At 38.3% G+C, this 144179-nt stretch overlaps 8 protein-coding genes and 1 pseudogene across 8 annotated transcripts; 5 read left to right on the top strand and 4 right to left on the bottom strand.

Moving 5' to 3' along the window:
- Positions 1-16594: 16594 nt before the first annotated feature.
- On the bottom strand, positions 16595-17940 carry LOC107822372 (oleosin H1-like). Its single transcript, XM_016648906.2, has 2 exons — positions 17555-17940; positions 16595-16978 (listed from the first exon to the last, which is right to left on the bottom strand). Exons 1-2 carry the CDS (start codon positions 17841-17843, stop codon positions 16770-16772), a joined length of 498 nt encoding a protein of 165 aa, XP_016504392.1. The 5' UTR covers positions 17844-17940; the 3' UTR covers positions 16595-16769.
- A 21889-nt stretch (positions 17941-39829) lies between these two features.
- Positions 39830-44237, top strand: LOC107822371 (small ribosomal subunit protein bS21c-like). Its single transcript, XM_016648903.2, has 2 exons — positions 39830-40333; positions 43857-44237. Exons 1-2 carry the CDS (start codon positions 39885-39887, stop codon positions 43969-43971), a joined length of 564 nt encoding a protein of 187 aa, XP_016504389.1. The 5' UTR covers positions 39830-39884; the 3' UTR covers positions 43972-44237.
- A 30064-nt stretch (positions 44238-74301) lies between these two features.
- Positions 74302-88595, top strand: LOC107773526 (uncharacterized). Its single transcript, XM_075251769.1, has 12 exons — positions 74302-74737; positions 74845-74973; positions 75529-75723; positions 76014-76061; positions 76123-76251; positions 77465-77589; positions 78981-79091; positions 79314-79422; positions 79532-79650; positions 80206-80359; positions 87311-87455; positions 88021-88595. Exons 1-12 carry the CDS (start codon positions 74621-74623, stop codon positions 88077-88079), a joined length of 1440 nt encoding a protein of 479 aa, XP_075107870.1. The 5' UTR covers positions 74302-74620; the 3' UTR covers positions 88080-88595.
- Positions 88536-93683, top strand: LOC107766979 (GRAS family protein RAD1-like). The gene is made up of 4 exons (XM_016585900.2): positions 88536-88547; positions 88661-88774; positions 91485-91511; positions 91766-93683. The coding sequence occupies exons 1-4, from the start codon at positions 88536-88538 to the stop codon at positions 93317-93319; spliced, it is 1707 nt and encodes a 568-aa protein (XP_016441386.2). The 3' UTR covers positions 93320-93683.
- A 1417-nt stretch (positions 93684-95100) lies between these two features.
- On the top strand, positions 95101-97193 carry LOC107766978 (DELLA protein GAI1-like). The gene has a single exon (XM_016585899.2). It carries the CDS (start codon positions 95287-95289, stop codon positions 96976-96978), a length of 1692 nt encoding a protein of 563 aa, XP_016441385.2. The 5' UTR covers positions 95101-95286; the 3' UTR covers positions 96979-97193.
- A 683-nt stretch (positions 97194-97876) lies between these two features.
- LOC107766980 (kinesin-like protein KIN-14J) lies at positions 97877-100339 on the bottom strand (annotated as a pseudogene).
- A 1573-nt stretch (positions 100340-101912) lies between these two features.
- On the top strand, positions 101913-106143 carry LOC107768038 (nucleoside diphosphate kinase 2, chloroplastic). The gene is made up of 7 exons (NM_001324965.1): positions 101913-102155; positions 102261-102317; positions 102442-102528; positions 103221-103301; positions 103435-103547; positions 103669-103718; positions 106076-106143. The coding sequence occupies exons 1-7, from the start codon at positions 101913-101915 to the stop codon at positions 106141-106143; spliced, it is 699 nt and encodes a 232-aa protein (NP_001311894.1).
- Positions 106144-107079: 936 nt separating this feature from the next.
- Positions 107080-110312, bottom strand: LOC107768039 (GDP-mannose transporter GONST3). Its single transcript, XM_016587143.2, has 2 exons — positions 110173-110312; positions 107080-108595 (listed from the first exon to the last, which is right to left on the bottom strand). Exon 2 carries the CDS (start codon positions 108587-108589, stop codon positions 107456-107458), a length of 1134 nt encoding a protein of 377 aa, XP_016442629.1. The 5' UTR covers positions 108590-108595; positions 110173-110312; the 3' UTR covers positions 107080-107455.
- A 2288-nt stretch (positions 110313-112600) lies between these two features.
- On the bottom strand, positions 112601-115276 carry LOC107768040 (uncharacterized). The gene is made up of 2 exons (XM_016587144.2): positions 115109-115276; positions 112601-113350 (listed from the first exon to the last, which is right to left on the bottom strand). The coding sequence occupies exons 1-2, from the start codon at positions 115209-115211 to the stop codon at positions 112941-112943; spliced, it is 513 nt and encodes a 170-aa protein (XP_016442630.1). The 5' UTR covers positions 115212-115276; the 3' UTR covers positions 112601-112940.
- Positions 115277-144179: the final 28903 nt, after the last annotated feature.

Here is a 144179-nt window from a genome sequence, read left to right as displayed (position 1 = left end):
TAATGATTTATGACTTGCGGGGATGGTTGGTTCGGGATTTAGAAGTGTTTGGGTTGAAACCGGAACACTTGGTTCCTTAAGTTGGCCTTAAAGTGCTAAGTTTAATTTTGATCAATATTTTGAGAAAATGACCCCGGAATAGAATTTTAACGATTTTAACAGCTCTATATGGTGATTTTGGACTTAGGAGTGTGTTCGAAATTTTATTTGGAAGTCCGTAGTTAAATTAGGCTTGAAATGGCTAAAATAGGAATTTAAGTTTGGAAGTTTAACCGGGGAGTTGACTTTTGATATCGGAGTCAGAATCTAGTTCTGAAAATTTTCATAGCTCTGTTATGTCATTTATGACTTGTGTGCAAAATTTGAGATCAATCGGACTTGATTTGATAGGTTTCGGTACCTAATGTAGAAGTTGGAAATCTTAAGTTTCGTTAAGTTTGAATTGGGGGATGATTCGTGGTTTTAGGGTTGATTGGTGTGATTTGAGGGTTCGAATAAGTTCGTATAATATTTTGGGACTTGTTGGTATAATTGGTCGAGGTCCCGAGGGGCTCGGGTGAGTTTCGGACGGCTAACGGATCATTTTTGGCCTTTGGAACACTGCTGATAACTGCTGGTATTTTCTTCTGATTTCCTTATACGCGATCGCGTAAGTTGGTCTGCGATCACGTAGAGTAATTTGGACAGAGGTGGATTTGTTCTACGCGATCGCGTGAATGGGGTTGCGATCGCGTAGGCTTATTTTGGGTAGCTGGAAATTCGTTCTATGTGATCGCGTGGGCACGTTTGCGATCGCGTAGGTTAGGCCCGCTTGTGCATCGTGATCACGCGTGGTTGTTTGTGATCACGTAGGGGAAACAGGAGAAGAGCTGGGCCATGCGCTTAATGCTTTACGGTCGCGTGAGGAGGCTCGAGATCCCGTAGGCTTGCGAAGACTGTACTTCACGATCGCGTGGGACTTTCCGCAATCGCGTAGGGTTAATATTTGGGCAGTAAAATTTGTGCTACGCGATCGCGTGAGGAAGTTTGCGATCGCATAGAAGAAATCACTGGGCAGAGAGTTTAAGTTCTGAAAATTTGGAGCTCGGATTTACGCGACTTTTGGGAGATTTTCAGAGAAAACAACAGGGTAAGTGTTCTTAACTCAATATTGGTTAAATTACCCGAATCCATCACTATTTTTATTATTTAATTGGTGAATTGAGTTGAAAAAGTTTGAAAACCCTCTTGGATAGATTCGAGCCAGACAGAGTTGGATAATCGTGGAAAATGCCTTCTAGTGGATTAAATTGGAGCAAGACGAGGTAAGTCTCTTGTCTAATCTTGTGAGGGGGAAATTACCTCATATGTGATTAAAATTAAATAATTTTTGCTAATTGTGGGGGGTTACGTACGCACGAGGTGACGAGAGTCCGTGCGTAGCTACTATTAATGCTAAAGCCCGAGTAGTTTAGGACTCAAAGCATGAATTACTTGTGTAAATTGTATTCCTTGTTTAATTAATATATATATTAATATATATATATATATATATATATATATATATATATATATATATATATATATATATATATATTGTGAATTGTTAGATAAAAATATTAAAGGATGGAAATCTCATATACTTGATTTTCTGTTTAAAAGGTCTGAAAGCAGTGACTATATATATATATATATATATATATATATATATATATATATATATATATATATATATATATATATATATATTTGTGAACTGTTAGCTAAAAATATTAAAGTATGAAAATCTCATATATTTGATTTTCTGTTTAAATTAATTAATTGTTAAGAGAAATTGTTCTTCCTCCTGAATTTATCTTATAACAAATATACTCTCCTTCCGGAAGTACATAAGAAAATGTCCTCCTTTCTTGTGGAGCGGGCCGAACGCCTCGGCAGGATAGATGCATCTATGGATCGCGCCGACGTCCATCGGCAGTGTACACGACACTCTGGATCGGGCCGTACGTCCTTGGCAGAAATCGTGCTTAATAATAATAATTACACGATACTTTAATAATTTATTTCAGCTTGTGAAGCTAATTGATAAATTGAAAAATCCTTGGAATTTAATGAATTATTATTCTTGCTTGTTAAAGAATTAATTGTTATTCATGTAAATGATATTTAATTGATAAATTAGAAATTATTTGAATTGAAGGAATTTAATTAATATATTGAGAATTGTTGCATTTGAAGGAATTTGATTATTTCCGCTGATTAAATAAATTATTTTAAATTTTGTAAATCATGCTAATTTAAATATCCTAGTTGTATTTCAATTATTATTATTGACCCATAGTGAGTGTCAAAGTCGGTCATCTCGTCTCTACCACTTCGTGATTAGGCTTGATACTTACTGGGTACACGTTATTTACGTACTCATATTACACTTGCTGCACTTTTTGTGCAGCAACTAAGGCAAGTACTAGTGGGGGACCTATCGTCTTACACCCACGTTATCCAGGGGCATAGTGGTGAGTTGTTTCTCTGATCCGTTCTGCAGCTACTAGTGTCTCTCTTTGTATTTTTCATCCTGTCTATTTTTTATTTCAGACAATATTTGAGATTTTGTATAATCTACTAAATGCTCATACACTTGTGACACCAGGTCTTGGCACACACATTGGTAGAATTTGGGTTTTATTATTTTCTTGGTTTTAAATTTTGTCAGTATATGCTTAATTTATTAAGTTGGCTTGTCTAGCTGTAGTGTTGGGCGCCATCATGACCTATAGGTGAAATTGGGTCGTGACATTTTCATTGGGCTCACCCCCGAAGTGCATCCCAAAAGCATCCGCAACCATAATACTGAATTCTAAAATCATGATTTGTATTCTCCACCGACCTACTACTTTCACCAACAACCATGTTATGAAATATTCCACAACTACCATCGATCTCTCCATAATTAGTCCACACAAAGTAATTCTCTATAAACCCCTTCCTATAAAGATGAAGCTTAACTTCCTCCGGTTTTTTAAACTTCATACAATCGCACATGACACAAGGGCACCTAATTACTCCTTCACTTTGGTATGGTGAAAGTGAAATTGCATGTCTAATAAAGTTATCAACCCCTTCTACAAAATCCTCCTGTAATCCCCGCCGATTAGGATAGTTCCTATTGTACATCCAAGTACGATATTCCGTCTATACAAATAAAACAAGAACTAATTAATTTATTCTATAATTATAAATTAATTAAATCTTTTTTAGTTAATTCAAGATAATTATTTTTTCCTAATTACACCAAAAATTAAATTATAGTAAATATAATTAATTATAAACTATAAGTTCAATTCATATCCTACGAGTTTAAACAAAAACTAAAAGTTCAATTCATATCCTACGAGTTTAAACATAAACTAAAAGTTCAATTTATATCCTAAAAGTTGAATTCATATCCAAAAGGTTCAATTTATATCCTAAAAGTTCAATTCATATCCAAAAGGTTCAATTTATATCCTACTAGTTCAATTCATATCCTAAAAGTTCAATTCATATCCTAAAAGTTCAACTCATACCCTAAAAGTTCAATTCACAAGAACAAATCCTAAAAACTCAATTCAATTCATATCCTAAGAGTTTAAACATAAACTAAAAGTTTAATTTATATTCTAAAAGTTCAATTCATATCCTAAAAGTTCAACCCATACCCTAAAAGTTCGATTCACAAGAACAAATCCTAAAAACTTAATTCAATTCAAAGTTAATAATTCAATCCTAACTAAACTATTCAAAATAATACAAACTTAAACATTCAATTTACACCATATGTAATCAATTCAATTAAAACAAGACCTAAACCCTATATTTCAATAAAATACAAAGTTAAATAATCAATTGAAACACTAATTAACTAATTCATAACTAATTAACAAAATATTAAATTTATACACAAAAGAAATAAGTTGTAATTCAAACCTAGAATTTTTAGGAGGTGGAGAAGGAGAGGTGAAAGGTGGGCAGTGGCTAGCAGCGGCGACGGCGGCAGCTGGGCGGTGGCGACGCGGAGTGGGGAATGGGATTTGTGTGAGGGAAATAGAGAAGGAGAGGGGAAGGTAATGAGTGAGGAGTTAAGAAAATTTGGAGAAGAGAGGTAAGAAAAAATGGAGGGAATCCCGTATATTTCAGATCTATTTTCAAAATTACCGACCAAAGTTAGTTGGTAATTTTGATCGGTACATTAAGTGTTGACCGTTTGACCAGAAATCGACCAGCTTTGGTCGGTTATTTTTAAAAAAAAAACTAAATTGTTTTTTATGTGTTTTTATTTCTTAAAATATTATAAACTATAAAAAAATATTATAAACTATAAGCATTTATTTTATTTAACTATACAATTATTATAAATAGTTATAAACAATAAGCATAATCTTTATAAATAATTATATTAACTAGTTACTTTTAATAAATTATAATAGCATCTATCTAGGTATATTTTCTAAGTTATAATTAAGTATATGAGTAATTTCACACACACACGCACACATACACTATATTGTAATTGATGATCAATCGCATACATTACTACGTACGAAAAATTTATCAATTGATAAACCAATATTATTCTATTTTAAATATGTTTAGTCGTTAATTTGACCTATTAACTTGTTTACTTAATACTAATAACTTCTTTCGTTTCTTTTATTTGTGATCCATATATATATACATGTCAAAGATGTTTAGTATTAATTCTTCTATTTTTCATTCGTTCATCACTAATAATGCATGATATAGATTAATCGATATAGGTCGAGACGTTTTATTTTTTATATTAATCGATATAGGTCAAAATGTTTTATTTTTAATATTCATCGATGCATCTAAGTAAGTTAATTATAAGTTGATGAATCAATTTACAAATAGATATATTTGATTATGATCAATTATATATACTAATTAGATTATTGCTTCTTCACAAGTCTATCCCCAAAATAACCCGACCCTATGGTCCTAGCGCTTCGTGTTCTTATACATATACGGTTGAATTAAGACTCTATTCTGGGCCTGTTAGCCTTAAAACCTTATTTTTACTCACCTAGATTTGTGTGCACAGTCCGGGCATAAATCCGAAAAGCCTTTTATGTGAAAATTTATGAAGTAATAATTTTTAGGATTTAAAATTAATTTTTAGTTGACTTTGGTCAACGTTTTGAGTAAACGGACTCGGATCCATGTTCCGACATTCCCGGAAGGTCTGTAGTAAAATATGGGACTTGGGCGTATGCCCGCAATCGAATTTTGAGGTCCCTAGTTGAAGAAATGAATTTTTGATGAAAATTGTAAGACTGAAATTCTATGGACTTAAAGAAATTGATTAATGTTTGATCTCGTTGGTATCGGGCATGTATTTTGGTTCCGTAGCCCGGTACAGGTTTAATATAATATATAAGTCATGTCTGTGAAATTTGGTAGAAATCGGAGTTGATTTGACGTGATTCGGACGTCCGGTTGAGAAGATAGTAGTTTTGAAATATTCTTGAGGAATTCATGAGTTTTGGTGCTAAATCCATAATTTTAGGTGTTATTTTTGTGATTTGATCGCACAAGCAAGTTCGTATGATATTTTTAGACTAGCGTGCATATTTGGTTTGGAGCCCCGAGGGCTCGGGTGAGTTTCGGATAGGCCACGGGATGTTTTGAACTTAGAAAATTTTGCTAGTATAACTGAACCTGTTGCAGGCCTCTGATCTCGCAATTGCAAGATCAGGCATCGCAAATGCGAACCAAGCAGGTATGGCAATTGCGAGATTTTTATCGCAATTACAAAGAAATCCTAGGCCAGCAGTTCTCGCAATTGCGAGTTTATCTTCGCAATTGCGAAGGGCCAATTGTCGCAAATACGACATACTCTTCGCATTTGTGAAGGCATCGGAAATGTGAAGGTTCTCGCATTTGAGATGAACCCTTCGCATTTACGAGCTTTGCAATTGCAAAGCTCAGGTCACAAATGCGACATCCGCAGCTGATAACTTTGGACTTAGACGGGATTTTTCATTCATTCTTCAATTTTTCGAACCCTAAACCTCAAGAGGAGATTTTTGGGCGATTTTCACGGAAAAACATTGGGGTAAGTGTTTCTTATCCTATATTGATTATATTTCATGATTTCATACTCATTTATATCATGAATCCGTGAATTTATGGAAGAAAAATCAGATTTTTATAAATTCTTCCAAAAACAAAAATTTAAAATTTGAAGGTCTATGTGATATCGGAATTGGATAATTTTTGTATGGTTGGACTCGTGTCGGAATGGGTGTTCGAATTTTGTAAGTTTTTCCGATATTTGAGCGAGGTAAGTGTCGTGGTTAACCTTGACTTGAGCGAATAAAATCCTTAAATTAATTGTTATGTGAATTGCATGTGAACGATGTATAGGCGAGGTGACGAGTGTCTATACGTCGTCAAATTAATTGTTTGCCTGATTACTTGAAAAATCATAAATTGTTTTAAATCATGAATTAATTATTATAATAATTGTTTCTCTCCTATTCTTTGTCAAATATTAATTCTTGAATTCCTGCATTAATTGTTACATGCTATTTGAATTATGTACCTTAATTATTATTTGACATTTAGCATATTAAATATTAAACTGCATATTTTCTCTCTGATTTCCATAATAATTTGCTATTTGCCTTGTTTGTTTCATAATTAAATCATAATTATTGTATGCTTGTTATCTTATAATTTTATATTAATTGTTGCATTTATTGGGGAAATTTCTTCTATAAGAATTGGTAAATGGATATGTTGGAGGATCGGGTTGCACGCCGCAACAGAATTTATTATAATGAATATATTGGAGGATCGGGTTGCACGCCGTAACAGAATTGAATGTGAATATATTGTGAGAGCGGGTTGCACGCCGCAACAGACTTATTAAAAATTCCATATTGGAGGATCGGGTTGCACGCCGTAACAGACTTATTAAAAAGTCCATATTGAAGGATCGGGTTTTACGCCGCAACAGACTTATTAAAAGTCCATATTGGAGGATCAGGTTGTACGCCGCAACAGACTTATTTAAAAGTCGACATACATATATATATATATATATATATATATATATATATATATATATATATATATATATATATATATATATATATATATATATATAGAGAGAGAGAGAGAGAGAGAGAGAGAGAGAAAAATGAATATATTGGAGGAGCGGATTGCATGCCGCAACAGAACTGAATGTGAATATATTGTGAGAGCGGATTGCATGCTGCAACAGAACTGAATGTGAATATATTGTGAGAGCGGGTTGCACGCTGTAACAGAATTGAATGTGAATATATTGTGAGAGTGGGTTGCACGCTGCAACAGAATTGATGGAAATGATAATTGGTTATGACTGCTGAGTTGGCTTCAATTATTATAAACGAGTTACCTGATTTATTTCTATTGTTGTTGTTGTTACTAATATTGCGTACAGGTAATGTAAGTGACCCGCCTTAGCCTCGTCACTACTTCATCGAGGTTAGGCTCAGCACTTACCAGTACATGGGGTCGGTTGCACTGATACTACACTCTGCACTTCTTGTGCAGATTTTGGAGTTGGTCTCAGCGGCGTACCATAGACTTGCTCGGATTTTAGCTACTCAGAGGAGACTTGAGGTATAACTGCACTGCGTTCACAGTTCTGAAGTCCCCGTCTACTTTACTTTAGTTGTGTGTTTGTTTTCAGACAACTTTATTCTATTCAGACCTTTATTTGTATTTATTCTAGAAGCTCGTGCACTTGTGACACCAATTCTGGGATGGTATTTAGACACCGTCGTTTTTATGGATTAATCACTATATTTCATACCTTACTTCCGCGTTTATTTCTTTGTTATTAATAAATCTAAAGATTGTTTAAAAATTGGTTAATATCATTCTAACGTTGTCTTGCCTAGCAAGTGAAATGTTATGCGCCATTACGGTCCGAAGGTGGGAATTTCGGGTTGTGACAGTTGGTATCAGAGCACTAGGTTACATAGGTCTCACAAGTCACGAGCAAGCTTAGTAGAGTCTGAAGGATCGGTACGGAGATGTCTGTACTTATCTCTCAGAGGCTATGAAGTTTAGGAACAATATCACTTCTTTCTTATTCTGTCGTGCGATTTTATTCTATCATCGATGATTGAACCATTCTACTTTTATTCTCTCGGAGATGGTGAGAACACGTAATACCTCTACCGATGGTCAGGGGGACCAGAACCCCCGGTGGCAACTATGGCCAGGAGTAGAGGTCGAGGTCGAGGCCGAGGTCGTGCTTGAGGCCGAGGCAGAGGCCGAGGTAGAGCTCAGTCCAGAGCTGGAGCAGTTGCACTTGTTGAAGAACCTCAGGTGGACCTTCAGGAGGAGGTTCCAGTTCAGAATGTACCAGTTGGACCAGTTCAAGTCCCGGAAGGATTCATAGCCACTCTAGTACTTCAGGACGCTCAAGTCCGTTTGGTAAGTCTTATGGAGGGCGTGGCCCAGAATGGTACATTTCCAGTGGCACCAACGATCTCACAGGCTGGGGGAGGAGCACAAACTCCCACTACTCCTGCTCCGGAGCAGATGGCTCCCCAGAATCAGGCTCCAGCAACCCCTCCAGTTGGGGTAGTTCAGCCAGTTATTGCGGCACAGATTGGTGATAGGCCCGCCATATCTTTTGAGGCCTTATTGAGACTGGATAAGTTTATCAAGCTCTTTCCAGTTCACTTCAGTGGTACACCTTCTGAGGACCCACAAGATTATCTTGAACGCTGCCATGAGGTGCTGCGGAACATGGGTATAGTTGAGACTAATAGGGTTGATTTTGCTGTATTTCAGATGACGGGTTCTGCCAAGAGGTGGTGGAGAGATTATATATTGACCCGACCAGTCGGATCGCCTGCACTTACATACGAGCAGTTCTCTCGGCTATTTTTGGAAAAGTTCCTCCCTATCACACTGAGAGAGGAATTCCGCAAGCAATTTGAGCGTCTACAATAGGGCAGTATGACTGTCACTCAGTATGAGTCTCGTTTTATGGATTTGGCCCGTCATGCTCTCCTTTTACTACCTACGGAGAGAGAGAGAGAGAGAGTGAGGAGGCTCATTGAGGGACTCACTCACCCTATCAGACTTCAGATGGCCAAGGATATCAGAAGTAAGATTTCTTTTTAGGAGGTTGCTAATGTCGCAAGGAGGATCGAGATGGTTCTTGCACAGGAGAGAGGGCAGAGGTCCGATAAGAGGCCTCGTCAGTTCGGTGGTTTCAGTGGTGCCTCGTCTGGAGGCAGAGGTAATTTTGGTAGGGGTCATCCTCCCAGACCGTTTAATTCAGCACTTCATGTATCTCCCGGTGCTTCAGGGAGTCACGATCCTATTATGCATTACTCTGGGCAGCCAGCATTTAGTGCACATTCAGCTCCTATCAGTGCACCACCACTCTAGAGTTACTACAGTGGTTATTCGGCCCATCTGGGTCAGTTTCAGCTTCAGCAGTCATGACATCAGGATAGGTGTTATGAGTGTGGAAATATTGGTCACATAAGGAGGTATTGCCCTAGATTGGCGAGTAACAGATCTTGGCAAGATTCTCGTGCCATCATACTGGCACCGGTTGGTTCACCGCCTGCTCAGCCAGCTAGAGGTAGGGGTCAGGCAGCTAGAAGGGGAGGTCAGGCCATTAGAGGTGGAGGTCAGGCCATTAGAGGTGGAGGTCAGACCGTTAGAGGTGGAAGCCAGCCAGTTAGAGGTCGTTCCAGAGACGCAGCTCAGTGTGGCAGGGCCCAGCCCCGATTTTATGCTTTTCCAGCTAGGCCTGAGGCCGAGTCATCTGATGCTGTGATCACAGGTTTTATTCCAGTTTGCCATAGAGATGCTTCAGTTCTATTTGATCCAGGATCTACTTATTCCTATGTGTCCTCCTATTTTGCTTCATATTTGGTTGTGCCTTGTGATTCTTTGAGTGCTTCTGTTTTTATATCTACACCGGTGGGAGACTCTGTTATAGTAGATCATGTCTATCATTCGTGTATGATTACTATTGGTAATCTTGAGACTAGTGTGGATCTTCTACTTCTTGATATGGTAGATTTGATATCATCTTGGGTATGGATTGGCTGTCACCTTATCATGCTATATTAGATTGTCATGCCAAGATAGTGACCCTAGCTATGCCGGGGTTACCTCGGTTAGAGTGGAAAGGAACTCCTGGTCATTCTGCCAGCAGGGTTATTTCTTATATAAAAGCTCGGCATATGGTAAAGAAAGGGTGTCTAGCCTATTTGGCTTATATTCGCGATCACAGTGCGGATGCTCTTTCTATAGACTCAGTACCAGTTGTTCGTGAATTCCAGAAGTATTTCCTGCAGATTTTTCGGGGATGCCACCCGACAGAGATATTGACTTCTGTATTGATTTGGCTCCGGGCACTCAGCCCATTTCTGTTCCACCATACCGTATGGCCCCGCCAGAGTTGAAAGAATTAAAAGTGCAGTTACAAGACTTGCTTGATCAGGGATTCATTAAACCAAATGTCTCGCCCTGGGGTGCACCAGTATTATTTGTAAAGAAGAAAGATGGCTCTATGCGGATGTGTATAGATTATCGGTAGTTGAACAAAGCCACTATCAAAAACAAATATCCGCTGCCAAGAATTGATGACTTATTTGATCAGCTTTAGGGTGCCAAGGTATTTTCGAAGATCGATTTGAGGTCTGGTTACAATCAGTTGAAGATTAGGGCATCTGATGTCCCTAAAACAGCTTTTCGAACTCGGTATGGGCATTACGAATTCCTAGTGATGTCATTTGGGTTCACAAATGCCCCAGTAGCATTTATGGATTTGATAAATCGGGTGTTCAAGCCTTATTTGGATTTATTTGTGGTTGTATTCATTGATGATATCTTGATTTACTCCAGCAGTCAAGAGGAATATGAGTAGCATCTTCGAAGTGTGCTTCACACCTTGAAGAATAATCAGTTATATGCCAAGTTTTCAAAATGTGAGTTTTGGTTAGACTTAGTTGCCTTTTTGGGGCATGTTGTATCGGCAGAAGGCATAAAGGTGGATCCTAAGAAGATTGAGGCTGTTTAGAATTGTCCTAGACCTACTTCAGTTATAGAGATACGGAGTTTCCTGGGTTTAGCAGGTTATTATCGTCGGTTCGTGGAAGGCTTTTTTATCTATAGCAAGCCCATTGACCAGATTGACCCAGAAAGGTGTCCCATTCAGATGGTCAGACGAGTGTGAGTTGAGATTTCAAAAGCTCAAGACCGCTTTGACTACGGCGCCAGTGTTGGTATTACCCACAGGTTCAGGATCGTATACGGTATATTGTGACGCATCTCACATTAGGCTTGGTGCAGTATTAATGCAATATGGAAAGGGATTTGCATATGCGTCACGGCAGTTGAAAGTTCACGAGAAGAATTATCATGTTCATGACTTAGAATTGGCAGCCATTATTCATGCGGAGGCATTATCTCTACGGTGTCTCATGTGAGGTATTTACTGATCATCGTAGCCTTCAGTATCTATTCAAGCAAAAAGATCTTAATTTGAGGCAGAGAAGATGGTTGGAGTTGTTGAAAGACTATGATATCACAATTTTGTATCACCCCAGAAAGGCCAATGTGGTGGCCGATACTTTGAGTAGAAAGGCTGTGAGTATGGGCACTCTTGCGTATATTCCGGTTGGTGAGAGGCCATTAGCTGCAGATGTTCAGACTTTGGCTAATCAGTTCGTGAGGTTAGATGTTTCAGAACCCAGTCGGGTTCTAGCTTGCACAGTCGCTCGGTTTTCTTTATATGAGCGCATCAGAGAGAGGAAGTATGATGATCCTCATTTACTTGTCCTTAAGGACAGGTGCGGCACGGTGATGCCAAACAGGTTGTTGTGGGGGAAGATGGGGTTCTGCGAATACTGGTCGTATTTGTGTCCTAATATGGATGGGCTTCGTGAATTAATTCTTGAAGAAGCACACAGCTCCAGGTATTCTATTCATTCAGGTACCGCCAAAATGTGTCAAGATTTGCGGCAACATTATTGGTGGAGGAGAATGAAAAAGGATATAGTTGCATATGTAGCTCGGTGTCTGAATTGTCAACAAGTTAAGTACGAGCATCGGACACCTGGTGGTTTGCTTCAGAAGTTAGAAATTCCTGAATGGAAATGGGAGCGTATCACAATGGTTTTGTTGTTGGACTCCTACGGACTCAGATAAAATTTGACGCAGTTTGGGTCATTGTGGACAGGTTGACCAAGTCAGCACATTTCATTCCAGTGGCAGTTACCTATTCTTCAGAGAGGCTAGCTGAAATTTACATTCGTGAGATTGTCCGCCTTCACGGGGTGCCCGTGTCTATTATTTCAGATCGAGGTACGCAGTTTACCTCACATTTCTGGAGGGATGTACAGCGTGAGTTAGGCACACGGGTGGAGTTGAGTACAGCATTTCATCCACATACAGAAGGACAGTCAGAGCGCACTATTCAAATATTGGAAGATATGCTCCGCGCTTGTGTTGTAGACTTTGGAGGTTCTTGGGATCATTTCTTGCTACTTGCGGAGTTTTCTTATAATAATAGCTACCAGTCGAGCATTCAGATGGCTCCATATGAGGCATTATACGGAAGGCGAAGCAGATCGCCAGTTGGTTGGTTTGAATCGGGAGAGGCTCGGTTATTGGGTACTGATTTGGTACAGGATGCCTTGGATAAGGTCAAGATTATTCAGGATCGACTTCGCACAGCTCAGTCTAGGCAAAAGAGTTATGCCGACCGTAAAGTTCGTGATATTGCATTCATGGTTGGAGAAAGAATATTGCACCGGGTTTCACTTATGAAAGGTGTAATGAGGTTCGGAAAAAATAGCAAGTTGAGCCCTAGGTATATCGCACCCTTTGAGATTCTTGAAAGGGTGGATGAAGTAGCCTACAGGCTTGCATTACCACCTAGTTTATCAGCGGTTCATCCGGTGTTCCATGTGTCTATACTCCGAAAATATCATGGTGACCCGTCCCATGTGTTAGATTTCAGCTCTGTCCAATTGGACAAGGATTTGACTTATGAGGAGGAGCTGGTAGCCATTCTAGACCGGCAGGTTCGTCAGTTGAGGTCAAAGAGTTACCCTTCAGTTTGAGTGCAGTGGAGAGGTCAGCCTATTGAGGCAGCTACTTGGGAGTCTGAGTCGGACATGCGGAGTAGATATCCCTACTTGTTCGCCAGTTCAGGTACTTTTCTTTGTCCGTTCGAGGACGAACGATTGTATTAGAGGTGGAGATTGTGATGACCCAAAGGGTCATCTCGTGAATTAAGACTCTATTCTGGGCCCGTTAGCCTTAAAACCCTTATTTTTACTCACCTCGATTTACTTGCGCAGTCCGGGCATAAATCCGGAAAGCCTTTATGTGAAAATTTATGAAGTAATAATATTTGGGATTTAAAATTGATTTTTAGTTGACTTTGGTCAACGTTTTGAGTAAACGGACTCGGATCCGTGTTCTGACGTTCCCAGAAGGTCCGTAGTAAAATATGGGACTTGGGTGTATGCCCGCAATCGAATTTCGAGGTCCCTAGCTAGAGAAATAAATTTCTGATGAAAATTGTAAGACTAAAATTTTATGGATTTAAAGAAATTGATTAATGCTTGATCTCGTTGGTATCGGGCCCGTATTTTGATTTCGGAGCCCGGTACAGGTTTAATATAATATATAAGTCATGTGTGTGAAATTTGGTAGAAATCGAAGTTGATTTGACGTGATTCGGGCATCCGGTTGAGAAGATAGTAGTTCTGAAATGTTCTTGAGGAATTCATGAGTTTTGGTGCTAAATCCATAGTTTTAGGTATTATTTTTGTGATTTGATCGCACAAGCAAGTTCGTATGATATTTTTAGACTTGCGTGCATGTTTGGTTTGGAGCCCCGAGGGCTCGGGTGAGTTTCGGATAGACCACGGGATGTTTTGAACTTAGAAAATTTTACTGGTATAACTGAACCTGTTGCAGGCCTCTATTGCGAGATCAGGCATCGCAATGCGAACCAAGCAGGTATGGCAATTGCGAGGTTTTTATCGCAATTGCGAAGAAAGCCTAGGCCAGCAGTTCTCGCAATTGCGAGTTTATCTTCGCAATTGCGAATGGCCAATTGTCGCAAATACGATATACTCTTCGCATTTGCGAAGGCAGCGGAAATGTGAAGGTTCTCGCATTTGCGATGAACCCTTCGCATTTGCGAGCTTCGCAATTGCGAAGCTCAGGTCGCAAATGCGACATCCGCAGCTGATAACTTTGGACTTAGACGGAATTTTTCATTCATTCTTGTATTTTTCAAACCCTAAACCTCAAGAGGCGATTTTTGGGCGATTTTCACGGAAAAACATTGGGGTAAGTGTTCCTTATCCTATATTGATTATATTTCATGATTTCATACTCATTTATATCATGAATCCTTGAATTTATGGAAGAAAAATCAGATTTTTATAAATTCTTCCAAAAACGAAAATTTAAGATTTGAAGGTCCATTTGATATCGGAATTGGATAATTTTTGCATGGTTGGACTCGTGTCGGAATGGGTGTTCGGATTTCGTAATTTTTTCCGAGATTTGAGACATGGGTCCCACTGCCAAATATTTTAATGAATTTCGAATTTTATCCGAAAAATTAGTAAATTCATATGGAATTAATTCCGATGATTCGTATTGAGTATATTAAATTATTTGTGAATAGATTTGAAGCTTTCGGAGACAAATTTAAAAGGAAAAGTTGTGGTTGAGTAATTGATTGGAATTTGCAAAGCGAGGTAAGTGTCGTGGTTAACCTTGACTTGAGGGAATAAAACCCTTAAATTAATTGTTATGTGAATTGCATGTGAACGACGTATAAGCGAGGTGACGAGTGTTTATACGTCGTCAAATTAATTGTTTGCCCGATTACTTGAAAAATCATAAATTGTTTTAAATCATGAATTAATTATTATAATAATTGTTTCTCTACTATTCTTTGTCAAATATTAATTCTTGAATTCCTGCACTAATTGTTACATGCTATTTGAATTATGTGCCATAATTGTTATTTGACATTTAGCATATTAAATATTAAACTGCATATTTTCTCTCGTATTTCCATAATAATTTATTATTTGCCTTGTTTGTTTCATAATTAAATCATCATTATTGTATGCTTGTTGTCTTACAATTTTATATTAATTGTTGTATTTATTGGGGAAATTTCTTCTATAAGAATTGATAAATGGATATGTTGGAGGATCGGGTTGCACGGCGCAACAAAATTTATTATAATGAATATATTGGAGGATCGGGTTGCATGCCGCAACAGAATTGAATGTGAATATATTGTGAGAGCGGGTTGCACGCTACAATAGAATTGATGGAAATGATAATTGGCTATGAATGCTGAGTTGACTTCAATTATTATAAACGTGTTACCTGATTTATTTCTATTATTGTCGTTGTTACTAATATTGCGTACAGGTAATGTAAGTGACCCGCCTTAGCCTCGTCACTACTTCCTCGAGGTTAGGCTCAGCACTTACCAGTACATGGGGTCGGTTGTACTGATACTACACTCTGCACTTCTTGTGCAGATTTTGGAGTTGGTCCCAGCGGTGTATCATAGACTTGCTCGGATTTCAGCTACTCAGCGGAGACTTGAGGTATAACTGCACGGCGTTCGCAGTTCTGAAGTCCCCGTCTACTTTACTTTAGCTGTGTATTTGTTTTCAGACATCTTTATTTTATTGAGACCTTTATTTGTATTTATTCTAGAAGCTCGTGCACTTGTGACACCAATTGTGGGATGGTACCGTCGTTTTTATGGATTAATCACTATATTTCAGACCATACTTCCGCGTTTATTTCTTTATTATTAATAAATTTAAATATTGTTTAAAAATTAGTTAATATCATTCTAACGTTGGCTTGCCTAACAAGTGAAATGTTAGGCGTCATCACGGTGCGAAGGTGAAAATTTCGGATCGTGACAATATATAACTTATTATAGCATATGTTAGTATATTCATCATTTGTATTACAAAATAAAATGTTAACGAATTATATTTATATTATTTAGATAGTAAATATAAAAGTGATTCAAAAATATGACCAATGTTAGACCTAATAACCGACCAACTTTGATCGGTTATATTTCAAGAAATAAAAAATACCGATCAAAGTTGGTCGGTAAATACTTCCCCTACATTAACCGACCAATTTGATTGGTAATTTTAAATATAAATTTTTTAAATTTTATAAAATATTTTAAATAATAATATAATTATTAAAATTTAAAAAATTAGGTCAACTTGTTGACCGGTAATCAAAAAATTTCTTTGACTAACCAAGTCTGACCAGCTCGGTCAACTTGTTGACCGGTAATCAAAAAATTTCTTTGACTAACCAAGTCTGACCAGCTCGGTCAACTTGTTGACCAATTTACCGACCAACTTTGGTTGGTACCGCTTGTCCGTTGAGAAATGCGTGATTGTCATTTGTTATGCTTTAGAGGTTGCACATTACTAAGTGGAGTAAAAGAAATGCCCTAACTTTTGTGGTTATTTAAGTTTTTATATTAAACAGCACAGAAGGCAAACTAATGTTCCCATTTTCAAAAAAAGAAAAGACAACACAGAAGACAAACTCACAACGCAGCAGAATACATTGCACACTATTACACACCTCACAAAGCTGGAAAACAACAACTAAATTAAACTTGCATGTTCCACATTATTATTTCCATCTTGATATTAACTGTAAGATCAAGTCCTGCCACCTTCTTTTCCTTCAGCTTTGCTTTGGATTGCTTGTCCAGCATCCTTAGTCTTTTGTCCCACTTGCGAAGCAGCATCTGCAATTCGTTCTTGCATCCGCCTCTTTGTGTAGTCCAATTGCTCAGTAACAGTCCTCCCTTGCTTAAAGTAATTGACAATCCAAGAAAGTGATGACAGCCCCGTTAATCCAAAGGCACCTAAAGCAGTGATAAAGAGTTAGAAATTCTAATAAGACCAACTCAAAAAAATCAAGAAAGCTACACCTGTGTTATTGAGCCTAAAGCAATTTTTAACTCACATTTGCCCCTACACTAAAAGCTTTAAGTTATGTCAGAAAATACAACCACTAATATATTATTAAAACAATTCCAAGAAGAAATTGAAAGAATGTCACACCTCTAATTAAACCTATCACTGACAGCAACCTGTAAACCACATTCACCACGACACTAAATCACTTATATCAAAGGGATGTATATTTAAAAAAGAATTGCTAAGAATGCTACAGCTGTCATTATATTTAAACATATGACCTAAAGCAATTTTTACACCACCGGTGGTGGGATAGAGTCTTATATGCGGTTTCAGTAAGTTTGGTCCAAACTTTATATTAGTTTTAAGAAATTTATTTAATTAAAAGTAATTTAAAAGGACGAAGACTTTTGAACCCATAAACTTTAAATCTTGGCTCTGTCTAATATTACTGGATTAAATAATTTTTTTGTTTGTACATCTAAAAAATTAGTAGTATTTGAAGGAAGTTCAATAATGACCTGAAGTCAAGAATCCAGTGACAGCTAGGCCAACAGCGAGAGCAGCTGGAACAAGAACCGGGCTGAAGAGTAAAAACACCGGAGTAGCAACGCAAAGGCCTATAATCGTCCCGATAAGCGTCAAGCCGGCGAGCCCCAAGAGCGTCCCGCCGACAGGAAGAAGTGTGACAATGGCTAGAACTTGGGTAGCTGAAGGACCTTTTTGAGGAAGAAGAGTTTTCACGCCACCTTCATAACGAGGGTGTTGGGGATGAACTTGAATTTGGTGTGGATGACGAACGTCAGCCATAGTAGTAGTGATGATAATAGTTCTCTCTTTTTCTGTGTGTGTGAGAGAGAGAGAAAATGATGAATGAAAATAAAGAGAAATGAGTGAGATTTGTAGAGAGCGGGATTATTGATGAGGTGTAATTTTAAAGAAGAGGGGGAAATGCTACGTGTTGCTATGCATGTGTGAGTTACAGCAAAGGCTGTGCATGAGGAACATGTTGCACTAGAGATGAGAGATAATTTCTTACTAGTACCATATTTTATTATTTTTGTCCTTTCTTGTTTTTGGATTTTTTGCTCTTGCTATTACTGGGAGGGCCTGGGGTTCAAAGCCCATTGTGTTCAAGGCTTCAAAAGGTAGGTATCTGCATAGACTAATACCCTTAATTGCTAATGATCCGGCAACGAATCCCAGTTAGAATAAAAACACCCGAATTTACATATGAACTATAGTACCTACCCTCTCAATAAATGTGACATATATTTGTGTATACGGGTAAAATCAAACTCGAGATTTGCTCGAGCACCCAGCACAACAGTTTAGGATCGAAAGATGGTGATAAAATCTCGAAGATCGGTTCCTGTTTTACCGGGTTAGTTATCGGAACCACCAGACTTACCTTTGAGTTTACCGAGGTCATAACCGGTCCCCGTTATAATGGTCTCAAGGAACATATTGCCAACTTACCCGACAAGGGTCCGAAATTTCCGTAACTAATCGGACATTACGGCGAAAATCACGGAACATACCAATAAAGGGACCAACGGTCAATAAATCAAGGACTTTTTTACCTTTTATGAAATAATAGAATAATACCTTAAAAGTAGGTTCCTCTAATATATAAAGGGGGCCTCAACTCACGAAGGACATTGTAACATACACTCATAAGCAATACATTAACGTTATTCTTTAAGTTCTTATTCTTTGGTATCTTGGTGTCAATAAAAGTACTTTCAGCTCAAGGGTGGCCAGCTTTCCTAGGCTGAAATTATCCAATTCGCGTGGTTTGCAGTTAGTTTATCGTTATTTATTTCAATTTCTATCTAATTTATCGTTCAATATCAAATTAATACGTGTATCCTTTAAACCACTAATAAATTCAATTGTTATCCGATTTTGAGGGTAAACAGTTTGGCGCCCACCGTGGGGCTAAGAATAATAGCGGCAATTTGATACGAATCACCCTAACACACCCCATTTTACACTTGTTCTTTGAAGTATTTCTGATTTCAGGTCAGAATCGAAATGTCAAACCCACAGTCTGTCCCTCTAAAGATAGACATAGAATCCGTACACCATGGCAGAAACAACGATGCAGCGCACGGTAACGAGGCAACACCAGTCGATCTTAGTAGAATCCCGGTGGTGGTTCCCATCGATGCCTGTTCGCATATGGCCATCGACACAAACCAGCCCACCGACCCCCAAAACAGCGTGCGCATGGAAGTGTGTTCGATTGCCCAAAACACTCACGAAGGCGAAAATGATGGGATCAACATGTGTATGATCTTCGAAATGCTACAGGCTCAATAGACGGTGATAGCTCAATTGCAGAACCAAGGTCGACCACTGAGCAGGAATGAACCTGAGCTCCCCCGGGAAGCCATCCGCAGGAACGAACCAACCTCGGAAAGAACGAGCGAGAGTGAATCGGGGACTAACCCCGAAATCATGAAATTGCTCGAAGAATTGACGAAACTGATAAAAACATAGGAAAAGAAAATCGAAGCCAATGATAAAAAGGTGAAAACCTACAATTCCAGGGTCGACCAAATCCCAGGAGCACCCCTGATATTGAAGGGCCTGGATTCCAAGAAATTTATTCAAAAGCCTTTTCCCCCGAGCGCGACCCCGAAGCCGATCCACAAAACGTTTCACATGCTCGAAATCCCTAAGTACAACAGAATGACTGATCCGAACAAACATGTAACCTTTTATACCTGCCCTATCAAAGGAAATGACTTGGAAGATGATGAGATCGAGTATGTCTTGTTGAAAAAATTCAAAGAGACCGTGTTAAAGGGAGCTATAATATGGTACCACAACCTTCCTCCTAATTCTGTTGACTTGTTTGCTATGCTTGTAGATTCTTTCGTAAAGGCACATGCCGGTGCTATAAAGGTCGAGAACCTAGATCAAATCGGGATCGGTATCAACCGTACAATAGGGATCGGAGAAGCAGCGGATCTGGTCAAAACCCTATGAGAAATGAAAGAAGGAATGACCGAGGATAGAACAACCGAGGACTCACGGGCAAAAACAGCTTCGACAGGCCCATCGGGCCTAAAAAAGCACCGAGGCTATCACAATATAATTTTGGCATCGATGCCTCTGCTATCGTGTCCACCATCGGACACATCAAAGATACTAAATGGCCTTGACCTTTGCAATCTGATCCAGCCCAAAGGGATCCTAACCTTATGTGTAAATATCATGGCACTCATGATCACAGAATTGAAGATTATCAACAATTAAGGGAAGAGGTAGCCCGGCTGTTCAACAACGGGCATCTCTGAGAATTCTTCAGTGATCGGACCAAGAGCTATTTTAGGAACAAGGATTCTAATAAATGAATCAAACTACAGGAACCTCAGCACGTCATAAACATGATCATCAGTGGGGTCAACATCCCCAGGGACCAATGTTGAAGCGTACCAAACTTTCCATCACAAGGGAGAAACGGACTCGGGATTACCTACCGGAAGGAACTTTGTCGTTCAACGACAAAGACGCAGAGGGGATCGCACAGCCCTATATTGATGCACTAGTAATATCGGTACTCATAAATAAATATCGAGTTAAACGTGTGTTGATTGATCCAGGTAGCTCGGCCAACATCATCAGATCAAGGGTTGTAGAACAACTTGGCCTACAAGATTAGATCGTACCTGTTATCCGAGTCCTAAACGAGTTCAATATGGCCTATGAGACCACTAAAGGGGAAATAACATTACCGATGAACATCACCGTAACCATTCAGGAAGCCAAGTTCTATGTAATCGAAGGGGATATGAGATACAACGCTTTGCTCGGAAGGCCATGGATTCACAACATGAGGGCAATACCCTCGACATTGCACCAAGTGTTGAAATTCCCGATGCCCGCAGGAATCAAAATAGTTTACGGGGAACAACCGGCCACAAGGGAGATGTTCGTCGTCGATGAGGTGATCTCGGCATCCACACTCTCGGTATCTAAGGGTCCGAATCTGGTGGTCGAAAATGGGGCCAACTAGCAATCACCGATACCAACCTCAACAAAATCGGAGGAACGGGGGATAGACGACGGTGATGACTACGGAGTACCCAGGTCTTTCATATCCCCCAATGATTCCGATGCTACAAAATCAATGATCGAGGAACTGGAGCAAGTCGTACTAAGTGAACACTTGCCCGATCGAAAGGTATACCTGGTACGGGGTTAAACCCTGAGCTCAAGAAAAAACTCATTCAATTTTTTATAGCTAACAAAGATTATTTTGCTTGGTCCCACCTCGATATGATAGGGATACCACCGGAAATGACCACTCACAAGCTAAGCTTAGATCCGAAGTTTCACCCGGTCAAGCAGAAGAGGAGGCCCCAGTCCGAGGTCAAACATGTTTTCATCAAGGATGTGGTATCTAAACTCCTTAAAATAGGGTCCTTTCGGAAAGTTAAATACCTGAATTGGTTAGTGAACGTAGAGGTAGTTCTTAAGAAAGGATATAAGTTAAGAATGTGTGTAGACTATAAGGATTTGAATAAAGCATGTCCCAAGGACTCTTTCCCTCTGCCCAACATCGATCGCATAATCGATGCAACGGCCGGCCACGAGATCCTCAGTTTTCTCGATGCCTACTCCGGGTACAACCAAATACGGATGAGCCCGGATGATCAGGAAAAAACCTCATTTATCACTAAATACGGCACATATTATTATGACGTAATGCCATTCGGGTTAAAAAGTGCGGGTGCCACTTACCAATGCCTAGTAAACCGGATGTTCGAAGAGCAAATAGGAAAATCAATGGAGGTTTACATTGACGATATGTTGGTTAAGTCCTTACGAGCAAAGGACCATTTAAAACACTTGCAGGAAACCTTCAACGTATTGAAAAAATGCAATATGAAGTTGAACCCGAAGAAGTGTTGTAACTACCCGACCAGTCGTTTTAAAAGTTGTAGCCTCATTTCCCTATTTAATTCTCATTTTGTACTTTATAACTGATATATGACTTGCTGGAGTAACTGGTTTAGGTCCGGTGAGGTTTTGGAATGAATTGGAACACTTAGTTCCAAGTTTTAAAGCTTAAGTTCAAATAGTGATCGGATGTCGACTTATGTACAAATGACTCCGAAATAGAATTTTGATGATTCCAACAGCTCCGTATGGTGATTTTGGACTTAGGGGCGTGTTCGAAATTTTATTTAGAGTACCGCAGTTAAATTAGGCTTGAAATGGCTAAAATAGGAATTTAAGTTTAGAAATTTGACCGGAAAGTTGACTTTTTGATATCGGGATCGGAATCCAGTTCTAAAAATTTTTATATCTCTTTTATGTCATTTATGACTGGTGTGCAAAATTTGAGGTCAATCGGGCTTGATTTGATAGGTTTCGACATCAAATGTAGAAGTTGGAAATTCTTAAGTTTCATTAAGCTTGAATTAGGGTATGAATTGTGATTTTAGTATTGTTTGATGTAATTTGAGGTTTTAAATAAGTTCGTATGATGTTTTAGGACTTGTTGGTGTATTTGGTTGAGGTCCCGAGGGCCTCGGGTGAGTTTCGGATGGTTAACGGATCAAAAGTTGGACTAAAACAGCTGCTGCAATATTTTCTGCTGGAAATTCGGGGGCAGAAATCGAAGGCCGAAGACCGAGGCCTAGGATTGAGGCCGAGAGTCGAAGGCCAAAGACCGAGGCTCAGGATCGAAGGCCGAAGATCGAGGCCCAGGATCGAAGGCCCATAATTGAAGACCGAGGATCGAAGGCTTAGGATCAAAGGCCGAGGATCGAAGGCCGAGGATCGAGGATCGAGGCCCAGGATCGAAGGCCGAGGACCGAAGGCGAGGACCGAGGGCCGAGGGCAGCCTGTACAGAACTATAAGTTATAAAGCAAGGGACTTCGTCCTATTTTCCATTTTTGACAAATTGGAGCTTGGGGAGAGGCGATTTTTGGGAGATTTTCAGAGAAAACATCGGGGTAAGTGTTCTTAACTCAATTATGGTTAGATTACCTGAATCCATCATTTGTTTTTACCATTTAATTAGTGGTTTGAGATTGAAATTTTGAAAAATTTTAGAAATCTCATAGAGATGAATTTTTGATATTTCGGTGTTGATCGGAGTCGGATTTGAGTGAAACTGGTATGGTTGGACTCGTAATTGAATGAGTTATCGGATTTTGTGAGTTTCGCCAGATTCCGAGATGTGGGCCCCACTGGCAATTTTTGAGTTAAATTCGGATTTTATTGAAAATGTAGTATTTTCTTATGAAATTAATTCCTATAATTTTTTTTGACTGTATCGAATTATTTTGGCTAGATTCGAGCTATTCAAAGTTGGATAATCGAGAAAAAGGCCTACTAGTGAATTTAATTGGAGCAAGTCGAGTTAAGTGACTTGTCTAACATTGTGTGGGAGAAATTTTTCCTAGGATTGGTATTGAAGTGATAAATTATAATGTGTTGAAAGTCGTGTACACGAGGTGACGAGTGTGTATACGGGCTAAATATGGAAGATTATGTCTTTAAATTGTGTAGATCACTATTGCATATTAATTAAATAATTTTACCTTGTTATATTCTTCATCATTGATTTAATTGTTATATTTTAAAGTTGTTTGACCTTTTCCTGCTAATTATTTTACTTGTTTAGTTAAAACTTGATTTCTTTTATTCTGTGCATTATTTGAAGGTTGATTTTCTTTAATTTAAATATTATTAATATGAAGTATTAGACATTTTAATTTTGGTATTGAAGCAACGTATTAAAAATTTTGAAATATTATTTTTGTTGAGTTATTTATTCCCGAATATTTTTTTGAGATTTTTTGTACTCGTTGTGATTGAGCCGTGAGCTCCCTGTTGTGAAAAAATATTGTTGATGTTGTTTATTTTGGCAAATTGAATTATTTGGGCACTTGAAGTGCAAATTGTGATATATTGTGATATTGATATGCATGCGGTGGTATAAGGTCTGGGTGTTGAAACGCATGCGGTAAGATAAAGGTGGCTTGATATGCATGGCTAGTAGGAGAACTACTAGAAGTCATGCGGTGTGATAAGGGTGGCTAAAACGCGGGATGCTATTTCGAGAAAAATATTTTCTTTGAAATAAATGAGATGTAGCAGGAGTAAGTGGAATTAACCCTGCCTAAGCTAGAATGCTAAACGTGCTCAAAAACTGGGCAAAAGTCTCCTGAAGTGCAGGAGTAGTAACAAACGTCTCAGGTGCCTGCTCTCCAACTGGAGCTACTGGTGGCTCCTCTGCAGCAGCTCGTGCAGGTGCCCTGGTTGAACCAGCGAAGAACAGGTATCCATTACCATGTATTAATGACCTATTTGATCAGCTTTAGGGTGACAGGGTATTCTCTAAAATTAACTTGCGTTTAGGCTATCATTAGTTGAAGATTCGGGGGTCAGATATCCCGAAGACTGCTTTTAGGACTCGGTATGGTCATTACGAGTTTCTTGTAATGTTATGGTCATTGTTCAGCAACATTTATGCATTTGATGAACAATGTATTTCAGCCCTATCCTTACTCATTCATCATTGTATTTGTTGACGATATTCTGGTGTATTCCCTGAGTCGGGAGGATCATGAGCAGCACTTGAGAACTGTGCTTCAGACCTTGAGAGAAAAGAAGTTATATGCAAAAATTTTAAAGTGTGAATTTTGGCTTGATTCAGTGGGATTTTTTGGGTCATATAGTTTCATGCAAAGGGATCAAGGTGGATCCGAAGAAGATTGAAGCAGTGCAGAGTTGGTCCAGACCATCCTCAGCTACGAAAATCCGAAGTTTTCTTGGTTTGGCAGGGTATTATCGTCGATTTATAGAGAGTTTCTCTTCTATTGCTGCACCTATGACCAAATTGACCTAGAAGGGTGCTCCGTTCAGGTGGACCGAGGAATGTGAGGAGAGTTTCCAAAAGCTCAAGGCAGATTTGACTACAATCACAGTACTGGTATTACCTACAGGTTTAGGGACTTATACTATGTATTGTGATGCATCGCGTATTAGTCTCGGCGTAGTGTTGATGCAAGACGGTAGGGTGATTGCCTACGCGTCCAGACAGTTAAAGGTACATGAGAAGAATTATCCGGTCCACGACCTTGAGTTAGAAACTATTGTCCATGCCTTGAAGATTTGGCGGCATTATTTATACGGTGTCCATTGTGAGGTTTACACCGATCACCAGAGTCTACAGCATCTGTTTAAACAGAAGGATCTTAATTTGGGGCAGCGGAGATGGTTAGAGTTGCTTAAGGATTATGATATCACCATTCTATATCATCCCAGGAAGGCCAATGTAGTGGCCGACGCATTGAGTCATAAGGCGAAGAGTTTGGGAAGCTTAGCATATTTACCGGTAGTAGAGAGGCCTTTAGCCTTGGATGTTCAGGCCTTGGCCAACCAGTTTGTTAGATTGGATATTTTCGAGTCGATTCGAGTTTTGGCTTGTGTGGTTTCTCAATCTTCTTTATATGATCGTATCGGAGAGCATCAATATGATGACCCCCATCTACTTGTCCTTAAGGACACAGTTCAGCACGGTGATGCCAAGGAAGTCACTATTGGAGATAACGGTGTATTACGGATGAAGGGCAGGCTATGCGTGCCTAATGTAGATAGTTTGCGTGAGTTGATTCTCCAAGAGGCTCACAGTTCGCGGTACTCCATTCATCCGGGTGCTACAAAGATGTATCAGGACCTGAGACATCACTATTGGTGGAGGCGGATGAAGCAATCCATAGTGGAGTATGCAGCTCGGTGTCTCAATTGTCAGCAGGTAAAATATGAGCATCAGCGGGCAGGTGGATTGCTTCAGAAGTTAGAAATTCCAGAGTGGAAATGGGAGCGGATCACTATGGATTTCGTTGTTGGGCTTCCACGGACTCAGCGGAAGTTTGATGCAGTTTGGGTGATTGTGGATAGGCTGACCAAGTCAGCTCATTTCATTCCTATGAGGACTACCTATTCTTCCGAGCAGCTGGCTCAGGTTTATATTCGCGAGATTGTCAGACTTCATGGCCAACCGGTATCTATCATCTCTGACCGGGGTACGCAATTCACATCACGGTTCTAGAGGGCTGTACAGCAGGAGTTAGGTACTCGAGTTGAGTTGAGCACATCATTTCACCCTCAGACGGACGGACAGTCTGAGCGCACTATTCAAATACAGGAGGATATACTCTGCGCTTGTGTGATAGATTTTGGGGGTGCTTGGGATCAGTTCTTTCCACTTGCGGAGTTTGCTTACAACAAAAACTACCAGTCGAGTATTCAGATGGCTCCGTATGAGGCCTTGTATGGTAGGCGGTGCCGGTCTCCAGTGGGTTGGTTCGAACTGGGCGGGGCTAGGCTATTGGGTACAGATTTGGTTCAGAATGCCTTGGAAAAGGTTAAATTGATTCAGGATCGACTTCGTACAACCCAATCTAGACAGAGGAGTTATGCGGATCGGAAGGTTCGTGATGTTGCATTCATGGTTGATGAGTGGATCTTGCTCCGGGTTTCTCCTATGAAGGGTGTGATGAGGTTCGGGAAGAAGGGCAAGTTGAGACCTAGGTATATTGGGCCTTTTGAGATTCTTGAGAGAGTTGGAGAGGTGGCTTATAGACTTGCACTACCACCTAGTCTCTCTGCAGTTCATCCGGTATTCCATGTTTTTATGCTCCGGAAGTATCACGGCGATCCGTCTCATGTGTTAGACTTCAATTCAGTTCAGTTGAACAAGGATCTATCTTATGTTGAGGAACCAGTGGTTGTTTTGGACAGGCAGGTTCGAAAGTTAAGGTCAAAGAACATTGCTTCTGTAAAGGTGCAGTGGAGAGGCCAGCCAGAAGGAGAAGCTACTTGGGAGACTGAGCGGGAGATGCATAGAAAGTATCCACACCTATTTGATACTCCAGGTATAATTCTAAACTCGTTCGAGGACGAACGTTTGTTTAAGAGAGGGAGGATGTAACGATCCAGCCAGTCGTTTTAAAAGTTGTAGCATCGTTTCCCTATTTACTGCTCATTTTGTACTTTATAACTGATATATGACTTGTCGGAGTAATTGGTTTAGGTCCGGTGAGGTTTTAGAATGAATTGGAACACTTAGTTCCAAGTTTTAAAGCTTAAATTCAAATAGTGACCGGATGTCGACTTATGTGCAAACGACCCCGGAATAGAATTTTGATGATTCCAACAGTTCCGTATGGTGATTTTAGACTTAGGGACGTGTTCGGAATTTTATTTGGAAGACCGTAGTTAAATTAGGCTTGAAATGGCTAAAATAGAAATTTAAGTTTGGAAGTTTGACCGAGGAGTTGACATTTTGATAACGGGATCGGAATCCAGTTCTAAAAATTTTCATAGCTCTGTTATGTCATTTATGACTGGTGTGCAAAATTTGAGGTCAATCGGACTTGATTTGTTAGGTTTCGACATCGAATGTAGAAGTTGGAAATTTTTAAGTTTCATTAAGCTTGAATTGGGGTGTGATTTGTGATTTTAGTGTTGTTTGATGTGATTTGAGGTTTCAAATAAGTTCGTATGATGTTTTAGGACTTGTTGTGTATTTGGTTGAGGTCCCGAGGGCCTCGGGTGAGTTTCGGATGGTTAACGGATCAAAAGTTAGATTTAAACAGTTGCTGGAATATTTTCTGCAGGAAATACGGGGGAAGAAATCGAAATGCCAAAGACCGAGGCCTAGGATCTAGGCTGAGGGTCGAAGGCCGAAGACCGAGGCCTAGGATCTAGGCCAAGGGTCGAAGTCGAAGACCGAGGCCTAGGATCGAGGCTGAGGGTCGAAGGCCGAAGATCGAGGCCTAGGATCAAAGGCCCAAGATCAAAGGCCCATGATTGAGGCCCAGGATCGAAGGCCCAGGATCGAGGCACAGGATCAAGAGCAGCCTGGACAGAACTGTAAGTTATAAAGCAGGGGACTTCATCCCATTTTCCATTTTTGACAAATTGGAGCTTGGGGAGAGGCAATTTTTGGGACATTTTCAAAGAAAACATTGGGGTAAGTGTACTTAACTCAATTATGGTTAGATTATCTAAATCCATCATTTGTTTTCGCCATTTAATTAGTGTTTTGAGATTGAAATTTGGAAAAATTTTAGAAATCTCATAGAAATGAATTTTTGAGATTTCGGTGTCGGTTCAGAGTCGGATTTGAGTGAAACTCATATGGTTGGACTCGTAATTAAATGGGTTGTCGGATTTTGTGAGCTTCGCCGGATTCCTAGACATGGGCTCCACGGGCGATTTTTGAGTTAAATTCGGATTTTATTGAAAATGTAGTATTTTCTTATGAAATTAATTCCTATAATTTTTTTTGACTGTATCGAATTATTTTGGCTAGATTCAAGCTATTCAGAGTTGGATAATCGAGGAAAAGGCCTATTGGTGAATTTAATTGGAGCAAGTCGAGGTAAGTGACTTGTCTAACCTTGTGTGGGAGAAATTTTTCCTAGGATTGGTATTGAAGTGATAAATTATAATGTGTTGAAAGTCGTGTACACGAGATGACGAGTGTGTACACTGGCTAAATGTGAAAGATTATGTCTTTAAATTGTGTAGATCACTATTGCATATTAATTAAATAATTTTACCTTGTTATATTCTTCATCATTGATTTAATTTTTATATTTTAAAGTTGTTTGACCTTTTCCTGCTAATTGTTTTACCTGTTTAGTTGAAATTTGATTTCTTTTATTCTGTGCATTATTTGAAGGTTGATTTTCTTTAATTTAAATATTATTAATATGAAGTATTAGACATTTTAAATTTGGTATTGAAGCAACGTATTAAAAATTTTGAAATATTATTTTTGTTGAGTTATTTATTCTCGAATATTTTTGTGAGATTTTTTGTACTCGTTGTGATTGAGCCGTGAACTCCCTGTTGTGAAAATATATTGTTGATGTTGTTTATTTTGACAAATTGAATTATTTGGGCACTTGAGGTGCAAATTGTGATATATTGTGATATTGATACGCATGCGGTGGTATAAGATCTGTGTGTTGAAATGCATGCGGTGAGATAAAGGTGGCTTGATACGCGTGGCTAGTAGGAGAACTACTAGAAGTCATGCAGTGTGATCAGGGTGGGCTAAAACGCGGGATGCTATTTCGAGAAAAATATTTTCTTTGAAATAAATTGTGAAGACTCCCGCGGTGATATAAGAAAATGAGATATTGTGAATTTATTTATGATTTGGGACTACGAGGTGGTATCTCGGGAGTGCCCTTGTTGATATTGATTTATGGCCGCAGTTGTCTTTGATTATTGTTGTGATTTTCTTAAAGTTGAAAAGAATTCTGTTTTGTTTCCATGATGTATTATTTGCCATGATTCATTTCCATTGTCATTTCATTTTTATTATATTGTTAAACATTCAACCTTGTCTTTTATTATTCCAGTAGGGCCTGACCTGACCTCGTCACTACTCTACCGAGGTTAGGCTTGGCACTTACTAGGTACCTGTATGATGTACTCATACTACAATTCTGCACATCTTTTTGTGCAGATCCAGGTACATCTTATCAGAACAAGCGTCAGTAATCTAGCTGTACGAGGAGACTTCGAGGTATATCTGCCAGCGTCTGCAGACTCCGGAGTCCCCTTCTACCTTATTATATTATCTTCCTTATTTGCTTTAGACTCTGATGTATAGAGACATAAAGAATAAATTCTTAGAAGCTTGTGACTTATTTCTACCGGGTTTTGGGAGTAATAATTATGTGAGTTGCAAATTTATTTATTTCATATTTCTATTGTTATTCCGCATTGATAGGTTTACCTAGTCTTAGAGATTAGGTGCTATCATGACATCCTACGGAGAGAAATTTGGGGTCGTGACAAGTGTGCTTTCCGAGTTGGATTGGGTAAATTCCTCGAATTCATGGTATCCAACCGGGGAATCGAGATCAACCCCGATAAGATTAAAGCCATCGAAGATATCACGGTCATAGATAACGTAAAGGCCGTGCAAAGGCTAACCGGGCGCATAGCCGCTCTGGGGCGATTCATCTCGAGGTCCTCCGATAAGTGTCATCAATTCTTCTCATTATTGAAGAAAAAGAGTAACTTTTCATAGACTCCGGAATGCCAACGGGCCTTGGAAGAGCTCAAGCAATATCTATCGAGCCCGCCGCTGCTCCACACGCTGAATATAGATGAACAGCTATACCGATACTTGGCGGTCTCGGAGATAGCAGTAAGTGGAGTCCTGGTACGGGAAAAAAAGGTACGTAATTCCTAATTTACTACGTTAGAAGAACTTTAGGTGAGGCCGAAACTAGATACCCTCACCTAGAGAAATTGGCGCTTGCTTTGCTAAGCGCCTCTAGGAAGTTGAAATCGTATTTTCAATGCTACCCCATACGTGTTGTAACTACTTGCCCATTGAGAAATATAATACATAAAACCAAACTGTCGGGACGGTTAGCCAAGTGAGTCGTTGAGGTCAGCGCGTTGGCGCTAGTACCCGAAGTTGAAAGAGAGTTATTATTGAACTCGGGGACTTCTTTGGGGATCTGGGACCTCTTTACAGATGGGGCCTCAAATGCGAAGGGGTCCGGACTTGACATCGTGTTAAAGCCACCAAAGGGCAATGTAGTTAGACAATCTATTAGAACTATAAGATTGACTAACAATGAGGCCGAATATGAGGTTATGATTGCAGGTCTCGAACTAGCCAAAAGTTTGGGGACGGAGGTGATCGAAGCTAAGTGCGATTCACTCCTTGTGGTAAACCAAGTTAATGGGACGTTCGAGATAAGAGAAGAACGAATGCAGAGATACCTAGATAAATTACAGGTAACACTACACCGGTTCAAGGAATGGACTCTTCAACACGTGCCTCGTGATCAAAACAACGAGGTCGATGCCCTCGCTAATTTGGGGTTGTCGGTCGAAGACAATGAGCTCAATTCAGGGGCAGTCGTACAACTAATAAGGTCGGTAGTCGAAGAGGGTCATGCCGAAATAAACTCAACGAGCCTAACATGGGATTAGAGAAATAAATACATAGAATACCTGAAAACTGGAAAATTGCCCTGAGATCCAAAGGAATCGAGGGCCCTACATACGAAGGCAACCCAATTTAGTTTGTCCGGGGATGGAACCTTAGTCAGAAGAACGTTCGATGGCCCGATCGTGATATGTTTAGGACTAGGAGATACCGAGTACGTTCTAAGGGAAATTCACGAAGGCACCTGCACAAATCATTCAGGTACCGAAGCATTTGTCTATAAAATAACCAGGGTCGGTTACTACTGGATCGACATGGAAAAAGATGCGAAGGAATTTGTATGAAGATGTGATGAGTGCCAAAGGCATGCTCCGATGATTAATTGAGCCGGAGAGCTACTACATTTGGTCCTGTCACCATGGCCATTTATGAAACGGGGGATGGACATCGTTGGCCCGCTTCCACGAGCACCCGGTAAGGCCCAATATATTTTATTTATGACTGACTATTTTTCTAAATAGGTGGAAGCCCAGGCATATAAGAAGGTCAAGGAGAAGGAGGTCATCGATTTTATCTGGGACCATATCATATGTCGGTTCGGAATACCGACCGAGATCGTATGCGATAATGGGAAACAGTTCATTGGCAACAAAGTAAGCACGTTTCTCGAAGACCATAAGATCAAAAAGATCTTATCAACTCACTACCACCCTAGTGGGAACGGACAAGCAGAATCCGCCAATAAAACCATAATCCAAAACCTCAAAAAGAGGTTGATCAACGCCAAAGGAAAATGGAAGGAGATCCTGCCCCAAGTCCTATGGGCATATCGTACGATTTCGAAATCTAGTACCGGGTCAACCCCGTTCTCACTGGTTTACGGCACCAAAGCTCAGATACCGGTCGAAGTCGGAGAACCGAGTTTCAGGTTTCGATATGCTGCCGAAGAAACAAATAACGAGACCCTGAACACGAGCCTGGAACTACTAGATGAAAGGTGTGATGTCGCCCTCATCCGAATGGCAGCCCAGAAACAACAAATCGAGAGATATTACAATTGAAGAGCCAACCTTCGACACTTCAATATTGGGGATTTGGAACTAAGGAAGGTCACGCCGGAATCCGAGCGAAGGAAAACTGGGACCGAACTGGGAGGGTCCTTATCAAATTATCGATATCACCGGAAAAGGGTCGTACAAACTCGGAACAATGAACTGTGAATAATTATTGAACAACTGGAACATAACCCACTTGAAGCGATATTACTGCTAAGGTACGACCCCGATCACCTTCTGTTACTCAGCTACATTTTTGACTAATACTTGCAGGTACCCAACACAATACTTTAGGCCCAAAAGCATGCGTTGCACTCTTTTTTTCTTGATCTGATTTTGTCCGAAATGGATTTTCTGGCAAGGTTTATAACGAGGCTGCAGTGAAATCGTGTTAACTTAGAATCAAAGTCAAACAATATTCGAGGCTTCTCTATGACAAACCCCGAACGGTGAGGGGCATAATCCGGGGGGAATGATTTTTGATTCTTGTGCTCAAACAATCTAGGCTCGGTCAATAAAATTTAAATAAGATTTTCTGTAGAGGCCAAACAGTCGATTGAACCGTGCCCACATAGATCACCCGAGCCCGGACACAAAATACAAGTTTAACTTTGTATACTACGCACAAAATTGAAAGAAAGTCTATGCCTTTTGGATAAAAGTTCATGTCCTTTCAAAGATTTTTCGTTTGGTTCCCCGAAGACATCAAGCCCAAGAGCCACTTCACTCGGGGACTGCCACCTAAGGCATTGCCTAAATTAAAAGGCTAAGGCCATTCCGGGATAATGAAACCCGAGGGCACAAAGCTTATTTGGCATCACCTGAACTAAAAGACTACGACCATTCCGGGATAAAGAAACCCGAGGGCGCAAAGCTTATTTGGCATCGCCTGAACTAAAAGGCTAGACCATTATGGGATAATGAAACCTAAGAACACAAAGCTTATTTGGCATCGCTTGAACTAAAAGGCTACGGCCATTCCAGGATAACGAAACCCGAGGGCACAAAGCTTATTTGGCATCGCCCGAACTAAAAGGCTACGGCCATTCTGGGATAACGAAACCCGAGGGCACAAAGCTAATTTGGCATCACCCGAAATAAAAGACTACGACCATTCTGGGATAACGAAACCCAAGGGCACAAAACTTATTTGGCATTGTCCGAACTAAAAGGCTACGACCATTCCGGGATAACAAAACCCAAGGGCACAATGCTTATTTGGCATTGCCTGAACTCGAAAAGACTATGACTATATTAAAATGGCTCGGAGACACTTGAAGCCCGTAACAAAAGGTACCTGCGGTAAAATTATAATATAAGGAATTATAAGTACTTTGGGAAAAATTTCCGGTCATACCGAATTTCCGCATTGCCTTAAGAAAAATCAAATGCAAGGCTTGTTCAAAACTTCGAACATGACCTAACTATTTAATGCTAAGGCATTTCAATCTTTGCAAAACATAAAGAGAAAGACAAAGGAAAAACTCAAGAATAATTGAAAATTTTGTATTATATATATATGGTCTTTACAAAGGCATAACAAGCCTTGATAAAAAATACAAAACAAAATCAAATAGAAGCAGTCTGGTCTTGGCCGGATCCCGCCTCGTCACCGGGATTCCCGGGGTCTTCTCCACCCTTGGACCCGCTTGAGTCCTCGAAATCTTCCTCCTCGGGATAGGTCAGCTTCCTGGCCTCGGCTTCGAACACCTTGGCATCCTCAATCTCAGCCGATAAATCAAAACCCTGAGCATGAACTTCCTCGAGGGCCTCCCTTTGGGATTGCCATTTCATGTGCTCGATGAGATTTTTTACAAGGTCCTGGGCCGCCTCAGCATCAGCCCTATATAGGGCCACCATCTCATCGGTGTCGACCTTAATCACTACAACCACTGATTTGGCCGTTTTGAGCTCCCTAGCCAGATTTTTTCGATCAGAGGCGGCCGAACCTAACTCCAATTGGAGCTCTTCAACCCTTTTGATCTGAACCTCGGCCCTCTCCTTTGCCGCTATAAGCTGAGCAACCTCTTTTTTTGAGGCCAGACGATCCATTCTGCCTCTCTATTCCTCGACCTCAGCTTTGACTATGTCTATTTCAGCTCGGAGATGGTCAATCCGATCGAGTTTTTGCTGGACCTGCGGATTTTGATCAACAATCATCGAATCTAGTTCATCATCACTAATCTCAAATATTTTTACCTGCTCGGTCAGGTCAGCATGTTCCTTCCGAGCAATCTCCAGCTCAGCCTGGAGGCTCTTAGCCTCCCCTTCAAACTGATCGCTAAGAAGTTTAAAGGTGTCTCTCTTCTTGGTGAGCTCTCGAACTTCAGCTTCGAGTTGTTTCAGTTCTTCTAGGTACCTTAAAAAGGCCTCGTGATGAAGCACCGATGCCTACAAGCATGAAGAAAAATCTCAAGCTATCTATGAAATAACCTATGTACAAAATTGAAAATCATCAAGGAAAATACAAAGATTACCCGGTTAAGCGCTTGCTGCGCTTAATAGAATAAGCAAGGTGCCTCCACCTCATTCATCTTGTCTTGGTCATCCTCGATCACCAAACACCGAAGATAACTGGCCACCCCCACGGGGGCGGAAAGAACCCGGGGGTCCTCTGGAAGGGAAATAACAATGGTGCATTTTCGATTAGGATATGCACTCAGGGCAGGGAATCGATCGACCAATTTCAGGCTAGAGGAAGGCCCGCTTGCTTCAGAGGGTGAGCTCCTCCTCGGTATATCTAAATCACCAAATCTGATGGCGTCCTCTGTGTCCGTCGAATCCACACCACCGAAAAAACCATGGAAGGGGTTGTTCGATCTATGGGCCCTCTCGATAGGACGTTCTTTTGCAGCTTGGGCCTCGTTAAACACCGACTCTATGAACGTGGGCGACTCGGCAATCTATATCGGGCTCAGTGCTTCTTGTGAGGCTTTGCCCGCATCTCGGGAAGCTTCAGTTCCTGCCTCCACCTCGGCCTCCCCGACTTGATGAAGATCGGCCTCGCCCCCTGGTTCGGAGGCCCCTTGCCTTTCGAGCCGCGGCAGCATGGTGGCCACCAGATCGAAGGCTTCTCCTTCCCCCTCGGACTCATCCCTCAATCGATAGAGTGAGTTCGGAGACAGTGCTCGACCACTAGTTCTTCCCTTAGGTTTACGCGCCAACCTTTTCCTTGGCTTTTTCTTCTCACGGCCCGGAGAAATCGGAGCCCTTTTTCTTTTCTTCTCTTTATCCTGCCTCGGAGCAGGGGGCTCGGTGAAGATATCGTCATCATCGGATGGAGGCCTCATCTCAACATCTTTTGGTAAACCTACAAAAGAGAAGTAAAGCAAGTAAGAGATCGACAACGCAAAATGGAAATCAAGTGACACTTGAGAAAACTCTCACCATGGGAACGGGCCTCCCATCGACTCTTCGAGAGCTCGCGCCACGAACGCTCAGAATAAGGCCTTTGTTTCACAAAGCCTTCGACCCATTCCTTGAGTCAAGGAACTACATTCAGCATCCGAGAAACAGTTGCACCACCACAAAATATCGATGAGAAGGGAGGAAAAGAAAAGAGCGATGAACGAAATCTTAAAAGCGAGATTATACTTACGTTTCATATTTCACTTCTTAGAAAATGGCACATGCTCGGCTGGGATCAAATCCGAGGTCTTTACTCGGACAAAGCGGCCTAACCAGCCTCGGTCCCGATCTTCATCGATGCTAGAAAATGGGGCCTTACTGGCCCGACGGACCAGCTTGATCAGTCCACCTCGATAAAGTCGGGGACTATATAAGCGCATGAGGTGGTCGATGGTGAAGGGACACTCTTCAATCTTGCTTACGAAAAAATGAAGGAGAATCACAATCCTCCAAAAAGAAGGGTAAATTTGACCAAGGGTCATCTCGTACCTTTTTACAGAAGGCGATAATGACCGGGTCCAAGGGGCCCAACGTAAAGGGATAAGTATAAACACTTAGAAAACCCTCCACGTAGGTAGTGATAGCTTCCTCGGGCTTGGGGACCACTACGTGGTTATTAGCCGAGTTGCAATCTTTCTTGATTTCGGAGAGGACGTCCTCGGTGATCGAGCAAATATATCTCGAGGCCGGTTCACACCGACCCGGTACCAAAGAGGGTTTCTCATTCTTAAAATCAGCACCGGTCGGGCACCCCGCGGGGATGAATAATTTCAGAGGAGGCTCCGGTGTCGGTTCCTCGGCAGCGGCAGACGAAACATTTTTCTCAACAACCGGTCGCGAAGTAGAGGGAGTTTCTTTTTGGGGTACAGATTTTGAAGTCTTTGCCATTTCTGTAAAAAAAAAAAAAAGGAAGAGAAGTAAAGGAAATAAGGTTTAAGTGAAAAATAATGGATGATTGGCAAATGAATAACTCTTATGAAAAATCTCAGAAAGCCAAAATAAAAGAGCTTAGAAGTGTTGAAATCTCTTAGATACGAAGGTAGAAGGTTTGGATGTAAAGTTTGAACGAACAAAGGAAGAGATATTTATAGTTTTTTAAGCAACGGTTCGTATCTGGGAATGACCAACCAGCGTCTGACAAACATTTAATGCCTTAAAAACTGGACAGACGGGACGTTTCAACTATTCTTGTCGCTTACGTCATGATTTATAGAAGTGATAACCGGGAGCTCATATCATTTCTCGTCATTTACTCTCCGATAAAATGAGGGGACTATCTGTATACGGGTAAAATCAAACTCGAGATTTGACCGAGCATCCAACACAACAGTTTGGGATCGAGAGATGGTGATAAAATCCCGAAAATCAGTTCCTGCCTTGCCAGATTAGTCACCGGAACCACCAGACTTGCCTTTGAGTTTACTGAGGTCATAACCGGTCCCGATTATAATGGTCTCAAGGAGCATATTTCCACCTTACCCGACAAGGGTCCAAAATTCCCGCAACTGACCGGACATTACGGCAGAAATCACCGAACATACCAAAAAGGGACCAACGGTCAACAAATCAAGGACTTTTTTTTACCTTTTATGAAGTAATAGAATAATACCTTAAAAGTAGGTTCCTCCAATATATAAAGGGGGCCTCACAACTCATGAAGGATATTGTAACATACACTCGTAAGCAATACATTAACGTTATTCTTTAAGTTCTTATTCTTTGGTATCTTGGTGTCAATAAAAGTACTTTCAGCTCAAGAGTGACCACTTTCCTAGGCTGAAATTATCTAATTTGCGTGGTTTGCAGTTAGTTTATCGTTATTTATTTCAACTGCTATCTAATTTATCGTTCAGTATCAAATTAATACGCATATCCTTTAAACCACTAACAAATTCAATTGTTATCCGATTTTGAGGGTAAATAATTTGCCTTTATTTGCAGATGAAAAAATGATTAAAGTTAGTTTACTTAGCACCAGAAGCCAAAGACATGACTTAAAAGTAAAGCCACCCCGTTTTACCCCTGCCCTTTTAAAAGAGCTCAACATGAGAGATCTTGAAAGGACTAGCAAATGCTTAAATTGAAGAAGTGATGAATTTAGCCTCTCAAAATAATGCTCTTAACTACTAACGAAGGATATATATAAACTGCTTCGCATAAATTACAAGTATATTTAGATTTATTTATTTATTAATAACTTTTAAGTTATACTTTTAATATTATATTCTATTATTACGGTTATAATACATATGTCAAATTTATCTTTTAAATTATATGCTTTGATTAAATATTACTTACATGAAATAAGTTGGATAAAACACCCATTTTACTATATATTTCTTTTTCTCACTATTAGGGGTCATTTGATAGGAGGTATTAGAAAAAATAATGCAAGCATTAGCTCTATGCATTACTAATACCTTGTTTAGTACATGTTTTCAACATGTGTATAACTAATACTTGTATTAGTTATACATCATACTTGGCATTATTCTATGCACAAGTAATGCATAGAAAACCATGGCATTAGTAATGCCAAGTCTATTAATGCATGCATTAGCATAGTTAAAGATAAAATTGTCCTTAAAGTCCCTTAAAGTTAGAGAATATGGAGGGCATTTTTGTAAATAACTACTTTTCTTAAAAAATATGCAATGCATTATAATTTTAATACACCACACCAAACAGTAGATAAGAAATAATATCTGCATAACTAATGCTTGCATTACTAAAAAACACCCTACCAAACGACCCCTTAATCTATCAAGTATAGTAATTAGTCAAGCTCTTAACTTACTAGCTTCGAGTGGTTCTACACGTAATACATGACAATTAGCTAAATGCCAAAATGAAACAATACTATTCTACTACTTATTTGGTGCTTACAATGACTATTATCTTTATGACAAGGGCAAAGGTCCAAATATACCTTTGTACTATAGAAAATTGAGCATATTTGCCATTCGTTAATACTTTAGTTCAAATATGCCCTTACCGTCACATAGTTGGTCCATATATGCCCTTAGAGTTACACAGTTGGCCCATATATGTCCTTTTCGAAACGGAATCCATCCAAACTAATTAACTCTTTCGTTAATTGTATTAAGTATATTACAAACACTATTTCCTTTTTATTAGTACTTTTTTTTCTTTACCTTTCTCTTTTCTTTCTTCTTTTTTCTTTTCTTTTCTTTGTTTTTTTCTTTTTCTTTCTCCCTTATCCGTTTCCTCCATTACTGATGTCTTCTCCATTTTCGTCACCAATTTCACTTGACAAAACTCACGAATTCCAATTACTAAGAAAATTCTCCCATAAGGTAATCAAGTTTCAATTTCACTAGCCCTCTAAATAAATAAAATTAAATTATTCCAAAAATTATGGCTTAAACTTTAAAATAATAAAAACATCTCAAATCTTTAACAATACTCAAAAGACCAAAATATTTAAATTATTTTCAGAAAGATAATTTAATGATTAAAAGCCTAGAGTTCAAGTTGTAGTGCTATAAATTTGAGTTGTTAGTCTTTATTCAGCTGGACATTTTCTATTTTTTTTATTAACTATGTAAATTAGGGATGTACATGGAACGGGTTGGTTCGATTTTTATCAAAATCAAACCAAACCAATTATATCGGTTTGGATTGTTCGGTTTTGTTGGATTTTCGGATTTTTAATTACATAAATATTATTTCAATCTTACTTTGTTAAATTTTTTAGAAATAAATATATATTCAGTAAAAATTAAAAAATTGAAAAACATATGATCTATAAAAATATTCTTATGGGAGCATTTTCTTAGTAATTGAAATTTATGAGTTTTGTCAAGTGAAATTGGTGATGAAAATGGAGAAGACATCAGTAATGGAGGAAATCGGATAAGGGAGAAAGAAAAAGGAAAACAAAAAGAGAAGAAAATAAAAAAGAAGAAAGAAAAGAGAAAGGTAAAGAAAAAAAGTACTAATAAAAAGGAAATAGTGTTTGTAATACACTTTAATACAATTAACGAAAGAGCTAATTATATTGGGTGGATTCCGTTTCGAAAATGGCATATATGAGCCAACTGTGTAACTCTAAGGGCATATATGGACCAACTATGTGACGGTAAGAGCATATTTGAGCTAAAATATTAACGAAGGGCAAATGTGCTCAATTTCGTATAGTATAAGGGCATATTTGGACCTTTTCCGTTATAACAATTATAACAATTGGTTAGTAGTTTATCTTAACTTATTAGTACTCCTATTAATTAATTTTCTCTTTTATTGGCTCTAACAAAATTTTCATCTGAGAAGACAATTATTGAAACTTAATAGGTCGTTTCATCATTTGTTGGAAAATACAGGCATACTTTGTCTTTTAATCGGGAGGGTTTGATCAATGACAGTGTAAGACCCGAGAGCTTATGCTTTAAACCCACAAATCAATGGCCCTTTTTCTGTCACCATCTTCCTTAAACCCTTCGCTTTCTTCTCCCGACAACCAACATTGTACTACAAACTCCCTTCCCAAACCTGCGCAACTCACTACTGGTCATGCCGTCCCTTCCAATCTTCCATCTCTCTCGACCATATCGTCACCTACAACCCCAATAACTCCATTACTAAAACTGCACAAAGACAACTCTCCTCACTCTTCTTCCGACCATCTGTTTCCTTCACTTTCTTTTTCCAATATTCTCTTCTTTAAATCAGCGTATAATGTTCAGGTTATAGCTGGGGAGAACGAGCCGGAAGAGAAGCTCATCGGCCGCTTTCGTAGAGAGGTTCTCAGGGCTGGAGTTATCCAAGAGAGTAAGCGCCGAAGATTCTTCGAATCCACTCAGGAAAAGAAGAAACGCAAGTCTCGTGAAGCTGCTAAACGAAACAGCAAAAGGTTTGCCTCGAATGTTGCATTTTTATTATCGTTGTTCTTTAATTCATTGGGTGTTAATCTTTTATCTATTCAATTTTATGCTCTTCAGAAAGAATGGTATGAAATTTGTTATGTGTTGCAGTAAATAAATAGATAAATATACATATTCCACCACAAACATTTGCTCTTCAGTTTTCGATGGTTCTGTTCTGTTTGCACTTTTTGTTGAAGTTGCCTGGGTTAGTCAATTTCTTTGTAGAGGAATTCCATGTATCACAGCAAAAGTATAAAGCACTTTAATGGGTGCTAAAGGCATTTTGAGGTTAGAACAGAGAAGCATCAGATAGTGTAGCTGAGCCCCTTAAAATTTGGCCAGGTGAGGCTTTGCCCCTTGAAACTAAGTTTGTGGCAATGTTGAGCTTATGCTTTCACATGATATCGTAAGGCCCTTAATTCTAAAGGTGGGTAGTCTACCACTATTCTCCCTGACATTTTCATGATCCTTTAACAATTAGAAGGAAAAAAAACTAAACATTTGTTTCTGCCCCAAATCAGTTTATGCACATCCTTCTTTTGACTGCCCCAAAAATAGTGTTCAGGTCCTGGAAACTGAAAATTTTAAACTTCGGTTCCACTTTTGTTATTCTAAAAATAGCTTTCTCTTTAGTCCATCTTAGAAATTTAAAAACTAATCAATCAGATTTGCACCAATCGCAAACTAGCTGCGATCGGTTATATAAATCATGTGCATCCATTTTACTCTACTCAGGTCCTTCAGTGTTAAGAGAATTCACTCATCATAGTTAGACTATTCTATATCAACCATGAACCTATAGCAACCCTTCTGACATTTTTGTTATAGCCGTCAACATACCACAATCTATACGACCATCCTTCTTTATCCGTGTTTGGGACCGATTAAACTTTGCGAAACTCACCTAAGTGGGGTTCCCATCTTAAAAAATGGAAAGGAAATGGGGAAAATACATGCCTTGTTCCAAAAGTTTGAGGGGTTTGATCGCCTAACCAAGATATTATGGAGGTCTATAACAAAAGTGAAATAAATTCCTTCAAGACATAATGTATCTGGCTTGCATAAGCAGCTTTTCTTCTCTTATTGCTTGTTGCAGAGTAGGTCATTCACATTTATGAGCAGATGCCTAATGCTGACTTTAGTTCTGCGCAACTAATTTGGTGTTAGAAAGTTATATTTATCAGTTAAAACCATCTTGATTTCAGCATTTTCTGTTGTGAAATCTGCTAATATTAATTCAATGTTTATTTCCATACCTCTAAAAGATATGGGGCCAATTACCAATATCTCCTACATTTTTCTTCCATTCCTAATGAATATGTGTTGTTTCTGTCTCATAGCTTCTTTTAATCCTTTGGTGAAAACATATTGGACATGCCTTTCTCTGAAAGTTTTCACAGTTCAGTTATGGTCATGCCTAGTTTCTGCTAAGTGCAGCATGCTGAAAAACTCCTGATTCCAGCTAGCTGAGCGCCTGAGCCCAAGTATTTGCTAGTACTATCATACTGTAAGCACAATTAACTGGTGGATGCTCGCTTTTCCTTTTCGCCCTCTTTTGCTCTTTTGAAAGTTCGGGGTTGGGTGTCAGCAGCTAAAAAAGTCATAGGTCCTTTAAATATAAAATAAGATGCCTTCCTAGTGTGGATTTTGTCCAGATAGGTAAAGTGAAACCTGGAATCTTTTAGAGAAGCATCTTGGTGTTATTTTTTCCTAGGAGTCACAATTGAATTGCATTAATTCGTTAATTTAAATGTGTTGAGATGATAACTCTTTGCAATGCCTGGCCATTTTCAATCCCTAGCCATTTCCCAACAATGAGTGATTTGAATTCTTCAGTTTTTGGATGCTTATGACAAACCCATTCCTTTAAAGAAGAAGCATTTGGGTATTATCTTTTCCTAGGACTCACAATTGAATACGTTAATTCGTTAATTAGAATGCATTGAGATGCTAACTCTTTGCAATGCCTGACCTTCTTTAATCCCTAGCCATTTCTTATCAATGAGTAATTTAAATTCTTCCATTCTTTGGATGCTTATGACAAACCCAACATTTACTGATTTCTGAAACTCTTGTGGGCACTTCTAAAGGAAGGTCTTTTTATTTAATATTGAAGAAGCTACATTGCATTTTTGAACACTATTATATCAGCAAGAGTGTGTTTAGAGTATCCTTAACTGCATCTTGTGGACTGGCTGGAGAGGAACAAGGCATGCTTTGAGGGGAAGAGGTTGCAGATATACAACAACAACAACATATCTAGTGTGGTCCCACAAGCAGATACCTAGAATAAAAAACAAATGTATTAAGAATTTTGTGTTATAGTAATACTCTAGATAGATTGGATCATTATTTGGACTTTATGTACTTGTTACTTGTTAGAGGGGAATATGTAACATGTTTGGTGTAAGAGCTGTAGGGATGTCTTGTACTTGTTTCTTTACCATCTTGGCACCAGTTGATAAAACTTTTTGACTTTTCAAAAAAAAAAAAATATCGGCAAGAATGTGTTTACACTTTTTCACATAATTGTCTAAAAATAGGGATCAGAGTTCATTTGGGGGTGTGCAAAACTTCTCCTAGCATCCAAGTTAGCTTTCTTTTGTTCCTTTGGAGTTTTTTCATTACATCTCTTGTCATATTCAATGGACCATTGTTTCAAAGTGCCAGACACAAGTGGTAACCTGGAAGTAGACTGCATGGACGAAATTTTTAAACATAGGGGATTGGACGAGCATAGTCCATAGCATTATGCTTCCTCTCCTTCCTTCCCTGTCGCCTGTGCAGGGGAGAAATGAGAATTACGAAGGCAGCCCTTCGAAAACTTCCGAAATGATGATGCACACTTTAATCTGATGGTGCTAACTTGAGGAATATAATTGAATGGCATTTGCAGTTGTTCATTGACTTTGGTGCTAAGTCTATCAGGTCTTATTTGATTCTATTTTCTTCACTTTCAGCCATGTGATCACAGGTTCTAGAGTAAGTTTGGGCTGGTATATTTAGCTCTAGTCCCTGAAATAATGGATATATTTGGTGAATTTGAGGTCAGCAAAAGATAGATTACCTTTTGTCATATTAATCTTGGGAAGTAATAGATTGAGTGTAAGATAAACCGATTGGAGGGAGGTAATGAGCAAGAGATTAAATGGATCCTCTTGGGAATAGAAACTTGCATTTTAATTCATTATCAGATTTGTCAGATGTTGACAACTTGAGTTCTTTTGTTGTATTAATCTTGGGAAGTAATAGATTGAGTGTAAGATAGACCGATTGGAGGGAGGTAATGAGCAAGAGATTAAATGGATCCTCTTGGGAATAGAAACCTGCATTTTAATTCATTGTCAGATTTGTCAGATGTTGACAACTTGAGTTCTTGTGCTTGTCCTTGCAAATTTTGCCTTCAAATTGGATAGCTTAGTTTTAGTGTTGTTAACTCTTAATGTATCGTATGGACCAGATTAACAATTGCTAATGATGGCTAACCAAGCTTTTCCTCCGTATTTGCAGAAGGCATCAACCGAAAGCTCCACTATGGGATACACGGGACACTTTGAAGGATGAGGGGTATAAGTCCGATGAAGATAGCTGGGACCTCATTGATGTGGAAGTACCCTATACTTAACCTTAATGAGCACAGTGAAAAGGAAGTGGTTTGGGAACAAAGGTTTTCATATAACAAATTTGATTGAAGTGCAAAGAGCTTCTACATAGCTCTCACTGATTTTGCTATAGAACCTGGCTATATCTGCAGTTTGATATTTTGTAAATCAATAGGAATATATTGATGTTGGAAATGCACTAGTTTCACCACAATGGCTGCCCTGAGCTTTTACAAGTTTATATTGAAGATCAATGAAAGGTTGTTGCATATATGCTTTTTAGATTTTAGTGGTGATTTTGCAATATGTGGCGACCAGTGGTGATTTTGCAATAGTTATAGTGTGCAAGCAAAGCCAAGAGAATTATGTTTTGCACTACTGCTATTAATCCGAGCAGTATTACTTTTTTGGAGTTGCAAATAGATGCAACCCTAGTCCCTACCACCTCTCCCGGTCTTTAACCATCTATAAAGAGAGGCCTTGCAGTGAATTGAACTGGATAACAAGCTGGTTAATACCTTTTGGTTTATGGATACCTAGCTTCATTTTCTGCCATTCCTTTCTTGTTGCATAAAAGTGGAGCCTTGACGTATCTGGTAAAGTTGTTGCCATGTGACTTGGAGGTCACGGGTTCGAGCTGTGAAAACAGCCACTTGCAAAAATGTAGGGTAAGACTGCGTACAATAGACCCTTGTGGTCCGACCCTTCACCGTATCCCGCACATAGCGGAAGCTTAGTGCATCGAACTGCACTACCTTGTTGCATAGTAGTCTATGGGATTTTCTTTTTCCAGTTTTGTGTGAGGAATATGGTTGTCTAAGGGTATGGTAATACCGGTACTGGACCGGACCGGACCGCTCCAGTGGGTGGGTAGGGGTGAAGGTTAAGGGTAAGGGTAATGGTAGGGCACCCGAAACAATACCCTTAGTACCTGTACCGTAAGTACCCTTAAGGTACCGGACCAGTACCTAACGAATTTTTTTTAAATTTATAATCTAGCCTTTTTGTATCGTTAGCCAACAACTACTAAAAATAGTTGCTGGCAACAACCAAAAACGACTATTTTTGCCTCCCTAGCTCCCCAACATCCTCCTACCCCCTACTTTATGTTTTTAACCCCTAAATTTGTTCAAATACACTTTAACCCTATTTTAAAATTATAAATACCCCATTTCATTCTTTCAATTTTCATTCAAAAACTCTCATATCTCTCTAATTCTCTATCTCTCTCTATCTCTAGTTGCAATTAACGTCGGCATTTGGTACATTCATTCCAATTCATATTAATTTTCGCATTTATTTTTGTTATACTTGTGTTGCTATTTGTTGTAATTTTAATCATTTATTATTAAAAATGGCTCCTAAACGGGTAAAAAAAAGTGTAATAGATCTACTAAGGATAATGCTAGGGAGAGGGGGTCCTCGTTTTGAAACAAATCCTAACTAGTCCGGGTTTAGGAGTTACATACAAGAAACGTATAATCCTGCTTTTCCAGGTTTTCCTAGAACAACTATTAGAAATAATATTTGTGATAAAGACTTGCAGAAACATTTGAAGAGAAGAAACTCCAGAAATAATTCAAGAAGACTACGATGCCTGTAATGAATTACTATCTACCGGAGACAACAGGGACGCAGAAAAACAAGTGCTATCAATTTCAAAGAAGAACCAATAGAAATTATTGAAAAATTCTGTAAATTATAAAAAAATATGTAATCTTATTTTTATAAGTATTGAAATAAAAGTACTGAAATTTTTTCATCCATTAAAGCTTTTTCTTATTTAAATATAATTTTTCTAATTTTTAATTTAAAATTACCCCCAAGTACCCCGGTAGGGATACTGGTAGGGTACCCAAAAAAATACCCTTAACCCATACCCTTAAATACCCTTAAGAAAATATCACGACCCAAAATTCCCACCTTCGGGACCGTGATGACGCCTAACATTTCACTTGCTAGGCAAGCCAACGTTAGAATAATCTTAACCATTTTATTCTAACGCACACACTACGTTAGGGGTAAGGTCTGCGTACACACTACCCTCCCCAGACCCCATTAGTGGGATTTTACTGGGTTGTTGTTGTTGTTGTTGTATTTTAAAACAAATTAAATTAAATGGAAGTCAATTACTGAAATAAAGTGTGAAAGACCATAACTACCGAATCATCAAAATACATCCCTGAATCTGGTGTCACAAGTGCACGAGCTACTAGAATAATACAAATAAAGGTCTGAATAAAATTCAAGCTGTTTGAAAGATAATACACAGCTAAGATAAGATAGAAGAGGACTTCAGAATTGCAGACGCTGTGCAGTTATACCTCAAGTCTCCTCTGGGTAGCTGAATCCGAGCAAGTCTATGGTACTCCGCTGGGACCAACTCCAAAATCTGCACAAGAATATAGTATGAGTACAACCGACCCCATGTACTATGTACGTGTCGAGCCTAACCTCGACGAAGTAGTGACGAGGCTAAAGTGGGTCACGTATGTAAACAACCTGTACAAGTATATACACATACGAAACAACAATAGCACAATAAATAACAATTTATAAATTTGGGAGGGAACATGCGTAGAGGGATGATATAGTAATTTCAGCAGGAGAAGTGTCACATAGCAACCAATTAATTCATCAATAATAAAATGAACAACTGAAAATATGAAATGGCACGGCACTACACTTCGTGCTTTCACTCCCATCCTTCCCATAACTTTATAAATAAATAATAAGATTGACACAACATCACCCTTCGTGCTTTAACTCTCTCCTGGCATGGCATCATCCTTCATGCTTTTACACTCTTTGAAAATGATACGGCATCACCCTTCGTGCTTTTACATTCTTTCTCACCATGGCAAGGATAATATAAATAATATAAATGGCATGGCATCACCCTTCTTGCTTTTACACTCTTCCTTACCATAAAAAAAATAATATAAATTCGGAAGAGTATTTAAATGCGGGGATATATACTTATCAATCAATTCAATACCAGAATACCAACTTCACCTTCCAAAATATTCAACAATAATTAAACTAGCAATAATCTCATGAAAAATGATCAAATAAACAATAATAACTTAAGCATGAATATCTTCATTAAATAGGCAATTATTCACAGTAAACAAATTCCATCCGCAAGTTTTGACTCAACCACAACGCATAAGTACTCGTCACCTCACATATACATTGTACCCGCATATTAAATCACGTAGCAAATAAACAAATAAGTCATACTCTCTCAATTCAAGGTTAACCATGATATTTACCTCGATTTGCAACCAACTCAAGATTCCAATAAACCTTTGCCTCGCGAATTGATGTCCAAATACCTCGAATCTAGTCACAAACAATTCAATATACTCAACACGAATTATAGAAATCAATTCTATATTAAAATACTAAATTTTCCAATTAAAATTTAAAATTTAACTCAAAAATCGCCTCAACCCGTGTTGGAAATGTCCAAAATGACAAAAATATCGGAACCCTCTGTTTTGTAATCTGACAAGTGCTTTCGCACCTACGGACACTTAACCGCATCTACGGTTCCGCTTTTGCGGAGATTGTGGTCACTTCTGTAGGATGGCTCGCTTCTGTGGACTCTCTTCTGCGAAGAAGCGTCCGCTTCTGCGACAAGGTTGCCCTTTCCCCTTTTCCGCTTCTGCGATGTGTGTGCCGCTTCTGCGACACCCCGTCCGCTTCTGCGGACTATCCGCTTTGGTCTAAAATCCGCAGGTGCGATTACACCAGAAGGCCAAAATTTCAGATTTTCCTTAAGTCCAAATTTTGATCCGTTAACCATTCGGAATCCACCAGAGGCCCCCGGGACCTCAACCAAATACACTAACAAGTCCTAAAATATCATACGAACTTAGTCAAAATCTCAAATCACATCAAACAACGCTAAAACCACAAATCATACCCCAATTCAAGCTTAAGGAACTTAAGAATTTTCAACTTCTACATTCGATGCCGAAACCTATCAAAACAAGTTCGATTGACTTTAAATTTTGTACACAAGTCATAAATGACATAACGGACCTATAAATTGTTTTTCAGAATTGGATTCCGACCCGATATCAATAAAAGTCAATTTGTGGTCAAACTTTGGAATCTATAAGCTTTCAAACTTCTAATTTTCAACAAATGGTAATAACTCAAGTTAGGGACTTCCGAATTTGATTCCGGTCATACGCCCAAGTCCAAAATCACGATACGGACCCATCGGGACCGTCGGAACACCAATCTAGTCCGTTTTCTAAAAATGTTAACCGAAGTCAACTTAGTTGAGTTTTAAAGCATTATTTTATTTTTATCAAATTTTCGCATAAAAGCTTTTCGGAAAAATATACGGATTACGCACGCAAGTCGAGGAATGCTAAGTGGTGCTATTCGAGGTCCCAGATCACATAAATGAATATTAAATTTAAAGATGACCTTTCGGGTCATCACATTCTCCACCACTAAAACAAACGTTCATCCTCGAACGGAATTAGAAAATTACCTGAGATGGTAAAAAGTGTGGATATCTACTGCGCATGTCCAACTCGGACCCCCAGATAGATGCTTCAACTGGCTGACCTCTCCATTGCACCCGAACTGAAGGATAACTCTTAGACCTCAACTGTCGGACCTGCCGGGCTAGAATAACTACTAGCTCATCCTCATAATTCAAATCCTTGTCCAATTGGACTGAGCTGAAATCTAACTCATGGGACGGATCACCATGATATTTTCGGAGCATAGACACATAGAACACCAGATGAATTGCTGATAAACTAGATGGTAATGCAAGCCTGTAGACTACTTCACCCACCCTTTCAAGAATTTCAAAAGGTCCTATATACCTAGGGCTCAACTTGCCCTTATTTCCGAACCTCATTACACCCTTCATAGGTGAAACCCGGAGCAATACTCTTTCTCCAACCATGAATGCAACATCACAAATTTTACGGTCGGCATAACGCTTTTGCCTAGACTATACTGTGCGAAGTCGATCCTGAATAATCTTGACCTTATCCAAGGCATCTTGTACCAAATCAGTACTCAACAACCGAGCCTCTCCTGGTTCAAACCAGCCAACTGGAGAACGACATCGCCTCCCATATAATGCTTTATATGGAGCCATCTGAATGCTCGATTGGTAGATGTTATTATAGGCAAACTCCGCAAGTGGCAAGAACTGATCCCAAGAACCTCCAAAGTCTATAACACAAGCGCGAAGAATATCTTCCAATATTTGAATAGTGCGCTCGGACTGTTTGTCCGTCTGAGGATGAAATGATGTACTCAACTCAACCCGTGTGCCCAACTCACGTTGTATAACCCTCCAGAAATGCGAGGTGAACTGTGTACCTCGATCAGATATGATAGACACGGGCACACTGTGAAGTAGTAAAATCTCGTGGATGTAAATCTCCGCTAACCGCTCTGAAGAATAGGCAGCTGCTACTGGAATGAAATGTGCTGACTTGGTCAACCTATCCACAATGACCCATACTGCGTCGAACTTTCTCTGAGTCTGTGGATGCCCAACAACAAAATCCATAGTGATACGCTTCCACTTCCACACAGGAATTTCTAACTTCTGAAGCAAACCACAAGGTCTCTCATGCTCATACTTGACTTGCCGACAATTTAGACACCGAACTACATATGAAACTAAATCCTTCTTCAGTCTCCTCCACCAATAATGTTACCCCAAATCTTGATACATTTTGGTGGCACCTGGATGAATGGAATACCAAGAACTGTGGGCCTCTCCAAGAATTAATTCAAGAAGCCCATCCATATTAGGCACATAAATATGACCTTGCATCCGCAGAACTCCATCTTCCCCCACAGCAACCTGTTTGGCACCACTGTGATGCACCGTGTCCTTAAGGACAAGCAATTGAGGATCGTCATACTGTTGCTCTCTGATAAGCTCATATAAAGAAGACACTGTGCAAGCTAGAACCCGACTGGGCTCTGAAATATCTAACCTCACGAACTGATTGGCCAAAGTCTGAACATCTGCAGTTAACGACCTCTCACCAACCAGAATATATGCAAGGATGCCCATACTCACAGCCTTTCTACTCAATGCATCGGCCACCATATTGGCCTTTCCGGGGTGATACAAAATGGTGATATCATAGTCTTTCAACAGCTCCAACCATCCTCTCTGCCTCAAATTGAGATCTTTTTGTTTGAACAGATATTGTAGGCTACAATGATCAGTAAATACCTCACATGAGACACCGTAAAGATAATGCCTCCAAATCTTTAGCGCATAAACAATGGCTGCCAATTCTAAGTCATGAATAGGATAATTCTTCTCGTGAACATTCAACTATCGCGATGCATATGCAATCACTCTGCCATCCTGCATTAATACTGCACCAAGCCCAATGCGAGATGCATCACAATACACCGTATAATATACTGAACCTTTGGGCAATACCAACACTGGCGCCGTAGTCAAAGCAGTCTTGAGCTTCTGAAAGTTCAACTCACACTCGTCTGATCATCTGAATGGGGAACCTTTCTGGGTCAATTTGGTCAGTGGGGATGCTATGGATGAAAACCCCTCCACAAACAGATGATAATAACCTGCCAAACCTAGGAAACTCCGGATCTCTATAGCTGAAGTAGGTCTAGGCCAATTCTGAACTGCCTCAATCTTCTTAGGATCCACTTTTATGCCTTCAGCCGATACTACATGCCCCAAAATGGCAACTGAGTCTAACCAAAACTCACATTTCAAAAATTTGGCATATAATTAATTATTTTTCAAAGTCTGAAGTGCAATTTGAAGATGCTGCCCATGCTCCTCTCGGCTGTTGGAGTAAATCAAGATATCCTCAATGAATACAACTATAAAAGAATCCAAATAGGGCTTGAATACCCGATTCATCAAATCCATAAATGCTGCTGGGGCATTTGTTAGCCCAAATGACATCATTAGGAATTCGTAATGCCCATACCAAGTCCGAAATGCTATCTTAGGGACATCGGATGCCCTAATCTTCAACTGATGATAACCATACCTCAAATCGATCTTTGAAAACACCTTGGCACCCTGAAGCTGATCGAATAAGTCCTCAATTCTTGGCAACAGATACTTGTTCTTGATAGTGATCTTGTTCAACTGCTGATAATTTATACACATTCTCATCGACCCATCTTTCTTCTTCACGAATAACACGAGCGCATCCCAGGGCGAGACACTAGGTCTAATGTAGCCCTTATCAAGAAATTCTTGTAATTGTTCTTTTAATTCCTTCAACTTCGGTGGGGCCATACGGTATGGTGGAATAGAAATGGGTTGGGTGCCCGGAGCCAAATCAATACAGAAATCAATATCTCTGTCGGGTGGCATCCTCGGTAAATCTGCAGGAAATACATCTGGAAACTCACGGACAACTGGGACTGAATCCATAAAAGGAACATCCGTACTAGAATCGAGACTATGAGCCAAATAAGCTAGACAACCCTTCTCGACCATACACCGAGCATTCATATAAGAGATAACCATGCTGGTAGAATGGCCAGGAGTCACTTTCCACTCTATTCGAGGTAACCCCGGCATGGCTAAGGTCACCGTTTTGGCGTGACAATCCAATATAACATGATAAGGTGACAACCAATCCATACCCAATATGACATAAAAATCCACCATATCAAGAAGTATAAGATCCTTGCTGGTCTCAAGACTCCTAATAGTAACCACACACGAATGATAGACATGATCTACCATAACAAAATCTCCCACCGGTGTGGACACACACACAGAAGCACTCAGATAATCACGAGGCACAACCAGATATGAAGCAAAGTAGGAGGATACATAGGAATAAGTAGATCCTGGATCAAATAGAACTGAAACATCTCTATGGCAAACTAGAACAATACATGTGATCATGGCATCAGATGACTCGGCCTCATGCCTAGCTGGAAAAGCATAAAATCGGGGCTGGGCCCCACCACTCTGAACTGCGTCCCTAGGACGACCTCTAACTGGCTGACCTCCACCTCTAACGACCTGACCTTCACGTCTAGTTGTCTAACCCTTTTCCCTAGCTGGCTGGGCGGGTGGCGGAACAGCTGGTGCTGGAATCATAGCACGAGGACCCTGCTGTTGCATGCTGCCCTGAGACCTAAGGCAAAATCTAGCAATGTGCCTTGGATCACCATAAGTATAACAAGATCTCGGTTGTTGTGATTGTTGACCCTGGAATTGGCCATGTCGACATGGATAACCACCCTGATAACTCCGGATCGGAGGTGCACCAATAGGAGCTGGTGGTGCACTATAAGCTAGCTGGTCGGAATGAGGCATATGAGGGCCGGGAGGCTCGGGACCACCTGAAGCACCGTGGGATACCTGGAGCGCTGAATGAAAAGAGGATGGCCTCTACGAAAATTACCCCTGCCTCTAGACGAGGCACCACTGAACCCATCTAACTGACTAGGCCTCTTATCAGACCCCTGCCCTCTCTCATGTGCAAGAACCATCTCGATCCTCCTAGCAACATTAGCAGCTTCCTGAAAGGGAATCTCACTCCCGGTTTCCTTGGCCATCTGAAGCCTGATAGGGTGAGTGAGTCCATAAATAAAACTCCTTAATATCTCTCCCTCAGTAGGAAGTAAAAGGAGAGAATGACGGGCTAGATCCACAAAACGGGTCTCGTACTGAGTAACAGTCATACTGCCCTGCTGGAGACGCTCAAATTGTCTGCGGTAATCCTCTCTCAATGTGATAGGGAGGAACTTCTCTAGAAATAGCCGTGAGAACTGCTACCAAGTCTGTACAGGCGACCCAGTTGGTCTGGTCAACATAAAATCTCTCCACCACCTCTTGGCGGAACCTGTCATCTGAAATACATCAAAATCGACCCCATTGGTCTCAACTATACCCATGTTCCGCAACACCTCATAGCAGCGGTCAAGATAATCATGTGGGTCCTCAGAAAGTGTACCACTGAGGTGAATTGGAAAGAGCTTAGTAAACTTGTCCAACCTCAATAAAGCCTCAGACGACATGGCAGGCCTATCGCCGGCCTGTGCCGCAACAACTGGCTGAACTACCCCAACTGGTGGGGCTGCTGGAGCCTGATACTGTGGAGCCAACTGCTCTGGAGTGGGAGTAGTGGGAGTCTGTGCTCCTCCCCCAGCCTGTGAGACGGTTGGTGCCACTAGAAATGAACCATTCTGGGCCACACCCTCCATAAGGCTCACCAAACGAACTAGAGCGTCCTGAAGCATTGGAGTAGCTATGAATCCTTCCGGGACCTGGACTGGTCCAACGGGTGCAGTCTAAATTGGAACCTCCTCCTGAAGATCCACTGAGGCTCCACTATGGGTACTGCTGCTCGATCTCTATATTGAGCTCGGCCTAAGCCTCTGGCATGACCTCGGCCTCTACCCTTGGTCATAGTTGCCACTAGGGCTGCTTATCGAGCAGATTTGACGGTTATTTACTCTTAACGGATTGGCTTATCGATTATCGGCTTTTAAATATATTGATCCGCTAGCCACCCGATAAGTGATGGTAGGCTATAATCTCATGTTTTAGTTGATTATTACATTCTAATTTACTACACTTTAGTTGAGTTTGAGCTTCAATTGCTAGTATTTTGCACTAATTGTGTCTTTTATGCCTTGTAGGAGTGATTCTGAGCTATGTAGATGTTATGGAATGAATTCAAGTGATTTGGAGCTTTGAAGTCTGAGTAAAAGCCCAAGGAATTAAGCCGGGATCATGTTCAGGGATCAACGGATGATAGTTTAGAACGAACGAAGAATCGAGCAGGCATACTATGTAGTGTCCAGTAAAATGCACATAATTTTTCACTCGGAACTCTGTTTGGGCTCCAAATATATTTTTGGAAAGCTAATTCAAATGGCTACAACTTTCGTGTTTTACGTTTTTTCAAATTACCAACAGAACAGGGTGAAAAGTGTGTGGCAAGTACGCGGCAGCGCACTGACCGCGCATATGGGGCAGAACATTGTGAAAAGTGTGCGGCCAAGTGCGCAGAAACACTTCCAGGTGCGCGGGCGCACACGTTTAACTCCGAAAAAGTGTCCTTTTTTGCGTAGGAGAGGGTATATTTGTTTGGGTCCGACCCTACTTGGTATATATACATGAAAAAATGATATTTTGAGGACTTTTGACATAATTTAGACCTAAGGAAGCTAAGGAGAAGAGGGAGAAGCAAGAGCACAAGGATTTCACCATTCATCCTCACTCAAAACAAGGGTTTGGATGTTTTATGTTTTCCTTTGACTTAAACTTAATTGTGATGAATTTTTTCATATCCATGGAGTAATTCTTCCTTAGGTATTGATGGATTTGGTGTTTTGAGAATTTTTTGTGGATATTAACTCTAGTTTTATGTATTGAATCGTTTTGGGTGTTTTTATTGTTGCATATATATTCATTTTTTTGATGTAATCGAAAGAGGCATAATTTGTGATGTTCTGCATTATCTTATTGGTTGAATTCATTGATTCTTGTTAGTAATCGAAAGAGGCTAGTTGAATTAATGTTGAGACCTAGTTAGGAGGATAATCGAAAGAGGTTCTCCTAAGGATCAATCCACTACGAATTCTTGCATTTATTCACCAAGCTTAACTTAGTTCATATCGTAAGGTTGAGACTTAATCGAGAGAGGAGTTTCTACTGAATGTTTGAACATAATAGAGTGAATTCGCCCCCAAACCGATAAGTCGTTAATAATAAAATTTTAATCTGTTCCCCATCTGTTAAACCGATAACCCAATACCAACAAGCCACTAAGCTTTGATTTTCGATTTCGGTTCGATTTTGGACATCCCTAGTTGCCACCGGGGGTTCTGGTCCCTGTCTGTCGGTAGATGTATTACGTTTTCTCACCATCTGCGAGAGAATAAGAATAGAATGGTTCAATCATTGGTGATAGATATGAATTGTACGACAGAATAAGAAAGAAGTGATATTGTTCCTAAACTTCTTAGCCTCTGAAAGATAAGTACAGACATCTCCGTACCGATCCTTCAGACTCTACTAAGCTTGCTCGTGACTCGTGAGACCTAAGTAACCTAGTGCTCTGATACCAACTTGTCACGACCCGAAATTCTCACCTTCGGGACCGTGATGATGCCTAACATTTCACTTGCTAGGCAAGCCAATGTTAGAATAATCTTAACCATTTTTAAATAAATTAAACTAAATGGAAGTCAATTACTGAAATAAAGTGCGAAAGACCATAACTACCGAATCATCAAAATATATCTCGAATCTGGTGTCACAAGTGCACGAGCTACTAGAATAATACAAATAAAGGTCTGAATAAAATTCAAGTTGTTTGAAAGATAATACACAACTAAGATAAGATAGAAGGGGACTTCAGAACTGCGGACGCTATGCGGTTATACCTCAAGTCTCTTCTGGGTAACTGAATCTGAGCAAGTCTATGGTACTCCGCTGAGACCAACTCCAAAATCTGCACAAGAAGTGTAGAGTGTAGTATGAGATCAACCGACCCCATATACTCCATAAGTGTCGAGCCTAACCTCCACAAAGTAGTGAGGAGGCTACGACAAGACACGTACGTAAACAACATGTACAAGTATATACACATATGAAGAACCAATAGCACAATAAATAATAATTTATAAATTTGGGTGGGAACATTCGAAGAGGGATGATATAGTAATTTCAGCATGAGAAGTGTCACGTAGCAGCCAATTAATTCATCAACAATAAAATGAGCAACTCAAAATATGAAATGGCACGGCATCACCCTTCGTGCTTTCACTCTCATCCTTCCTATAAATTTATAAATAAATAATAAGATTGGCACGGCATCACCCTTCGTGCTTTAACTCTCTTCTGGCATGGCATCACCCTTCGTGCTTTTACACTTTTTGAAAATGACACGGCATCACCCTTCGTGCTTTTACACTCTTTCTCATCATGGCAAGGATAATATAAATAATATAAATGGCACGGCATCATCCTTCGTGCTTTTACACTCTTTCTCACCATGGCAAGGATAATATAAATAATATAAATGGCACGGCATCACCCTTCGTGCCTTTACACTCTTTCTTACCATAAAAATAATAATATAAATTCGAAAGAGTATTTAAATGCGGGGATATATACTTATCAATCAATTCAATACCAGAATACCGACTTCACCTTCCAAAATATTCAACAATAATTAAACTAGCAATAATCTCATGAAAAATAATCAAATAAATAATAATAACTTAAGCATGAATATCTTCATTAAATAGGCAATTATTCACAATAAACAAATTCCATCCGCATGCTTTGACTCAACCTCAACGCATAAGTACTCGTCACCTCACATATACATTGTACTCGCATATTAAATCACGTTGCAAATAAACAAATAATTCATACTCCCTCAAGTCAAGGTTAACCACGATACTTACCTCGATTTGCAACCAACTCAAGATTCCAATAAACCTTTGCCTCGCGAATTCATGTCTGAATGTCTCGAATCTAGTCACAAACAATTCAATATACTCAACACGAATTATAGAAATCAATTCTATATGAAAATTCTAAATTTTCCATTTAAAATCCGAAATTTAACTCAAAAATTGTCCGTGGGGCCCATGTCTCGGAACCCGATAAAAGATACAAAATATGAACGCCCATTCAACCACGAGTCCAACCATACAAATTTTACCAAATTCCGACATCAACTCGACCTTCAAATCCCCAAATCTTATTTTCAAATCCCTAGGCCCAAATCCTAGAATTTCACCTCAAAAACACGTAATCTAGTTGGAATAATCGATGATAATTCAATATTATTGACTAACAATGATCACAAGTGACTTACCTCAAGTTTTTCCATTAATTCTCGCTCAAAAATCGCCTCAACCCGTGTTGGAAATGTCCAAAATGATAAAAATGTCGGAACCCTCTGTTTTTGTAATCTATCAAGTGCTTTCGCACCTGCGGACACTTAACTGCATCTGCGGTTCTGCTTTTGCGGAGATTGTGGTTGCTTCTGATGCGGACTCGCTTCTGCGACGAGACTGCCCCTCCCCCTTTTCCGCTTCTGCGGTCGCACTTCTGCGACGCCCCGTCCGCTTCTGCGAGCTCGCACCTGCGGTCTAAAATCCGCATGTGCGATTATACTAGAAGACCAAATTTTAGATTTTTCTTAAGTCCAAATTTTGATCCGTTAACCATCCGGAATCCACCTGAGGCCCCCGGGACCTCAACTTAATATACCAACAAGTCCTAAACATCATACTAACTTAGTCTAAATCTCAAATCACATCAAACAACGCTAAAACCATGAATCACACCCTAATTCAAGCTTAAGGACTTAAGAATTTTCAGCTTCTACATTCGATGTCGAAACCTATCAAATCAAGTCCAATTGACCTTAAATTTTGCACACAAATCATAAATGACATAACGGACCTATGAAAATTTTCAGAACTAGATTCCGACCCCGATATCAATAAAAGTCAATTTGTGGTCAAACTTTGGAATCTATAAGCTTTCAAACTTCCAATTTTCAACAAATGACGATAACTCAAGTTAGAGACTTTCGAATTTGATTCCGGTCATACACTCAAGTCCTAAATCACGATACGGATCCATCGGGATAGTTAGTACACCGACCCGGGTCCGTTTGCTAAAAATGTTAACCGAAGACAACTTAGTTGAGTTTTAAAGCATTATTTTTTATTTTTATCAATTTTTCACATAAAAGCTTTCCGGAAAAATATACGGACTGCGCACGCAAGTCGAGAAATATTAAGTGATGCTATTCGAGATCCCATATCACATAAAATAAATATTAAATTTAAAAATAAACCTTTCGGATCATTACAGAAAAATACCCTTGAGGAACCCTTCCCCTTCCCTTACCCTTACCCTTCCCATACCCTTAACCCTTATTGTCCTAGTATAGAGGCAGTCCAAGTGATTAAAAGAAGGGGGTCTGCATAAAGGAAAAAAACACATGGTTTTCATGTGGGTCTTGGACCCCAAATTTTCATATTTACAGATGAATTCAAAAAATATTCCACAATCTACAACTATTAATTAAATAACTTATTCTACAACATAAACATAGTAAATATTATACCCTCAAATACGGTAGATTTCTTATAAACTAGGAAACTGATTATGAAAGTATCCCATAATATGCATTCTCCAATATAAAAGCAATCAATTATTTCCTAAACAATCCCCCTCTCCGGCCTTTCCAAGCTTTAATTTCGCATATCTACAATCCGGCTTCAACATACGGTATACCCTTCTCCTTCGACTGATAGGATATTCTCGTGAGTTTTTTTTTTGGTTCCTAGAAATATATATATATAATATTTATGTTCCTTCTATATTTGGAATAATGTTCACCGCATAATATTTATAATATGTATGTATAGTATACTTAATATATGTTTTACATTTGGAGTAGTATATACATAATCTATTTACATACATATAGTATATATATATATATATATATACATATAGTATATATATATATATATATATATATATATATATATATATATATATATATATATATATATATATATATATATATATACTATACTATAATATATATCATTTATATTAGCATTAATATATATTAACATTTATTCTTTATATGCCAAATATATATTATTAGTATACTATATCCATAGTATATATTAAATATACTATATGTATATATTTAATATGTTATACTATACATAAATACAGTGATGAAGTATATATGAGACAGGTGATATAGTAGAGGAAAAAGAGGCTTGGGACATTGGGATATATTGGAATATATTTAATGGAGAAATTGGAGGAAAAATTAATATGGATAAATACGTTTTAGGTGAGAGAGAATCTTAAGATATGTATTTTTTTAGGTGAGAGAATCTCAAGAGAGATTTTAGGATATCAAAGGTTGTACATAATCTATATCTATTTATACTATATTAAAAGCACGAACGCCCTTAGCGAAATTTCGTTCGTCTTTTTTATCCTTGAAAAATAGATTTCATATAGGACAAAATTATCATTTATTTATTTTTCCTAATTTTTAGAATTCTAAAATTAACTAAAATTCTACTTATTAAATCTTTCCTTATTTAAATTATGTAAAAAATTATAATTTTTAGGACTTTAAAATCAATTAAATTGTATTACCTTATATAAAAATATTTCCTTGCTCGAATTAGGTAACACAACTATAATTCCTTCTATATTATTATTCCTAAGATTTAGGTCTATTAAATTAATTAATTTTTTATTCATTACTTTCTAACTATATTTGACTTTAAATTAATAAGAATATTATTATTATAAAGAAGGATATGATAGTAAGAAACGTTAAAACGATTCTAAAATATCAAGGCCAAGAGAAGAGAGATTTTCGCAAAGTTCTAAGGAAACAAAATAATGCCGTGTGTTTTCTTTCTTTTCCTGTTTTGTCTAAAACAAAAATACTATTTAAATGTAAGAAACCACATGTTGGTTTTTATGAAAAATAAACAAAAAGTTCCCATTAGATTTTATGTAAGGATGTCAATAGTTCTCTAAAACAAACCTTTCAAACCAATTATTAGGTTTTCTTAATAAGATAATAGGTTTGATATAAATCTACACCATACCAAATAATTAGGATAATTTTTTATTTTTAAATAATATCAAAAAGTACCGAACCGTATATATAAATTTATATATATATATATATATATATATATATATATATATATATATATATATATATAAAGTTTAAAAATAACAAAGTATTAATGTAATACTAATGTAATTGCAATTAATTTTTCTAATATTTTAAATTTGGAAATTAATTAATATATTGACCATTAAACTTTTTCTTATTTGAACTAGATAAGAACATCTAATATTTAAGAATTTAAAATCAAATAAGATTTTATTTATAATAATTTTTTCCTAATATTTAGAAATTTTAAAATTATCTAAGATTTATAGACAGTTTATAATGGAATGTAAATGAAGATTCCATTTTAGAAAAAAAAAATCTATTTATTAAATAAATATCAAAATAAATAGATATATACTAATTTATTTTTAAAAAAAAATGCTCTTAATTTTGGACTTGCTTGCTTTTGAATATTAACCATATAAACTAACTTTGATAATATGTGATAGTAATCGTTTGGATCATTTGATGTTGAACTTTTATTAACTTTTTCTTCAAAAATGTAGTAAGATATAATATTTCAAAGATAAAATTTAACAGTTTCTTTGAAATTTGGATTTAAAGTTGTCTTATGCGTGATACATTGTATCTCGTGCTAATCCTTTGAAAGCTTATATTTGAATTTTTAGTTATAAAGCGTAAAACTTACAAAGTATACAATAAATACTCATAGCAACTTAAATTTTTTTCATAATTTTTATTTTATAATTCAAACATAATTTTTAATAAAATATTATTCTTTGAGATGGGTACACCCGCAACGCGCGTATTCTAAAACTAGTTTAATTTTAAAGGTGAAATTTTAAAATAAAGTTGTATTATATGTAATTTCGTAAAAATAGTTGTAAGGCATTTAAATAAGTCTTAAAAAGATTGTATTATACATAAATTTCTCTTTCAGAAATGGGGGAGAATCAGTCAACTGAAACGAGAACATAATCTCCTATGACTAATTGTAATTTGATTACAAAATATGATCTTACAAAGATCTAAGTGGGCGTTTGGACATAAGAATTGTAAAATTTTGGGAAAAAGTGAAAACAAAAATTCAAGTGAAAATGATATTTGAGAATTAGAGTTGCGTTTGGACATAAATATAATTTTGGGTTATTTTTTAATTTTTGTGAGTGATCTGAAGTGGAAATTTTTAAAAATACCTTTTTGGAGTTTTTCAAATTTTCGAATAATTCTGAAATTCATTTTTAAGTGAAAATCAAAAAATTTATGGCCAAATACTAATTTCGAAAAAAAGTGAAAAGATTTTGAAAAAAAAAAAAGAATCTTTTTATATGGCCAAACGGGCCCTTATTTGTTTTATTTTGCTGATCTATTGTGAAAAAAGGACCTTACAAAATGAAACATAAGTAAGAGGATGGGTGATGTCAAAAGAAATGATGATAAAGAGGATAGGTTAAGTGTAATCTTGGGAAGCAAACACTGATAAATTCCTATTTACCACTCAAAACCTAGCAAGAGGCCAGACAAGCTCAGCAGACAAAGGGAGATAGTCTCAGTGTTTCTTTTTTCACTTAAAAATTAAGGACCAATTATTGGCAAGCAAAAATGACAGTTGTTGTATCCTTGGGAAAGCTATCACCCACTATAAGGTATAGAGGTTGCGTGAAACCCAACTCAAAAGACATAATTTAATTTTGTGAAAACGACTATAATTAAATCACATTGTATACGGTCGAAATAGATTTCGGCGACTTTCGTGCGATCGATCGAGTTCGAAACATAATCGATCGAAGCGAGATTTCGAGACGGATTTCGAAGATGGTACAAACAAGCTTCGAGTCCGAGGGGCCGATATCATTATCGATCCCGAATCCAAATCGAACTATGATGCAAAGTGAAGTTATCGAGCTTATGATCCAGAGACCGACCAACATTGACCCCGAATCAATTCAAGGGTCTGAGTCAGAATCGAGCTCAAGCCAAGATCGAGAGCTCGAGTCAAGACCGAAAACTCAAGTCAATATGGAGCTCATAAACAAGAGCCGTTGTAATTCCACTAGAGGAGAGAATCTCGGCAGGAATTGTGAAAAAGCTGATTTATCATGGGTCTCCCACTAAGTATTTTTAATTATATCTAAAGTAAGATCTCTCTACTATAAAAGGGATGGTTATCATTTCTGTAGGGGGCAGGTTTTCATGCTTACATTGTAATAAAAATACAATATTCTCCCATAGTGAAGAGTTATTTTTTCAAGCTTCTTAAATTGATTCCACTTGTTTATTTGGTCCTAAAATTCATCTTCTTTGCAACCTTATCTATTTAGCATTCTTTGCGATCCATACTGGATATTTCTATTTATCTCTACGATTTGTATTAAGTTGCACCACATATTCTTAGAACTACGTATAAATTCAACTATATCCATTTTTCGGGTAAACAGTTTGGCGCCCACCGTGGGGCTAAGGATAACAGCGGTTATTTGATACGAATCTGAAAAAACACGCCATTGTGTTCTACGCTTGTTTCCGAAAATATCTTGAATTTCGGATTAGCAACGACTAACTATCAATCAAATGGCTTCAACAATCGACAACGGAGCCGGTCTTCAAGATGAAAACAACAACTTGACACCCAGTACCGAAAGACCACTTGTAAACGCCGTTGGAGCTCGAATCGGAGCGCCGATAGATATCAATTCGCATGTAGCCATTGAGATGAACCTACATGCTGAACTCGAAAATAGCATTCATGGTGGCACTCGGTCCGCAGCTCGAGATACCCATAATGTCGAGGAAAATGGCGTTAGCTTGCGTATGATTTTCGAAATGTTGCAAGCCCAACAAGAAGCAATAGCTCAGTTGCAGAGCCAAACCCAGCTACAAAGCAGGCCGGAGCCCAGTCCTCCTCGAGAAATCACCCACAGAACGGAGCCAGCCATAGTGAAGTCAAATGAGCAAGAATTGGGGACTACTCCCGAAATTGCTAAATTGCTCGAGGAACTCACAAAGGCGAGTCGAAGCCAAAGATAAAAAAGTAGAAACTTATAACTCTAGGGTCGATCAGATCCCGGGAGCTCGACCAATGATAAAGGGGTTGGATTCAAAAAAAAATCGTGCAAAAACCTTTTCCCTCGAGCGCAGCCCCGAAACCAATCCCCAAAAAATTTTGCATGCCCGAAATTTCCAAATATAACGGAACGACCTATCCCAACGAGCACATCACTTCTTACACATGTGCCATCAAGGGCAATGATTTAGAAGACGATGAAATCGAATACGTGTTGTTAAAAAAATTCGGGGAGACCCTCTCGAAGGGAGCAATGATTTAGTATCACAACCTACCACCAAATTCCATCGACTCGTTCGCCATATTGGCAGATTCTTTTGTGATAGCACATGCCGACGCCATAAAAGTCGCAACAAGGAAATCAGACCTCTTCAAGGTAAGACAAAAGGATAACGAGATTCTTAGGGAGTTCGTGTCTCGTTTTCAAACGGAACGAATGGACTTGCCACCAGTCACAGATAATTAGGCTATTCAGGCTTTCACTCAAGGTTTGAATGAACGAAGTTCGACAGCTTCACGGCGGTTAAAGCATAACCTGATCGAATATCCAGCCATCACGTGGGCCGACGTGCACAATCGGTACCAATAAAAAATTAGGGTCAAAGATGATCAATTGGGGTCTGAACCCGCTATTCGAAGGGATACTAATCGAGAACGAGGTCCGATCGGGGATCGATACCAATTGGATGAGGTCAATCAACACATGCTTAATCAATTAACACACGCTTATTACCAGTGCATCGTTATGAGGTTGTATGACTCCTTCTGCATCTTCATCATTGAAAGACAAAGTTCCTATGGATGTGTAAGCTTGAGTTCGAGATCACTTTTCTCTCACAATCGATGTTTTAGTGCGTTTAAGCACCGGTCCCTGAGGGGTATCGGCGTCGCCGACGATCATGTGAATGACGTGTTGTGGTTCTTCTTGCTCATTTTGCTTGCCGAAATCCCTGTTTTTGAAATGGTTCTTCGCCCTATCGCTTAAAATTTCTTGAAGGTGCCCTTTGTTGAATAACCGGGCTACTTCCTCTCTTAGTTGCCTGTAATCTTCCGTTCTGTGGCCATGGGTGCCATGATATTCGCACATTTGATTGGGATTCCTCTGGGCAGGATCCCAGAATGGAATAGATTAAGCGTGTGTTGATTGATCAAGGTAGCTCGGCCAACATCATCAGATTGAAGGTGGTAAAACAACTCGGCTTGCAGGACCAGATCGTACCCGCAACCCTGGTTCTAAACAGATTCAATATGGCATGTGAAACCACCAAAGGCGAGATAATTCTACCGATAAACATGGCCGAGGACATCCAGAAAATGAAGTTCCACGTGATCGAAGGCGACATGAGATATAACGCCCTTTTTGGAAGGCCATGGATCCATAACATGAGAGTTGTACCTTCGACCCTACACCAGGTCCTTAAATTCCCAACATCAAGAGGAGTCGAAACAGTGTATGGAGAACAACCAGCCGCAAGAGAAATGTTCGTCGTCGAAGAAGCGAAACCAATATCCTCGTCTTCGCCAGTAAAGGGATCTGGCTCAGAAGGGGAACGAGATACCAAATAGCAATCACAGACATCGGCTTTGACCCGACTAGATAACTAGAAGATCGAAGAAGATAACGATCAGAGGATCCCTCGATCCTTCGTGATTCCCGATGATTCCGACGCTACCAAATCAATGATTGAGAAATTGGAGCAAGTCACACTAATCGAGCACTGGCCCGAACGAAAGGTATACCTGGGGACGGGGTTGACCCCCGAACTCAGGAAGAAACTTATTCAATTTCTTATCGATAACATTGACTACTTTACCTGGTCCCATTTAGATATAACAGGGATCCCATCGGACATAACAGGGATCCCATCGGACATAACGGCGCATCGGCTAAGCTTGGACCCCAGGTTCAGACCGGTGAAGCAAAAGAGAAGACCCTAGTCCGAGGTAAAGCACGCATTCATAAAGGACGAGGTAACCAAACTTCTCAAGATAGGATCCATTCGGGAGGTGAAATATCCCGAATGGTTAGCCAATGTAGTTGTAGTGCCTAAAAAGGGGAACAAACTTAGAATGTGTGTGGATTATAAGGATTTAAACAAAGCATGCCCCAAAGATTCCTTTTCGCTGCCCAACATCGATCGCATGATCGATGCCACGGCCGCCCACGAGATCCTTACTTTTCTCGATGCCTATTTCGGGTATAATCAAGTCCAGATGAACCCGGAAGACCAGTAAAAGACTTCATTTGTCACCAAATATGGAACATATTGTTATAATATAATGCCCTTCGGGCTAAAAAATACAGGAACTACTTACCAACGCCTAGTAAATAAAATGTTCGAAGAACAAATAGGTAAATCAATGGAAGTTTATATTGATGACATTCTAGTTAAGTCCCTGCGCGCAGAGGACCATTTGACCCATTTGCAGGAAACGTTCAAAATTTTGAGGAAATACAACATGAAGCTCAACCCCGAAAAATGTGCTTTCGGGGTCGGTTTGGGCAAGTTCCTCGGCTTCATGGTGTCAAATCGAGAAATCGAGATTAACCCCGATAAAATCAAGGCCATCGAAGACATCACCATCGTGGATAGCGTGAAAGCCGTACAGAGGCTAACGGGACATATTGCAGACTTAGGCCGATTCATTTCAAGATCGTCAGATCGAAGTCACAATTTTTTCTCTCTACTCAAAAAGAAGAACGATTTCACTTGGACCCTAGAATGCCAACAGGCATTGGAGGAATTAAAATGATATCTATCGAGCCCGCCATTACTTCATACTCCAAAAGCAGACAAAAAACTTTGCTTGTACTTGGCAGTATCCGAAATCGCAGTAAGCGGTGTCCTAATTCGAGAAAAGCAAGGTACGCAATTTCGCGTTTATTATATAAGTCGGACCTTAGGAGAAGTAGAAACTAGATATCCGCACCTAGAAAAATTAGCACTTGCACTGATAAGCATATCTAGAAAGTTAAGACCGTACTTTCGGTGTCACCCCATATACGTATTAACCACTTACCCGCTTCGTAATATTTTACACAAGCCCGAACTATCAGGCCGATTGGCCAAATGGGTCGTCGAACTCAGTGGGTACGATATCGAATATCAACCCCGTACGGTCATCAACTCTCAAATTTTAGTAGACTTTGTGGCCGATTTCACGCCAACCCTCGTACCCGAGGTCGAAAAAGAACTCTTGTTAAAATCGGGTACGTCATCGGGGGTATAGACCCTTTTTACGGATGGGGATTCAAACGTGAAGGGGTCCGGGCTAGGCATAGTTTTAAAGCCACCCACGGGTAACACTATTAGGCAATCTATCAAAACTACCAGGTTGACTAACAACGAGGCCAAGTATGAGGCCATGATTGCAGGTCTCGAGCTAGCTAAAAGTTTGGGAGCAGAGGTCATTGAAGCCAAGTGTGACTCTTTTCTGGTGGTAAATCAAGTAAACAGAACTTTCGAAGTTCGAGAAGATAGAATGCAAAGGTATTTAGACAAACTACATGTCACTTTGCACCATTTTAAATAATGGACTTTACAGCACGTTCCACGAGAGCAAAACAGTGAGGCTAATGCACTTGCGAAATTAGGATCATCGGTCGAGGAAGGTGAGTTGAGCTCGGGGACTGTCGTTCAATTCTCGAGATCCGTTATCGAAGAAGGTCATGACGAGATAAATTCTACGAGCTTAACCTGGGATTGGAGAAATAAGTATATTGAATACTTAAAGAACGGAAAGCTCCCATCGGACCCTAGAGATTCAAGGGCCCTACGAACCAAAGCTGCTCGATTCACGTTTGCTTCAGATGGAACGCTATACCGAAGGACATTCGATGGACCGTTGGAAGTATGCTTAGGCCCAGGAGATACCGATTACATCTTACGTGAGGTGCACGAGGGCACTTGTGGGAATCACTCCGGTGCCGATTCATTAGTCCAAAAAATAATCAGGGCAGGGTATTATTGGATCGATATGGGCAAATATGCAAAGGAGTTTGTTCAAAAATATGACAAATGTCAAAGGTTTGCACCAATGATCCATCAACCCGGAGAGCAACTTCACTCAGTTCTATCCTTATGGCTATTCATGAAATGAGGGATGGATATTGTCGGCCCTCTGACATCGACCCTAGGTAAAGCTAAATTCATTTTATTTATGACTGACTATTTCTCTAAATGGGTTGAAGCATAGGCATTCGAGAAAGTAAGAGAGAAAGAGGTTATAGACTTTATCTGGGATCATATCGTGTGTCGATTCGGGATACCCGCCGAAATAGTGTGTGACAATGGGAAACAATTTGTCGGCAGCAAAGTGACGAAATTCTTCGAAGTCCACAAAATAAGAAGGATATTATCAATACCGTATCACCCCGGTGGGAACGGACAGGTTGAATCAATGAACAAAACTATCATTCAAAACCTAAAGAAGAGGCTGAACGACGCTAAAGGAAAATGGAGAGAAATCCTACCCGAAGTCTTTGGGCATATCGAACAACATCAAAATCTAGTATAGGGGCAACCCCATTCTCCTTAGTATATAGCTCCGAAGCCTTGATACCAATCGAAGTCGGCGAACCCAGTACCAGATTTCGATATACAACAGAAGAATCAAATAACCAGGCCATGAACACTAGCCTCGAATTATCGGACGAAAAGCGAGAAGCTGCTCTCGTCCAATTGGCCGCCCAAAAGCAACGAATCGAAAGATACTATAATCGAAGAACCAAGCTCCGCCATTTTAAGCCCGAGGACTTAGTGCTAAGGAAAGTCACCCTCAATACCCGTAATCCAAACGAAGGAAAACTAGGACCGAACTGGGAAGGACCATATCAGGTTCTCGAAAACATCGAAAATGGATCAACAAGCTCGGCATTATAAACGGCAAATAACTATTAAGCAATTGGAATGTGTCGCATCTAAAACGATACTACTGCTAAGGTACGACCCTCCCATACTCATTTGCATTTCAAAACTAACCCCTGCAGGAGTCTGGTCAGGAGCTAAGATGGATCCTTCAATACGAAGCCTCAGGTCTGAAAGCACGCATTGCACTCTTTTTTCCTTAGATCGGTTTTATCCCAAATTGGTTTTTCGGCAAGGTTTTTAATGAGGCAACCAATGATCATACTGTACTTAAAAACAATGCGAGAGTATCCGAGGCCTCTTTACAATCGACCTCAAATACTGGGGGGCATTAGGCCCTCAAATATATCGAGTTCTGATGCAAGAAAGTTATTTCGCAACAACGGGTTCCAATAGGAAAAGTTGTAAGAGCCAAATGGTCAAAACGAACCACGCTCATGTAGTTGGAACGAGCCCTGACGCAAAACATGAACGCATGTATAATGACTTGCAAAGGAAGTTCTCCTCTTTACTAATATCTTATATCCAACAAAAATTTCTCTATCTTGAGATTTATTACGCAAACTTAATTAAGATAAATCTTCGAGTTCGAGTAAGCACTCACTCGACCATTACGCATACGGGCTACATTATTTCGAGTTCGAATCATTCACTCGGACCATTAAGCCTACGGGCTACTTTATTTCGAGTTCGAGCAAGCACTCACTCGACCACTAAGCCTACGGGCTACTTTTATTTCGAGTTCGAGCAAGCATTCACTCGACCGTTACGCCTACGGGCTACTTTTATTTCGAGTTCGGGCAAGCACTCACTCGACCACTAAGCCTACGGGCTACTTTTATTTCGAGTTCAAGCAAGCACTCACTCGATCGTTACACCTACGGGATACATTATTTCGAGCTCAAATCATTTACTCGACTACTAAGCCTACGGGCTACTTTTATTTCGAGTTCGAGCAAGTACTCACTCGACCGTTACGCCTACGGGCTACATTATTTCGAGTTCGAATCATTCACTCGACTACTAAGCCTACATGCTACTTTTATTTATTTCGAGTTCGAGCAAGTACTTACTCGACCACTAAGCCTATGGGCAACTTTTATTTTGAGTTCGGGCAAGCACTCACTCGACCATTAGGCCTACGGGCTACATTATTTCGAGCTCGAATCACTGACTCAACTAATAAGCCTAAGGGCTACATCACTTCAAGTTTGAGTAAGCCTATGTTCAGAAAATCACTCAGCTCGACCACTAAGCATACATACTACCTTATTTCAAGTTTCAAGTTATTAAATCCTTGTGAAAATATTCATAAGGCGTGGATAAAGTCTTCACAAGATAGGAAACGAAACAGGAGCAAGTCGGCAAAAAAAGGGATATTTTTATACACAAAATTGTTTACATGATTGGTTACAACGTAAAAAATTAAGGACTAAGCTTCCTGGTCATCCCCAGGAGCGGTCTCTTCTCTATCGGGATCCCCCCCCCGTTCTCGGAACCGCTCTTACTCCCGTCGTCATCATCATTGTCATCATCATCGTTATCGAAAATCAAGGCTTCAGCATTGGCTTCGAGCTTTTTGGCCCTTTTTATCTCTTCAGCGAGGTCGAAACCTCGAGCATAGATCTCCTCGAGGGTCTCCCTCCGAGATCGGCACTTAGCAAGTTCAGCGACCCAATATGTTCGAGTATCGGCGGTCTTGGATGCCTCTCTTGCTTGGACCTGGGTAGCTTTAGCATCGGCCCGATAGGCGACCACAAGTGAATCCGCATCGGCCTTTGCCTTCTCGGCGTCAGATTCGACCTTGGCAAGTACATAGGCCAACCGAGCCTCGAGCTCCTCTATCCTTTTTGCTTGGACCGAGTTTTTCTCCTTTATTTTTTGAAGTTGGTTTTCGGGCGATGACAATTGGGCTCGAGTAGTTTCTTTCTCTGCAGTAAAGCGGTCCATTCCTTCTTTCCACTTCAAAGACTCCGCTCTTATCACATCGACTTCTTCACGGAGTTTTTCGATCATCTCGATTTCTACTGCAGCTGTGAGACCGAAAGATTAGCCATCGTTCTGGTATCAAGCCCATAGGCTTTTAAAAGCATTATTACCTGCTCGGAGAAATCGATCTGATCTTGGTGAGCCCTGGCCAACTCAGCTCGGAGGTCTTTTATTTCCTCTCCATCATGAGGCCTATCTAATTCGAGGGTCGCCAAAGCTTGGGCCTCCCGAATCACCCCTGTGGAAAAAGCAGGGAAGGTGGGCGAGCCTTCGATTGCTACTGCCCCAAATGAGTCATCTGGGGCATTCTCTTCGGTTCGAAAAGATTCGGGAAGAGCCCCTTCAGGCATATCCCCCATCCGTCTACTTGGATGGGAAACATCTTCGATTTCCAGCAACTCGGGGACTCTGCCCGAATCTCTCTCCGATATATCATCAATTCGAGGCGGAGCCTTATGAACCACCATCGATCCAGCTGCATGTGGAACGTCGGTGGTCTTCTTTGTTTGGGCCGCCAGCGCAGACCCATCGTTCTCTTCTTCTTCTTCCCTCAGACGCAGAACTGATTCTACAGTCAAAGGAATGACATTCTTGTTCGGCTTATGAGCCGCCCTCTTCTTCGATTTTTGATCTTCGAGGGAGGGGGATCTTTTCCTCTTATTATCTTTCACCGGCTTTGGGACAGAGGCCGAAGCCTCTTCCTCGGCAGACGAGGGCCTCAAAATCGCATCCTTGCCCACACATGCATGCGAAATTTTTTACTGAAGTATGTGAAAGACATCTTATTCGAATTACCAAAGGATACGATAGAAGTGCTCACCGTGATTTTTGGCTCCCCATCGGCCCTTTGACAAGTCGCGCCATGAGCGCTCGGCATATGAGGAGGTCAAAACCAGATCACGTACCCAATTCTTGAGATCAGGCACTGCGCCGGGCATCCAGGGAACCACTGCATCGCAAAAGGGGAATATTGGTGAGAAAAGAAATGAAAGAACAACATAATAGGAGATAACAACAGAATTACACTTACGCTTCATGTTCCACTCCTCGGGGAAAGGCATCTTTTCGGTTGGGATCAGGTCCGAAGTCCTCACTCGAACGAACCGGCCCATCCAGCCTCGATCTTTATCCTCGTCTATACTCGAGAACAGAGCCTTGGTAGCTCGACGTTGGGGTTTTATTAACCCTCCTCGAAAAAGACGAGGACAGTATAATCGGACAAGATGATCGAGGGTGAAAGGCATCCCCTCGATTTTACTTACAAAATATCGGATCAAAATAATGATCCGCCAAAAGGAAGGATGTATCTGGCCTAGGGTTATTAGGTATTTACGACAAAAATCTATGATAATAGGGTCGAGGGGACCTAACGTGAAAGGGTAAGTATACACGCTTAAAAACCCTCTCATGTGAGTAGTAATATCCTCTTCAGAAGACGGCACTACCACCTCTTTATTCTCCCAGTTACAATCCTTTTTTATCCGCTCGATGTGCTCCCGGGCTATCGAACAAATATATCTAGATACGGGCTCACATCGGCCAGGAACCGGCGAACCTTTATCGAGTTTGAAATCGGAGGTAAGAACATACGCCGCCGGAACGCACTCCTCAGGACGAGGATCCACCAGTGTTTTATCGGCAGCGGATTGGGAAGAAGAAGCTTTTTTCTTTTGGGGGACGGTTTTGGATGTCTTCACCATTTTGGATTTAAAGAAGGTGACGAATATTTGGTAATTTGGAAGAAGAATTTTGCAAAAAGGAATCACTGATTTGCGAATAAACTCAGAGAATACGAAAAAGAAATTGGGAAATTTGGAAGATTGAAGTTGCAAAAGTGATAAATGATAAAATGAAGGGTTATTTATAGGTTCAAGTAAATGGCGGTTCTGTATCAGTGGTGGCTGACCACCGTCTGACATGCATTAAATACCTTGAAAAACTAAATCGACGGGACATCTATCACGTGCGTCATGGTCGAGCCCAATATAAACGTCAGCTTCGAATCCGATCGAGTCATTAAAAAATTATATCGTTTCTCACCACATTCTTCCTGAGAAACGAGGGGACTATCTGTATACGGTCGAAATAGATTTCGGCCTTCGTACGATCGATCGAGTTCGAAACATAATCGATCGAAGCGAGACTTCGAGACGGGTTTCGAAGATGGTACAAACAAGTTTCGAGTCCGAGGAGCCGATATCATTATCGATCCCGAATCCAAATCGAACTATGATGCAAAGTGAAGTTATCGAGCTTATGATCCAGAGACCGACCAACATTGACCCCAAATCAATTCAAGGGTCCGAGTCAGAATCGAGCTCAAGCCAAGATCGAGAGCTCGAGTCAAGACCGAAAACTCAAGTCAATATCGAGCTCATAGACAAGAGCCGTTGCAATCCCACTAGAGGAGAGAATCTCGGCAGGAATTGTGAAAAAACTGATTTATCATGGGTCTCCCACTATGTATTTTTAATTATATCTAAAGTAAGATCCCTCTACTATAAAAGGGATGGTTATCATTTCTGTAGGGGGCAGGTTTTCATGCTTACATTGTAATAAAAACACTATATTCTCCCATAGTGAAAAGTTATTTTTTCAAGTTTCTTAAATTGATTCCACTTGTTTATTTGGTCCTAAAATTCATCTTCTTTGCAACCTTATCTATTTTGCATTCTTTGCGATCCATACTGGATATTTCTATTTATCTCTACGATTTGTATTAAGTTACACCACATATCCTTAGAACTACGTATAAATTCAACTTTATCCGTTTTTCGGATAAATACACGTACTAATAAAAAGTTTAGAGAAGTAGTATACATTACAAGGTTGTATGCGATTGGGAGTCATATGTCCAATAGTATTTGCTAATTGCTCAATCACATGACTATACCTTAGAAGAAAAGTAATTGGAAATTTTTGTTCGATTGATATTAATTGGGATTTCACTGTCACCTTTTTGTGGAGATTGCTCCACCTCATTACATAGATTGCTGCAAATTCGTAGCTTATTAAATGAATTTAACTGAGTTTTCCATTGTAGCTGAGTCAGTTTTCTCAGGATTGCTCCCCCTATTACATTGATTAGCCACACTTTGGTTAATTCATTGGATTTCATTAAAACTCTAAGTCATTTCTCAAGATTGCCCAACCCTATTAGATATATTGCAGCAATTTGGTACAAACTCAAGCGCTGTTTAGATTGGGATCTATGTGCACCTGAGATCCATTGCTAGGAATTTCATATACACGTTTAGTATTTTTGCATAAATTCCTAACATTTTCTTCCATTTTGCCTATTCCTTTTTTCTTTCTAACCTTTCTTTTTTAATCACTAAACAAACTGGAGATTACAAATAAAAAATTATGTTTCTCTTGGAGAATTAAAATCTTTATTTTTTGTCAATTTTTCCAAAATTCTCTATGTGCCAATCATCCGCCGCCTAGAGAACTAATCCGATTTGTGAGTCTTACACTTTCATCATTGTTTCTCCTTTTATTGTACTTTTTTTAGTTAACTTAAGTGATATATCTTTACATCTTATGATATTTGGGGCTAGAGTTTAACTTCGATTCTTATCCGTGCATAGTCTTTATAGATTATATAAAAGATAATCGTACTTAAAGTTTTAATAAAAATAAATTAGTACTCTGCACGTTCAATAACTTATGAGATAAGATATATTATATGGAAACAATTATTTAAAACACTGCTATGAGTTAAATTCTCGGAACAAATGGAGCCCCTCCTTTTACTTCTAACTCAAGGCATTTCTTTACTTAAATAAATGATAAAAGGATTAAGCTTCATTTTGACCATAGATTTTGATTAGTTTTTTTTAATATTTTTTTGAAAATATTGTTTGCTAATAGAATATGATCAACTTTTGAAAAAAATTTGATTTTTTTTCAAGTTCTCAAAAACTGATTTATAATAGTTTTTGGGTGAAAATTTTTCTTCCACTCACAAAACTTTGACTTCAAATAAAATATATGTTCAAACATAATTTTAACTTCTAAAAATTATTTTTTAATATTTTTTTTAAATTTCAACCAAATCTATATCCAAAACGCTAGCTAAATAAAAAGGAAATTATTAAAGAAGAATAAAGCAAAAGAAAATAATGTGTAAAAATTGCATGGGGCGCCCTATTTGGTTGCCCCTTTTTAATTTGTGCCCGTTTTATTTTTTGGTTTGCACCCGTACCCGTTTTTTGTTAAAAATATTTTTAAAAGACAATTTTGCCCTTGTTTAATAAAAGACTATTGACAAAACTGTAGACTACACGACAAAATTTCAGCATGCTTTGATATTAAGTTTTAGCAAATGAATTAAATAACTTCAGCATGCATTAACAAAAACTCATTAGAAAATTACATACTGAAGGACAAAAACTTAAGCATGTTTAGTCTAAAATTTTAGCAAATGAACTAAAAAACTTCAGCATGTTTAAACTGAAGTTTCAGATAAAATTCGTGACAAACTGTAGACTTCTACAGCAGGACAAAACTTCAGCATGCATTAATATGAAATTTTAGCTTTAATGTGAAAATTTTCAAGAATGAGGTTGCAGATCACGTGATTAATGCGTGATGCATGTCTTATATCTTTTCTTAGGGGTATAATTATCATATTATTACAGATTTTTTGTCAACTGGCTATCAAATTAATAATTTTTAAAAATATGGTATATTTTAAAAGGTTGCACAAATATATATGCTCAAATATTGTACGGATTTTGTCTTGACCAGAAAGATGGAGCCATTGTACAATATGTGTGGCTTCCGTAGACCCATTCTCGAATTCTGCGGCGTTAAAACTCTCTTTACAAATTCTTTCCAATTTTACCAGTCGCCTACAGTCTACATATAACTGCTCGCCTTTCTTATCAATCCCATTTTTCAAAATATCCATTTCGATTAATGTTAAACTCCAAGCTAAGCCATGCAAGTAATTGAGACCTCTTGAGCAAACAAAAGAATGCCCAAAAATTCCTCTTTTCAAACACCCATTTGCAATTACTAATCAGTGATCAAAGATAAATCCTTTTGTTCCACAATCGCCATGCTTTTCCATTTTGATCTAAAAGAATTTCAAGAAAAGGTGTCTACTCAACTCCGGCCTTTGCAACGGTCTTTCCAGTTCTGGGTTCGGGCTGCTGATATTTATACTGGTTATAAAGTAACCCCCTTTTTGTCTCTTTCACCCTGTATTGGTGTATGCATAGCTCTTTTGTTCCTAAATAGACCAATTATATTAAAGTTGAGGTCTTTCTTGGGTTTGCGTAGGTATTTCAGGTAAGAGCAAGTTTAGAGAAGGATGTGCAGAAACAGGAGGTAATGTGGGAGAAGCAGCACGAGGTTGCTGCTGACAAGATATATAACATGTGTTCTGACCTTGGTGGGTTTTTCCTCAAGGTACTTCTTCTATTAATACAAGGATTTAAGTTATACAACAACAGTGCAGTGAATTTTTACACTATCAATGTAATGGAACCTGTTATAGCAGGTTATTTACCGTTCATTCTAGGTTACTAATCAATGCTTATTAAATAAAGTTACTTGATCGTGTAAATATTTTTTATGCCGTTAATGCATAGAATTTAAACTATTAAACGAAAAATCCAATTTCTTTATTTATAAGGGGTTTGGATTCATTGTTATTTGCTTCAATTTTCTAAATCTTGAACAGTCACCATGTGATCTAAATTTGGGTTCTCCTCTTTTTCATCAAACTATTAGTAAAATCTTTATGATTGAGAAGTATTAATCTCGGGCCGCTCCCTACCTTGTTGAGGAAATCGCGTGATTGTCATTGGTTATGCTTCAGAAGTTGCACATTAATATGATATTATGAGTTACTATGTTATCACAGTGCGTTGTTTTTAATTGTTTGTTTCAGTTATTTTTATAATTTATGTTATATTGTAATACCTGTTAAATATTCAGTCTTTTTATGCTTAATGATGTCAGGTTGCCCAAATAGTTGGGAAGCCAGATTTGGCGCCAGCTGCATGGGTCAAAAGGCTTGTTACTCTATGTGATCAAGCACCAGCTACACCATACAATGTGGTTAGGGTAGTGCTCGAGAAGGAGTTGGGTCAAAGTATTGATGAGTTGTTCGATTATTTTGACAAGGATCCACTGGGCTCTGCCTCTATTGCTCAGGTATCTACTTTTCTGCTCTCTTTCTCGTTCTTGCTAAATTATAGAATGTTCAAAAACACATTTCTTTGCTAGAAAAAATTGGAATCACGGGATGTAAGATAGGAAAGCTGGTTAAGTGCTTAAGCGATCCATTTGAGTAGTCTTTATTTCTTTAAGCTCAAACCATCAGTAAGGAAGTTTATAGATATTTAATCATAGAATTTAATTCATGTTCAAATCTAAAACATTATCTTGTCGTTTCTTGGTTTAAGACATGCTGCAAAAGTTAACTTTATGTATGATTTTTTCAGGTTCATCGAGCAAGACTCAAAGGTGACAAGAATGATGTTGTCGTCAAGGTAAGAACTTGAGTGTCATCTTTCATATTATTGTGAGGTTCTAATTGTCATACAACTGTAGGTCCAACATCCTGGGGTTCAGGAATTGATGATGACTGATATCCGCAACTTGCAAGCCTTTGCGTTATATATTCAGAAGACGGATGTCAAGTTTGATCTGTTCTCCGTTACCAAGGAAATGGAGAAACAGGTGCAAAACGTTCACGAATTTGCAATGTGTCTTGTACTATTAGACTTTTCATTTTCTTTTCTTCTCCTATCCTTGTCCATGATATTTTGTTGCTTTAATTTTTACTATATGCTGAGGTTCTCCTAGTGGAGGACCTAATTGTAATTGATCCAGTTCATGAAAAGGATGGAATTTGAAACTGGGATTAATCCTAGATCCTTCCTATGATTATAGGACCTTACAAGTCTGTTGTTGTGTTATGGGCGATATTCTGTACTGCTATAACTAAAGTTCTTCCAGAGGATGTTATGCCATGTCTCAACTGCTTAAAGCAAAAGATTTAGAAAGCCTGTTCATCTAATTTGATTATCACATGTTGACCTAGTACATCTTAACACGTTCATGCTCATTTTCGTTCAGTCTTTTGAGCATACCCAAAGTCGGTCTATCATAAGTGCCTACAAGATTAATATGTTCATGCTCACCAGGAAAATGTTTGTTAGTGCAACTTATAAGAAAATGTTCATTATCCGATTCAATTTATGTCAATGCTCAGTAGGTTATCATTGCAGACGAATGAAAACATAGAAGTTGTACTACATAAGACTAGTTGTTTTTCCTCCGTAAGCTAAATTAGCTAATGTTTAATGTTATTAAAATGAATTTTGAACTAGACTGTATATCTTGAGTGATTTCCAAACCCAAACCCACCTTTTTTTTGTGTGATAGAATTCCTAAACCCTTGTTGTTACTTTTGCTCACCTACACATTTTGCATTTCTCTTGGTACAACAACAACAACGACGACCCCGCAAGATCCCACTAGTGGGGTCTGGGGATGGTAGTGTGAAATACTACCCTTGGTAGCAGTTTCTAATTTATAGTAGGGCTGCCACTGTTGTTTCCTTCCCCCATGAAATACTGTCCTTGTGTTTTACTTTGTGCAAAATGGTATTAATTAGGAGATTGTCGGGTACAATCTTTTATGTGTTGGTTTGGCTTTCTATGTGGTGCTTGACCTCTCTAGATGTTTGATGTGGCACTATTGTTTGTCTACAAGACTCTAAATACTTAAAAATCAGTGAATATGCACCAACTGATATGTTGGTATTTGCATGCAGCTAGTTGACTTCCTCTCACCTGAATTATATTACTTGGTTAAGTGAATCTAGTAGATTATTTTTTTTCCCGACTTGCGTCTTTGAAGTAATCTGGTTTTAACTTGTTCATTCAAGATTAGCTATGAATTCAACTTTGTGAGGGAGGCTGAAGCTATGGCAAGAATTCGTCATTTCCTTTGCCAGAATAACAAAAAGTCCCCTGTTCGGGTACCTCGTGTGATACGAGACATGGTCAGCAGGTATGATCAGGTGAAGAAAATTTGTTTTGTCCTAGTTGCATAGTGAAACGTGAGATGAGACTATTTACTTTAGCTCCTCTATTGGTTAGTAATTATATTGTGTTTCTATTAATGTGTTTAACTTTGTCAAGGCTTTTTTTAACCTATAAGTGTTTAACTTTGTTATGACTTGACTAAGTATCGAACAAAAATCGACTAGTTTCTCCGCTGTGATGCTAGTCCATAGTACGTACATGTCAGATCCTTAACATAAAGCTTTTCTTCAAGCGCACTGTTATTTGCAAGGCATAGTCCATGATACACGTGGATCGCTTTGTAATTTGCTGTTTGTTTCATACTCACTTTATTATAAGCTTTATAGTCTCCCTGATACTGTAATTGCAAGACAATCAAATATTTGTTTGCATGTACTGAGGATTGATATAACATTTTATGTCGTCCTGGTTCTTCCTGAAAGAAATATTACTTTTGACCACCTACTCATGGAATTAACCCTCATACACTGGGTGACACATGTGTAGTCTACTAACGGCCACATGCTATGGGACTTGAATGTGAGATTGGCTCAACATTGCTGTTTAAAGATTTTTCTAGTGGGATCATTTCATTTGAATGATATCTTATCAAGTCTATTTGGCCTTGCCTTAGTCATTCTATGTTTTTCTCTATATTATATATTCTTCAGATAAGTTGCTTCAGGGTAGTTTTAACCAAATATGAGGAGTTTTACAAGTGGTCTGGTGTTTTTCCTTTTAGAAAGAATATTTGATGTATTGATTTGATATTGTGGGCATATTTTAGTAGCTCTCTCATAAATAAAGATAGTGATCACAAAGGTCAATTAAATATGAACTCCTACATAGAAAGAGATGAGTGGGTGGGAGGTATTTGCGTCAGATTATATGGGAGTGGATGCTGGGTGTTTGCACTCTACTAGTTCTACAAAAAGGTAATAGTTAGCAAATAGAGGTGGAGTGACAGGAGGAAATACTTTTGAAAGAACCAAAAAAATAAAAGGAAAAAGAAAACCTTATGCTTGTTGCGTCTGGTGCTGGATTACATCCTGTAGCAGGGCACCTTGAAACACATAAAGTTATGTAATCCACCACTTAAGGTTAGCTTTTGTTTTGTATGTTTAGTTCAAGAACTCTACTTCTACCCCCTTATATCTACTTCTGAAGATGTCAAAGGTGCTTTTCCATGTGCTTATGCAGCTCCACAAGTTCCACTTATTATATCTTATATTCTCTTCTCTGCATTAGTTTGATTTTTTGAGCTAATTTTGACAATGATGGGAATAACTATTTCTCGCATGAATTTTGGTTTATTTCTGTTGATATTCTACCTATGTGTATCCACCTGAGCAATCACTTTCTTTATGCTGCTACTAGGAGGGTTTTAGTGATGGAATACATTGATGGCATACCCATTTTGAAGCTAGGAGATGAAATGGCAAAGAGAGGCATACATCCTGATGGCAAGTTAGCGGCAGCTGCAAAACAGTAAGTCCCTGAATTATCCTAAAACTTGTTCTGAACCTACCTGCTTGTTCATACACCGACACGTTTCCTTGATGTATACAAAGTCTTCTGCCTATGTTCCCCTCTAAAGTGGTCATTTTTCGTGTCCGTGTATATTTGAATGTCCATGCGGAACACCTCTATGTTGCTCTTTTCTTAAAATGTTTATAGTGAAGCTCCCCCTTTTTCATTCTTAAAATGCAGGAATATCCTTAAAAATTTGTCACTTGCTTATGGACAAATGATACTCAAGAGTGGTTTCTTCCATGCAGATCCTCATCCGGGAAACATTCTGATCTGTAAAGGTTCTGAGGCAAGTGCACATTGGAATACCTAAAACTTATCCCTGAACGAAGCATTTACAGCCATCCTTCTCGCAATTAATGTACATCAAAGATTGTTATTTACATTATTCCTTTCAGGTTGCATTGCTTGATTATGGACAAGTGAAGGATCTTCCTGATGAACTGAGGCTTGGATATGCTAAGTTGGTTCTTGCGATTGCCGATAATGACCCTTTAAGAGCATCAGACAGCTATAGGTGCTATAATTTGCCCTGAAAATTTTTTGTTGTAAATTTATATTTTCCCTTTTTCTGCTTTCACAGCAAAAGAGAATTAGCTCGTGTCTGTTACTCTCCAATTACTCTAGAATTGGAGAAATCAGTTACTGTCCTTTGTTTGGGCAGCGGTGTTATTTTTGCCAGTTGTTATGCACATGCACAGGGGGGGGGGGATGCATCGTTGACAGCATATGTTTATTGACCGTAAGATTGGCAGACCTGGTCGTGTTTTTGTTAAGAGAAAATGCGTTCATGCAAGTATGGTTGCGAATCATCTATCATTAGAATTTAGAAACCTATCACAGTGGAGACCACCTTGAAAATAATATATCCCTTGATATACCAGGTGAAAATAGCATATGCTTCTTCATAGGCTCATAACCATTCAGCCAGAACTAGTGGTTGATTTTTCTGTATCTGCTCTCCTGTGGCTTGGCTTAATCTGCTCTAGTGAGGAAATAATAAAACTTCAGGCTTGAAGCAGTCTACCAGTTTTTCTCTTTTCCTTGGTAATATGCCTTCTTTAAATCTCAGGGAGCTTGGTATCGAGACCTTGAGCAAATGTGAGAATGAACAGAAGGAAATGCTTAGGCTGGCACAGACAATGTTTGACACAAAATTACCCCCTGGAGTTACTATGCTGCAACCTTTTGCAGAAGAATCTTCAATAAAAAAGATTGCTGTTAAGGTATGTCTTTAAGTTCCTTAGGTAAAGAATATATTGCTACTATTAGCTGAGAGTTGGGTTTACTAGTCGAGCTAATTGAATGGATGCCTTCTTATGGCGCAAGTTACTTTTAAGACCTTCTCTTATCGTACATAAGGTTTCTGTCCTTTCTTTTTGTGTTGCTCCTCTGTTTCTTTGGTGGGAGGAGGTGGTGGGGATTACATTTTTGTTGCATTTAGAAATTTGGAGTTGTATCTGGAGGATAAGTTTGATACGAGATTTCCAATGCAAGGATCTAGAATATACATGTTTATAGATCGTCTGTGCAGCAAAAAGGATTTTATGATTCGAAAGTCCATTTTCAAATTACAACAAGTTGTTTTGGAATTGAAAGTTGATTTTAGAACAACCCCGAAGGTGTTATTCAAGGAATTTTACAGTATAAACCTTTACTAGACTTGCTTAATATTCAACAAAACAACAACAACCACCTAGTGAGTTCCCATAAGTAGGGTTTGGAGAGGGTAATGTGTATGCAAACCTTACCCCTACCCTGGGAGGGTAGAGAGGCTGTTTCCGATAGACCCTCGGCTAGAGAGTAGATGAAAAGAAACATAAGCCACAAGTAGTAACAACAACAGGAAATTAAGAAAACCAAAGCGAAAGATATCAATCAAACAATAGGTAAAGAGAGCAATCTACGAGTAAAAGTGATACCATACTAATACTAATGCTACCGGTTCGAGAAAGAAAAAGCAAAACGCTCGACTACCTACTATACCTTAATTCTCGACCTACACACCCTCCTATCAAGGGACATGTCCTCGGTAAGCTCCAACTGCGCCATGTGCTGCCTAATCACCTCTCCCCAATACTTCTTAGGCCTACCTCTACCCCTCCTCATACCCCTTGTGGCCAACCTCTCACACCTTCTAACTAGGGCATCGATGCTTCTCCTCTTCACATGCCCGAATCATTTCAGCCTCGCCTCTCGCATTTTGTCCTCCACGGGGCCACTCCATATTTTCCCGAATAACTTCATTTCTAATCTTATCAAATCTGGTATGCCCGCATATCCATCTCAACATTCTCATTTCAGCTACTTTTATCTTCTGGACATGAGAGTTCTTGACTGGCCAACACTCTGCCCCTTATAACATAGTCGGTCGAACCACCACTTTATAGAACTTACCTTTAAGTTTAAGTGGCACATTCTTATCACACAAGACACCGGAAGCGAGCCTCATTTCATCCACCCTATGGTGTTTAACGGGCGGACTGGGACGGGCTGTACACAAGAAAAATTAGCCCGTCCGTTTAACGTTCCGGGCTGGTTAGCGGGTTGTACATTTTCGGGTTTTTTTGGGCCCGTCCGGGTTCGGGCTTAACGGGTCCGGATCGGGCCGAGCAATTTTTTTTTTTTTAAAGTAAATTTTGTTTTTCTTATTCAATGTTATTGATACTTAAGTGCTTGCAAACTTTTAATGCTTAGAATTAAACTTTGAAGTTTAAAGTTTTAAATTTGAAATTTGAAATTTAAAATTTTAAAATTGAAATTTGAAAGTAAGTGGCTACAAAAAATTATTTAATAAGACCAATAGGCAATATGTAAGGATCAAGCTCCGAAGGCTTTCATTTGATATTTTTATTGAATAATATATAATACTTCAAATTAATTTGCAAGTTCTTTTTTGATTTTTTTATTTTTGAACTTGCAAATTAAAAGTTTACAACAATTATAAAAAATAAGAAATAGTACATCACATGCTTTGCATCATTTTTGTAAGTTCATCCATGTCAACATGAGGTTCTTGGTTTTCGGCATTGGTTGAATCGGAACCATAAACCATTATATCTCCAATTTCTTGGTCCTCCGCTTCATCTACCTCGCCACGCCTTTGATTTCGCCGTTCTGATCTTATCCAATCTCTGAAGCACACTAGAATTTCCAAAGCGTTGCTGCCCAATGAATGTCGGGTATCTCCTAGTTGCTGCCTTGCATGGCTAAATGCGCTCTCTGATGCGACTGTTGAAATCAGTACATTTAGCACGTCTCGAGCCATGGTCGAAAGAACATGAAATTGATTTGCGTTGCTCCTCCACCAACCCAGCGGTAGAAATTCCTTTGTGCGGGGCTCTGTTGACTTTTGCAAGTAGAATTGGAGTTCATCAATATTCCTGCTACTGGTTTGTTGATGCTCTCCTAGTGTAGACCAAATCAAATAATCTTCAACACCGTCATTATCATCCAAAGCACTGGTCCCAGATGTTGAAACTGAACTTGAAGGAATATTTGCATCTATAGCAGAAGAAGCATCAACAATGTTAGCATAATAATTATATAAAGTTTGTAAATGTTTGTGTAGATCAGAAATACAAGTGTCAATATCAGGAGTTTCAGTTGGTCCATATAAGAATATAAAGCAATGATTAATTGGCGACAAGTGGCCATTTTGATAGAAGGGTTTAAAATAGCACCAATTAGGTAAATAGGGGGAATTGGGTAGAAATATTTTTTAAACTTATCTAGCATAGATTCAACAACAGAAGTATATCCTTCTTTCTTCTTCAAATTATGTAGTAAAAGAGAAATTTCAGCAATATGAACTAAACCATTTGCAATAGTAGGATAATAAGCTCCAGAAAACTCAAGTGTAGCCACATAAAATTTTTGTAAAAACTTTACAACATCTTCAATGACATCCCAAGTTCTAGATGTTAACAAACGGCTAGGATCGGTACAATGAGAATTAGCAACTTCAGTTATAGGCATTCTATATTTATAACATCTTAGGAACAAATAAGTATAATTCCACCTAGTAACTATTTCTTCAGGCATGAGTCTTGGTTTTAGTCCATAGTGTACACATTTTTCCTTAAATGCATTTAATCTAGCACTTCTATTATTTCCTTGAATTACACCAACAACTCTTCTAACTAAAGTGATATCATCTCTAAATAATTCAAGGCCACTCTTCACAATCAAGTTATAAATATGACATGCACATCTAACATGAAATATTTCAGGAAGTGGTGGGTGTAGATGCAATTTTAATATTGTAATAGCAGCATTGTTGTTAGAAGCATTATCAAATGACATACATAAAACTTTTTCTGCAAGATTATAAAATATAGCAACTTCATGGATAGTATTACTTATAAATGCACCCATATGACTTTGATCTTCATCATATTTAAAAGCAATAATATGTTTTTGCATACAAAAATTATCATCTATCCAATGGCATGTAACAGTCAAATAATCATTTCCATTTACAGCACGACCAATATCAGAAGTAAGAGAAACTCTACAAGAAAGACTGGCGAACAAATAACGTATATATGTCTGATATTGTCCAAAAAGCCTAAAGATATCAGCTCTACAAGTACTTCTAGGAATACCTTTAAACAAAGGGTTATAAATTCTTTGAATATAAGTAACAAGATATGGTGAAGCAGCAAAACTAAAAGGTAAACAACCTAAAACAATCATTTTAGCTAATTCTTCCCGATCTTTCTTAATATCTTATTTACCCATTAACCCCCCAGTACCCGGGTTAAGTTTTTGTTGCCCATCTTTCTCATCTACTCCCCAATCAAGAGGGTGATGCTCTACCATGTGCCTACGAAGTTGACCCGTTCCCCCTCCCTTACCGATCTCGTGTTTATAAATATCCTTACAAATTCTACATCTTACATATTTTTTATCTTCTTCTAGTCTGTCAAAAAAATTCCAACACTTACTTCTTAATCTTCGATTCTTCTTAATAGGGAGGGGAGGCCTACTTGTATTACCACGACCTCCACCCCTAATATTTTGAGTTTGACTAGCATTACCAGGTGTAGCTGGTGGTGTTTCAAGATTATCAGGTGATTGAATATCATCTAAATTACCATATATACCATAATTTTCTTGAAATCGCTCATAATCTACATTTAAATTTTCAGGTGAACTTTCAGAAATATGTGTAAAGCTACTAGAAGAACCAGCACCACCTCTTGATCTTTTGGAAGTTTTCTTACTACCACCTCTACTAGTGCACGCTTTTTTGGCCGCTCTAAATATATCCATTATGTAAATTAAATTAATAATTCTAAATAATAAAATAAGTGTACACCAAAGAAGAGAAAGATATGGAACGAGTGTACCGGGATTCCGGATGCCGCAATAAATTTGATATCAAAAATCAAACTTCAATTGATAGACCGATACTTGATAGTTGATACTTGATACCACACTTCACTTGAATACTTGATATTTGATAATAATAATTTTGTAATGGCTAAACTAAATATTTGATGAAACTTGAAATAATAAGTAATTGAAAATTTAAGAACAATAATCAATATTATCAAGAGAGAATTAGAATAATAAGAGAGTGAATTGTAAGGAAAAATGAAGAAGAAGGGGGGCTATTATGAAGAAGAAGGGGGGCTATTTATAATTTTTAAAAGGTTAAAATTATAATTTATCAAATATTAGGGGTGGGGTGGCTATTTTCTTGAGGGGTAGGCCGAAATGGTCATTTCTGCAAAAAAGGGCCGTTGGCCAACGGTCCAGAAAATATAAAAAAAAAAATTGTAACGGAAACCGGGTTGTGGCCCGTTAAAAATCCGTTAATGGGTTACCGGGCTAAGCGGGTTCCGGTGCACCGGTGTCCAAAAACTTTTCGTCTAAAACCCGCTCCCCGCCCAACCAGTCCCAGCCCGCCCCCAAACGCTACAGTACCGGCTGGACCGGGTCGAATCGGGTTGTAAACGGGTCAGTCCGGCCCGATGAACATGTATAATCCACCCTGCTCCGATACGATGTGTGACATCCTCATCAATTTTCCCATTTCCTTGTACTATTGACCCAAGGTACCTGAAACTTACTCTCTTGGGAATGACTTGTGTATCGAGCCTCACCTCCATATCCTCTTCCTGGGTTACGTCGTTAAACTTGTACTCCAAGTATTATGTCTTGGTCCTGCTCAACTTAAAACCTTTAGACTCTAAGTTCCGCCTCCAAACCTCAAGCCTCTCGTTAAAACCACCCCGCGTCTCGTAAATCAGAACTAAGTCATTAGCAAATAATATACACCATGGTACCTCCCCTTGAATGTGTCGAGTCAGTGCGTTCATCACCAAGGAAAATAAAAACGGGCTAAAAGCCGATCACTGGTGCAACCCCATCAACACCGGAAAGTGCTCCGAGTCTCCTCCCGCCGTCCTCACCCAGGTCTTAGCACCATCATACATGTTCTTAATCACCCTAATATAGGCTACCGGGACCCCTATAGCCTCCAAGCATCTTCATATCACCTCTCTCGGGACTTTGTCGTATGCTTTCTCTAGGTCAATGAACACCATATGCAGGTCCTTCTTTATTCCCTTTATACTGCTCCACCAATCTCCTTACAAGATGAATGACTTCCGTAGTCAAACGACCCGGCATGAAAACGAACTGATTCTAAGAAATAGACATACTCTTCCGCACCCTCATTTCTATCACCCTCTCCCACACTTTCATCGCATGGCTTAGCAGCTTGATACCCCTATAATTATTGTAATTTTGGATATCACCCTTATTCTTGTACAACGGAATCATCGTACTCCACCTTCATTCTTCAGGCATCTTCTTCGTCCTAAAAATGAGTCACTCCAAACCTGCCCTACCCGCATTCTTCCAAAATTCCATAGGGATTTCGTTTGGCCTGGTCGCTCTACCCTCGTGCATCTTACGCATAGCCCCCTCGACCACTTCTACTCTAATGCGCCTACCTCTTCCACTCCAAAACTTGCTTAATATTCATTGGAAAAAATTATATGAACTTCTCCAAATCAAAGGACTTAATTTGATATCTACCCTATCCAAAATCTTTAAACCGATGGAATGATGGATCCTTTGCCTACTTGAGCACTTAATGCTGGAAATAGAACTTTGGAAGTAAATAATTTAGAGATGAAGTTTGATATATCAAATATGGTAAGTGCATCATCCATGTATTCATCATGTGGCCAATACATCCTTATTATTTTGCGAAACATAGTATGAGAGTGATAGAATGGTAATCCTTTTCTGATACGGATTTCTGCCAAATTTCATAGGGCTTCAATCATGTTGATTTTTCCCATTTTCCAATCAATCAATGAGAAACTTGCATGAAGAATGAATCCTAAAGCTCATTCTCTCGTATTACTTCTTAGATTGCTTTAAATGATATTATGTCGTCCGGATATCCCTTAAGGGTAAATCTCTTGGTGGTTTACAATAGGATTATAACTGCAATTATTTTCCCCTTATGGTTTCCTTTCTTCTTATGTATAGACATGTGAAAGGAGAAAGAGAATGAGAGTGGTGTATATGACATCTAATTTAGGTTAAAGCAGTGCATCATTTATTTGAGGTAAAGGGAGTTGTTTTCTTGGAGAACAGCACCAGTGTGGTCATTATGGATAATAAAAAAAAGAATAGCACCAATGAGATGTTCCCCGTGTTACAGGAGATTCATTGACCAGCCTTGTAATACGAATACAACGGTCTGAGAAGAATAGACTTCGATTTCACTTGGTTTTCTGGATCTCACACTGTTAATAACTTTTTACTCAATATTTGATAAAATAGTGATGCTGCCCTGATCTGTGCTGAGTTGTTGGTCCTTCAACCTTTCAAGAACGTTATTCTTTGCTTGATAAATGTTGTACCAAGTTTGTTTTATAATTTTACTTGTAAGATATCCCAAAACTACACATGATGTCTTTCACCAAGTTACACTTTATTAGATTTCCTATTATTTTCCATAAACCCCACCTTTGGAAACGATAGCGTATTTGCAGCTAACAACAATACAACATTGGTTTCCCTTCATTCATGTGGTGATAACAGTTGCAGCACCCTGCATCGTGAAGAATTTTTCAGTTGAACTAATTGGCAAATCAAATATGAATATACTTTATAACAATTCTGAAAATTGTTTGTTCTGATGACAGGCTTTTCCAGAGGAACTGTTTTCTGTGCTCCGTACAGTGCATCTCCTGAGAGGACTTAGTGTTGGTCTGGGAATTAATTTTTCATGTGCCGAGCAGTGGAGACCCATTGCTGAAGAAGTTCTGTATGTTGCTGGAAGACTTGCAGGTATCTTCAGTAATATCAATACCTCTTTCAACGCGATTGTTCCATGGGCTAAAGGGCATTTACCAGTTTTGTGCATTTGATTTTGTGAGCCAAAGAAGTTATTTGATCCCCTGCTAATCTGTAAAGTAAAAGGGAAGCCCGTTGCACAAAGAATCCTACGTGTACTCAGGGTCCGGGGAAGGGCCGTATCCCTAGTGAGTGTGATGTAGGCAACCTACCTTAACACTAGCATAGTCGTTGATTCCACGGCTCTAACCCGTGAAACCTATAGGTCACACGGAGACAATTTACCAATGCTCCGAGGCTCCACTTCAATCCGTTGCTAATTTTTGATCCAGGAAAATGATTCGTTTCTATTTATTTTTAAATATCTTTGTTCCCTGGTCGAGATGCGCTGTTACATACATCAATTTTATGTCTGCAGTTTTTTCCTTTTCCAAGTAGGCCGTTTTTCTATCATCTGATAGGATGATTTTCTGTTGATAATTAGTTCCTATAGCACAGACTACCCATTTTTCTTATTTGGTTTGCAAGTACTTCTCTGATATTGCTCATTTACTTTCAGCTAAAGATCTGAAGCAAGTGCATAGACGTGGAGCTTCTAGAAGAAGATTTTGGAGATAAGTATTTAATGTATGGAAATGATCAGTATGAGCCTACCTGGAATATGGTATTTATTGTAATTTATCCTAGTCAAGTTGATGTCCTTAGCTGCATCCTTGTCATGAAAATTCAATTACAGATTTTGCCTTTTGAGTTGTATTGGATTAGAAGTATTGTCAAATAACATTGACTACTAACAGTAGTCTTTCAGGAATATTTGTTAGTTTCTATCTTGATTTTGTTTTGGTTCCTCAAAGTCGGATGGAAAATGTGACTCTGCGCTTGAAGGGAAAAAAATTGGCCAGCGTTTTGTGTTTCTCCATATTTTCTACTACTGTGGACAAACAACTGTTAGCATTTCTTGCTCATGCAGCTATGAGTCTGTAACTAGGAATGTACTCGGGATTTCTTCGTTGCATCTTTAGATGCTGGTGTTTGAGTCTTGAAGTGGTATCAACTTGGTTTAGGCCTTGAAAAATGGTTTTGCTTGTACTTAACTGAAATTGGAAGTTAAGGTTAAGTTCAAATGTTTGCAGATGTTCTTGTGTTTTTGACTTCTGCATTTACTTTTTCCCTTTTTAATGCTTTTCTTTCCTTGACAGATACTTATGCCTGGTGCCTTGTTCCTTGTACATTGTAGTATTAACACTTCTTATTCTGAATATCCTGATTTTAGAATAGTCCTGCAATCTTGCTGGTCTTTAAGGGGTCGTTTGGTACGCAGAATAAGGTGGGATAAGGTGTGAGATTAAATTTATACCATGTTTGGTTGACGTTATCCCAGTCTTAATACGGAATATCCCATCTTATCCCATCAAATTTGAGATTGTATTATCCCATCAAACTTGAGACTCCCAGGTGAGATAAATTAGTCCTGAGTTATAATTATTAGTATAATTTAGTCTGCGTACCAAACAACCCCTAAGTATAAAAATTAGCAGCCAAACCTTATGAAGTTAAAGAAACCCCCTCTGATATGGTTAAACATTTATCTACATCTATATCTAGATGTTAATCCATCTATATAATATGTATATTTGTTCCTTTTTTGTCATCTTTAATTTGTTTCAACTAAAAGAAAGGGTGATTTGGACTATTTCCGTTAATAGGTGGAAGATTAGGAGAATTAGTTCTATCAGTCCTATTCAATTAGAATAAAGGGTGACCTGTTGCAAATATCTTATGAAATAAATATTCTATTCAACGGTACAATTTTAGAAGCGTTACCAAAGCCTGATTCCTAGCCGTGCGCCCTTAGATAAAACAAAGAAGTTGTTGCAACATTGACTTAAGAATTTTAAAAAATATATTAGTTCCCATCAATTGATACGAGTTAAGTTTCTCCTCTTTCTAAGCATGACGCTAAGTATGAACTGACGTTAACTCAGATTAATTATGATTAAGTCAAAATCAAGAACCGCTTTAGCAAAAAAATTCCCCAGAATTAGAACCACTAAAAAATACTAGGAAAGTGCTGAAAGTGCCAATTAATAGTAAAATAATCCAAGCTTTGTCAGCAAAAATACAAGAGTGTCTAGATTGGCCAATGTTGTGCACTGCTTAATTTAGTGAGTACAAGGAACTGTGGAAGCTTCTATTACCCCTTAATTATTATTTTTGAAAGTATAAAAAAGGAAATTTAAGTGTGCACAATATATTTCTTGTTGGCTTTACGCACAGGCTAAGAATATGCCCGCCGATAAATCTTGTCATATTGATAATAATCCATTTAGGTAAAGTCACAAACTGCTAAATATGCCTTTTTCTTAATGTTAACTTCACCTCTGCGCCGTCGCCGTCTCATTCTTTATGTGCTTTTTGCATATCAATTTTGTAAATTAATTGAGATTTTTACCTATATTTCCCCATATTTAGCCGGCTGAATCTGATTTTACCCTCTGATAAAAGTAAATTCCTAATTAATAGTAATATTTGATTCCACTGACCTTGGGATTCACTCTTCAATGTCAGTTATGGATATTGAGATGATTAACAACTTATGTTAGCTATATGGAGTATTTGTTAGGGCAAAGACAAGGATCATACTTTTTGAATTTAACTTTAAAAGAATTATTAAACTATAACCGTTCATAGGAGTGAGATCAATAACCTCAAAATTTTGACAGATTACCTATGTTTGAATATTGTAAAAATTCTATTGTAGTATAATTTTTTAACTCCCTCCTCGGCTTCGAATTGGTTTGCAGCCAATCACAATCTTGTACCCTTAATTTATAGTATGTGAATCTTATAAAGTTTCGATTTTGCTAAAGTCACTCCACTATATATTTGTTCGCAACTAGCTTTGGTTGTTGAACCTTATTATTTTCAGTTATTCTGTCCAAGAGAATCAAAAACTAGTTTTCTTCTTATCTTGGTAACCTTGAAATGCCCCAATAAGTTGGAATAGTTTTCATGAAATACTCTAGCCGAATTGAAGTGGACAACCAAAAATTCTAGTTTTTGTTTGATATCCTTGTAAATTTAAAGTAACGTCAATACGTCATGAACCCAAGAGTTCATAGACTAGAAAATTAATTAAAGATGAACTTTTTCTCTCTCCTGAATTAGAAAAAAGTGATGTTTTCCCCACGGCTTTAATTTGGTTCAGTAATAAGTTCGTAGTGCCTTCAGAAATTTTAACAAGAGAATTTCAGAAAAAATACAACAGCATTACACTTGGGGTTTGAACTTGTATTTCTCTTATCTAAAGGGTATTTAAAATATTATATATGTATACAAATATTTGTTTGTACGCTATTACCGCAGTATAATTTTTCGACAAAGTTCATTGCATATGGTTCCGTCGCTAGTAGCGCCAGATGTGTAAATTAGACGGACGTCACGAATTCGAAAGTTACCACTGACACGAAAATTTATTAGGTTCAAATCTATTATTCATACTTGATGAATTATTTGACACATGAGTATGAACCAAAGTTATTAGGTTCGAATTAACTCATAACTTGTACACTAAATCTGCCACTGACGGGGCGGGCCAACACTCCCCCGAGTTTCGAACCTATGAGCCAACTAGAGTTAAGTCAGCTAACTCACCTGAGAATTTCTTGCATGTTTAAGGTTTGCGTTCATGGATGGAGCTAGGGTGGCAGAATGGGTTCATCCGAACCCCTTTCACTGCAAAATTACATTATATATATAGGTTCAGAAATATTTTTATGTATATGTAGCAGAGGTTAAATTCCCTTGGCTTCTCCGGGTGTTCACTTCTTTATATTTTGAATTCTCTTTGTGAAAATTCTGACTTCGCCGTTGTTTGCGTCATGATCTTTTGATGAGAATGTATAGTTAATAATTAGGCTAGAAGATGGCTAAGAACCAGATATAAAAGTCCAAGGACACGGGAGGTCATCTAATCCTCAGATTTCACATTGATTGCTCTATGTTTTAATTTTTATTTCACAGGCAAACTCTCGCTGTCAAGCCCTCTCCGTTAGTTAAATTAGTTATACTCCTATTAGAATCAATAGCATTCGGACAAAATTTATCGAAATTATCAATCCTCATAAGCAACAACCATATTGCAACTATATAAACCCCTCTTTCCCTGTTGAGTGGTTCTTTCAAGCAGCTTTGTTCAATAAATCTCTTCGTTTTCATTAACGAGAGAACAAAGCTCCTACACATTATTGTAATTAAGAAAAATTTATGATATGGTCACTACTCACTAGCTTCCTATCCCTTAGCCTTTCAATGTTGATCAAATTGGTTATGACCCTTTGGAAAATGGCCTTTATCTTAGTCACAAAGAATTGGCCTATTCTCTTAATACTTACACAGCCGGTTTTAAGAGAAATGCTGCTAGCATGTTTTCCAGTTTGTCCAATGAAAGTGGGGATTTCAAAAGGCTAAGGAGGACGCCGAGTCTTGGCGAATCGCTTGGGAGCAATAGCAACAGCTTTTATAGTGATAGCAGCAGTAGCAGCAGCGGCGGTGGTGGCAGTATTCCAAGAACTGATAGCACTAATAGTGTGAATAGCTTGCAGTTGGCACCAAGGCTTCATTTTCGCGATCATGTTTGGGCGTTAAATCAAAGGTATCTTGCTGCTGAGGCTATTGAAGAGGCAGCAGCTGATATAATTAGTCAAGAAGAAGAAAATGGGGAAGGCATGAAACTTGTCCAACTTCTAATTACTTGTGCTGAAGCTGTGGCTTGTAGGGATAAGTCACGTGCCTCGGTCTTATTATCCGAGCTACGTGCTAGTGCCTTAGTATTTGGGACTTCTTTCCAGCGTGTAGCATCCTGTTTCGTGCAGGGACTCGCTGATCGGTTGGCTCTGGTGCAGCCACTTGGCACGGTTGGTTATGTTGCTACCCCTGCTATGAATAAAACCGACATGGTCTTGGAGAAAAAAGAAGAAGCTTTAAGGCTGTTATATGAGATATGTCCACATATTCAATTTGGTCATTTTGTGGCCAATTGTTCAATATTGGAAGCCTTTGAGGGAGAGAGTTTCATTCATGTGGTTGATTTGGGGATGAGCCTTGGTTTGCCTCATGGTCACCAATGGCGTCGTCTTATTCAGAGTCTTGCTAATCGCCCTGGTCAACCCCCACGTCGCCTTAGGATCACTGCTGTTGGACAAAATATTGAGAAAGTCCAAATCATTGGAGATGAGCTTGAGGCATATGCAAGAAGCCTTGGTATTAATTTGGAGTTTTCAGCTGTGGAGAGCAATTTGGAAAACCTTAAGCCAAAGGACATCAAAGTATATGATGGCGAAGTCCTCGTGGTTAACAGCATTCTTCAGCTCCATTGCGTGGTGAAGGAAAGTCGCGGTGCTCTCAACTCTGTTCTGCAGGTAGTTCATGAACTATCTCCCAAGATTCTAGTCCTTGTGGAGCAAGACTCGAGCCACAACGGACCCTTTTTTCTTGGGAGATTCATGGAAGCGTTGCATTATTACTCTGCTATTTTCGACTCCCTTGATGTCATGCTGCCAAAGTATGACACTAAGCGCGCGAAGATAGAGCAATTTTACTTTGCGGAGGAGATTAAGAACATTGTGAGTTGCGAGGGACCAGCACGAGTGGAAAGGCACGAGAGGGTGGACCAATGGCGTAGGAGGATGAGCCGAGCAGGTTTTCAGGCAGCGCCGATTAAGATGGTGTCACAAGCAAAGCAGTGGCTGGCCAAAGTGAATGCATATGAAGGATTTACTATCACAGAAGAGAAGGGTTGCTTGGTTCTTGGCTGGAAATCAAAGCCTATTGTAGCTGCCTCTTGCTGGAAATGCTGATCAACTCTTTGCCTTACCACAATTTCCATTTAATTCCTAATAAATGAGTGAATGATCTGAGTGTGTGCCTCGTTTGAGTTTTTTAGGACTCTTGAGTTTGGAGTTTAACAATAAGAACATCTGATAAGTTGAATGTCATCTTTTCAGATGGAGAGTGATAAAATAAAGTTATAGTTGTTCCTGTATAGCTTGACATTCCTTTCATTTTTTGAGTTCTCCAAACACTAAGTTAGTGTCCTCATTACTAACCCTTTGACACTCCCCCTATCAAGAAGACAATATCGAGTTCTCTCAAAAAAATGTACTATATGTGTTATTATTAGCACTTTACCGAATAGTAGAAATTTGTTGTACTTAAAGAAAAGACATCAGCTTGTTCCTATGCATAAAGCATATAAATATTATGACGATCTAATGTCAAAGGAAACTCTTACGTCACATTTTTCAAAGAAATATCCTATTGACAATTTATGATAATTCTAACCACTAGGAATTATCCAGTGAGTCAGTTCAATGATCATATCTCTATATGTATCGTCTATCTATGTGATTTAATTAATGAGATCAACTAATCTTTATCTCATAAAAACGATCACATAAATATTGATCTAACCGGATTACTAATGTCCAAATTAATAATCCTACGATCAAGAACAAATTTCGATTAAATTATAAGAAACTTTACTCTCATTATCATGATCTCCATCACGATGACAAGTCTCAAAATTTAATCAAGGACCTTATCAAATTAATCAAGCAATTAATAATAATGATAAAAAAAATATCAAATGCCATATATATTTTATATGAAATAACGTTCACAAAAATATGTTCAAATCATCAAATATGAGATTGGATCTAAGACATATTTATTATATCCCTAACACTTTTTATATTATTGAGATGATTTGAGATTCGGTCCGAACCTAGTCCAAGTAAACTCTTCTCTATTTGTTTCAACATACCAGGTGACATGGAAATTGTGGCAATTCCTACATGAGTAAATGATCATCTGCTACAACGTTGTCATGTTAGTGTGTGCCTAGTTTGAGTTTTTTAGGACTCTATTATACTATTCGTCGAACATTAAGAGTGGAATTGGGATAAAAACTAGTTTTCTAAAACACATACATAAAACTGTGAGCTTTACATTTCAAACAGTTCATCGTTTTCCTTTTCTTTTCTTCTCTTTTTCAAATTGTTTTTCTAATTGGTGAAGTAGTTCTTCGTTTAAGAATATATACAGTGCCTAATGATGTATTATGTTAATTAATTTCAGGTGATTAAGCTGTCAAAGAGGAGGAAGAGGAGTAAAAATAAAGTTTTAATGTTTTATTCCTAATCATGTATTAGTAGATGATTTGCTATTAATTATCCTTTATGTTGAAAGTCTCTAGGTTATGTTTTTGGTCTTCCTTGTGTTTCAGCGATAACTAGGCATATCTGTCAAAATCTTAGTAGTAATAATAAGAATATTATAATACATAAAATCTCTCATCTAATAGTATCCTTTATAACAAAGAACTCCTACTGGTTTCGAGGTTCTATATGCAAATTTAAGTGGCAGATTTAAGATGTTGTGCAGATGTTTATGCCCTTTTTATATAATGCAATTACTGGCAAAAGACCCCAAAAACAAATAGAGAGAATTTTAAAAAAAACAAATATGTGGTGTGAACGCGTGTGAAGTGTGGGGCGGGTGGATCCGAGTTTAAATTCTATGCGGGTCGGGTTAAAATTGTGCAGAACCCGCCCACGCTCGCACTGTCTGCCTTTACTATGACTCTATACAACTCTCTCTCTCTCTCCTAAAAACCTCATTCTTATCTCTGAAAAAAAGAAAAAGAAAAAAAGAAACCACACCATAAGTCCATAATCATATACATGTAGCTGAAATCCCATCAATTTCTGAGTCCACAGAATTCAGCTATTTCCCTTAGCTCAAAAGATAAAAGAAAAGAAAAAAAATGAAGAGAGACCAAACGATGCCGTATGAGCAACTGGAAGATTCATTTTCAGGTGGTTGTAGCTCCGCCGCCGGTTGTTCCGAAAAAGGAAATATGTGGGAGGAAGATGGAGGAGTTGATGATGAGCTGCTTGCTGTTTTGGGTTACAAAGTGAAGGCATCAGACATGGCTGAAGTAGCTCAGAAACTTGAACAGCTTGAGAAAGTTATGGGTAGTGTTGAACAAGATAATCTTTCATTTCTTGCTTCTGAAACTGTTCATTATAACCCTTCAGATCTCTCATCTTGGCTTGAATCTATGATCTCTGAACTCAATCCGCAAGACCCTTTTTCCAATTCCTTCACAACTCAAACAACAAATCAAGTTTATGAGGATTCCTCCTCCTTCGATTCAGATCTAACAGCTATTCCAGGTAAAGCCGTTTTTCCCCAAATTGAATATTCAACTCATGAGCCGCAGCAGCCACAGAGCAAACGATTCAAACCCACTACAACAACTGAGTTATCGTCGTCAATTTCCACACGGCCGGCTGAGTCAACTCGGCCGGTGGTGCTTGTTGACTCGCAAGACAACGGCGTTCGGCTCGTCCACACATTAATGGCATGTGCAGAAGCAATTCAACAGGAGAAGATGAAATTAGCTGAAGCTCTGTTGAAGCAAATTGGATTCTTAGCTGTATCACAAGCTGGGGCAATGGGAAAAGTCGCGACGTATTTCGCTGAAGCTCTGGCAAGGAAAGTTTACAGATTGTACCCTTCAAACCCTAATGATCCTGCCTTTACCGACCTTCTACAGATGCACTTTTACGAGACTTGCCCTTACCTTAAATTCGCTCATTTCACTGCAAATCAAGCGATTCTTGAAGCTTTTGCTAACAAGAACAAAGTCCATGTGATTGATTTCAGTATGAAACAAGGTATGCAATGGCCTGCTCTGTTACAAGCCTTAGGGTTAAGGCCAGGTGGTGCACCGACTTTCAGATTAACTGGAATTGGTCCGCCATCCCAAGATAACACAGACCATTTGCAACAAATTGGTTGGAAATTAGCTCAATTGGCAGAATCAATCAATGTTGAATTCGAGTTTAGGGGATTTGTTGCCAACTCTTTAGCTGATCTTGATGCGTCCATGTTCGATATCCGTGAAGGCGAAACTGTTGCAGTGAATTCCATGTTCGAATTGCATCAGTTGCTAGCTAGGCCTGGAGGTATAGAGAAGGTGTTGTCATTTGTTAAGGACTTGAAACCTGAGATTTTCACTATCGTCGAGCAAGAAGCTAATCACAATGGACCGGTTTTCATGGACCGGTTCACGGAGTCATTGCATTATTACTCAACCCTTTTTGACTCGTTGGAGGGTTGCGGCGGCGGTGGTGAATTAGGGCCGGTGAGTGACCAAGATAAGTTGATGTCGGAGGTGTATCTAGGGCGGCAAATCTGCAATTTGGTGTCCTGTGAGGGTGTAGACCGAGTTGAGAGGCACGAGACATTGGCTCAGTGGAGAACCCGGTTTAACTCGGCCGGTTTCGAGCCGGTTCTTTTAGGTTCTAATGCATTTAAACAAGCAAGTATGTTACTAGCTTTGTTTGCTGGTGGTGGTGGATACAGAGTGGAAGAAAATAATGGTTGTTTGATGTTGGGTTGGCATACAAGGCCCCTAATTGCTACCTCTGCTTGGAAACTCAGTAGTTAACTCACTGAGTCGTAAGTTGGCTCGGTTCCTTTTTCTTTTTTACAAATTTTTAGCGACTTTCTTTTAATCTTCTCTTTTACTAGGTCTTGAGATCTGTTTTATTAAATATATTTTGGTTTTTGGTGGATCGAATCTTGTAATTTTCATGATGAATCTGAACTGTTCAATGTGTATTTACATATGAAAAAAAGACTCTTGAGTGTGGAGTTTAACAATTACAACATCTGATAAGTTTGAGTGACATCTTTTCAGATGGAGAGTGATGAAGTAAAGTTATACTAGTTGTTTCGTGCTTAGCTTGACATTCCTTTCATTTTTTGAATTCCTAAACACTAAGTTTAGTATTCTTATTCCTAACCCTTTGAGAGTCCTCCCATGAAGAAGACAATATCGAGTTGTCTGTCAAAAAATGTGTTATTGTACATAAAGAAATTTGTTGTACATAAAGAAAAGACAACAGCTTGTTCCTCTGCATAAAGCATATAAATTTTGATGAATTTTCCACCGATTTTTGTAGGTCCCGAAGTAGAATAAAATAATTACGATGGTAACTAGGCTCAAGCTGAGTCTAGCGGAGCTTATTCCAATATTTAGCTGAGTTTAATTGAGCTTTTAATATTATTCAATGAGCTGATTTGAAACTCAGTCCGAACCTAGTCCAAGTCGGCTCTTCTCTATTTGTTTCCGCATACTTGGCGAGTTTTCATTTAGGGAGTTTACATTTATTCATATACTTCTCTGGAGTGTTAATTAAATTACGAGTCTTTTATAATCATGTGGTATTTGAAATAGAGAAAGGGGTCTTCGTATTAGGGGTTTGTTTTTCCATTTTCAAGGTTCGATGCAGGAATCTCATCTATTTGACCACACCTCTTTGGTGTTTAAAGGTAGGCGCTCCGTTCCAGAATTTCTTTATTGTTAAGATTCAAATCCAAGACTTCTAGTTCCACCATATCCCTTGTTAACTAAGGTACTATTACAGCTTGTTTGGATTATGGGTGTTTAACGGGCGGGCTGGGACGGGCTGGACATTAAAAAAACCACCCATGACCCTGCGCATAGCGGGAGCTTAGTGCACCGGGCTGCTCTTAACAGCCGAGCACATTAACTGTTGAAATATCTCCAATACTACTTGCTTACAATTCATAAGTACCTAATGAAGTCTGAAGGAGTTGAGTCAGCTTGCTGTTTCTGTAAGGGACATGAGCATTTTTTTGTGCCAAAGCGGAAATGACATCTCCTAGGGCAGATAATGACTTATTTATATGTTGCGCCTCTTTCAGTCTATCTCCTGTCACCTCAGAGCGGTCTACTCTTTCACTTCCAGCGAGATCCACCAAATTAAGACTACTACGCATGGATGAACCACTCTTTATGTCCATCCCACGAAATGAATAGTTACAACGCTGGGCATGTATTGCAGTTAGTTTATTGATGTATACTATAGAAAAGCACTCATGATAAAATAAAAAAAGAGAAAGATATGTACTTTAAACTACAAAGTATAGAGATGAACTCTTAAAAGTTGTTATAGATAACCTGTGTGATCGACTGCACCTTTTGCTCGATTTCTTAATCCAATATCCATCAAATCTAAGACATCAGAGGTCCTGTTTACTGGCTGCATGCTCGCTTCAGGAACAGCTAAACCGTTGGGTTGGGAGGCGGATAATATCCCAAGTGTGTGCAAATCAAGGAAAACAGTTAATGAAAATCATGTTATATGCAAGTCGGAGATGGTCTTCTGGTAATTAATTGTAAATGTAAGACAAAGCAGTATCAGCAAAGAGGAAGGAAGGATATTTCTTTTGTGAACTATCACTTGAGAGTAAGTCACGAACTTGTTCGTTATATATTTCTATCATTTGAACTGTAATTTCATATGTGAAGGTGCTCCCTCTCATTTGAGAAATTGTGAAAAGATCATTTAAAGCGCGATAATTGACACCCAAATTCTCCTCAGTCGCTCTGTCTGCGCCAGTCTGGAGGTTAATTTAATTTGACATCAGGAAAGTGAAACAAATATAGTATAAACATATCTAACAGAATTATATACAGAAGTTCTTACCATGGTGTATGTTTTTCCTGATCCAGTCTGACCATAGGCAAATATACATACATTATATCCATCAAGCACGGACTGTATCAAGGGCTGAATATCTGTATAGACCTCAGCTGTAAACGAATTGGAAAGGTGAAATTCATTTTAGAGTTCATTATGCAGAACGCGTAGATAAAAGAATTAATTAAGATCAACAATCAAATGGAGGAATCTGAAAACCTTGTGTTGCAGCTGGACTGTAAACCTTATTAAACTTGAAAGACCTACGGCCTTCCTTTCCTTGTTTGGAAGGATTTACAACAATAAGCTCCCCATTTTCTCCAATGTATTCAACAACTGATTGTTTTTCCTTTTGTCCACGAAGGAATGGCCTAATCCGACAATATACTCTGATATTTCCTAATTGAAAAATAACCATAAGTAAATGAAAAGGACAGGTAATAAATTTCAGTCCTCAATATTATCGCACCTTTTAGCTCCTGCACCTCATTGTGCAGTTTGCGATTCTCAGCAAGGACTGCAGAGTAGTTAGCAGCTGCATGTCCTAGTGCTCTAACTTTTTCACCTGTAATCGAAATTTGATTCCATAAGGTAAATCTATTTAAGTCAATATTTAAACTTGGGCTGATATCTTACACTTGTACTGCAATCAATAAACGACGTTATTATAACACTTCAAGAAGCTGAACTGACCTAGTTGATTGAATCCCTCTGCATAGCTTTTTTACAACTTCTTGCCTTATTGACTGAGAAGAAAACCTTAGTTCCTGAACATTATCGAGGTCCAAGTTACACGTGCTACAACACTGACATTTCAGAAAAAAATTAGAAAGAAAAAATAAAGAAAAGAGATCAAGCATACACGAAGTGCGCCTAGCTGGAATTCTGTAAATATTTGGTAAATATGCTCCTTCTTGGTCCAATTCTCCGATTTTGATTGACAAAATGTCTCAAGTTCCTTTATCCTATTTCTTGATTCTGTCAAAAGGCTCGTCGCCTCTTTCAACTTCTCTTCAAGCTCTTGTTGAGATTCTGTAGCCTTTTTTTCCATTTCTAAGGTGTGATGTTCATACGATTTCTTAGCTATTTCCATTTCTTGCTTCAAAGCTGCGATTTCTTGCTTATGATCTTCCTTCTCTTTCAACTCGTACGATTTCTTAGCTATTTCCATTTCTTGCTTCAAAGCTGCAATTTCTTGTCTATGATCTTCCTTCTCTTTCAATTCATATGATTTCTTAAATATTTCCATTTCTTGCTTCAAAGCTGTGATTTCTTTCTTATGATTTTCCTTCTCTTTCAATTCATACGATTTCTTAACTATTTCTAGTTCTTGCTTCAAAGCATGTCCGTTTAACGTTGCGGGTTGTATTTTTTTGAATTTTTTTGTCCGTCCGGGTTCGAGCTTAGCGGGCTGGACCGGGCTGTGCATTTTTTTTTAAAGTAAATTTTGTTTTTCTTATTCAATGTTATTGATACAAGTGTTTGCAAACTTTTAAGGCTTAGAATTAAACTTTGAAGTTTAAAGTTTTAAATTTGAAAGTTGAATTTTACAATTTTAAAATTGAAATTTGAAAGTAAGTGGCTACAAAAAATTATTTAATAAGACCAATAGGCAATATGTAAGGATCAAGCTCCGAAGACTTTCATTTGATATTTTTATTGAATAATATATAATACTTCAAATTAAGTTGCAAGTTCTTTTTGATTTTGTTATTTTTGAACTTGCAAATTAAAAGTTTACAACAATTATAAAAAAAAAGAAAAAGAAATAGTACATCACATGTTTTGCATCATTTTTGTAAGTTCATCCATGTCGACATGAGGTTCTTGATTTCCGGCATTGGTTGAATCAGAACCATACATCATTATATCTCCAATTTCTTGGTCCTCCGCTTCATCTACCTCGTCACGCCCTTGATTTCGCCGTTTTGATCTTATCTAATCTCTGAAGCATAGATTCAACAACTGAAGTATATCCTTCTTTCCTCTTCAAATTATGTAGTAAAAGAGAAATTTCAGCAATATGAACTAAACCATTTGCAATAGTAGGATAATTTACAATATTTGAAAGAAAAAAAAACCGTTAAAAAACGGGCTGAACCGGGTTGTAGCCCGTTAAAAATCCGTTAACGGGCTTAGCGGGTTCCGGTGCACCGGTATCAAAAAACTGTTCGTTTGAAACCCGCTCCCCGCCCAACCCGTCTCAGCCCGCCTCCCACGCTACAGTACCGGGCTGAACCGGGTTGTAAACGGGTCAGCCCGGCCCGATTAACAGGTATAGTTTGGATGGTTGTTACATATCGTTTCATAATATATCATATTGTATTGTTTTGATGAATACAGCGTTCGGATAGATTGTATTGTTTGTTATTGTTTATGATATCACACACCAACAATATGAATAATAAATATTTAATATTATAAAAAAGGTAAGGTACACAGTAAAATTATTATATAAAAATATAGAGTAAATGATAAAATATGACTATTTAATAATAAGGAGGCCAAATAGAGAAGAAAAGACAAGGTAACGATGCGACCGCACCAAATTAGTCGTTACATAAACTGACATTTTTTATACGACGAACTTAATAATACGATACAATAAAATTTAAGTAATAATCGAAATAAATATTATACTTACAATAATAATACGATACAATACGATAGATAACAATAAACAAGTTGTTATAGGAAGTAGTTAAATTCACAACACCATAAACTTTGGAAATAGACAATTCAAAAAACAAAATTCGTTAAATTTAAAGAAAAAACAAAATGAAAGGCACGGAGGGTAATTTAGGTGATTCAGTTGCCGGGTAGCTGAATTTATTAGCGCCGAAGAGGAAGTTGAGGCGAAAGAGAGAGAGAGATGGGGTGTCTTAGCGTTGTAGGAGCAAGTCCTTGCGTTTCTTCTTCTGCGCTATCTTCACCTACCAGCCGCTTATCCTGCGCACCCTCTTGCAAGCTTATCCTTAACCCCATCAAGAAGAATCACCATTTAGCTGCATTTCAACCTGCAGTTCATCTTTTTGCAAGTAACCAATCTCGTTCCCATGCCTCCAAAAGGAACCATACAACTCGTATATTCCTTCCCCACTTGGTTGCTTCCATGGTATGTTTATCTCTCTTCTAACCTGTATATTATTATGCATTTAGTTGAACTTTTGCTTACCCAATTGTATTGTTTAAATTTGGGGTGAATTTATTGTTTTTTCAGGAAGAAGTGGAGGAGACATATATTATGATTAAGCCTGATGGTGTTCAAAGAGGACTTGTATGCTCTTCACAATGTTCTTCTCTGTTTTAATTATGGATTGTTGAAACACTCAAAAAAAATGCATTCTTTTTTGAAGTCTTGTTTTAAGTTTTTCTGTGATGTCATTTCTTAATTGTAATAGGTTGGGGAGATTATTTCAAGATTTGAGAAAAAGGGGTTTAAGCTAACTGGTTTGAAGCTTTTTCATTGCCCCAAAGAATTGGCAGAGGTTCGTCATTTCTGGAGCTGAGCTTGGATGTGAATTACATAATCTTTTAATTAACTTGACATTTCTAGTTATGCCCTAATCCCCCCCACCCACCCACCCACCCCCTACCCCACAAAACCCCTCCCCTTTTACCTCCTTCCCACCATTTTTCAAGACTTATGTCTAAGGGCTTTGTAGGCCATTTTGCCCCTTTACAAACCTTCATTATTTACAGAATTACACTTCTGATATTGTGTAAATGTAGGAACGAATAGCGTTTGAGTCAAACCCAGAAACTACCATAAGATAAAGTTTGATAATGCATCAGGATTGGAGATTAAAGGTTTAACAACATTCATGTCACATTTTCATATAGGTTGGACTAATGGGAAATAAAAAGAAGCATGAGTCTAATGGAAAGCATGTTCCGGACAAAGTGAGAAGTACAAACTTCACATACCACATGAAGCCTTTTAGAGGATAGCTAAGGAATGGTCTAATAATTAATTCCATATACCCTATTAAGATTGTATCAAATTTATTTTTTTATTATTTGCTTTCAGAAAAGCAGAGAATTGTATCCTTAGGCTTGTTTATCGATCAGAAAAGGGAATCCAATCACTATGTTAATTTTCTGAATTATTTCTCAGATCTATTTATATCGTCCCTGTTAATTCCTGATTATATTGCTAAAAAATTTATAATTGTAACAGGAGCATTACAAGGACCTACAGTCCAAACCATTCTTCCCCAAGCTGATTGACTACATTACCTCTGGTCCTGTTGTCTGTATGGTAGAGTTCTTGCTATTTAATCCATTTTCATCATTCACTAATTGAAACCAATGAGTTATATTCACACTATATGTTATGTTTGGCAATCTTCTGAGCTTCCTAATATCTTGGATTCTATTCTATCTCTGGCAAGGCCTGGGAGGGTGTTGGTGTTGTAGCATCTGCCCGTAAGCTAATAGGAGCAACTAATCCACTTAACGCGGAGCCCGGCACAATCAGAGGAGACCTTGCTGTTCAAACTGGAAGGTTGGGCAACATATATTAGTGTTTTGTTTATATGTTATGTTCAATGAATACACTGTCATGGTACGTGAAGTTTTCAACGTTTCCAAGTACTTACTAGATTTCTATGACAATCTGTTTTCAGAAATGTGGTGCATGGAAGTGATAGCCCTGACAATGGCAAGCGTGAAATAGGTAAAGTTCTAGCTAAATAAATGTGAATGGCTTGTAGAATCACTTAATTGGTTTCTATGATAGAGTCTTTACATGTCTAAAAGGAGTGGCTTCAGTTTTGATGTTTTCGAGATGACGTAAAATATAGAATATATTGTGGATTTGCCAGATACCGACCTCCTAATTAGCCCTAGAAATGTTTTTTGTGTACATATTTGTTTAACTACGTTTCCATGGTATCTCTCCATTGCACATATTTTATTTAACTAGAAAATGAGCTCATGTTATTGTTCAGAGATGATAAAGTCACACTCCACCTTCACTTTGTGATAATCACCTGCCAGTGTACAGAAATGCCATTGCATGCTTTTAGCCAGATTGTTTCTCTTTAAGAATGACACTTGTTTTTCTTTTACGCTTCCGTCATATAAAAAAAGAGAGATTGATTCTGGTTCACTTTTGTACTTAAAAAATACTACGAAGTATTAACTTTATAATTAAAAAAAAGTACTACGAAGTATTAAGTATTGCAATTTTGCTTTTCATATCAAACAAAACAAAAGTACTATAAGTGTTACAATGGCTCTCTCTCCATGTATGTTTGACTTGGCATGTGAATATATGGAGGGAAAAGACATAGTTTTACTGATATCTGATTCTCCCGTGCGTTTCTTAAATCTCTCTCTCTCTCTCTCTCACTCTCATCTCTATTTTTACTAATGTACTTCTGTTTTCATTTTTTTTTCTTTTGTAACTTTCACCGCTGGTGACAATAAATTTATTAGGGTGAAAATCAAAGGACAGACCGAAACTGAAGTTATCTTGAGTAGATCTATATTATCACTCTTTTTATGAAAATATCCCCATTTCCTTTAATTTATCAAAAGTGCACTTGCCTGTTCATTCTTCATGTAGATGTTTTCTTGACGCTCCTTGTTCATCCACCATCTATGATCTACCTACTTAAGTAGTTAATCTCAAAGAAATTTATCCGTAGTGACCTTCTGTGCACTTGTCAACTAAGTATGCTCATTTTGAACTTTTTGTTGGTGTGTTGAAGAGAGCTTGCATGATGTGTCCTCCAATCGTTGATTGAAACCCCCTAAGTAATCGCCCATCACAGCTTTATCCATCATCTTACTCAACGCCTCCATGACTAATAGCGGATCTCCATGCCTAGAGCCCCTCGAACTACAGAAGAATCCACATGGGTTTCCATGCACAAGAATGGAGTACCTCAATATGCAGTATTTGATCCATTTTCTCCAACTCCAAAGTCCATCTTTAACGTTATGAAGTCTAGGAACCCCCAGTTCACTTGATCATAGACTTTTTTTTTTTTTTTGATGAAGTAAAGTGTTATCATTAAAAAGGCATCAAGAAGATGCATAAGGAAACAAAAGGTTACAAAGAGAGATGACTGTTAGCTCTATTAATACAAAAAAAGCTATGCTAGGATCAGAGAGCTAACAAAGTCCAAAAAATAGTCAGTGCTAGTTACAGGGGTCATGAAGTTCCAACTAAAAAGACTAACTAAACATCTAGCCTTCAGGAAGCATGTTGGAGTTGAGACACCATCAAAACATCTGTGATTTCTCTCTGTCCAGATACACCAAAAAATAGTTGTTGGGATCATTTTCCATTTCCTTCTGATGGCCTTATCAACTTTCCACAAAAACCAGCTATCATAGGCTTCGTTGACTGACTGAGGGGTGACCCAGGATAATCCAAAGATGGAATAAAAGAAATTCCATAAGTCAGCTGCTACTGGACAATGAAGGAATAGGTGGTTAATGCTCTCTACGTTATAGGCTTTCTCATGATCCGATTTTCAAATTCTCCCCTCTCCTGAAATTCCTCGCATAGTATTGTCTTAATAAGTGATATGGTACATACAGAAACCGCTGTTCTAGATTTTAAAAAAGAAAGAAAGATAGAAATGAGTATGAGCTGGAGTCTTTGGGAGGTTGATAAGGTCATGAAGAAGATCTGGCTTATGATCCCTGCAACTATTTTTTGGTGTTTATGAAACGAGAGGAATAGAAGATGCTTTGATGGCACCTCAACCCCAAACCACTTACTCAAATCTTAATGCCTGCTCAACCTTTTTTGCTGGACAAAGTTGTCCCCCTTAAATAGTACAGGACACCTGTTGGACTTTATTAGCTCGCTTGTCCTAGATTGAGACTTTGTTTTGGGGCAAACATTGTTCTCCTGTAATTTTTTGTTCATTTATCACATATGCCTCTTTTAACTTTGCATCTTCTTGATTCCTTCTTAATGATACATATTACTTCATCAAAAAAAGAAAGAAATGAGTATGCCGTGATTGTCTTCTGATCGACTGATGTATGTCTATATTCATTTCCTTCGTGCAGCGCTTTGGTTTGGAGAAGGTGAACTGTGCTCATGGACACCAGTTCAAGAACCTTGGTTGATCGAATAATGTCGCAAGGAGATATGATTTCCATCATTAGAATTGAAGGTTTCAGTTTCACTAACCTGAAAGAGATGGATGAATTCTATTTTGTAAGAATATTACTCTGCCATTGTAATAAACTTTCTATTTAAAGAGAGAAGTGTGTTTGTAATGCTACAAGAAAAGCAATTTTAACGGTTCATTAGAAGAGCTTTATTAGCTTCTCGTTCCAAGTTCAGCGCAAACTGGACGTCGGAATTCTAAGACCTCTGTCCTCAAAGTTCCTTTACAGGTTATGAGGATCAATTTACTTCGAAAGTTATTTAGGTATTCCATGCTTTTTGGAGTCGATAACTGGATCACAAGTTCACTTTCTCTTCTTTTTTTTTAGTAACCATTCTTTTTAACCTATTTCTCAATGATGAAAAATTTGTTGTGATTTGACTAATTTACCTTTATAAATGGAGTTTTCTCTTTTGGTCTAAACAGAGAAATTACTGGAGCTTTTACAATACAACTACAAAATTGCGAATCGCCAATCAAGAGGACTCCTTTCATGTATGAAAATTTACTAGATAATCAACTACGAAGATAAATTCCGTCCAGACTCCAGTGTACATAAATTACTAGGAAGAAATTTTTTAAATTGTTCGTCTTAGAGTATCTGTTGTTGAATCATTATATTGACTCTCCTTTGCCTTTGCATATCCATATGCATGAGGCTATACAAAGTAAAAAGAGAAGCAATCTGCTGATTCAACAGAGACGTAACATGCCAAAAGTTGCTCGAAATCTGCAGTGTCTGATTATGGAATACACACCTGTTTGCACATAAGATACCCAAGAAGACAAACTTCCCCTTTTCTCTTGAAAGGAAGGTTATGCAAAGTATGTCAGCAAGTGAGGACATAGTAGTTAGACAAAGTGCTTTTTTGGTCCCCCTTAGAAACATGTCACTGGTCTGTGTACAGGAATGGCAGAGCATATTGGAATAGTACGTCACAATGTAGAACAAATGTATTACACAAATATTACTCCACCATCACCCACTACTCAAATTGGGAGGAGAAACCTTACTAAATAAGTAAGCTGAATACGAATCAAAACTATAGAAGATAAACGTAAGATGTACTTTTGCAAAGTTGAAGGCAGCTGACTTCAATACCCATGAATAAAAATAGCAATCCACTCTCCTATCCTCGTGAAAGCTCCTTCTAAGTAACTGGCAGCTGACTTCATACCCAATCAGGCACTTACTGGCTTTTCGACCAGGTGTATATTGAATTCAACAATATCTTTGACATACAAAAATTAAAAGGGAACTCTTCCCAAGAAAATGTTATTGTTTCTCATCTCCCGATTGTGTAGCTTGCTTCTCATTCTCACTGCTCTGTATGCTGCTTTGCATTTCAAGGAGCTTCTGTTGCTCCTCATCAGCTGCTTGTGGATTTACATCTTTCACAGCCTTGGGCTTGTTGCTCGTGGATTGCTGGTACATAACACCACCAAGCATGCAGATCAAGAGTCCCACTGTCCCAACAAGAGTCGAGTGTTTGTCCCAGATGACTAGATTTATCACCACTGTCAATAGTTTGTTCACTATGCCGAGAACAGTAAAGCCTGTAGCAGATATTGCTCTACGACAAGAAAATCCAAAGAAAGAGATCGCTAGACCAAACAAACACGACAGGGCTACGGGTAACACCACTTGAAAACTGTACCAATCTGACTCATCCTGAATTTCATGCTTTATCTTCTTCAGTTCGCCCATTATAAGCAGCTCAATAGGAAAAAGCATCAAAGCCTCAAGATTGTTGTATAGCACGAGACCCCACGTGTTTAAGCCAATTGTCATAACAACATGCTTGATATAAACAAAATCAATGGACATGCTCACTAAGTAAGCCAATGCCCAGCTATAAGCCGTAAGTGTGAACTGGTAATCAGTAGTGACATAGAGCACGCTACCAGCAAAGATTGTACCTAGTGATGCCCACGTTTTAATTGCTGGCCATGGCTGATGCAAGTAGAGGGTCTCTCCTATTGCAACAAAGATGGGGACAGCTGATCTGAAGACAATAAAAGTATCAACGTTGGCATGGAGGAGAAGCTCACTATTTGTAAAAAGAGATAGGTAAAATATAATTGCAGCCGGCAGGAACCGCCACATTGTTACAAGATCAAGCTTATCATGTTCTATGACCTTGAGCCCCCCGCATATGAGGACTCCAGCTGCACTTGTGAAATACTGCAATGCAGTTAGTGCCCCTGGGTAAGGAAATTTCATGACGGCCCACTTGTTAATGATGGAGAGTAGTGATGCTGATAGACAGTATCCAGCAGCTACTCCATAAACTGATGCTTGCTGAAGTAAGGCATCGTACCAAGTCGATTGGAGACTGGGGGTTGGCGAAGAAGCATCTGAAGACTTCCTGGCATCTCCATCTTCAGGATTTTCCACATCATTTGACATCTATATCTGAAATAACAAAAGTACATGTTTCTTAGTATTATGTCATTTACTTCTTTTTTCTTTTGTTTGATAAACTAGTCTATTGTCTATTACTATGAGCAAGTCTGCAGAACCTAAGTCCGCTTCTTACTAAAGCAAAAGATATTTACCAGAGCATTCACCAACAATCATTTTGGTCAAGTGCATCAATCATTTTGAACTGGTCGGGACCGACTGTATGACTCCTCTTCATTCATTCTGCTCATAAGGTACATCTAATTATACATTTAACTAATGTCTTTAAGGCAAATTAGGAATTCTTTAAAACAATAGGTTCTTTGACACTTATCCCTACACGGACATACGGTTATCTTAACCAAAATAAAGAAGCTCCTCACAGACATGGATGGTATCATCTATATGGAACCTTTATTCCATTGTCTTCTATGCCACGTCCATATTGATTCCGTTGAGACAATTTTGGACATGCGTTTTTTAATCTACCTCTTTCCCTATCACCTTCAATCATCATACTGTCACACAATCATAAAAAGTAATTGCTAATTTATACTAGCTTCTATTTAAGTTTTTAGTCCATTATTCTTCTTTTCTTTAACCATAAGAGGACAATATAAGATTATTTCTTCTCCATTTCTTAAGCCCTTAATAGAAACTTCCCTGTTATTGGTCCTCATTTAGGAGGGGGTGGGGTGGGGGAATTAAGTTTCCATGTACTATAAAGTGGAAAAAACTATCTGTTAACTGAAATATGAAACAGCATTCGGTCTTTCCTGATAACTTTCAAGGTATGAATTTCTCTAATGTGTAAATATGTAAATTGGTTAGGCACAAAATCAAATGATTTACAGCTTCCGCTCCCAGTCCAATGCTGCTTCAGTATGCACTACTCTTCATTTCTAATCTAACTTGACAATATTCGTGATTGACAGAAAATGGGATATACTCAGACGGAATTGGTAGCATCATCCCATATTTACTTATCAAAGTAGAAAATAAAAATGGCGTTCTCCCAAAGCCCTATTTATTACCATAAAAGGAAATTAGAAATTGTATTTTGTCAGCACGATTCTTTGACATTCTTTACATTTTAAACAAAACTGACTATAAAGAAGGTCCACATTTGCTATGACTGGTTCTGCTTTAGATATGTCAACAACATTACATACTGCATCCAACATACTAGTAGTAGTACCTGATTTACATAAAAGTACTGCTCCCTCCAACTAGCTAAATCTCACTAGAACCAGATAAGAAGCTAAGATAAAACATCAATTTACAATTTCAAAATGACCGTGAAGCAGCACAACTCACAAGTTGCTAGCATAGTTAGAAGAAAACAGTAAAACAAATAAGCAGATAACATAGATACAAATACACATGTTGTTGGAATTAAAGTACAGATTGGGTTTGGACCCACCGAGTAAGATTGGAAGAGCCTATATTAAGATGGATAAATACGGCAAGGGAGGACAAATGATAGTGGATTTGGAATTTGGACAGGTGCATTGACAAGAATGTGTCGTGACAGTGTAAGAGTAGTATGGCTAGATGATTAGGGTTTGAGGAGGAAGAGATGGACTCACCGTTGAAGATCGAGAAATTGGAGGAAGACGGTGGCTGCTAATGATCCCGGCGGAGGCGTCGGTGGCTCGTATACACCGGAGAGTGAGAAAAGAGAGCGCTATGGACGAATGGGGTAATTAACGCAAAATGAAAGTATGCCCCTTAGCACTCTTTGCAAGTGTCACACGTGAATCCCCGAGTTATTCGCCGATTTATATAAGTTGCAATAAATGCGATTTAAGTCCCAATTAGGCAATACGTTAATAGTCTAGTCACTAATGGGCTTATAAGTCGCAATCACTAATGTGATCTATAAGTCCGTAATTAATAAATGCTATTTATAAGGGATTTTGAGAATATAATTTGCAACTACCAATAATAGCTACCAAGGCGATATATAAGTGGCAATGCGAAATGCATTTTATAAGTCACAAAAGTTATTTATATGTGCGTTTCACATATTTATAAAGTCACGTTTGTTATATATGATTCGTAAGATACTAATTTACATACCTAAGTTTTTTCCAATTCCCGTTTAAGACTTCCTTATTAGTTACATATAAATGTTTGAATGACTTATAACATAAATAAAAATAAAAAGTTTCTCTTCCTATATAATCAATGATTGTCAAATTTCTTTATGCATATGTAGACTCAATGATGCTTTATTAGTTTAACTTTTTTATCCTTGGTAAATATGTGATTTGCTGCATTGAAAATAACTCACTACTCTATTACAGATTTATAAATGAAGAGCTACACTTTTGGAAAAAAAAAATTTATATGTGACGAACAAGGATCTAAACATGATTCGAGAAAGGAAAAAAATTTAAGTGTCTATTAGCAAATATAAATCGTATCCAATAAATACTGACTTGCAATCATATTCACCAAATACAACTTATGGCAGAGAAAAAGCCTAAAATCATACATTATCTTTGGCTTTAGACTCAAAGTCATACATATTCTTTCACATGGAGTACTAATAGTCAATTTACTTTAACAAAGTGGTGCACTTTTAGTCATAACACTAAACACATTTTAATTTTTAACAGAAATCTAAGATCTGACAAAATATCTATTCCATTTATTTTCTTGTTTACCGAAAGAAATAAAGATGACAGATTTATCTAGATAGCAAATAATAAATATACATAGAATTTATTTACTATTTATCTATTTACTATTTATTTACTATACGTAAAATATACATTTTACTAAGAAGTGTTAAACACCGTTAATTTTTATTTGCAATGATTGTTATCTAGATAACTTCAAATGTTATCTAGATTTTTTTATTATATACATAAAATTTATTTTTATTTTATGTATATTTATTATACGTTGACTCCCCTTAAAATAAAAAAATCTAATAAATATATATTTATTTTATGTCAAGGTATAGTAAATATTATGTATATAATAAAAAAAATCTAGATAACATTTTAGGTTATCTAGATAACAATCATTGCAAATAAAAATTAACGGTGTTTAACATTTCTTAGTAAAATATATATTTTATGTATAGTAAATAAATAGTAAGTAAATTCTATGTATATTTACTATTTGCTATCTAGATAAATCTGTCATCTTTGTTTCTTTCGGTAAACAAAGAAAATAAATGGAACAGATATTTTGTCAGATCTTAGATTTCTGTTAAAAATTAAAATGTGTTTAATGTTATGACTAAAAGTGCACCACTTTATTAAAGTAAATAGACTATTAGTGCTCCATGTGGAAGAATATGTATGACTTTGAGTCTAAAACCAAAGATAATGTATGGTTTTGGGCTTTTTCTCAGTGTTATGACTAAAAGTGCACCACTTTGTTAAAGTAAATGGACTATTAGTGCTTCATGTGAAAGAATATGTATGACTTTGAGTCTAAAGCTAAAGATAATGTATCGTTTTGGGCTTTTTCTCACTTATGGCAAGTATAATAACGGCTTTCGCCGATTCTTTCTGTAATGTTTTATCCTTAAACTGTATTCTACAAAATGCCTTTTTGCATATGCCAAAAGTGTGTATTTTGAGGGGAGATTAATTGCCTCAAGAAAGACGTTATTGCATAACAATTCCCTCGCCTGAACATTTTAAGAGTATACTTATGATTGGGTAACTATATTTGTACTGCGTATTTAAGAAGTAACTTTCTCATCTTCCAGTAATTTATTTAGGCTAAATCAATGTCAATATTCAACTGTGGAAGATTAAAATACAGTAAATATCATTTCGTAATTTATGCTCCGCACTCTCGTTTCCGTTTTGGAGCTTTCACTTTTATATAAATCTCTAAATTTATAAGCCTCCTCACTTTATTCTCTGCCATTGGACTAAATACAGAAATATGAACTCACTTCTTGTGGCAGTAGTACCACATCCAATTAACCAAGTAGTTGCAGATCATCAAATGCTTCTTAAATAAATGCAAAATCGAACATTATGCTCATTTTTATTGATCAGTTGCAAATCCTTTCTGGTCCTCATAGTATTGACAAAGAAAATAAATACATCCAGAAAGCAATTTGACCAACACTACTGGAAGTTCCTCGCTTCTCCACTCATTTATCACATATAAACTACTCTTGCATAATACAACCACCTAGTGTAATCACACAAGTGGCGTCTTGGAAGGGTAGGATGTACGCAGCCTTACACCTACCTTGGAAGGGCAATTCTTGCACAATAATAAATAAGAAAATACTCGTACAAGATAACAACAGGACCACCATGATAGCAAAACAACCATTCTTCCACATTTATCAGAAAACTTATGACATGATCTTAACTCAAATCATAGGGGAGCAAATGTGTTCCGGTATTGCGGACAGTGTCTGTACTGAGCTGCTCATCAACTGAGAATTGTTAGGGCTAAGTGAAGAGTTTGCAGAACAGATACTATCTTCAATGACCATTGGATCCTCATCAGCTGTGCCTCCAGCACACTGAGAACTTCTATACCTGGAAAACATATAAGCAAGAGAGAAGTTGCTCTTCTTTGTTTCTCTTGAGGAGCCTGTGGGCTGACAACCACTTGTATCTTCAAGATTTTCACTGGATGAATCAGCATCGGTTATTGATGCCTCCTCTCTAGGTGAACCACCTGAAGTAAGGCAATGATTATTTCCATCTATTGAACACTCTGCAGGAAAGCTTGTATCACGTCGAGAGCCTTCCCTTAGCTTCATAAGGGTTGTCTCTGCATTAGAAGGAGAAAAGCTTATCAACTAGATACTAACTAATTATTCAGCTTTTAGAAGTATATTTGCTCTTTATCTACTTCAAAAAAAAATGTTCTTCATCATCTATGGCACACTCCATTAATAAAGAATTGAGGTGGAAACAAAGGATATATTTCCAATTCGAATGTGATTTCTTGAATTTGTGGAAGTGCAATAGATCTGATACAAATAGCAAACTTGGAGGACAGCCAGATTATATGATAACCTAGAATATGCTAAAACTGCACTTTGTTTCTTGCACGTTTACCTTGAATGCTAATTCATTATCAATCAAATATGAAGCTTGACAAGCTGTACTTCTTTTGAGGGCACAACAAAAAGGATCATCATAGATGTAAAAGCTAGAAGAGGAAGATAACATGACAATGAAACAAGCAGGCGCACAAGGCAAAGCCCACAGCAGTAAAAGCTTCTTCAAATGAAGTTATCTGTAGACAACCTTTGTACAAAGCCCCTCCTTCCCAAATGGATATTCATACTGTTGACTATAAGGTTGACTCAAGGAGTATGTGATGGCCAAAGTTAGTTATATATTTTTCTGAAAATAGAAGAGAAAGAACGCTTCACTGAGAGGGGAAAAACCAAAAGCGGTTATAACTTTAGGGAAGTATAAGGTATACTTCAGCGTTCAAACATAAAGTTTCAGGAAGATTTAAATATTTATCTGCAGCTGCACTTGCATGATTACCCCTCAACTACTGAAAATAGAACTATACCCTCCGTTTAATTTTGGTCCCAAAAATACCTTACCGTTAGTTTATTAGCTCACTATTACCCCTTTGCTCTCTTGGTGACTCGAACCTGCAATCTCAAGTTGGAGGTAGAGGGTGCTTACCACTTGTACATATATAGTCATATCATACCAACATTTAAGCTTTAGTTAGATTATCCTGCAAGGATGCATAAATCTAGTGAAGCAACACAAGACAATGAATCTTCTCTAGTGCCTTCTTATTGACAAGATTGTCACTACTACAGCTGTTTCAGACTTTATGGACTTGGGGATTGGGAAGTAACCTAAGAGAATACTAGAGCTTGATTCCTCATTCCTCATGTTATAGATGTACAAGTACAACCATATGATCATTTTCTTCTCAGGGCATCCTCATTCATCAAGTTGGAGCATATGAGTTTAAATTAATTCCATTTAACTACTTCTACCAATGAGGATAACATACAGCTACTATACTCAGCTACAAGATCTAAATGGTGCTCGAAGGATGCTTCTCACTCTACTACAAAAGAAGTCACAAAATCTTCCTTTGTCGTGGCTTTTAATGAACTGACATTAAAAGTTGAAACAATAATTAATTAATTACTCGCTGACCTTTAAAGCGATGTTCTCTTGTACCGTAGGTACTCATTGGCCTTCAAAGCGATTTTATCTTGAATTTTAGTTGCTTTTGCTCTATAGTGATTTTCCGATACATAAAAGAAAAATTGGAAGTTATTTTTTCAGAATATCAAGTTAGGTATTTGAATACCAAAATCTGGGAATTTGGAGACTCAAATTAAAAGGGATCTACTATCTTCTGCGAATTCTACATAATCAACTCATTTCCCAAAATGATCAGATATCCACCAGTACACATAATCTATTCCTCAATTCTTATGAAGCAACATATGAATCCAGAAGATACAATAACAGAAGACGGAGCAGATACCATTTCAATGATTTGCAAAGAAGGTGGAACTAAGAATAAAAGGAAATGTACCGTAGATGGAGAGAGAGTCAGCTTTCATGAGCTTCGATGATGGCCTTTCCGACTCCAGTTGCTCCAGCGAGCTAATTGTTGACCGTCTTACTCTTCCCAGCATTCTCTCTCTCTCTCTCTCTCTCTCTCTCTCTCTCTCTCTAAACTTTGAGAAACTTCCCAAATAAGACTCCCAAATCTAATTGGCGGCAAAAACAAAATGATAAATAGCGGGAAGTGGGAACAAACGGACATGGGCTTAAATTCCTATTTGGGCCAATAAAACGAAAATGTGGTCTGGGCCTAGCTGAGCCTTCGACTACGATACCAGGTAGTCACTCTAAAAATATGCTATTTAGGTATGAGATTTTTTCGTTCCTATATAATATTTGAAACTTATTTATTAAAATTATTTTAATTTTTTATATTACCCGCCCTAAACAAGGATTACTTACAAATTATATACATTCCACCTTAAAAGGCTCTCAATCCATTATTAGTGCCTTCAATCAAGGAATTTAGTTACACCCATTTCCTTTTTTCTCTCCTCTCTCCCCACTTCTCTCCAGAATATTGGGACCAAAGATACTCTCAACAGTCAACATTTCCACAAAACAAATCAAGTAATTGCATATTTTGGGACGGATTTTAACATAAATGAGTAAAAACGAAATAGGATGCAGGGAGTATAAAATTTTTCATTGTGACTTATCCCAAAGAAAAAAGCTCGCTGTTGACAGCACATATAGTATCTTACATTACCATCGAAATAAATTTTGCTTATTATTTCATAGATATTGTTGAAGAAGAATCACATGCAAATTAATAAAGCTTGCAAGTTTATTTATTTATTTTAAATTTTTTTATTAAAAAAAGTTGCACATTTTGCTTTTAGTTTTTGAACTGCATATTGCATAGTGTGAACTATTTTATATAGAAAGTTAAGGAGGATTTGGAACGGATTTTAGCAAGATCTAAAAGAAAACTTCTACTGAATCTAAACTTCATTGTATATTTATATTCAAACTAAACACATAAAATCTCTATCTCTAAGAACAATATATGGTACATCAACATACAAATTAAAAATAAATTTCGTATAAATTTAATACAAATTTGAATATCTACAATAACATACATAGTAAAAATAAATTTTATAACTAATTATATATTGTACAACTTATTTACAACTTATCTATATTTTTTATACATTATTTCTACCCAGTTAAATATAATTACAATATCATACAACTTAAATATAATTTTTATACAAATTTTATACAATATATCTTTTGTATATATTTTGTCTGTGGTGTGTGCTTCTTCCTCTCTAAAATTCCAATCAAAACTTACTCTGTTAATACAATTTTGATACATATCAACAACTTTATGCAAAAAGATAGTATTGATAACTTAAATACAAATTTTATACAATGATTCATACATTATACAACTATTTTTCACCTTTCATATAACATTCAAATAAGAAAATATATATAACTACAACAGAATACAATTTGCATACAATTATAATACAACTTTACTATAATTTCGTAAGTATATTGTATGTCATGTGTTCGTCTTCTTGTTGTTCGAGTTTCAATCTGAAATTCAGCCAAAATCAAGTCTAATCTTCACCAAAACACCAAAATTGAGATATAAACTCCAAACAATATTCCCAATTGTTTGCAACAACACCCAATCCAAACAAATAATGGTTTTTGAAAACTCAAATTCGATTTCAAAGCTTCAAAATTTTTTAATGGCTGTCAATTGTGAATAGTCAAATACCTATAAAATTTATTGATTGACAAGTTCAATTTGAACACCAATTGTGCAACATGAAAATAAATTGCTAAGTTAAAACAATTGACATCTATTAATGAATTACATTAAAACTCTATACAACAAAAAAGCATAAAAAAATAGAGAACATCAAATGAAGAAAAATTGGGGAACAAAAGAGAGTGAGAGTAGAGAGACGAAGACAGAGACAGCGATAGAGAGACGGAGAGAGAGAGAGAGAGAGTGGGCAAGTATAAAGGAATAAGGAAATAACTGATATTTCTTATTCAATTCCTAATATAAAGGAATACTCATTTAAAATTTATTTATATATAATTGGTAAAATATATATGACCATGTAATTAATTTGAAACTTGAGTAAGGAAGGTAATAAAGTTTCAAATAGTGTATAGGAAGGTAAAAATCCCTTGATTCTTTAAGGATAAATATGTTAGCCCCCTTCTCACACAATTAAGAACTACCTATAAATGCTCTAAAAAATATTGGTAAAATTAGCCTCCTAAAAAATACTTTATTCTTTAAATAATTCCATATTCATAACTCTAGACCTCGCAATAATCTCAAACTTAAGGAAGAAACAAATCATGAATGCGCTAGAATGCTTTAGGCGCGCTCTTAATTAATCGAATGATCGTGATTATGTATATGTTTGCGTGACATAATTACGATTCTCAAAATTAAAACCAAGGTATGCGTTCGCGCAACTTTGGACGAAACAATCTTAATAATAATAAAGTGTTATTAGTTGTGTACACATACGGGTGACATAATTTTAACACACCAAACAAAAGTGAATACATACACGTGATTCGTTTCAAAGAGAATTCCATAATTATAATAAATAAGTAATTTAAAAGTGAAAAAAGTAATTTAAAAGTGTAACGACCCGACCAGTCATTTTGAGAATTAGCGTCATGTTTGGCGGCGTAAGATCTCGGACAGATTCGTTTTATGTGTTATGACTTGCGTGTGTGGCCGAGTTCAGTTTTCGGATGATTCATGATCAATTTGGAAGAAGGATTTCTGTTTTAGAAGCTTAAGCGGTAAGAGTTGATCAGAGTTTTTGATTTTTGTGTAGACGATTCCGAAATGGTGTTTTGATGATTCCAATAGCTTTGTATGGTAATTTTGGACTTAGCCGTGCGTCCAGATTTGGATTTGGAGGTCCGTAGAGTAATTTGAAGCATTTCGGAAAAAATCGAAAGTTGGAGTTTTGGAAGGTTGAGAGGTTTGACTGAGACTTGACTTTGGTGATATAGGGGTCGGAATGCGATTCCAAGAGTTAGATTAGCTCTGTTATGTCATTTGGAACTTGCATGCAAAATATGACGTCATTCCGGGTTAATTTGATATGTTTGGGCACGAATTTTGGAAGTTGGAAGATTTAAAAATTCATGAGTTCGATTTGTGATACGATTCGTAGTTTCGACGTTGTTTGATGTGGTTTGAGGCCTCGAGCAAGTCCGCGTTATGTTTTAGGACTTGTTGATTTGGTTGAGGTCTCGGGGGCCTCAGGTGTGTTTCGGGAGAGTTTTGAACAAGTCTGGGTATTTCGGCACTTTTATTTTGTTCTGGAGCAGTTGAAGTGCGGAGGGAACATTTGTGGAGTGCTGAGGCAAAGCCCATGTGCGACCGCAAACTCCCAGAGTGCGGAGGCAGTGGAAAATGTGCGGACCGCAGAAAGGGAAAATTCAGGTTGATGTTCTAACTTCAGAAGTTTATATCTTTTAATCTATAAGAAATTTGGAGATGATCCAAAAACGAAAGTTATAGCCCTTTGAGTTTAGTTTCCAGAAAAGTAAACTATTTATCATTTGGACATTTGTATAGAAAGGTATAATAAAATTACTAAAGCCTGGTAGTGCAGTTGCTGCTTAAGTGCGGCCGCATAATTTGGATCGCAGCCGCGGAACTTGGAAGTGCGGACCACACAAAAATATGTGCGGTCAACACTTTGGAAGATCCGATATGGTACCATATAAATGAGGGTTTCATATCATTTTTTATTTTTGGACCTAGAGAGCTCGGTTTGTGGCGATTTCTTTCGTGGGTGTTTCAAGAAAATCATCGCGGTAAGTGATTCTAACTCGATTTTGGCTATATTACACGAATCCATTGTTGTTTTCATCATTTAATTAGTGATTTGAGTTGGAAATTTGGGGGGAAATTGTGAAAACTTCTTAGACTAAATTTTGGGGATTTGAAAGGCGATTTGAGGTCGGATTTGAGTAATTCTTGTATGGTTGGACTCGTTATCAAATGGGTGTTCGGGTTTTATGAATTTTATCGGGTTCTGAGGTGCGGGCCCGGGGTTTAACTTTTGGTTTGACTTTTTAGTTTTTGTTAAAGATTGAAGCTTTATTATTCGGAATTATTTTCTATGAGTTTTATTTATGAATTGAAGTTATTTTGATTAGATTTGCGCCGTCCGTAGATTGTTTCACTCGAGAAGGTCAACTTAGAATAACGATCTAGCTTCTTTGAGGTAATTATCTTGCCTAACTTTGTGTGGGAAAACTACCCCTTAGGATTCAAGTCATTTGTGCTAATTGTGTCATGTGAAGGCCGTGTACGCAAGGTGACGAGTACGTACTCAGACTTATTTGTGGAAATTTGACTGTTTAGGGCTCTTAGGTTCTAATATTCATTAGATATGAAGTTGTTTTGTCATGTTAAATCCCCCATTTACTAAATTCACCCTTACGTGTCTTATTTGGAATTAATTGCTTCATGTTCTACCCTTATTACCGATTAAACTCTTATGTGCCTTAACTGAAGTTGTTGTCTCTTTATTTTCATGCTATCCTTTACGTAACTGCTTATCCTTAATTGAAGTTATTATTATATTTTTCGTAATCGTATAACCTTAATTTAAGTTATTATTATCTTTTCCGTAATTGTCTAACCTTAATTTAAGTTATTATTATCTTTTCCGTAATTGCTTATCCTTAATTAAATTTGTTATATCTCTTCCGTAATTGCTCAACCCTAAATGAAGTTTTATTATTCCTTATCATTGTTGACTTATCCTTATTTGGAATCATTGCTACACATTATCTCTTCCTTGTTGAGCTATTCTTGTTGAGACCATTATTCCTTGTTGTGTCCTTCTTTGTGAGCTCGTTCTTCCATTTCTTTGTGTTCTGAAGTTCCTGAGTTGATTTACTTGCCGTATTCTTGTGTTATTGTCATTATTATTATTGTATTCAGTGTTGTTGAGCCTAGGTCCATGCGTGATTGTGATATTGAAACTGTTTTGAGGAAATGTCGTGGCATGTGGGCACATATTGTGAAAGTCATTTATTTGAGTTATTATGTTTTGGAACGTGTGTTATTGTTGAGAGAATTGTTATGTTGTTTGCACGAGATTTCTGCTGTGCTGTTGTTGAGAGAATTGTTATATTGTTTGCACGAGCTTTATGTCGTGCTGTTGTTATTGTGTTTGCACGAGGTTTCTGTCGTGCGGTTGTTATTGTGTTTGCACGAGGTTTCTGTCGTGCTGTTGATATTATTGATACGCATGCGGTGGTATAAGGTCTGGGTGTTGAACACATGCGGTAGATAAGGTGGGCTTGATACGCGTGGCTAGTAGGGAAACTATCCATACAGTGTGATAAGGTGGGCTAAAACGCGGGATACTATTTCGGGAAAAATAATCTTAAAAACTAAATGTAAAGGCTCCTGCAGTGATATAAGGAAAGTTTGTGATTCATTTTATGATTTGAGACTATGAGGCGGTACCTCGGTAGGGCTCTTGTTTTCATTTCCCCAATCTTTTGTACTCGTCTTTGATTGTTGTTTCCTTAGCATACTATTAATTGTCTTCCTCCATGTTGCACTAATTGCTTAGTTCTATGTAGATGATCTTGTTGTGCTAGTCGTTGCTTCAACTTTATTGATGTCTTTATTATGTTGTACATTTCGTAGTGATCATTTCTTATGTGCCATTCATTGTCTCTACTCTTATTTGTTGACTTGAATTGTGGTAGAATACTTTCACAAGCATACACGTAAATGAATCACCCACATCGGTTTAAGAAGATGAATCATGACGTTATTGACCATTACATGTACTATTGTCTACATGTGTGAGAATTGTTATGTGTGAGAATTGTTATGTTTGCACGTGAGTGGCCCGTGCGAATATTAGATATTGTCACTCCCTTGGAACGTGAGTCGTCCGTGCGGTTATGAATTGTAATGTGGGCACAAGATGCCAAGTGATTAGGGTTCATGAATTGGAACCTGCGAGCTGTAATTATGAGGTTTGGTACCTCGTGGAAGTGCTTGAAAGATCTGGTGTGAAAGCAGTTTTTATTATTGAGTTGTTGCTGGTTTTTCCCGTATTTGGTTTCAGCGGACTTAGACTGTGTTCAGCTTACTCTACAACGTTAATACCTGGTTGCTTCCTGTTAAAATTGTTATTACCAGTGTATCATTGCAAGTATTGTTTTGTATTCCTTATCTTGCTTAGCTTTATATTAACATTATTTCTCTGTTAGTTCACCTTCATACTTGTTCAGTTTGTTTAGTCCGGTAGGTATCTTGACTGTCTCTCGTCACTACTCCACTGAGGTTAGTCTTGATACTTAGTGGGTACCACTGTGGTGTACTCATATTATGCTTCTACACATTTTTGTACAGATCCAGGTTCCACAGTTGTTGTTGAATATTAGCTGGCTGGTCGAGCATTGCTGTGGAGACTCAAGGTAAACCTGCCGTTGCGTTCCCAGGCCTCGGAGTCACCTTCTGATATTTTAATTGTACTGTTTAATTCTATTCTGAACAGTTGTATTTAGGGATTTTCTAGCAAACTCAGTAGAGCTTATGACTTGTACTACCAGTTTTGGGATTGTAAGTTGTGTATAAAGATTTCTATTTCATATTTATCAGTTGATGGTTGAATTCTTCTATTAATTCAGTAAGTGCTAGGCTTACCTAGTTTTAGAGACTAGGTGTGGTCATGACATCCTACGGAAGGAAAATTGGGGTAGTGACAAAAAGCGATAAAAGATAAAATGTAAGTAGGTTTTAAAATATGTAATAATCCGATAATTAAGCCAAGTGTGACTGTTAAGTGACCGTTCTAGAACCACGGAATCCGGGAGTGCCTCGCACCTACTCCCGGGTTAACAAAATTTCTTACCCGATCTTATGTGTTTCGCAAACTTAAACAGAGTCAAATTTCCTTGAATTGTGATTTAAACTAAACCGGTGACTTGGGACACCATACTAAATTATTCCAAGTGGCGATTCTTTAAAATTAAATAAAATTAATCCTTTTTCAATAATGTCACTTAAGGGTGTGTTTGGTATAACGAAAAATGTTTTCCGTAGAAAATGTTTTCCAAGAAAATATTTTCTTGGAAAACAAGTAGTAATCTTATTCATTTTTCGGTGTTTGGTACGCAAATTAAGACAAATAACTTCTCAAGAGTATTCATAAATAATTTAGATACAATAAATATAAAGTCATAAACTTTCGAACCAACAACCTTTCGAACCCACAAATTTCATAAACTTCCGAACTGCTAAACTTTCGAAACCGCAAAATTTCGAACCCATAAACTTTATAATTTTTAAATCCGTAAACTTCCAAACATATAAACCTTCAAACTCATAACTTTGGAACTTGTAAAATTTCGAACCTGTTAATCGAAAGATGAAAAAACTAAAACTGAAAATATATAAAAAAAATATTTTTTTCTCGGGAGGGGGGGTTGCAGAAAAACGAAAAAATAGAAATTTAAAATTACAAAAAAAAAAATTAAAAAAATTTTGCGGAGTGGGGAGCAGTGGGGTGGGGGTGGGTGATGGAGAAAAAAATAAATCTGAAAATTACAAAAAAAAAGTAAAAAAAAACTCTTTTTTGTGTGGGGTGGGTGGTGCAGAAAAACGAAAAAACAGAAATTTGAAAAAAAAAAGTAATTTTTTTTTGCGAGGGGGGGTGGGGGGTGGAGACGGAAAAAAGAACTAAATTTTTTTAAAAAAAGGCCTTTTTGGAGAGAGGGGTGGGGTGGGTAGGCATGGGGTGGGGTTAGGTGGGTGGGTGTGAGGGTGTGGGGTGGGTGAGTGAGGATGGGGAAGGTAGAAGGAGTTTTGGAAAATGTTCTCCCTTTTCTTGATAAGGAAAATATTTTCATCCACATTTTCTTCCAATTGGAGGAAAATGAGTTCATAAGGAAAATATTTTCCAAAACATTTAAGCCAACCAAACATGGGAAAATTGAAAAATATTTTCCGAAAAATATTTTCCTTCATACCAAACACACCCTAAATTGGAAAAAAACTGATTTCCCCGTAAAAAAAAGAGGTGTGACACACCTCGAAAAACTAGCTATGGCCTTGGTCATAGATTCACGGAAGCTTAGACCCTATTTCCAATGTCACCCCATCTCGGTCGTCACAACTTTTCCCTTGAGGAGCATTTTACATAAACCTGAGCTATCGGGGAGGTTGGCCAAATGGGCCATCGATCTAAGCGAGCACGATATCACATACCAGCCGCGAACGGCGATAAAGTCACAAGTCCTCGCCGACTTCAGTGCAAAAATAATGCCTGAAGTCGAAAGGGAAGTCGTCAAAACTTCCCTCTAAACACAAGACCTCTGGGTTCTATACACCGACGGCGCATCCAATGCATCAGGGTCCAAACCGGGACTCGAGCTCAAGGTCTCGACAGGCGAAGTCTTTCGCCAGTCCATAAGGTGCCCGAATATGACTAACAATGAGGCCGAGCAGAGGCCGTAATTGCAGGGTTAAGGCTAGCACTCAAATATAGGGCGAAACGATTAAAACTACGCTGTGACTCCCAGCTCGTAGTCAACCAAGTCACAAGGACTTTCCAAATCAAGGAACGAAGATTGCAAAAATACCAGACCAAAATCTGCAAGCTATTGCCTCAGTTTGACGAATGCCAGCTCGATCAAATTCCACGAGCGCAGAATGCCGAAGTAGACAGCCTCGCCAAACTAGCCGCAACAACCAAAAGCATCACACCCGGAGATAAAAGCTTAGTCCACCTCCTCAACTCATCACTAGACCAAATCGAGGTAAGAACCATAAACTTAACTTGGGACTGGCGCAATCACATTATCGCATATTTGCAGGACAACATACTCTCATGTGACAAAAAAGTGGCCAAGAAACTAAAAGGACTTACGGAGGCCCTCTGCCGAAATGCTTAGGCCTGAACCAAACCCAGTGCATCCTCAAAGAAGTCAACAAAGGCCATTGCGAAGCTCATTCCGACAACCGAGCACTGGTCAAATGCCTCATACGGGCGGGTTACTACTGGCCCACCATGAAAAAGGATGATGCAGACGTCATGGGAAAATGCGAACAGTTCCAGAAGTACGCCCCAATGATTCACCAAGCAGACAAACATTTCCACTCGGTCACCTACCCTTGGCCATTCATCAAATGGGGAATGGACATTTTGGGCCCCCTCCCAACATGGCGAGGTAATGTGTGATTCATTTTGGTTTTAACTGATATTTCTCCAAATGGGTGGAAGAAAGACCATTCTCCCAAATACGGGAATAGGAAGTAATCACCTTTATATAGAGAAACATCATATGCCGATTCGACCTGCCCAAGGAAATCAGATGTGACAACGGATAACAGTTCACAATGAAAAAAAATGCCAAATTCTTTGTGAAAATGGCATATAAAGAGATTACTCTCAACACCATACCACTCAATGGGTAATGGGAAATCAGAGTCCTCAAATAAGTCTATACTGAACATCATGAAGAAAAAGCTCGAAGACGCCAAGGGACTGTGGCCAGAAATGCTACCAAAAGTATTATGGGCCTATCGAACAACTCCGAAGACAAGCACATGAGAGACGCCATATTCTTTGGTCTATGGGACTGAGGCAGTAATACCGATCGAGGTTGGAGAACCCAGCCTAATATACTCCCATGAAAGCGGCACGAGCAATGACGAAAGCAAAAGGCAGGAACTCGATGCAATCGACGAACGAAGAAACATGGCCTATATAAGAATGGTCGCCCAAAAACATCAAGCAGAATATTATTACAACAAGAAGGCAAAGGTCCAGCCGCTTAAAGTCGGGGACTATATACTGAAAGCTAAAAATCAAGTGAGCAAAGATCCCCGAGAAGGCAAGCTGGGAACAAACTGGTATAGTCCGTATAAAATCACAGCCAAAGCGACAAGGGTTCATTCCAACTAGAGACAATGGAAGGAAAGCTAATACCAAACAACTAAAAAATCAGCCACCTCAAATACTTCAACTTCTGAGAGAGAAAACGTCCCCTAAGTCGTATTCTTTTTTTTTCTCACTTGAGTTTTGTCCTATTTGGGTTTTCTCAAGGAGGTTTTTAATGAGGCAGGGAAGGGAACGTTTCGAGTCAAAGTAGATGAAGGTAGGGTTGTGGTTACTATTTCATTGCTCGACCTCTCAATACTCTCCAAGTTAACCAATGAAGGGACTAGATAGATTGGGACTGGGACACCAACCAACACCCAAAAATTTATAAATTTCTCCAAGTATGTAACCAAAGCAATAATGTCAAAGCAATATGAAACATACGCTTATCAACACAGCTTTTTCGTGTTAAGGTTATGTTCTACCCTGCTCGAACAAATACCTACCGGCCCTCGGCCGCGATTTAATGAAAGGTTATGTTCGACCCCGCTCGAACAAACACCTACTGGCCCTCGACAGCGATTTAATGAAAGGTTATGTTCCACCCCGCTCGAACAAATACTTAGCGGCCCTCGGTCGCAATTTAACAAAAGGTTATGTTCGACCCCGCTCAAACAAACACCCACTAACCCTTGACTATGATTTAACGAAAAGTTATGTTCGACCAAGCTCAAACAAACACCCACCGGACCTCGCCCGTGACTTAATGAAAAGTTATGTTTGACCAAACTCGAACAAACACATACCGGCCCTCGGCCGCGATTTAACAAAAGATTATGTCCGACCTCGCTTGAACAAACACCAATCAGCCCTCAGCCATATCCCAACAAAGAAACAAAAAATACACACAAGTACAAAAAATAAAACACAAGAAGAGAAGAAGATGCAAGGAACAATTTTTATATTTCACATACTTAAAACTGTTTAAAATAAGATCGAGGAGATGACGAAAATAAATACACAAAAAATCAAAAGTGAAAACTACCGATCACCACCATTAGGGCCTTCAACATCCTTGCCAACTTGGCCCTCAATAGCATCGCCACCCGGACCATCAACACCTCGCCATCGCTACCTTTGCCCTCAAAATATGCGACATCATACAAGGCATTCTCCTCGAGCTGGTCTAAACCCTCGTCCCCCTCGTCATCACCGGCCTCAGGCGTAGCGGGATCATACCTACAAGCAACTTGAGCTTCACGATCCTTAACACGAATATCTTTGAAGGCAACCTTAGAAATGGATCCCGCCACATGCAAATCTCGAAAGACATCTAACTGGGCCTCAGCATGGATCCACTCCTCGTACAACTCCCGATGAACATTGGGAAAATCTAAAGTGCGGGAAGAGGACGGTTGTGCCAGTAACTAGGCCTTCTCGGCCTCCAGAACTGCAACTCAGTTATAGAGACCAGAAGTCTCTTTCTCCAACTCTCCTATCCTCTCATCCAGCCGCTATTCTTTAAGCCTTGTTGTTGCTAAGTCATTTTCTCGCTTGGAGCGGAGAGTCTGAATCACCACTTCAAGAGACTCTGCCTTCCTCAAAGCCTCCGACCGAGCGTACGCCGCCTTCTCTAGCTCGTCCATCTTCTCGGCGACCTCGCCGCTAAGAGCCTCCGCCCTGAATTGACACTCCTTAAGCTGGGCTCGCAGCAAAACCACCTGAGCTTGGAGATCTCTGCATTGGGCTTCGACCCCCTTGTTGACCTCGATCTCTTCCTCCTTTCTCCTCAACGTCCCCTCTAAGAGACTACACTTTGATAAGTGGGGATTTTGACTACTTATTAGCACCTTTTTGCTTTTGTTTTAGTCCGAAAGTATTTATTTACATTCCCAAAACTAATAAAATTATGCAAAATGCACGAATGTTAGAATTTTGGTCTACCATGATGAAATCCGACTAAAAAAAGGAGTGTTTTGAAGCATACGACATTAAAGGGCGCAGAGACAAAGAAGTGCGGTCTGTAGAAGGATTTTTATGGCCGCAGAAGAAATTGGGGACCGCAGAATTCCATCTGCGGCCGCAAACTAAGCAACAGAACCCAATAGGATTTTGACCATTATGCGGACCGCACATGAATTGTGCATCCGCAGAACAGGGCTTTCATTGACAAAAATTCAAAGTTCATAGAATATGCAAAAAGACCAAGTCCTGACGCCTTGCTGAAGTGCGGACTGCACAAGAATTGTGCGGCCGCAGAAGTTGCTTCGCAGCCGCAATCTAGAAATGTGCGGCTGCAAAACCCACTCTCCTACCAGCTTAAGAAATCTGCGGACCGCACATGGAATTGTGCGGCCGCAGAACCTCTAGAGGAGCATTTTTGTCAGCGAATATTGGCCCACTATAAATAGATGAGTTTCACAAGTTTAGGTCAAGTTTCGAAGTAGAAAGTTGCTGTAGCCATTACCTTTTGCCATTTTAGGAAGTTTGTGAATGATTTAGTGCTTAAACATTATATTTTATCATTTTAATCTTTGATTATGAGTTTAGTTTGCTTTTCTTCTTTATTTTCTTCAATACCCACTATGAGTAGCTAGAAATTTACTAGGGTTGTGACCCAACCCTAGTATGTAAACCTTATGGGTAATTAATTTAATATTTATTTATGATTATGTGTTGATTATTTATCCTAGTTCATGCTTCAATTTTAGAACTAATGGTTGTAAATATTGATTTCAGGCCTTTTTTACTTAGTCTCTACTTGAGAAAAATAAGCCTAGTGTAGGATAACTTGGCTAACGAGAAATTGGGTTAATTAAGAGTTTGATTAGCCTAATTAAAGGGTTCAAACTAGAGATAGTAAGAACCCGACTTGAGCTCATATCAACTATTTTTTTTGATACCAATTTGGGCTTGAGAAAGCTAAATTGGACAAAATCACTCTCTGACCGAGAGGTATTGAGTGGGTAATGTAGAGTTGAGAGCTATAATACACCACAATCAACAAAAAAAGTATTAACGTCTCTATCCCATTAGGCGAACATCAAGGTTATGGTCACATCCCTAGGCTTTTAAACTATTTGGAAAAATACCAAAAACATTCATTTCTAGTTTATTTTCCTTAGCTCACAATTGTTAGAGTAATAGTAGAAGTAGAAATTAAAACTCTTTGTGGAAGTGCAAATTTAGTTAATCCATTTGGTTTCTTCAAATATATACTCCTAACACCCTTTATAACTCTCTGTAGATTCGACCCCGACTCATAGTTGGATAATTAATATTGCATACGACCGTATCATATCTCTTATCGAGGTGTGTTGTGGACGTCATCAATTTTTGGCGCAGTTACCGGAGAGTGTTAGAAGGAAACTCAGCCTCTGTTCTGGAGCAGTCGGCCATACAGTCGAGGCCGCAAGGGAGATACCAGCTCAGATGCCTGACTAGCTGTAGCACCCCAGAAAATTTTGAAGTACTCAAGCGCTATTAAGAAAGTTGATGTGGGCTAACTATATTATTTTCTGTGCATACGATGACTATTAATATGATGGATATCAATTGGATATGATAATAGGTGTACAAGGCATATTATAAGTGATGTGGGGTCTAAGTATAGCCCTAAGTTCAAGTCAAGTTGGAAATTACATAATAGACTAAAGTTCCAAATGAGTATGCACAAGACCAAACTTTCGACGACCCTATCTACATATATTTAAGGAGTTATGTGATGGAAAACTTATCAAATGAAATATCTTTGATTCTAGTTTCTAACGCTTCAAAGTGTTTGTCATTTGGACATTCCTACAAGAAGTTCTGACCAAATTACCAAAGGCCGGCAGAGGAGTCAGTGGATGCGAAGCATCTGGGGCCGCGTCCGAAAGAAAGACTGGCAGTGAAGTGCTGCCATAGCATCCAGGTCTGCATCCGAGCTTCAAATAGGAGTGAACTGGGGATGCAAAGCATCCGAGGCCGCGTCCGAAACCCAAAAATCTGGGCCTATAAATACAAGGTCAGGGGAGGAGAGTATTTTGAGTATTTGGGGGTTAAGGTGTTCTTGAGGTGAAGGGGCGATTTTGAGCTCAAATCATGTCCAATCAACTAATATAAGTTGTTAATGATGTTTTGGGTTGATTTTTACTCAATATACATGAGTTCTAACATCATTCTTGCATCCAAATGCTAGATTTCATCATCAAATCCTCAAGAACACTAAAATCACCAAAGTTGTGATTTTTCAAGATTGAGCTACTAGAGGTAATTTCAATGCTTCAAACTCGTTTATTATGAGTAGTTAGAAGTATTTGAAGCATTTGTTACAAGTTTTAATGATTAAAAGATTGGATTATAAAACTCTAGTTCATGGTATGAATAGTACTTTTGAGAAAATAAGAGAGAAGATGAGTAGTAATCTTGGCGATGAAATTGATGAATACAATGAACCTATGGAGTTATTTGTTAGCAAAAGTTGGAAGTGATCAACTAAGTAATCACCCGAATTGTATATTTTACAAGTGTTGATTATGAAAGACAATGAATAGTAACTTGGTGGCATTGGACAATTGATGTAGTATCATTAATGATTTCAAACGGGTATTAAAATATAAGAATGAAGTTGAATGGTCTAGCTTATAAATCTATTTGGCGATTTGAGTTGTTGGAGGCTTGTAGCCAACTTATGAGCCATATATGGTTGTTGATCAATATCTTAGGTCGTATTTTAATGTAATTATGATATCTAATTGTAGATATCGACTTGTTGGTGATATTGAGCATTTTATTCAACATTGGAATGATGGAGGAGGATTGAAATCTTTTGAATGTTAATAAAGCGAAAGCAATGTATGTTGATTAAAACTTACTCTTCTTGAGGGACTTTCTGTAAAAGCATGTTTCGACTTAATACTTAAGTTGTTTGCAAATGTACTTTCGTGCTTGTGGGGACAAACAAGTATGGATGTCTCCATGTATTAAAGTATTATGTTGCATATGTAGTTTCATGATGTATTATAAAATTTTATTTTAAATCTTGTTGGCAAAATAACACTCAAGGTAAATGTTATAAGTTTTTATCAAAACTTACGTATTGACAAGAGTATACATATTTGAGTGCTAAAGATAAGTTTTACTGGAAAGTATTTCTTTTGGAAATTGACGAACAAAATATCACTTGTGGTATCTTTTAAGGATTGATGTTAAATTGCTAAAAGCTTTAGCATGTAAAATGTTGTTTATTTAATTTTTGTTCAAATGATTTAGATTTTTCTATAAATGATATGAGTTGATAAAAATAGATCCTTTGAAGCTACTATGCTATGAATCTATTTTGAAGTATCAAATATTTTGGGAGTTACTTGTGTTCACCGAGATTGGGTTCGGATATATTATGTTCGTTGTTATAAAACTACACGTGCCGGTGTAGGCGTAGATGGCCACTTTGTGGTATAGATTACGGCAGGGTGCTCTCCCTGGAGAGAGTACTATTTTGTACTATTATTAGCATGGCTGAGTCGATTCATACGGCACTACGATGAGACGACCTGAGCAAGTAGGGTATATGATATTTGCCGCTAGGTACATAACCTAGTTGACCTTCTTATATCGGTGATGGTATAGTACTCCCAGTGAAAGGTAAGAATGATTTTCTTATGTTTAGGCCTAAGGAGCCGAAAGTGATTTCGATGACTTAAAGCAAATTGAATGATTTTGTATGATTTTATCCAAAATCTTGGATTGATGTAAATATTTTAAGAGTTTATATTATGGGTTATATTTCACTTGATTGTTATTTAAAATAACAAGGGTCATGAATTGATAAAATTTCTTATCGTTTATATCAAATATTGGCGCATTGTTTTATAAAGTTTGTCCCAAGAACTTAAGTTAGAGAGAGTCTATGACACTTATTGAGTATCGTTGTAGTGTACTCAGCCCTTAGGGGCCCCCTCCAGGGCCCTGCTTACTTTACATATTTTAGGATGATGTATGATACGCGGCATGCCGTCAGGCTAGGATGACTCTCTTTCCGAGATATTATGAAGCACCACTTTTATTTCGTGGTAGCTATCATGTTCTTTCTTATTTTATTTTGTTGGAATTACTCCAAGTGTTTGTTCTATTCTTTGGTATAGAGGCTCCATAGATAGTTATGAAAGGTTGTAGTAACAGGATTATACACGACATACATGAAAGTATATTTATTTTACTTAGTCTCATTGTTATTATTTTGAAAGATGTCGTGTGTGATTTTGAATTGAAAAATATTTTATCATTTAACTTGAAAATGTATATGATTTTCAAGGAGCTTCCGCAGTTAAATTGGTTTTCATGCATATCATTTGGGTGCATCACATGGTTTGGTTCGCTCGGGTGGGGTAATGTACCGGGTGCCGGCCACGTGGTTTTGGGTCGTGACAAACTTGGTATCATAGCACTAGGTTCTAAGTCGAGTCTTAGGAAGTCTATGGAGCCATGTCAAATAGAGTCCCTCTTATCGGTGTGTTGCCAGCCACACTTATATCGGGGAGGCTACAATGACATCTAGGAGTTTCACTTTTTTTCATACTCTATATCGTGCGTTTGTTCCTGAAGTGATAGTACGGATTCTCAATAGTATTGATTACCTCTTGAGTAAGATATCGAAGTGACGAGAATAAAGCTCAAGGTTCAAGTTATAATACAAAATGTTTAGGCTAATACCTGAAAGTGTCAGGTTTGTTCAAAATGGAAGGATAAATTGAGAATAGATTGGGACTGATACAGTCAACACGTATGACTTTGGTGAATAAGAATTAACAGTCGAATACTGAGAAATCATGAAAGAAAATAAGGCGATGATGTCAGCTAGTATTGCTAGGATGGTGTCCTGACTTATAACGAATTTTACTAAGGGATGCGAATCAGGGCACCTATGTTAGACCCTAGATTTCAATTCAAGATTGTTGGTCAAGATGTTAGAGCGACTGTTTACTATGGTAATCACCATTAATGAGTTAAGCAAAGGTACAAAAAAAAAGAATATTGTAAATGAGGATGTTGCATCTTAAATTATCATGACAAGATATAAAGAGATGATATGTATCTAATTGATAAGTGAATGTGGATCAGTCAAGTTTGTGACGAACATAGTATGATTCATAAGAAGTATGGCATGGTTAAGACAATGTCAATAATGACCAAAGACACTCCTGTCACGACCCCAAATTCCCTCCGTAGGATATCGTGATGGCACCTAGTCTCTAAAACTAGGTAAGCCTATCAATGCGAAATAATAATAAATATCTGAAATAAATAAACTATAATTCAAACAATTTCAACTCCCAAAACCCGGTAGAAATAAGTCACAAGCTTCTAAGAATTAATTCTCAATGTCTCTATTTGACAAGGTCTAAATAAAATATAAGGAAGCAACATAAAATGATAGAAGGGGACTCCGGAGTCTGCGGACGCTGGCAGATATATCTCGAAGTCTCCGTGCGCAAGTAACTCACTGACGTCTAGACTGGTAAAATGTACCTAGATCTGCACAAAAATATATGCAGAAGCGTAGTATGAGTACACCACAGCGGTACCCAGTAAGTGCCAAGCCTAACCTCGGTAGATTAGTGACGAGGTCAGGTGAGGCCCTACTGGAATATAATAATGGCATGGTAAAATGTTTATCAATGTAGTAAAATAAAATGACATTGGAAATGAATCAAATAGTATGTCACATTTAATGACATCAAATAATTACAAATAATATCTCGTGGAATCAAAACAGAATTTCCTTCAACTTTATGAAAATCACAACAATTAATCGAAAGCAACTATGGCCATAAATCAATATCAACAAGGGCACTCCCGAGGTACCGCCTCGTAGTCCCAAATCATAAATAAATTCACAATATCTCATTTCCTTATATCACCGCGGGAGCCTTCACAATTTATTTAAAGAAAATATTTTTTCCCGAAATAGCATCCCGCGTTTTAGCCACCCTTATCACACCGCATGACTTCTAGTAGTTCCCCTACTAGCCACACGTATCAAGCCACCCTTATCTCACCGCATGTGTTTCAACACCCAGACCTTATACCACCGCATGCGTATCAATATCACAATATATCATAATTTTGCACCTCAAGTGCTCAAATAATTTAACTTGCCAAAATAATTCAACAACAATATTTAATTTAAAGAAAATCAACCTTCAAATAATGCACAGAATAAAAGAAACCAAGTTTCAACTAAACAGGCAAAACAATTAGTAAGAAAAGATCAAACAAATTTGAAGTATATATCTTAGATCAATGATGAAGAATATAACAAGATAAAATAATTTAATAAATGCGCAACAGTGATCTACATAATTTAAAAATATAATCTTTCGCAATTTAGCCCGTGTACACACTCGTCACCTCGTGCACATGACTTTCAACATATTTCAATAATCACATCAATACCAATCCTAGGGAAAATTTCTCCCACACAAGGTTAGACAAGTCACTTAGCTCGACTTGCTCCAATTTAATCAAGTATTATGCTTTTTCCTCGATTTTTCGACTCCGATCGACTCGTATCTAGTCATAATTAATTCGATACAGTCAACAAAAATTATAGTAATCAATTTTATAAGAAAATATTACATTTTCATTAAAATCCGAAATTAGCTCAAAATTTGCCCGTGGGGACACATCTCGGAATTCGGCGAAACTTATAAAATCCGATAACCCATTCAATTATGAGTCCACCCATACCAATTTTACCAAAATCCGATAAAAACTCGACCACCAAATCTTAAATTTTTGTTTTTGGAAGATTTTGCAAAAATCTTGATTTCTTCCATTTAAATCCGAAATAAATGATGAATATAACCATGGATTTATGAAATATAATCACATTTGGATATAGGACACTTACCCAAGTTGAAGTCTTGAAGAAATCCTCAAAATCGCCCAAGAACCGTGCTCCAAAACTCCAAAACGAAATGAAGAAAATGACCATTTTTGGTCCTTAAGTTTCTGCCCCAAAAATACTATTCCGGTCGCTAAAAGTCCAATCCCGTCGCTAAAAGTGTCACATCTGGTCGCTAAAGGTGCACACCAGGACTATTTACACCAGCAGTTTTATTTCACTAAAAAGGCTCTAACTCCATCATACGAACTCGGAATTCGACGATTCTTGTTCCTATGAGTCACAAATAAAACTACGAACCCATTCATTCAATCAAAAATCAATTCGGAGCTCATTTGATCAATATGATACCAATTTCACTCGTTAAACAATTAACTCATATTTCGCGCTTAAAACTCAATCGCGACTTGATGAAATTAGACCTAACTTTCCAGATCACTCCTATAATTCATTATCAAAATGTCAAAAATCTCGAAATCGAATTTCGATCTCTAGAACTAAAAATGGACTTTTGGATCATTACATGCTTATGTTGAAAACAACAAACTCTTCCTCGACAGCCTGTAGTGTATCAATCATAACTTCTTGTACTCAACTCCAACTGTCAAACGGTTTAAAGTTCTGCAAACTAAATACAAAGTACTACAACTTTCATGTTTTTCTCATCGCCCAACTCCTTATAGATTATGAGATATAAGCTCCCAAAATTCAGCCCTGTGCAGTAGAAATTTCTGGCGATGCACACTGCTGTAGCCAAAATCTGCAGTACCAGCTTCAGTCAATCGATCATAACATTTTGTATAAATATCTGAATGATAAATGGTTTATCATTCTGGAAACTAGAATCAAAGGGCTACAACTTTCATGTTTTGAAAATGTTCAGATTCCTTAGAGATTTCGAGATATAAGCTTCCAAAGTCAGCTCTGCGATTGCACCGGTTGCTGTCCAAAAATAGCTTCTGCGGCAGAAATATTCCAGCAGTTCCTTTTTGTCCGAAATCCATTCCGTTAACCTTCCGAAATCCACCCGAGGCCCTCGGGACCTTAACCAAATATACCAACATGTCCCAAAATACAATATTAACTTAGTTGAGGCTTCAAACCATGCCAAACAACGCCGAAATTACGAAATGCGCATCGAATCGAATTATGAGTTTTCAAATCTTCCAACTTCTATATTTGCGCCAAAACATATCAAATCAATTCCGATTGACCTCAAATTTTGCACACAAGTCATAAATGACGTAATGGATTTATGAAAATTTTCAGAATCGGATTTCGACCCCGATATCAAAAAGTCAACCCCTCGGTCAAACTTCTAAAAAATTCAACTTTCGGCATTTCAAGCCTAATTCTACTACGGATTTCCAAATAAAATTCCGATCACGCTCCTAAGTCCAAAATCACCATACGGAGCTGTTGGAATCATCAAAATTCTATTTCGGGGTCGTTTGTACATAATTTGACATCCGGTCACTATTTGAACTTAAACTTTTAATTTTTCATTAAAATTCTATATCTCTTGCTAGGGACCTCGGAATTTGATTCCGGGCATACGTCTAAGTCCCAAATCACGATACAGACCTACCAAAATTGTCAAAACACTGATCTGAGTCTGTTTGCTCAAACTGTTGACCAAAGTCAACTCAGTTGAGTTTTAAAGCTCTAATTCACATTTTAATTCATTTTTTACCTGAAAACTTTCCGAAATATATTTACGGACTGCACGCTCAAGTCGAGTAATGGTAAATAGTGCTTAGATTACATAATTAATCATTAAATTTAAAGATGACATTTTGGGTCATCACAATTTGATAAACGAGACCCAAAAAAAAATGGAACTTCTTGATAATCCGAAAAGGGAATGTTACAAGACGAGAGAGATGACCCTTAATTTTACTTGACATTGGGTTTCCCCTAAGTATGATAGGTTATCGTCACGATGGTGTCATATATAATAGAAGTGGTACACAAGAAATAAAGTACCACGTGTAAGTACGAGTTGAGGATAGACGAAGCATGCCATATGTAAAAGATTGGCATGACAACCTTGAGTCCTCCAGATGATGAATGTGATACAAATAAAAGCTCTAATTATGCATGCCAAGGTATGCGAGGAAAATGTATGTGAACTTAAATGGGTAAGCGTGAAAATATTAAGGCATGAGATGCACAAAAGGCGTAAATCTTGGAGGTTATAAGAAGCAATATAGGTTGTTAGAGAAGGGGAAAAAAATGACGTGGGATGATAATCTTGAGTTTTTCTGGTTGAGGTATGTCTTATTTTATTCTGTTGAAATGATGAAAAATTGAGAATTTCCAAGAATGACCTCAAAGCAAGTCTATATGTGCCCTATATTGAAAGAGCAGTTAACTTGTGAGTGAACAGATCCTTATGATTCAAGAAGAATAAATATAGAAATGGCTCATGGGCTAAGTTAAAGTTGTTGGAAAGTTATACATATAAGGTGTACAACGTAAGGCTCAAAACAATGATTGAAAACGGTTATGGTGCTGATTTGGAGATTGAGAAGTTAGAAGAATTCTAAGACTACATGATAATGTGTCACAAATTCCTAACATGATATGTATGGACGAGGTCAGTGATACCATGAAGAATGGGAAGATATGCAAGTGTATATATATATTTTTATATGAAACAGTTGATGTAAATATGTGGTATTAGCTATGGCTAAAAGAGTTTGCATTATGATGAAGACGTGAGGTAATAAGACCCTGCAGGCATGTCATCTTTATCATAAGTTTAGCCTACTAGGTGGGATACCATCAAAATAAAGTTTCATGAAAGGACTTAAGAGCAAGAAATATAATTTCAGAGATATATACTACGGAATCTCATATATATATATATATGCGGCTTGAGAACATGATGTCATATATATATGCAGCTTGAGAACATGATGGTGACATAAAGATAGGATGTGTAATTCTTACATGTAGCATTGTGAAGATGGTATATGTTGTGAAAAGTTATATAATGATGTGTGGATATACCCTAAGGGAGTCACACTTATTCAGCATATTTAAGCATGAGATAAGAGGCGCAAGGTAGTCGTACTTGCTAGAACTGTATTAGAGCATGGATTGAAGGGTAAAATATTAGAAGATATTTCAATGGTAGAGTGAACATGAAAGAGTGAAGTGCTAACTATAACGATGTCTTAAGGGGCCCTTAGCAATATATATTGCAACTAGTAACGACGTGATACTTGGATATGAAAATGAACAAAGAAAGTTCCTGTGAGTATAACCAATATATCATATTTTCAGAATAATGAGCATATCGGTATAATAATGAAAGAAAAGACAATGTACGATGAAAGATTGAAGTGGTAAAATAGAGATTTCTAATTGGGGGATAAATAGCCCGTAAAAACAGGTGAGCATGTAAATGGTCCAAGAAAATTTATTCGAAATCTCAGTTAACTCTTTGAGTGGTAGGTAAGAGTTTCAAATTTCACTTACTCCTAAGTGGGGGAGCACCTGAGTAAGCAGATGTCACCTTTAAAGTGATGGATTATAAAAAATAAAAAAAGGTTATAGTTACTACAAATAAGGCGAATGAGGTATTATCAGTAACCTTTATGATCAGAATGGTACAATTTTCATGAAGTGCTTGTACGACACTTACAAACTAATTACGAGCAATAGTGTAACGACCCGACCGGTCGTTTCAGGAGTTATAGCCCCGTTTCCCCCATTTTTGCTTTCTTTATGCTTTTAAGCTATATTATGATATACCGGGTTGGTTGGTTCGGGTCCGGAGTGGTTTCGGAGTGGAATGAGACACTTAGTCTCTAAAGTAGAAGCTTAAGTTGGAAAAGTCAACCGAATATTGACCTATGTATAAACGATCTCGGAATTTAATTCTGATAGTTCCATTAGTTTTGTTAGGTGATTTTGGACTTAGGAGCGCGTCCGGAATGTGATTTTGGAGGTCCGGGGTAGAATTAGGTTTGAATTGGCGAAATTAGAAATTTGGTGATTTTTGGTCAGCAGTGAAAAATTTGATATGGGGGTCGGAATGGAATTCTGGAAGTCGGAGTAGGTTTGTAGTGTCATTTGTGATGTGTATGCAAAATTTGAGGTCATTCGGACGTGGTTTGGTTGGTTTCGGCATCGGATGTCGAATTTGGAAGTTTAGAAGTTCTTAGGCTTGAATCCGAGGGTAATTTGGTAATTTGATGTTGTTTTAAGTGATTCAAAGGTTTGACTAAGTTTGTATGTTGATATATGACTTGTTGGTATTTTTGGTTGAGGTCCCGAAGGCCTCGGGGTGATTTCGGGTGATTAACGGAACAAGTTTGGATATTGGAGGATTGCTGAAGTTGGAACTGAGATGTCATAATCACACCTGCGGATGTCTCATCGTAGTTGCGAGCCCGCAGAAGCGAGCGGGATGTCGCAGATGCGAGGTTAGAGGAGCTGGGCAGAAGGCACAGGTGTGATGAAGTTCCCGCACTTATGAGGCCGCAGAAGCGCACAAGAGGTCGCAGGTGCGGACAATGTCGAGGTAGGCTAGGTCCGCAAGTGTGTAAGATAGGTCGCATCTACGAGTCTGCAGAAGCGGATAGTGACGCAGAAGCGGAAGTGAGGAAGTCAGGCAGTGGCCGCAGGTGCGAGGTATTTTCCGCACATGCGTGGTCGCAGATGCGGAATGGAGCGCAGGTGCGGAGTCTGGGCGTTTAAGTGACTTACGTAGGTGCGGTGGCGCAGAAGCGAGAAATTGTCCGCAGGTGCAAAAAGCCTGGGCAGAAACCATAAATAGAACCCTTCGCGAATTTAGTTCATTTCCACCATTTTCAAGTCGGTTTTTGGAGCTTTTGGAGTGATATTTGAAGGGTGATTCAAGGGCTATCAGTGAGGTAAGTTACTTGATCCCTAATACTCGTATGTATGGTGATTTTTCGTTGTTTAATCATGTAATTAGTGAAAATGAGGGGTTAGAGCTTGGGATTTTGGAGAGTTTAATTTAAGGATTTGAGGGATCAAACAATTTCTGATTTTGATAAATTTCATATGTATGGAATCGAGAGTGAATGAGCTTCCTAGTTTTGTAAATTTTGTCGGATTTTGAGACGTGGGCCCGGGGGCCGGTTTGAGCCAATTTTGGGTTTTGGGCTAATTTGATAGTTTTATTGTGGAATTCATTCCATTAGCATATATTGATGGTATTGTACTGATTGTGAATAGATTCGGAGCATTTGGAGACCGAATCGAGGGGCAAGAGCATTCCGGAGTACAAGTTCTATGCTGTTGAGGTAAGTAACAGTTTTAAATCTGGTTTTGAGGGTATAAAACCCGGAGTTTGGTATAATGTGACTGTTTGGGGGTGGCACCCATGCTAGGTGACAGGCGTGTGGCTGTACACCGTGGGGGATTGAGACTTGGTCCGTCCCAGGAGACTGTGAAGTCTAATAGCCCTTTATTTGTGTTTATGTGCATTCTTGTTTTTACTAGAACTTGACTGCCTTTCATGTTAGAAGTCATGCTTAGGCTATATTCCGTTCATGGTAGTTATACTCAGTCATAGTGATTCTTGTACATGTTTACCTCAGTCTCTGTTATTTGTTTTTCCCTGATGATATACTGTAACACTTTGATTTGGGCTGCTTTCCCTTTCTTTATTGAGAGCTATGAGACTAGAGAGGTTCATGACTGAGTAAGGCCGAAGGCCTGGTTGTGAGGTATTGTTCTATTGCACGTGAGTTGTCCGTGCAGCACGTGAGTTATCCATGCGGATCCTTATGTTTATACTATGGCACGTGAGTTGTCCGTGCGGATCCAGATATGATATTTTAGCACGTGAGTTGTCCGTGCAGCACGTGAGTTGTCCGTGCTTATAGCGCTTGGGCTGTAGGAGCCCCTCATGAGTCTGAATACCCCCAGTGAGCGCAGGTACCTATTGAGAGTGTGTATTGAGGGCTGAGAGCCGGGAGTGTGAGGTTGAGATGGGTTGAGTGACTGCTGCCTTGAGAGGCTGTACCTGCTTTATTTATTGTTGCACTTGGTTGTTATCTATTGTTGTTGTAAAATTTCTAGAAGATTCATATCTTTCTTACATGAGCGCAAATTGTTTTGACTTATACCACAGGATTTGAAAGCACGTCCACTCTTTGCTGAAAACTTTTAAAATGAACTGTATTGTATAGCTCGTCACTGCTTCTCAGTTCCTTATTTATTTCTGTTACTTGCTGAGTTGGTTGTACTCATGCTACACCCTGCACTTCATGTGTAGATCCAGGTATGTTTGATTACGGAGGTCGTCGAGTTTGGAAGGATCGAGTACCGGAGACTACGAGATAGCTGCCAGCGTCCGCAGGTCCTTGTCTCTCCTTCTATATATTTCTTTCTGTCTTGTATTGATACTTAGACACTGGTTGTATTAGTTTGGTTATCTAGATGCTCATGACTTAGTGACACCCCGATGTCGGGCTATTTTTTCGCACTTATGTTTTTAATTGTGCTTTACCCGTATTTATGAAAAACAAATTCCGGATATTTTAAATGTCTTAATTCACTTATGTTAAATTTTGAAAAAGTCTTGGAAAGGTCGGCTTGGCTAGTGCCACAATAGGCGCCATCACGACAGGGTTAGTTTGGGTCATGACAAATAGTTATGATGTTCTGCATCAGGGACGTTGAAAGTTATGTTTGATAGTCAAGGATTTAATGTGCAACTCGAATGTATTCCTACAACTTGGGGACATGTGCGATTTGAATTAAATTCAAGTATTGGAGGAGAACAAGGATGTACTTTGAATTGTACATGGGATTAAGTGGAATAAGAGGGTATTTTAATGTATCACGATCCAAAATCCATTAAAGGTCGTGATGGCGCCGGACCCCGTTGTCAGACAAGCCAAAAATAAATACTTAATTTGGTTCTCATTTTAATAATTTTGAAATCATATTTCCTTCAATTAAATAGTAAAAGGTGAAATTTACATTGTAAATAATAATATTTTACAACAATTTCAATACAGGATAACCCAAATCACCCCAAAACCCGGTGTCACAAGTGCATGAGCCTCAACTAGGAATGCAAAATAAAATACAACATATGTCCGGAATACAAATTCGGACTTGAGAAATATAAATATTTTGAAGGAGACTCTGCTGGCTGCAGACTCGTAACGTGGAATGCAGCTCACCTAATTCCCCGTAATAACCGCGCCTCTGCGCCCATAAGGCCACTAGACATATATGCACCTGCACAAAAATGTGCAGCAAGTATAGTATGAGTACGTAAATCAATGCGTACCCAGTAAGTATCCCGCCTAACCTCGAAGAAGTAGTGACGAGGGGTCGACTTCGACACTTACTATGGGCTATAAATAAAATATCAATGATATAATTAAGCATGGATTACGTAGAACGACTGTAAGCTCAATATCATGAAATAAATAAACAATTCTTTTCTTCATAAAAAAATTCCAAATTTATTTTCGTCATTTAACATTTTTGTAGCTCGGGCCAATGAAAGCAATATCAATTATTATCAATTCCAAAAATATATCATGTGCAAATCATGCCGAAGTCGTACGGCCCGATCCAACATAATATTTAAACTGTGCACTGCCGAGGGTCGAACGACACGAACCATAGGTGCATCTATCTGCTACCGAGGCGTTCGGCCCGTTCCACAAAAGAGAAAACACATTAAACAACCAATTCAAGATTTATTAAGGGGCAAATATTCCAAAATTTCAAATTTTCATTTAACGATCAAGTAATTAAAGTTTAACCTTTTTACAATTCCTTTATCGAGTTTCTTAATGTCTTAAATTATTAAATTAACAAGTAGGGCGCAAACATTGCAAGTACAATATGATATGGGTCCTAGACTACCCAGACATAAGCATATTAGTAGCTACGCACGGACTCTCATCACCTCGTGCGTACGTAGCCCCCAAAAATAGAAACACATAATGATTTGATTCACCTATGGGGTTAATTCCCTCTTACAAGGTTATAAAGGAGACTTACCTCGCTCCGAAGTTCCATAGCCGGCTCCCAAGCCTTTGCAACAACTCAAACTGATGCCCAACGCTCCAAAACTAGTCAATAAATGTGTAAACCCATAAAAATATATTCTAATACTCACAACAATTCGAGTTAAACAAATTCCCAACTCCGCTCGAAAAGTTGATAAAATCACCCTAGGGCCTACGTACCCGGATTTCGAAAATTTTCGAAGATAAACTTTACCCATAACCTCACGAACTCAACTATATAATTTATTCTCAATTCAATGCCCAAATTCCTGGTCAAAATCCAAAAATACCAAATTGTAAGTTTTCTACCAAAAAATCACACAATTTCTACTAATTTCCATGTTTAAATTCTTATACAAACCATGTATTTAGCCTATAATAAGTAAGAATCACTTACCTTGTGTTGCTTGATGAAACCCTCCCTTTGAAGCTCTCCAAAATCGCCCCAACCAAGTGAAGAATGGAAGAAAATGGGCCAAGTCCCGTCTTTAAAACAATCTGCCTAGCCGACCTTCCGCATCTGCGGTACACCAGCCGCACCTGCGGAAAATCCATCGCAGGTGCGGTTCCCTTCAAGCTAGGCGAAATCCGCTTCTGCGGTCCTCCACGCGCTTCTGCGCCTTCGCATATGCGGATGACTTTCCGCTTCTGCGACCCAGCTGCCCCTCTCGCATTCTCGCACCTAGGACACTTTACCGCATCTGTGACCTAGCAGGTGCGGACAACCCTTCGCACCTGCGATTACTGCCGTGCTTCTCCCAAACCGCACCTACGGCCATTTCCTCGCCTCTGCGGTCACGCACCTACGGTCAAACTTGCGCATGTGCGATTATACCAGAACTGGTGCACTTCAGCCATTCCTTAAGTCCAAAACTTGCTCCATAAACCATCCGGGACCCACCCGAGGCCCCCAGAACCTTAACCAAATATACCAACATGTCCCAAAACACATTACGAACTTAGTCGAGCCTTCAAATCACATCAAACAACGCTAAAATCATGAATCACACTCCAATTCAAGCTTAATGAACTTTAGAACTTCAAACTTCTATATTCGATGCCGAAACCTATTAATTCACTTCCAATTGACCTCAAATTTTGCACACAAGTACATTAATAACATTGAAATGCACTTCAACCCAAATTTAGGAAATTCTTCCAAAAATGTCAACTTCCATAATAGGCACCGAAACGCTCCCGGGTCATCCAAAACCCGATCCGGACATACGCCCAAGTCCAAAATCATCATACGAACCTGTTAGAACCTTTCAATCCCGATTCCGAGGTCATTTACTCAAAAATCAAACATTAGTCAATTCTTCTAACTTAAAGCTTCCGAAAGTAGAATTTTCTTCCCAAACTAACTCCGAACTTCCCGAAATGCAATTCCGACCATACGCACAAGTCATAATTCCTGAAGTGAAGCTGCTCAGGGTCTCAAACCGCTGAATGACGCGCTAGAGCTCAAAACGACTAGTCGGGTCGTTACATTCTCTCCCACTTAATCATACGTTTGTCATCGAACGTGCTATGAACTACTCTGGAGTTGTCCGAAATCATTGTTTAACACCTCGTGCAGCTACCCGTGCTACCACAACCCAGTTGAGTATATTTTCTCGAGCAAACCTGAAAATTCTCCCTTTTATCTAGTCAAATAAGCCTTAGAGCCAAATTTCAACATCTGAAATCCTCTACCAGGTCTGTTTCCAACATACAAACGCCGTATTAATCACTACACGATGCACCAATACATGTTTTCATACCTTTGCGGAATCCACACCATGCACCGCATAATTCACATGACCACAATAACATCCCCTGATAATAACAGCCGAAATCCCACGAATCTGATGCTCACAACACACTTCATGACTCATATAAGTCCTGCTCCAACTCTTGCAATACTGCCACGACGGAGGAGATGTGTAGGAATTCATATCCAACTGCCGAGTCAACAAATAATTGAGTCTCTCTTCCAGACAAGAACCACTACCTCATTATGAACCAAATAACAATATTTGCTACACGATATTTAAGCCTCATATAATCCGATCGCACTGATCCCAGGTCCAATACTCTCGTCTCACCCAATATAAGATGTTCCGGCAATAAGCCACCACAAACACTACCAAAGGTCTCATATGATGCCACCAGGCGCCAGCAATCCACAAACTCGCCTGTGATACATAAGGAAAAATGAACTCCGGAAAGAACTGCTCAACCCACGTGACTAATTAAATAACCGAAAAGATGTTATGAACCTTC

This window comes from Nicotiana tabacum, chromosome 4 (assembly GCF_000715075.1).
Source record: "Nicotiana tabacum cultivar K326 chromosome 4, ASM71507v2, whole genome shotgun sequence".
Taxonomy (NCBI): domain Eukaryota; kingdom Viridiplantae; phylum Streptophyta; class Magnoliopsida; order Solanales; family Solanaceae; genus Nicotiana; species Nicotiana tabacum.
The sequence above is the reverse complement of the archived record's forward strand: the minus strand, read 5'-3'. Positions and strand labels throughout refer to the sequence as shown.

Bases quoted from the DNA above. Each gene is read 5' to 3' on its own strand.
- LOC107822372 (XM_016648906.2), bottom strand. From the start codon at position 17,843: ATGGCTGACGTTCGTCATCCACACCAAATTCAAGTTCATCCCCAACAC. The intron at 16,979-17,554 runs GTCATTATTGAA...TCACTGCTTTAG, and splicing joins CACTGGATTCTTGACTTCAG to GTGCCTTTGGATTAACGGGG.
- LOC107822371 (XM_016648903.2), top strand. From the start codon at position 39,885: ATGGCCCTTTTTCTGTCACCATCTTCCTTAAACCCTTCGCTTTCTTCT. The intron at 40,334-43,856 runs GTTTGCCTCGAA...CCGTATTTGCAG, and splicing joins GCTAAACGAAACAGCAAAAG to AAGGCATCAACCGAAAGCTC.
- LOC107773526 (XM_075251769.1), top strand. From the start codon at position 74,621: ATGCTTTTCCATTTTGATCTAAAAGAATTTCAAGAAAAGGTGTCTACT. The intron at 77,590-78,980 runs GTATGATCAGGT...TGCTGCTACTAG, and splicing joins ATACGAGACATGGTCAGCAG to GAGGGTTTTAGTGATGGAAT. The intron at 79,423-79,531 runs GCAAGTGCACAT...TATTCCTTTCAG, and splicing joins TGATCTGTAAAGGTTCTGAG to GTTGCATTGCTTGATTATGG.
- LOC107766979 (XM_016585900.2), top strand. The intron at 88,775-91,484 runs GTACGCAGAATA...TTTATTTCACAG, and splicing joins GGTCTTTAAGGGGTCGTTTG to GCAAACTCTCGCTGTCAAGC. The intron at 91,512-91,765 runs GTTAGTTAAATT...CCTATCCCTTAG, and splicing joins CTCGCTGTCAAGCCCTCTCC to CCTTTCAATGTTGATCAAAT.
- LOC107766978 (XM_016585899.2), top strand. From the start codon at position 95,287: ATGAAGAGAGACCAAACGATGCCGTATGAGCAACTGGAAGATTCATTT.
- LOC107768038 (NM_001324965.1), top strand. From the start codon at position 101,913: ATGGGGTGTCTTAGCGTTGTAGGAGCAAGTCCTTGCGTTTCTTCTTCT. The intron at 102,318-102,441 runs GTATGCTCTTCA...TAATTGTAATAG, and splicing joins ATGGTGTTCAAAGAGGACTT to GTTGGGGAGATTATTTCAAG. The intron at 102,529-103,220 runs GTTCGTCATTTC...TAATTGTAACAG, and splicing joins GCCCCAAAGAATTGGCAGAG to GAGCATTACAAGGACCTACA.
- LOC107768039 (XM_016587143.2), bottom strand. From the start codon at position 108,589: ATGTCAAATGATGTGGAAAATCCTGAAGATGGAGATGCCAGGAAGTCT.
- LOC107768040 (XM_016587144.2), bottom strand. From the start codon at position 115,211: ATGCTGGGAAGAGTAAGACGGTCAACAATTAGCTCGCTGGAGCAACTG. The intron at 113,351-115,108 runs GTACATTTCCTT...CTTCTAATGCAG, and splicing joins TGACTCTCTCTCCATCTACG to AGACAACCCTTATGAAGCTA.